General features: G+C 42.2%; 3 protein-coding genes and 1 long non-coding RNA gene across 9 annotated transcripts; 1 reads left to right on the top strand and 3 right to left on the bottom strand.

Moving 5' to 3' along the window:
* Window positions 1–41408: 41408 nt before the first annotated feature.
* On the bottom strand, window positions 41409–46932 carry LOC128084262 (uncharacterized). The gene is made up of 2 exons (XR_008208409.1): window positions 43800–46932; window positions 41409–43700 (listed from the first exon to the last, which is right to left on the bottom strand). It is a non-coding gene; the product is annotated as an uncharacterized LOC128084262 (long non-coding RNA).
* Window positions 46933–46943: 11 nt separating this feature from the next.
* On the bottom strand, window positions 46944–93225 carry NOL10 (nucleolar protein 10). Its single transcript, XM_052690072.1, has 21 exons — window positions 93095–93225; window positions 92735–92780; window positions 91475–91573; window positions 90794–90871; window positions 89007–89044; window positions 85753–85889; window positions 84968–85033; window positions 83523–83583; window positions 82929–83014; window positions 82586–82664; window positions 81131–81280; window positions 78751–78817; window positions 75200–75252; window positions 57895–58021; window positions 57036–57115; window positions 56818–56916; window positions 56386–56475; window positions 54459–54632; window positions 53848–54095; window positions 49776–49878; window positions 46944–47194 (listed from the first exon to the last, which is right to left on the bottom strand). Exons 1-21 carry the CDS (start codon window positions 93158–93160, stop codon window positions 47075–47077), a joined length of 2067 nt encoding a protein of 688 aa, XP_052546032.1. The 5' UTR covers window positions 93161–93225; the 3' UTR covers window positions 46944–47074.
* A 6083-nt stretch (window positions 93226–99308) lies between these two features.
* ATP6V1C2 (ATPase H+ transporting V1 subunit C2) lies at window positions 99309–114428 on the top strand. 6 transcript variants are annotated; one of them, XM_052690097.1, is made up of 13 exons: window positions 99309–99641; window positions 100081–100239; window positions 101759–101826; window positions 105129–105214; window positions 108196–108290; window positions 108993–109084; window positions 109857–109955; window positions 110910–110978; window positions 111953–112045; window positions 112273–112366; window positions 112675–112772; window positions 113137–113266; window positions 113964–114428. In XM_052690097.1, the coding sequence occupies exons 2-13, from the start codon at window positions 100111–100113 to the stop codon at window positions 114057–114059; spliced, it is 1149 nt and encodes a 382-aa protein (XP_052546057.1). In that variant the 5' UTR covers window positions 99309–99641; window positions 100081–100110; the 3' UTR covers window positions 114060–114428. The 6 variants fall into 6 exon arrangements, with proteins under 6 accessions (XP_052546057.1, XP_052546094.1, XP_052546070.1 ...); XM_052690110.1 differs by lacking the exon at window positions 99309–99641 and adding an exon at window positions 99855–99967; XM_052690124.1 differs by lacking the exon at window positions 99309–99641 and adding an exon at window positions 99858–99928.
* Window positions 114429–115407: 979 nt separating this feature from the next.
* On the bottom strand, window positions 115408–128552 carry PDIA6 (protein disulfide isomerase family A member 6). The gene is made up of 13 exons (XM_052690091.1): window positions 128450–128552; window positions 126206–126347; window positions 125024–125081; window positions 124204–124330; window positions 123626–123732; window positions 121651–121784; window positions 121147–121261; window positions 120176–120316; window positions 118949–119033; window positions 118788–118860; window positions 117647–117805; window positions 116689–116785; window positions 115408–115900 (listed from the first exon to the last, which is right to left on the bottom strand). Exons 1-13 carry the CDS (start codon window positions 128481–128483, stop codon window positions 115829–115831), a joined length of 1344 nt encoding a protein of 447 aa, XP_052546051.1. The 5' UTR covers window positions 128484–128552; the 3' UTR covers window positions 115408–115828.
* Window positions 128553–144179: the final 15627 nt, after the last annotated feature.

Raw genomic sequence — 144179 nt, 5'->3', positions numbered from 1 at the left:
ACAACTTTGTTTGCATAATGAAAAACACAAACAAATAAATGCATACAGCTTTTTCCCAAAGCCAACAGGAGCTGTGTTTGCCAGCACTGGCTTCTTTGTTGTCTTTTCATGAACGTACACAAACAAATGAGTGATTGCATATACACAGACATGTTTATGGGCAGGTAAGCCACATTCATAATTAGGCAGCCCAAGGGAAGTTAGGTTAGGTGGAGGAGAAACCTACACACCACGGGGGGATAGAAGGAGCCATTTCCAGAACTGCTTGGGGGAGCAGCCACAGAGATTTTAACACCGTCTGCCTCTCTTTTCTCCTGGAGAACAGCAGAGATATAAGTGGGGAGTCAGAAGCCAAAACACTGCTGAAAGCCCTGTGCTCTCAGCTAACCCCAATCCTCTCCTGCTTCCCTTCCTCCCAAACTGCCTTCCCACAGCTATTCTACATCCTCACCTTGGAAAAGACATGGTCTGGGAAGCTGAGGTCTGATGAGTGGGAGAAGGGAGACCACGAGTAGGTTTAGGCACCTGCAACTTCAGCTGGTTTCACACACCAAGGGGTGGGTTAATCCACTTAATGCTCTCCTGTCTGGCTTCTGAGAGTATTTATCCTCCTGGTTTATAAACCACACAATCACAGTGGGCAATAAGGAAAACTTTATGAATTACATAGAAGAGAATTAGTTTTGGTGACAAGTCAAATGAGCATACTTCAAACGGTGGAATTATACCAAATTTCCATGTCCTCTGTGTCTATATTAATAAACAGCCAGAAACACTAATGTAATCTCTGGTGTTGCTTGACCCAAGCCAGCAAGTGTTTTCTCAAGCTCTTCTTGGGTGCAGCCTAGGAGTTCACATGGGCAAGAGATCATTCCTAGTCAGGATGTGGCTACTGTGGTTTGGAAACTATGAGAAACTAGCATGTGAGGTGGTGGTAGGGCCATACCAGCCAGCTCGCATGATAGAAGCCAGCCCTTGGCCTATTTAGGTTTTTTGAGTAGATTTGAGTAGATTAAGCTTGGGAGCTCCAGCCTTGTTTGGCACTAAAGCCAATTCATTGTGCATCATTTCTCTTCTGCTGGCCATCCATCAAACAAGTGCCAGCAGTGTCAGTCATGCCTGCTGAGATGTGTTTGCTTATTGCTGTGCTGTACCAACCAATTTGTGTCATGGAAATCCTTGACCTTCCTTATTTAGCTTCTCTAAATGCTTCATTTACACTGGTGTGCACTGTTTTTTCCTGCTTGACACTAAGGTTCCTTGTTTCCACTTTGAGCTTCTTTGTGCAAAGATTTCCTGCCTTTTTGCTGAGTAGCTTTGACCTTCATTCAATAAATCAATAATCTTCCCAGAATTTAATAATGACAGCCCCTCTTGCTGCCTCTGCCTTTTGTTCCAGCTCTCACTTTTGGCATTAACTTGCTTGGAATGTTGATGGGATATGTAGTGACTGCATTGCTCTTGGACACAGATTAAATGATTCCTAAACCAGCATTTGACACAGCAGAGCTCCCTTGCATTACAGTCAGCTTGTCTCTTCCCCCAGGCAGGTTTGTGAGGCCAGGGCTGGGACAAGGTAGTAGGTGTACTCCAGTATCCAGCTCCAAGAGTGAAATGGCACTTTGGTGGAGGTTCTTTCCAGTGATAGACACCAGCTCCTTCCGTCTTTCCTAGTCTCCTTCAAAATCTGGACAAAGCACACAGATTTTGAAGCATGTCCGAGAGAATCACAGTTGGCCCTCTCAGATCAGCCTTCTGCTTTCCCAGTTTTCCCCATTTTATTGGGAATCTATTGACAGCTGCATCCTGCAGCTCTGTTGTAAGGCTGTCCACTCTCACTGGGCGCATGGTTTCCCTGAGCAGCCATATTTAGCAGCAGCTCTTCTCAACCCAATAACCTGAAAGCTGTGGTGACACATTCACTGATAAATCTTAGGGCAAGGCTGATTTCATTGCAGGGATATCCTGAGAGAGAGAGGCTCCCAGAGACAAAGTTTTGGAGCTGATTAAAGTAGAAGCCCTGTGCTGGCTCTGCAGAAAAAAGCCTGGTGATGGCTAGTCACCTTGGCTGGTTAACCCTGAAGGGCCATATGCTGAACTCCTGAACAGCCCACAAAGTGAGCAGCAAAAAAAGCTTGGCCAAGTTCCTGGGCTGAAGTCTGTTTCATCAGTTCCTCGCTGAAACCAACACATTTCCACAGGTCTGTATTTTCTGACTGGCCAGTCAACACCAAGAAGAAAATTCTTAACTGAAAAGAAGAACATAAAATTCTGAACATTTCTCAGGCTGTTCTTCTTCCTCCAGAAGAACAGATCTTTTCACCTCATACCAAGTTCAGAAGGATGTGTTTCGTTTTTTTTTTCAGAGCTTATGCATTGGTATTCAAGTAGCAAATTCTCTTCTTTTAGTAGATTGCTTTCCACTTTGACTTAAAAGGGGAAATAGGCCCTCAGCCAAAGGTGAGATCTAAATTCAGATCTACAGAGTGGTGCTGTTTCCATCTTTGTTTGTATTTGGTCCTGTCTGGCTTCCTAGGGTGAAACTCCTCTTCCAGCTCCGCACAGCAAATACCAGCTTTGCTCCTGGGTTCTCTGCTCTCCCTTTGGCATACAGCTTGCTGGAAATAAGCACATCTAGAGAGATCGGTCCAAACTGCCAAGAGAAACTGGCTATTTTTCTGAAATTCGTGATACGGATCAACCACAGGTTGCTGCCTAGATTACTAGTTTGTGGTACTCATGAAATTAGACTAGGTGATCATAAAGGAGCCTCCTGGCTTTCAAATGTATCAGCCTAAATAATGCATTAATGAAGTAACATGGAACGAAGCCACATTTGTTCATGTGTAAGGCATGTTAATGATGTTCCTTTCAAAGATGAGTAGATGGAGCAGTGGATTGATGCACTGAATTTCACCTCTAGGGACTCTGACTTTGGTTACGAGACAAATGAGTTTGATAGCATCAAGTAAATATTCAATAGATATTCGCCTGCATCCCCAAAACCATCATGCAATTTGGCAGGAGCAGCAGTCTGTGCTCACGAGACGTCTAGAGGTGCTCAGGGCATTGGCAGTCCTTTGGGAGGAAGCATCTGACTGCTCTGTGCTGGCTTTAGCCAGCACTCTCACCCTCTCGCTTCCCAGTGTGCTGGCAACACACTTCTCCCCAGAACCACTGGAAAGAAAGCATGAAATTAAAGCTGAATGATGTAGGGAAAGATACTTATTTGGGTTCACAAAGTGAGCTAATGCTGGAGACTGGCTGGACTAGACGCTGTATCGACTTTGATGCATTATGAGAATTGTGAAAACTTTCAGTGTTTCAAGGAAAAGATTTTTTCCAGGCACAAGATCAAAGTGAAATCTAAATAATATTGGTCTACAGAAGAGGGAACTTTCAAATGGCTGATCTTGACTGTTTATGTATCCAGAAATGTTGTGATAGGAACAGCCCTTTTTTATAAGGCCCAGTAACAACAGCCTAAATCAAGCATTAACCAGAAGTAGACAGCAAACTGACTATTTTTTTTTTAAAAAGCCTTCTACTGGGGCTGCTTTTTAGGGAAGAAAAAAAAGAGTTCTGTTTTTAATAGCAGAAGAATAGTCATCCAGGAGGCGCCACTGTATCTTTGTCCCAAAGCATAACAATGTCAGATATAAAACAACAGCTCTGACACAGCTGATAAAACCGCATACGGCCACGTTCCGACACTGAGGCGCTAGGACACAGCTCAGTGTGAATCCTCTCCCTTGTGAGACAGTTCTTCGCCTCCTTGCAGAAAGAAATATTTGTGCTAAGAAAAGAGAGAAATGCACATACGTGTGCACAGGGGGCAAGGAAGTTTTGTCTGCAAAGCGTGTCTCTTGGAAACAGAACTGATGACCACAGGAGCCTGAATTTGCTCGTGAAACAGCAGCGTTCACAGCCACAGGACAAAGGGACACACCGTGTTTGGAAAGGCATGACAGCAGAAGTCTGGGCTCTCACTGGCTGACTGTGAGAATAAAGAGAGGAAAGGCATAAGGGTAAACACGTGAGGCCATGACGAGGAACACAGGGATGGCTAACTGCACCCTTCTAAAAGTCAAATATGCAATCTGTTCCAATTGCGTATGCTCCCTCTATTAGATGTGGCAGAGACAGACACACTGAGAGCAAGCCATCCTGTCCTAAGACAGGCGCTTAAGGGACTAAGCTGCCCCAGAAAGGTGCCTCTTTTCCCTCCACAGCTCCTGGAGCCAAGGTGTCTCGTGGAGCCAAGCCGCCTAATTACCGAGTGGCTAAGACAAAGTGAGATGCATCACCCCCACAGCTAACTTACCTAATCATCATGACTCTTGTTACGTTTCCAGACGGAAAGAACAGCCAAATACTTTCAGTCTTGGATATGTTTATATGAAAGAACACAACAAGAAAGAACAAAAGTAAGGTCTCCCTCCAGGACACGGCTACAGTTTGTCTTTCTTTTGAACAGCTTTTGGTGGAAAGAGTAAAATGGCTGCTTCCCCAGATGGTGAGAACTTGGTTTTCAAGGTGAAGCTAAAAGCCAGCCTTTTGTCTAGAGTCAACCTTGCCTGGGTGGCATTGCTATCTGAATGGCACTTTTCAGGCCCATTTATGAAGCCAAGAAAAAGAAACCTGAAGATCTGCTTCCTCCATTAATTGCAGACTACCATAGCTTCAGGCCAAATTCAATTGTTGCTGCAGAGAAGGGTATCCAAAAGTAGCACAGACTTTCTTCTTAGCCCATTAAGGAAGCACAGACTGTTCTGAGGGTGACTTTTTCAGCAACAAGGATCAAATCCATGGGAATGAGGAATATATACGTAAAAATATCTCCCAAATTCAAATGTATCCATAAAAATATGGTGCTTCTCTCTACTTACAGCCAAACCTGCAGGTTTTGAGTAGCAAGCATACCAGGCTTGGTCATCCATCAGCCTATTATTTTTAACTATGGTGCAAGTGATAACCAACCATCAGAACTCAATAAACCCACTTGGTAGCTGTGGCCATTATGGCTCAATGACTCTGTCTGGCTGTTTTACTCACAGACATTTACACCTCCAAATTGTTTAATGCTGAAAGTCTCAGACCTACTACAGAGAGCCCTTCTGCCTCAGGATGGAAGAGTTGAATTGAACCCCTCTGAACGGGGCACTGGACTTCACCAAACAGAAGGTCACCAGCAGAGCTGTGCCTAGGGACGAACACCCCTTTAGTGTGGGTACAGGTATTTCCTCATGGGCTCATTTATAAGAATAAAAGTCTGCATGCAAGCTATTCACAATGAGTGAATGTTTCCTGATGGAAGTCTTGGAATGCAAGTCAAGCAATGCCAGAATATTTCAAAAATTCTGTTTCCATGGCAAGAATGGTGTTGTAAAAATATTTGTGGATATATTTATATGAATATACATACAAATACATGCATGCATATTTGGCTAAAATAAGATTCATTCATAAGTCATGAGAGGCTGGAAAGAGTGTACCTCCATCTGCACACATACACGGGTATGTACAATTATGATTATCTGTATAAACAAAATAAAATTGTACCTGTGGCATAGATAAAATCTTCTATGCGATGGATTAGGATTTATGTAATCTAATAAAAGGATTTGTCAAAGGAAGTAAAGCAGAAAGACTGCTTCACAGTCTTTGAAGTGCTCTTTCACAAGGGAGTAACCTAAGTCACATTTATTCCAGTGTTTTTCTTCCACTAATTACTCCAGAGATTTTCTTTTAACAATAAATAGGAAACACTCTCACATACATCTGTGCAGGATATCTAGTTTACAAGCCTTTTTTCCAAGGTGGGAGCTTGTTCATTAGGCATCACATTAATGGAAAACAAATACTGAACGTGCTGCGGGAAGCAGCATTGCTGGCTTTCTAATTTAGCATCCATTCCATACTGAAGTTCACTGGAGCAAATATCCCCAGGTGACTATCTGCATGAACCATGGAAGAATTCTAGCTACAACCATCCAGTAAAACTGCTATCAACCTCCCTGAAGTTTCCCTGCTAGTTTTCATAAGCAGCTAATCAGGGTAAAATGCTAACCTCCTGAAGCCACTTGGCAGCAGGACTCAGTCTTGCAAGCCATCCATTAGAAATACACATGATAGTTTGTAAGGTCCTAAGATGATGCTCAGAACATTCTGATCTGGACAGAGATACGGAAAAGGTTGGATAGGATTTAGGCACTAGAAGCCACTGAAACTTCTCCATGGGTCTGATATCACAGAAAACATGGTGGGATGACTCACATAACTGAAATACCATGATCGATGGCTATGAGCTTTTTAGAAGGAATAGGTGAGACTATAGAGGTGGGGGAGATGCCCTCTATATTAAGGAATTGATACACTGTGAAGAGTCATGGACAGGTTGAGAGCTTACGGGTTGAAATTAGGGACAGGACCAGCAAAGTGCATTTGGTGCTACAGGCCACCTGGTTAAGGAAAACCTCATGACAAGGCCTTCTTGCTTCAGCTACAAGAAGCATCATGCTTGCAGGCTCTCATCCTGATGGGAGGTTTCAATCACCTAGATATCTGCTGGGAAAACAACATGATATCCTGTAAGCAGTCCAGGAGACCGCTGGATTCCATTGACAACATTGTGGTTCAGCTTTTGGGCAGATCCACCAGAAGTGGTGGACCTGGTGCACACCAGTGAGGAAGAGATCATAAAAGAGTTTAAGATCGGAGGCAGCCTGGGCTGCAACAACCACATCCTGGTTGAGTTCATGATCTTGAAGTAAGCAAACCTGGCAAAGAGTGGAGTCAGGACCTTGAAACTCAGAAGAGCAAACTTCAGGTTTCTGGAGGGATTGTTGGACGAGATGGATCCAATTAAAGGATGCTTTTCTGTGAGTGTGAGAGTTCTCCATCCTCTCCATTCAGAATAAGAAATCAGGCAGGCAAGGCAGGAAGGTCTGCCTCCTATGTGGAGGTCAGCACAGCTTCACCAAAGGCCATGCTTGACCTATCTGGTGGCCTTTTATGAAGGAATGACAGCCACAATGGACAAAGGAAGAGCAACTGTTGCCATCTACCTGGACCTGTGAAAGGCCTTTGACATGGTCCTGCACCACATTCTTATCCCTAAATAGAGAGATATAGATTTGAAGGCTGGACTGTTACATGGATAAATAATTGGCTGGATGATTGTAGCTAGAAGGTTGCTATTGATGGCTCTCTGTTGAGGTGGAGGCTGATCATAAGTGGTGCCCTGCCACCACTTGGGGCTGGTGCTCTTCAATATATCAATGATATAGACAATGAGATCAAGGGTACCCTCAGAAAGTTTGCTGATGACACCAAGCTGAGTGGTGCAGGTGACAAAATAGAAGGTTGGGATGCCATCCAGAGGGACCTGGACATGCTCAAAAAGTAGGCACATAAGGATTTAATGTGCTTCAACAAAGCTAAGCACAAGGCGTTGCACTGGGGTCAAGGCAATCCCAAAAATGAATATGGACTGGGAGAACACACCGAAAACAGGCCAGTGCAGAAGGACCTGGGAGTCTTGATGGATGAAGAGCTGGTGCTCTTGCATCCCAGAAGTCCAACAGTGTCCCGCATCAAAAGAGAGGTGGCCAGCATAGAGAGGGATGTTATTGTCCCTCTCTACTCTGCCCTTGTAAGTCACCATCTGGAGTACTGTGTCCAGATCTGGAGCCTCCAGTACAGGAAGGATTTGGAGTTGTTGGTGCAGGTGTAGAGAAGGGCCATGAAGATGATCAAAGGGCTGGAGAACCTTTCCTATAAAGAAAGGCTGGGGGACTTGGGCTTGTTTAGTTTGGAGAAGAAAAAGCTTCAAGGAGACCTCATTGTGACATTTCAGTACTTAAAGGGAGCTTACAAGAAGGATGGGAACCCACTTTTTATGTGGTCTGATAGTGATGAGGCAAGGGGGAACAACTTCAAACTAAAAGAGGAGAGATTTATACTAGGTGTTATGAATAAATCTTTTACTCAGAGGGTGGTGACACACTGGAACATGTTGCCCAGAGGAGATATGGATGCCCCATCTCTGGAGGTATTCAAGGCCAGGTTGGATGGGATCCTAGACAGCCTGATCTAGTAGCTGGTGACCCTGCCCATGGCAGGAGGTTGGAACTAGATGAACTTTAAGGTCCCCTTAACTAACCTAAACTGTTCTATGGTTCTATGATATCATAGAACACACAGAACACTCATGGGCAAGTGCACTTAAGCAAAGCCTACCCATAGCAAAAGCATTAAGGTCAGTCCAGAGCATATCTTCACCTGCTTTTCCCACTGCTAGATAACATCACAGGGGCTAGAGTAGATTCCTAGTGTGAGACCTGGCTTCCACCATCACCAGCCTCAATGTGTGTAATCAATCTTCCTGCACATGGAGGAGACTGTCCTGGTCACCAGGCTATAACATGAACCTGGCATTCAGAGAAGAGGAAAGAGATAAAAAATTACATTTTTTATTCATATATATTAAAGATGGGCTATGTGCACCCTGGACTTCAAGATTCATAAGGTCAGAAGGTAACAAAGACAAAGAAGCTTTGCCATCAGAGGGCCAAGATAGACCAGGCTACACCTGAGATTGATCACTGAAATGGAAATACATTTGATACAAAGCTGGATGTGTTTCTAGACTGTATTTAGCTGGTCTCCATGCAGGATAATGAGACAGAGGTGAGCCTTAGTCAGCTGGTACTCTCTGCTGTCTAGAGATAGCGCAGCTTTGCATTTCAGATACCTGGACAGGCCTTATATTAGACAGATTTTTAAAGTGTAATGATGATCTGAAAAGCAGGGAGGTTAAAATGGGATGATAGGTCTCTGAGTTGATTCCCTCACTGACTCAGATCAGGTATGCCCTGCTTGCAAAGTAAGATGAGGAATAGGTTCTCCCTCACCTTAATCTGGCAGCCAGGTCGGTTATTTTGCACTCCAGTCATTAATTCTGCCTGATTCTGCCCTGGGAAAACAGACAGCTATTTATCATATAGTTATGCTGTTGATGCAGTGAAGAGCTAAAATACAGCTTTCTACCTATTAGAAAGGGGCAGTCCTCCATCTTGAACATCAACAAAGACTTAGAAAATGTGTATTTATATACTGTGTATATATCAAGCAGCACTCTCAACTTACAAAGAATTTGATTTTAAGAAATAGTTGTTTTCTTCAGCCACTTTTGCAAGAACACTAGAATTGTGCATTCATTTCAGAAAATCTGCTTCATCTTCAGCTGTGTGTTTTCTTCTCTGCAAAGGCTTTGCTCCCTTGCAGCATTTGGAGCACAGGCACCTATGGCCCAACAGACTGGGTAGAGGAAGGACTGAGACCAGGTTTAAAGTCCTGAGCTTGGAAACTTGTAAAGGAGGCAGAGGAGCTACATTTGAGCTACAACTGTAGCCAGCCACCTTCTTTTTGAAGTGTTCCTGAAACACTCAGGTTGACCTGACTGGCTGTCCTTGCCTGGCTTAAGCTCTTTTGATATATCCCGTTAAATTCAGGTGGAATGATGGTGTTAACTCATTCACTAAACTGCCCCAGGCTTTTGCTTGCAGGAAACAAAGCAGGCTGGGCAGCTGGGTCCCACTGCACTGCTGGAGTGGTCCTACCATGATGGGCCACTGCTGGCTGAGTCTGAGTCTGCTTTCACTCCATGACTACAAAAGGAGAGAAGCTAAACCAGGCAGGAAGAATATTCTGGCATCAGTTCCTGGCAGGCACCAGGGCCTTGTTTATTATTTCATGCACTTTCTTTCTTCTGCTCATACAGTCAGCTCAGATCACATTTTGTCTTCCAGAGATAAATTAGAACCCACAATGGGCTTCAGACCAACCTTGATGGAAGCTGCCTAAACACAGCATGAATTTGCCCCTCTACCTTTGCTCCGACTTAAGGAAACATGCATGCCCAGATTATTTCACCTGAGGTAGCCAAGCATTAATTAATTACATAAAAGCATTTGTGAACCTGTTAAAACTATCTATTAGATGAGCAGCTCTGCTATCTCTGCCATCACTCTAAACGTTTTAATTAATTTGGGGGAATTTACACATGGATGCTGCCTGCCAAATTCAACAAAACTTGCTTTATAAACTAATAATAGCTTCTGCTTTCACTGTGAAGGAGTTATGCAAGCTCTGTATGTTCATGTAAGTGGAGTGGGCGCCAGATTCTGCACAGAGCCAACTGCTGCTTGGTGATTTACCAACAAACCATCCTTCTCATCAATATTACTGCCACATTAATGTCAGCAGAGGTGCAGACAAATGATATCTGACAGGATCAAGTCCATCAAAAATAATTTTTTCTTTTCATAGAATCATAGAATTGTTTGAGTTGGAAGGGACCCTTAAAGGCCACCTAAGTCCAATTCCCCGGCAGTGAACAGGGACACCCACAGCTCCATCAGCGCTCAGAGCCCTGTCCTGTCTGTCCTTGGGTGTCTCCATCAGTGGGGCATCCACCACCCCTCCGGGCAGCCTGTGCCAGTGCCTCACCACCCTTACCACAAAGATTTTTTTCCTTACATTCAGTCCAAATCTCCCCTCCTTTAGTCTGAAGTCGTTTCTCCTTGTCCTATCACAACAGTCCCCACTGCTAACAAATCTGTCCCCTTCTCATTTATAGCTCCACTTTAGATAGTAGATATTTTAATTTGTTGAAAGAAAAATCGTGATTTGCTCTCGAAGAGCTATTGACAGGGCTGCACTGGCTGCTGCTACCCTCTTTTTCTGCTGCAGTTTTCACACCACAAACGGATAACACAATTGTAATAGCTGGGAATTAGTGGCCAATGCATAATTTTTAAAAGGAAAAAATGACTGCTTTGCTTGGCAGAAGTTAAGAGGATAACTCATTAGCTGAGTAGCCTGAAAAGCTAAACACAATCCTAATCATCTTTGGTGGATTAGCTCCACAGGTCAAGCAGCAAAGCTTGCACAGATGTGAGGAGGCCTTGCTGAACAGTTCCAGCCAGAAGAACCCAAGCCCTCCTGCCCTGCTGCCACTTTTCTCCATGGCCACAGGAGGAGCCAGGTGGCACAAGAGCTCTTGCTGTAAATCCCTGCTGCCCACACTGCACACTGGCCGTGCCCTTCCACAGGTCCTACAGTCCTCCTGCCTGGATGTGATGGCCTTGTCCCCGCACGCAGAAGCCCAGTGGCTGCTAGGCCTGCATGTCCTGCAGCCTGTCCTCACCCTACCTTGCCTGATGCCATTCTAGGGAGTACTCAGGCATCAAGAAAGGCCTCAAATTTTCCAAGATGTCAGAGCAATGCTGTGCTGCAATCTGGGTTAAACCTGCTGCAGCGGGTGCTGAAGTGCCCCTGCAAATGAGGTTTCTCCCCAGTTTAACTACATCACTCTGAATCCACCGAGATAAACCGATACAACTCTTCTTGTATAGACAAGACCGTAATCTCTCCATTTCATCTCTTCTTGCTATTGTTACTCCTGGCCCAGGCCTCCTGGCAGCCCAGAGCTCTAATCACAGTCAGCTACGAGGACTCCTGGGGACAAGCAGAGAACTACCCTGCAAATTCATTCCTACTTGCCCCTGGCACAGCACTGGCACTCCAGATCCCCGAGGCAATATCAGTTTAGATGTTTCCAGCCTGCAAGACTCAAATTTAACATGCAAAATGTATCTCCTTAATTTAATCTCCTTCCCTTGATGCTATCTATGCCCTGCTCCTTGGTGATCTTTTTGTCATTATACCTACAGTGGTTTTGACAAAGGTCCCCCTTCTGTGGCATCCTGGAGTTCAGCACACCTCATCATTCTCCTGTGCTGTCAAATTGCACCTCCCATCTTTGACAGGCCCTGCAAGGACAACTGTTAGAGAAACCTGGGGATCCCCACTCACCATCAGGCCTCTTACAGTCACTGGCACAGCCTGCTTCTGTGTGAAGGTGGTTCTGTTGTGTTGGGCAGCTCTTTCCTTCCGGAACAACCACTTGTGCACGTCATATTATGCACAACTGAAAAGGCCCCACCACACAAGTACTGTGTTAGTTTCCCCTTTTTCCCTTCTCTCTGGCCAGGTCCTCTTTATCCCCTGCACAGTAGGAGCTCCCACTCCAAGCTGCCTTTCCCCTGATGCCTCCCACAGCACTATTCCTGCTCCAAACAAAACATAGAATCATAGAATCATAGAATGGCCTGGGTGGAAAAGGACCACAATGATCATCCAGTTTCAACCCCCCTGCGATGTGCAGGGTCATCAACCACCAGACCAGGCTGCCCAGAGCCACATCCAGCCTGGCCTTGAATGCCTCCAGGGATGCGGCATCCACAACCTCCTTGGGCAACCTGTTCCAGTGCATCACCACCTTCTGAATGAAAAGCTTCCTCCTAATATCCGGCCTAAACCTCCCCTGTCTCAGTTTAAAACCATTCCCCCTTGTCCAATCACTATCCACCATCATAAACAGCCATTCCCCTTCCTAACAAAGTTTGCAGAAATGAGAAAACAGGAGATGCAGGAGACAGTAGTTTGGAAACTAACAGTTCCAAACAATTGTTTGGAAGTTCTGATGTGATGTCATCTATTCATCTGGGGATACTGCTCCTTTAGGAGAAGACAGAATTTCTCTCCCCTGGCTCAAGGTTTTGCACTCCCAAGCATGCTAGCACTGGCAGAGCAGGTACAAATTTCTCATTGACCATTTTACTTGAGCAGGTGACTCTGATTGTACCAAAGAGAGGTTAGAGGTCTCACTTGAGGTGAACACAGAGCTATGACCTCCACCAGGGTAAAGCAGAGGAGACAATAAGTGTGAGTCAGCATCTGACTTGCATCAAAGCCTGGCCTGATGGGAGGCAGAAGCTGTGTTTTATAGGGTCTGCTATTGCAGAAGCTTATAACCAAATCTTCTGGACTCAGGTTATTACAAGAAAATAATCAGCATAACTATAACCTTAAAACCAGTCTATATTTATGCAACCCCCTTGTTCTCCTAGCTTCGCTTTCCTTGCAGTGATGTTTCACAGCAGTACAGGCAACTCAGTGTGTGGGTGACAACCTTAGAGAGAGAACAACAACAAGAAAAGATGATTTCCACTGGAAGAAAATTTGGAAATCGACTCGGAAATATTCTGTGGGATGGTACCCATATCTCACCGAGCTCAGGCTGAGTATCAGGAAAATGTTCTTTACCAGAGGGCGGTGGGCACGGAACAGGCTCCCTGGGCAGTGAGCCCCAAGATGCTGGAGTTCAAGGAGTGTTTGGACACTGCTTTCAGTCCTGTAGTCTGATTTTTGGGTGGTCCCAAGAATTTTTGTGGAACCAAGAGATGAATTTAGACTGAATGATCCATATGGTCCTCAGGATATTGTACGATTCTATGATTCTATGATTCTAGGCTTTGTTCTAACATCAGGCACAAATGTTCATCTTCAGCTGTGGCTCTTAATAACCCACTGAGACACACATAGCAGCTCTCAGGACTGTGCTTACCGTTTGTCACTTGCAGAACCTCTGGGCTCTCAGCAGGAAAGCTTTCGCAGTTGCTCAAAAGCTTGGAACAATACACGGCATGCGGTCTGCGGGCGCGTGTGTGTGCACGGAGTCACATCCCTTTCCTCACGCTGTTTCACTGCCTGCAGTTATTCCACTTACCATTATGAACTCGCTCTTCATCCAGGTAAATGTGCGCCTGTGCTTGACAAACTGTGTCAGCGGGAAATACCAGAAGGGAAATTTGAGCAGACACATCTGCAGGATGTGCAAATCAGTGCAGAAACGAGGAATTTGGCAGGTCTCTCGGAAATGTTGATAGTGGTGTGGGTTTTTTTGGGTTTTTTTTTTTTGTTGTTGTTGTTACATCTCATGTCTTTTACTCATTCAACTGGGACACTATTTCCTATTTCATGACATTTCCACATTGCGTATCTGCTGGGAATGTAAACACATTCCAGGATTCATCTGCAGCTTTTTCGGGAGAGAAGTCACAAACATCTGCTTTCTAGTGTTACAGCCAGGCAGGCACAGCCTGCGTGGGGAAGTGTTCAGTACAGTGACGCAGCTTGGGGCAGCCCCATGCTGGCTGCAGGATGAGCCCCACAGCTGGCTGAGGCTCTACAGGGAGAAGAGCTACTCTGGGTCCAGTGCAAAGCCAAGGTTTGCAAATGGAAAAAAGCGGGGGTGCTTGTTGACAGCACAGAGGGGGAAAAGGAATGTCACAACCTGCTCACCACCCAGGATGCAGGAAAAGGTGATAGTGGCCCCATGGGCCGAGATGCAATGTTTCCTGTAGGAATCAATGTAACTGACTGGGGAATTAATGCATGCAGGAACTTGTAAAATACACATTGTTTAAGTGCACAGAGGTGGTGTCTGCTGTGTGGAGGATGGGGATGTGGGGACAAGAACAGCAGAAGCCATGATAGCCTTTCACCACTGTCTCCTTTTAGAAGAATCATAGAATCATTTGAGTCAGAAGAGACATTTAAGTGTCATCTGGTCCAACACCCTTGCAATGAACAGGGACACCCACAGCTCCACCAGGTGCTCAGAGCCCCAGCCAACCTCGAGTGTCTCCAGGAACAACTCTCTGGGCTACTTGTGTCAGTACCTCACTGCCTTTATCATAAAAAACTTGTACTGATAGCAGGGATTGCCATGACCCAGGTGCAACACCTTGCACTTGGATTTGTTGAATCTCATAAGGTTCTTCTTCGTGTGAATAGATCTCAGTCAATCTGGTCAAGAGCAAGGAATGAAAAAATGAATCAGTGATGGTGGTTAGCAGAGCAGGGTGTTTGCTGATTGCAGATGAGAATCCAAAACTTCAACAGGGTTTTGCTGTGCTGCCCAGTCTGCCTTCCACTCTGTAATGAGTAAGTTCTCCACACAGAAAATCAGATGTCTCCAGGTCCTCATGTGGTTTTCCTGGGGTCAGGAGAAGCACCAAAGGATCCACCATCCCTCACTGCTGACTCTCTTGAGGATCAGTGAGCCAAGAAGGGAAGGCAAGACAGGCAGTCACAGAGAAGTGCAGACATTTCCTTCAAAATGTCCTTCCTACCAAGGACTATAATCCACGCCTGCATGCTGTAGCACACACAGGGCAGTGCACAGCCTGTGTAAGGACTTGTTCTTTCTGTTTTGTTTCAGTTTTCTCCATATATACAATCTCACTTGGACTCTCCTGCACTCACCCCAACTTCGTAAGATGCTGTCAAAGCTCTTTGTTGTCCTCTTCATAGTCAGTCTTTACACATACGCTGCCTTCCTTGATACTAAATTTCTGCTGCATTTTCTTCTTTTGCAGAGACATGTTCTTTCCAAGGCACTGCTATGCAGTGACGTGGTAAATTTGACCCTAAAGATACAACCAAAAGGGTCTCTGCATTGGCAAGAGTTCTGAGATTGCTATTCCTTCTGCAGCTCTGTTCCCCCATTCTCCCCATGTCCTGGTTTGCCTCATGCTGCCCAGTCTCATGGAGAGTTTAATTCTAGGTAGTAGCAATGCAGTCTTGATGGATGCTGGCACTGAACTGGCTTGAAGAAGGCATGGAAAAAATGAGTGTACATACTTTTAAAAATTTGTGAGGAGCCGACAGATGAAATTGCTGCTGTTTGCTGTTCTCTGGAAATCATTACTGCCCCTTGTCACTCGGGGTTGAGTACTTTATCTCTTCAGCCAGTAGAGTTTGCAGGCAAATGCCTTAAATTCAAGCTTCTATCAGTCCCTGCTTCAGAAAAAAAACAGCTGGGGGATGGTGCCCATGGCCAAAGGAGCCTCTCAAAGCACCCCACAAATCACGCCTGTCAATGTGCCAGCCACCATCCAACAGGGCAGCACTATGCCCAAGGGCAATTGGAAAGCTTCAAGGAGCAGACCCTACAGCCTCCTTGGAGAAGAGTTCCATTGCTCCAGCTCTTTCTGACAAGGGAACCTGCTACCTGCCACAAATGGTACATGAGAAGAAGAAGCTGCTCCAATAGTGGCTCTTTTTTAGACAACTTGACCCTACCTCTGTTACAGGTGCATTGTACCATGGATTTATTCCACCTGCTCCTACTCATCTCCGGTTTTTCCCAGCTCCAATTCCGTCTGGCCACAGGTACATTTCTCTGAGAGATACAGCTAGGTTTTTTTATCCAGATATGCTACAGACATCTGAATGGATTCAAATACCATGCAAGCAAACAAGCAACCACAGTGCACAACTCAGGAAAAATTCGTAAGCAATCTATCATTGAAGGAGATGGACTGTGGCAAAGGATTTTCCAGCTGTGTGCAGTCCACAAAATACCTCAAAGACAAAGCTATTGTCAGTGTGCATTTGCAGCTGTGCACACAAGACCGTGACGAAGGTCTTTTTATTGTGTTTAATCCTAAAGTCACTCCCTGGAGAAGAATTTGGTTTTCCTATCCAAAACATGGTTATTAAACTACCAAGCACTTTATAGTTGGGAAAAGGAGTTCATCAGGAGTGCTCCTTAAAGCTTCTGAAGACCAAGAAAATGCAGAAAATTCTTTCTTCAGTAGCTGTAGGTACTGCTTATAGATTAAACTAGGAATATACACTACAGAGTCATTTGGGGTTTCTCTTAAATCACTGAAGGCTGCTAAGATGCCAAATGCTTGCTTTGCTCCGGACATACGTTGATAGCCAACTGCCAACTTAGGATTATGGGATAGAGATCAAGATATATAATCGTTAGCGCCATGTGTCTCCAGCCTGTGATTCTAAAGGTAACATCAGTCCATACTTAATTAAAAAGCGATACGATTTCAAACTTGTAAGCCAGTGTTTTGGGTTGGGTGAGATTGCAGAAAGGGTACTTTCCAACTAAAGATTTCTTCTGCTCAGCAGATTTCTGTCCAGAATATTTTGTCTACTTTGCTATTTTTATGAGAGGCCACTGAACTGAAAATATGCTTTGGACAGAATAGAAGCATTTATATATACAAGAATGGTTAGAAATTGGTAACTTTATAGATTGCGACCTGGTGGATTCCTTGACATTACACAGAGTATCTCTTCATGTACAGCTTATTAACTCAGGTTGATAAAACTGAACTGCAGTAACATGTAGCGCTTCAGCAGCCATGGCACTATCAAGGCTGTGTCACCCACGTCTCCTAGACTGCAGCAAAGCTTTAGAAGTTAAAGCTTCACTTTGAAATAAAACATATCTACATGCTAGATCTTTTTTTCCTGATGTCGCTACAGAAGAATGGGGGTTGTTGACAAATAATCCTAATAAAGAAGAGCAAAGTAATCGGGTTAATTCTGCTTCTTAAAAACTGCAGTTCTCAAGAGGCAGCAGGAGACCTCAGAAGAAGCTGGAAGTCCCAGCAGGAGAGGGGCTCAATGTCTTAGCAGAGAACTGGCCACATCAAAGCAGTCTGTTGCAGAATAAAGTTTAGTGAGTCAAGGACATTGCTCTTTACCCAGCGAACTCCTGAGCAGAAAGTGGGCATGGAACCACACATGTACACAGAATCACAGAATCATTAAGGTTGGAAAAGACCTCTAAGATCATGTAGTCCAACCACCCACCTTCCACCTGGAGCTGGGCCCATTTGTAGGTAAACAAGTAGTGGGTAGGAAATGTGGCACTTAGGATTTGCTAAAAATGAGTGGAAAAAAAAGATCACATTGAAGCCTTCTCAGCAGAGGGGAAATGGAAGAGAAGTCTCTCACAGTGCATCCAAACGCAAGGGCCTGAGGAACATCTGCCAATAAGAGCTTTTTTGTAAATCCCAGGAGATGAAGGCAGACATTGGGTCAGTGCCTGTTCTCAGAAGAGAGTCACAGATGGCCTTGTGCAGAGGGTATCACTTTTGCTGGCTCTGGAGCCTCCGTCTTATCCTACCACATCTCTACCCAGAGGTACTAGACCTTCACTTTGGGCCGTGCAGGACTCTGGGCCTTTGTACCAGGCTGCCTGGTGGGCTTGAAAGCCTGGGGTTTCTGAAGACAACTGCCTACTTTGCAGTCCTCTTCAACATGGGGAAGCACATGACACTGAGGCAGGTTCATGGCAATAGGAGCAGCCCACACTATGGGCATTGGGATCCACAAAGCAAGTAAGGAAGTGAGCTCTTCTTAACACAGAGCAAAACGAGGGTGTGCCCAGTAGCAGCTCAGTTCTGCAGGACTGGCTATTGGCAAGGTGGTCCTCCAGCATTGTCTTCCTGACATGAAGCTTATCTCACCATTCCTCTTGCTGCTTTGGGTAAAACTGAAGAACAGAAATGAGGCTGCACCTGAAAAGGCCTTTGTCAGAAGTTGCTGCACATTTCTGTCACAAAAACTAAGGCTGCTTTCAAAAAGATGTCTGGTGCTCTTAGTACAACTCTTGCTGCTCCTAGAGCTTGATGTAGGCTACTGGGTTACCATACAAACTGGCATAGAAATGTAAAGCAATAAAAAAGCTTAGCAGTCATAAGGCACTAAGCAGTAGAAAGAAAAGTGACTAATTAAAAGACTTTCTAACCTGTCCTGGTTGCTTTATTTGAAACCATTTACTGAAAACGAGCATTTCCTCTCTAATTTGTGCTCCTTCACAGGGGATTATTGCCTCCTTGCCATAGTTTGCACAGCTTACCTATGTCTGTGTGATAGGGCAGAGCATGTTTTCACGGCTGCAGCATCCATACCAGAGAGGCAATTTGCCAGGCATAGGGAAAGTGGAAGTTCAAACCTGAGCTCCCTGATCAGTCACAAGTTTAGCGCTGCCTGGAGCCACAGCCATCTCGCCTCCCCTCTTCTGGGCCACACCAGGGGACTCACAGCCATACAGCCCTGTATGGAGGAGTGTAGCCACTGAAAGGTCAAGAAATAACGTGACACGAGGACTAAAAGCTTGCTCTTAGTCGATGACTCAGGACTTGTGGTGGCTTGTTTAATAGCCCCAGAGGGAATGTTCCCACTCTTTAAAGGCTATTTCGTCTGCCCTTTGAGGATCGGAATGTGTGCCTGGGCTTCCATCTTATCTGAGCTGCTGACTTGGTTTCACATCAGACAGCTTTCCACACAGCCTTTCGTATCAGGCACAGGAGACTTTTAGCCCTGCTCGGGGTGGATCCAACACAAACCAAGTGCAGCCATCTAGGAGTTGGTTTGGATGGTGGCAGAGAGCTTCTCCATGCCATGTCAGTCTGCAAAAGACTGACATTTCCTCAGACATAGGTCTTCAGAAAAAAAGTCTCCATCCTCACAGAGCTGCTGTGCTCAGTGGAACATTATCCGGTCTACCGAGCACTTTGGTTTGTGAATGTTTAGAGCTTTGAGAAAAACTAGGTTGCCTCTTTGTGAGTTCCTAGAGTTAGAGCCCTCTTTCTAAAACACCTGTGAGGGGATCTTCCTCTGAGTACCCTTCTGGGGCAAGAGGGAAAAACTGTAAATCTAAAAGCCCTGCCCTTACTATTCTTCCATAGTCAGGGGTTGTTCATTCATTGTAACTGTGACAATACAACATACAGAAAGCAAATAATTCTACACACAAGATACATTGTTTTGAGGTCTTAGCCAGCTCTCACCCAGAAGATAACAAACATTATCTGTCTGAATGGCAGCATTACAGAAAGAAAGAATAATGTACTTCTTTTGAAAAAACTATTTAGCACATTGGTAGCAAAAAGAATCCGCGGTGGAGTGTTGCTCCAGTGTGCCAAGAGCTGTGTTATTAAATGCCATGGAGTGGTTCTGCTCCAAAGGAATCCATGCAAATGGACAAGGAACAAGGAGAGATGCAAAGCAAGACTTGGCCACCTCATGGCCAAGCAGTAGGTGGTTGCAGGACAGAGGCACCATGCTGCTCTCAAAAGTCCTGGCTATGTGCACCAGCAACTAACTGGCAGCAGTAAGCCACAGAGCTCTACTTCATATTCGAAAGGCAAGAGACCCACACTCCATTACTTTTTTAGAGGAAGTAGTTTTTATTGTTTCTGTGGATTTTTTTTTTTGTCATTGACTTTTCAATTTATCTATTATTTGCTAAGAAGGTTTCATAGTTGATTTAGAAATGCAAGAATACTGTTATCTAGCTCAACTTCTTTACGTAGCTGGTTGTACATCCACCATGTGGCCAAAATACAGGTGTTCCCAAAAAACAATGTTCGTGTGCCCGCTCCCACAAATGGGACCCCAAAACCACCTCTGTTCTGTGTCTCAGTGCACTTTAGGCATGACCAGCTCTGTACCACTCACCAGGCAGAGGCATCTGAGTTTTCTAACTTGCCCGTGTACGCAGCATGAACACAGGTAGAGCAGGAGGCAGAGTAGGGACCTACTCTGAGAAACACAGCAGTATGGCAGCATCTATGCTGCAGCCATTTCTGCTCAGTTCTTAGGGAGGTCCACTCCTGAAAACATTTTTATGGCCGTTGACCACAGTCCTTAAGTGCTCTTAGTCTACAGATTGCAGGGTCACGAGGTAGCACCTCACATTACACCAGGCTCATTTCCAGGGTGCCAACAGGGAGTGAGTTAAGTATCACTGAAAAGTACTGGCCAACCTGTTTTTAGATGTGTATGCCTTATATCGGGTGTTGAATAGCAGCAGTTGCCTCTCCATGAACAAAATAAAGTAAGCTGTAAGAGTGTGAGGGTATATTAAAGCATCTGTGCAGCCCAAACATGTGAAAAAGCAATGGGTTTTCTTGTGGACATAAATAGCAAGCCTAATTAATTGTTTCTCTCTCAGTAGGTACTCATGATACAACTTTCTGGCACGTCTGGAGTAAAAATGAGCTTATTATTAATTAACTACAATCAACATATTAATTATACTATGTGAGACCTATTCCTTTGCTCCTTTTAAATCAACTACAAAGTGTGACTGTAGTAGAATTTGGCAAACCAAATATATTTCTTAAGTAAGGTAAGATAATTGCTCTCACTGGATTCCTCTCTGCTTACAGAGTGCATATGGAGAGCAAACATGTGGAAGTGCTTACATGAGGATGAGGATGAAAGACAGGTCTTCAGCCCTCCAGCCAACAGCCCTCCACCTTAAATGACCTGTGAGCCTCATTACACCAGGCAGATTTATAGGGGTGAAGATGCCAAAGTAGCTTGTACAATAGCTAGCTAATACCAGCGTGACACTGGAGAGGCACCTCACGTGCTGCCTGTCCCAGCCCACAGCCAGCACAGCCCTGCTCCTCCAGGTTGCAGAATGGTGACAACCCAGTAGAGGTGACTTAGGTTACCAGAGGACAAGTCTACAACTGCATGGCCAAGGTATCAGTCCCAAAGGGGACTGATGCAATTAAGTTTTCCTCTCATTATCTACATTGCTTTGCACACAGAGTTGCTGAATACAATTGCTACTAGATAAAGAATGACAGTTGTAGTGTGCTGCTCCAAATTCTTTTCTAACACAGAGGCACAGAAAATAGCACCAGTGACAAGGAAGAGCAAAGAGAAAAAAAAAAACAAAAGAGAAAAAAAAGAAAGAAGAGAAAGAGAGATAAAAGGACTGCTGTATGAATATAGCCTGAATACCAAAAAAAGGCACCATTCATTCATCATAGACATTTTCCTAGCAGGATACAAATGATGTATAGAAACATAGAATCGTAGAACGGCTTGGGTTGTAGGGGACCTTAAAGATCATCCACTTCCAACTCCCTGCTGTGGGCTGGGAGCCATTGGATTAGGCTGCCCAGGGCCTTGAACACCAGGAATGGGGCACCCACAGCTCCCTGGGGAGATGTGCCAGGGCCTCACTGCCCTCTGAGCAAAGCAGTCCCTTCTAACATCTAGTCTAAATCTCCCCTCTTTGACTTTAAAACCATTCCCCCTTGTCCTATCACTGTCAGACACATAAGAAGCCAGTTTCTCTTTATAAGCTCCCTTTAAGTACTAGAAGGCCACAATGAGGTCTTCCAGAGCCTTCTGTTCTCCAAGCTAAACAAGCATAGCTGCCTCTACCTTTCTTTCTAAGAACCAAAGACAGCACTGAATGCTGGACAGTTGGGTAAAATTCATATTGCCCCCACTCTTGGCAGGAAAAAAAAGACATCCCCAGTTTAAACCCACTCTTTGCCTCATTCAGCACAGGGCTTTCCACTGAGATCTGCCATCACAAAACAAACTCTGAGGCACTCTGGTGTAGATAACCTGCAGCCTCTGCTACTCCCAGGAGCAGGAATCAGAGCCTAAAATTCCCTATCTCCTCATCATGCAAGGGTTAGCATTGTTGGTTTTCTTTTCCTTCTATGGATTAATCATTATGTAAGTTACCTTAGAGAAAGCAGAAGTTCCAACATGAGGGATGAGGGTGCTTGTTGCAGTGTCTTTCTCCAGCTGCCCTGGGAGCACACTAATTCAGACCTGGTGGCTTGTGCAATGTCCTCATGGGTGGGAGGTGCAGTTTCTGACACTCTCGGGCAGAGGGATTAGTCAGCCCCTGGGTCTCCCACATCCCAACCACCCACCTTACCCGTGACAGCAAGTGACCATGTGTTGGCCTGTAATATCTGAGCCTAACCTTGCAAAGATCTTTTAACTCCTCAAACAAAGAACTTCTTTGTGGATGGCTGATCATCTGCTTTTCCCGAAAGGTTAAATAGGGCCTCGACTCCTTCAATTACTTGGCTTAGAGACAATGAGCTTTAGCAGGCTAAGCAAAGCTCTGCATGTGAAAACAACTGAACTGACATGTATTTAGTGTGTTGCTGGCTTCTCCTCCAGCAGTTTTAATCAATGTTCAGAGAGCAGGTAAAATGTGCTCTGCGTGCCCAGAACTAGGATGCCAGTGGCAGTTCCTAAAAGACACCCAGGCATAACTGTTGATAGGACAAAAAGGGAAGCAAATAGGAAATACCACACAAATCCTTCCATCTGCTGATCTCTGCTGATGGCTCTTCGATGATCCTTGTGGCCACACTGGGAGTAAAGCATTTCCTTCATTTTAAATGCCAAGAGAACGAAGCTGGGAGAAATTTGGTGAAAGCCAAGCAGCAAATCTGCTATGCCAGGAAAAAAATCTCCAAACTTTCACTTCTTATTCGAGTTTCAGCTCCTTTGGTCTTATCTGGTGAAAGCAGGGACTCAGGTGAAGCTACAAGACTGGTGAAGCTAATGGAACTGGGATTGTTCGGTCTGGAGAAGAGGAGGCTCAGGGGAGACCCTGTCTCTACAACTGCCTGAAAGGAGCCTGTGGTGAGGTGGGGGTCAGTCTCTTCTCCTGCATAACTAGTGACAGGACAAGAACTAATGGCCTTAAGTTGTGCCAGGAGAGGTTCAGGTTGGATATAGGAAACTTTTATTCTCAGAAAGAGTGGTCGGATTGGCACAGGCTGCCCAGGGAGATATTTAAGGAATGTAGAGATGTGGCACTGAGGGATGTGGTCAGTGGGCATGGTGGGGATGGACTGTGGTTGCACAAGATGATCTTAGTGGTCTTTCTAACCTTAATATTTTTGTAATTCTATGATTCTTTTGTAATTATGATACAGATCACAGTGTTCTAGCCCTGCTTGTCTAATCCCGCCCATCTCCTTCACCCCCTGAGAGCACCACACAGGGTGAGCTCTGGAGTTCAGAAATCACCCAGTAGATGCCTCCTTGTATAGCCAATGGCAGCCTGATCTCACATCACAGAGCCTTTGTATTAAAAACATGTTCTTAATATTCAGACAAAATGGGGTGAAGACACTGGAAAAGCAGCAGGGCACACATGGGACAAAAAATACAAGCAAATAAAAAAACACCCAGACCCATTCTTTCATTCTGAGGTTAGTGGACCGTGTGCGTCCAGCTTAGCTTTCTGGACACAGTGGCCACATCTGAACCTCTTTGTGAGACTGGACCTAAGCTGTTCACAAGGCCTGGATGAGGAGAAAGCCCAGACAGGGCAGACACATCCAGAGGCTCACAGCATCTTAGTGGAGCTGGACTGAGTGCAGGTTAAGTTCATTCGTGGTGGCGATTTATGGCAAATGGGATTTGGATCAGTGTGAACATGAATAAACCATATCAAACAGACCACTAGAAAGCTGCATGATAAAGAGCGGTTTCAGTCATGACCAATCTGATTTCTGGCCAAATCAGAGGGTGAAAGGCTCCATATCCCATTACCATCCACCCCAGAAGCTATCTTTAGACACAGCAGGAGCTCTGTCCTCTCTTCAGACCATCCCAAATCTCTGGGGTGAGGAAAAACAGGAAGGGGAAAATGTACCGTGAAAAAGATAAAGCAAGTTTGGGCTGGTGGCCTGGAAGTAAAAAAGGGGCATTAAATGGTAGCAGCTGAGGAGGAGTAACAAAAAAAGAAACATTGAACCTTGAAAAGATAAATAGATTTAATGGCATTTTAATACTCATCAGCTCTTTATGCTGCTTATAGCTTATGAAGAAGGGTGGATTTTTTTGGTTATACTTTCTTCTTTTTTTAAACTTATCTTCTTCAAATGTTTTCAGCACATCCTTAAATAAAACCAAGATCTGAGACTTTACCAAATTAATTTGTATCATATCAAAGATGCATTTTATTTTCTGAATTGATCTAAGCGAGAAGAAACAAGAGAAAGTGTATGTACTGATTTCTGCACCAATGTAATGACATGCTTCAAAGCATGATTTAGAAAATCACTTGAGCACAACCATGTTCAAATTGACCAATCTGAACTGGACAGTATTAGATAGTGAGATTTGTTTAAATAAATAAAGAGAATTTAGATGGTTTCAATTCCTAACGTGATCTAGAAGAAAATCAGTTTCCAAGAATGATTCCCTCTCCTTGAAGAGACACAGTCTGCAGGGCAGCTTGTTTGCAAAGAGTGTGGCTTCATCACAGTCCTCTGCTGCTCCCTAAGGGATTGCGACCCCTGAAGTCATGGATGTGCCTTCCCTTCTGGATGCTTCTTCTGGGCTCTGCAGCAAAGTCATTAGCCTCTCTGATCCAGTCATCACTGATTTATTGAATGGGACAAAAAAAAAAAGGGAAAAATTAAATTAAAGCCATTAATCACTGTGTCTTCATTGCACTGTCCAAGGCTGCCATGGCTCCGTGGTGCCATCACAGCACCCTCACTGTGGAGCTGAGGGCAATGGAGGAGGGCATCCACTAGTCAGTCTCCATGCTGACTACGCCTGTTCTGGAGGCCTGATTTCATCTGAAACAGAGGTTTTTAAAGAGACTAACAAACTCCTGATCTGCCTGTCAGAGATGGCAACCTTGTGGGAGTGCACTGTCATGGCAGCTTTGCGCTTACTTCAAGGAAGGACTTTCCTGCCTACATGTAGTTACTTGAAAGTTACACACAACAGGGTAATAATGTCTTTCCTTGGTTTGAGGCTGCAGTACCTACAAAAAGATGAATGTCACATGTCTATGGGAGACACTTGAGGACAAAGGAACCTCGACAAACTCCAGGCCTTTCAGAGTCCAAGAAGTTTTTGAACAACGCTCTCAGAAATATGGTCTGAATTTTGGGTGATCCTGTGTGAAGCCAGGAGCTGGCCTCAGAGATCCTGATGGGTCTCTTCCAACTGGGGATATCCTGTAGTTCTGTAATTCTGTAATTCCTGACACCATGATATCTTCACCGCTAGCAAACAGGATGCCTGAGTGCCCCACATACCAGCTGTGCCTCTCTCACACTTGTTAATTACTCTCATGAGCATGTTTCACAAACTTGCAAAGCTATTTCTCCTCTGAGACAGAGAATCACTCCTGTTCCAAACACGCAGCAGAACTATCACAGAATCACGGAATCACCCGGGTTGGAAGGGACCTCAAAAATCATGTAGTTCCAGCCCCCCTGCCTAGCAGGGCCACCAAACGTACACATTTAGATCAGGATTTAGTTTCAGCGACTTTCTCAAAACCTCATGGGAAAAAGCAGGTAGGAATGAGATCTGAAGTTCAGCCCCCCAGCCCAGCGCCCTAACTGTAAGCCCATCCTTCCTTCCACACACTCAGATCTAACAGGAAGCGGAGATAAAAAGGAGGCTACCAGCATGGCCCCGCACCGCCTGCCCGCGGTGCCGCAGGAAGCACCATTGTTATTTCGAGCCAGGCGATCCGCACACATCAATCTCTGCTCTGAAAACACAGCCGCTGGCAGGAGCCCCAGCCAAGGACACTGCTGATGGAGATGCCACGTCGAAACGGATGTCCAGGATGTTTGTGATCATCAGGGCTGGGGGCTGGGTGGTCTCTACATCTGCAGCTGGACCTGTTCCAACACAGAGCTGCTTGTAGCGGAGCGTGCCCCATTTCCTTGTCCCTGGCTGCTCCACAGTTTTGGGTGAGTTGTGCTCGTGCAGGGAAATAAGGGCACGCAGAATAACGTCCTTCGCAATGCATCGCATAAATAGAAACACTCTGCTTCTACTCCCACCTTCCCAGAAGACTCAACACAAATCCTACAGCAAAGAAGACAGAGTCCTGCAGCCTTCGGCGCGTCTGAGTTCGCATTGGTAAAATTCCTGCTGCCTTTAGGAACGGCGGTGTTGTCACTGTGTGCAGGACAAGCAGATCCCCTTCGCAGCAAGCAGGCCTTCCTGCTGAAGGCTGGAACGCACAGCAGGCTGCCGACCTTGCGGGGGCTGACATGATGAGTAAGGACAAGTCTCATGAGTAAGACCCACAGGACTGGACGCAGCTTGTCGTTCCTTCAAGTGCGTGCAGGCCTTCTGAAGCTGACCTGTAAATTAGTCAAGAAAATGAAAGCTAAATGTTACTCTGTCCTCCTATTGAGACAAACCACAATTCTTTCCAACAGTACTTCCTGGGTCTCACTGGTTAGGAGCATATTTGTAACTGCAGTGGTGCCAGCAGTACCATTAACACTGAGGGCACAAAATGTGAACTAAAGCACATTGTAAGCACTGGCTTGGGAGGGAATGCCATGAAATGGGAGTCACTGCAACTTGCCTTGTGCTAAATCTCAAGGAAATCGTGTTTGTTTTTCTTACTCATCTTTGCACACTGTTCATTTGTCATCATCAAACGGCACAAGCATGCAAGATATATACTATCATCAGCTCTTGTAGGCACCCACGAGTATTTCCTTCTGTTTGCTTTAAAACACTTCCTGCTCCAAGGCTGACACTGGGCAAAAGAGGGACAGCATCAGTGGTGATGCTGATGTAGACAAAGGTTTGCTGCAGCCTGCCTGTTTGCGGGGGCTTACCTCAGTGTGCTGATTAAAGAGATTGCAGTGATCTCTTTAGAAAAGATTTATGCGCTGTGACTGTGTGCATGCAAATCCCTTGCTGTAAGTAGCTGGAGGAGAAGCTGTAGTCAGATCATGCCAGATCCAAGAGCAAAGTATTTGGGATGAGAAACTACAAACCTCTTAAAAAGCAAAAAACTTCTCATCAGATGCCACTAAGACACAGGTGTCCAACCTTTTGGCTTGCCTGGGCCATACTGAGTGAAGAGGAATTGTCTTGGGTCACACAGACACAGTGGCCTCTGAAATAATGCCTCCTATTTATTTCCTTGGAAACTTGAGGCTATATCTGGAGTACTGTGTTCAGGCCTGGGGCCTCCAGTACAAGAAAGACACAGAGCTCTTTGGAGCGGGTCCTGAGGAGGGCCACTGAGATGATCAGAGGGCTGGAGCACCTCTCCTATGAGGAAAGGTTGAGGGAACTGGGCTTGTTCAGCTTGGAGAAGAGAAAGCTCCAGGGAGACCTCATTGTGGCCTTCCAGTACTTGAAGGGAGCATATAAACAGGAGGGGGAATGGCTGTTTATGAGGGTAGGTTGCGATAGGACAAGGGGGAATGGTTTTAAACTGAGATGGAGGAGGTTTAGGTTCGATTTTAGGAGGAAGTTTTTCACATAGGTGATGCACTGGAACAGGTTGCCCAAGGAGGCTGTGGATGCCCCATCCCTGGAGGCATTCAAGCCCAGGTGGCTCTGGGCAGCCTGGTCTGGTGGCTGGTGACAGATGGCAGGGAGGTTGAAACTAAATAATTGTTGTCGTCCTTTTCAACCCAGTCCATTCTATGATCCTATGATTCTATAACTATAGAAAGAGCACAGCAGCACTATTTGATAGAACAAAATCTCAGCTACAAAACAGTCTCCATTACTAACTCTGCATTTTCATCAGCAATGAACAAAAGACTGTGTGCCATGCTTGTAACAATCTGCAAAGGTGACCCACTGTTGCTGTCACCACTGCTGGAACGCATCACCCACCACCTCACTGTGCTCATATGCCCTGTTCAGTCTCTACAAACATTCAGTTAGTGTTGGTCAGTGTCAATGGGTGCCATTGTTTCTGCATGGAGGAATTCACTGACACATCTTTGCTTCATACACACTTCCATGTCAGATGCCATTGTGTCAGACTGCCCTTCTGCTGCCATCTGTCACACAGCAGCAACATGTGATGGGATACTGGTGAGAAGGTTCACTGTCGACTGCCATCCTACCAACATCCACCTCTGATACTGTAAGCCAATATAATAAAATAGCAGGCCTTACTTTTGGAGCAGCCTTCATAAAATATATGCTACAGTTCACATCTATAAGTACCAAAACTTATTTCAGTATTTAATATTTTTTATTAAAGCAAAAAGAGAGCAACAAAAACACAGAACTGGTGGGATACGTGACCCTGTTCTTGTGAAACCAACACATCAGAGCAGGTTTGATGGCAGAGGCTGCAATTCTCAGAGAGCTCTCAGGGCGTTCAGTAGAGATTTTTGTTAAGGTTTTCCTTCTCCTGTAATTCATCCTTGAAAACAGTTGTTCACAAATACATGTACTGCCAAAAATCCATGACATGAATAAGGTGTTACTGTGAATGAGGGATATGTCTCTCTGCTAAGATAGGGCTTATAAAAGTAAAGAGACATGGTCAGACTCTTGATTTGAAAGTCTGATTGCAACTCCATACGCTCCATTTGAAAATTCCTGTAATATATATGTATATATATGGGAAGTTTTGTATTCCCATAATGTATAAGATAATGTACTTATGTTGACTGAACATGGAATCACAAACATACAAAAAAACAAACCAAAACAAAAGAAAAAGAAAGATGACTGTGCCCCTGCCCCAGGTGAGCTCTTAGTTTGTGCTGTAGCAGGGCTGGGCTGGCAAGCTCTGCTTCAGACCTTCCTCATCATCATCAGAGCTTTCAAGCCAGCCAGCAGTAGTATTTTGGCTTGTAGAGAGTTGCTCAACTCAGATCTGAAGGCCATTGAGTTTACCACAGCTAAATCTGAAACGATAAATGTTCGCTCTAGGAAGCAGAGCCTAAACAGAAATACTTCAAAAGAGAGTAGCTTTTTCTTATCTTCTAGTTCAGTGAGGGCAAATGATTTACGACTGCCTGTCTCTTCTATTAACGATGCTCCTTACTCCCTAGCCTTATTCCTTCCCACTTTATGTGCTCACCATCCTTAATTCTGAAACCCCTTGTTACCACACTTGGCAGTTCTCCCCTGTACTTATCCAAACCCTCTCTTCAGAAGAAGCATGGCACTTTTTTCTTGCCTGTGCTGATATGATACAAACTGACATCTGCTACAAAGCCATGTGATGAAAGGAAGCCCTTGCAAAAATCTTTAACACTGAATACAGAATTCTATTAGAATAAGAAAAAAACAAATTAACACTATTCTGTCTCTCTCCACGCTCCTGCCAGAGATGCTCTGAAATCATCCTCATCTGCCACCCCACTGCAGATTTATAAGTGGCAATACTCCATAGATCCTTGCAGCTATGATTAATTCTATCTGGGAAGAAAGAAAGCCCCAGAATTCAATGAAGAAGTTACCACATACAAAAGAGATGTTGCTCAATAGTGGCTCGCTTTCATTTTATTAGGACTATAATGCTGAAATTAGTTAGTGTTTTGAGGTCTGCCTTTGATCTTAATAATATATGTGGTGAGAACTGGACAAATCAGTAATTGGATCCAGCTGGAGACAAAGCAGTTGGAAAAAAAGCCATTTCGGGATCCTCTGTAGTTGCTTAAGTAAACCCTAGGATTAAGGACATGCAAATTTTACTGGGGAGAGGGCAGAGGAGATGGGCTTGCAGTGCTGAACAGAAAAACAAATGCAAATGATTTTAGGTGAGCCAACTGAAAATGCTTCATTTGAATTAACTTCAAGAAAATGGAAACCAGTTTTGGCCAGGTTTATCTGCAGTGAAGACTGTCGATTGCAGCCAGTGGTGGGGATACCTATCCAGAAGGTTTGTCAGAGCTGGTGAAGGAGGTTGATGGAAGCTGGCTGTGGAACTATGTCAGAGCAAACTTGGGAACTGAGACCTTCCCCTGAGCCCTGTCTGCTGATGACGTCCATATGCCGCCCGGAGTGGAGTCATCCCAACATCACCTGATGCAAGTGTGCTAAGATCTACAAAACATTTCAGTATTTGAACACAAGTGGCACCTCCCAGAGGAATGCTTTAACCAGCAGGCTATACAGTACTCAAGGCTGGATGTGGCTCTGGGCAGCCTGGCCCAGTGGTTGGCAACTCTGCCCACAGGAGGGGAGTTGAAACTAAATGATTTTAAGGTCCTTTTCAACCCAGGCCATTCTATGATTCTATACTTGATCGTCAGAGGTGAACAGAAAGTACCTGGTCCAGCCACCTGTGTCAGAGACCCAGCCTTCTTGCCACTTGTGAGTGATGCCCTCAGTCCTTCAAGAGTCCAGCCTAAAAAATACAGGGAATCCAAATCAGAGTTTAGATAGGCCAAGATTACACTTCTTAACAAACAATTTGCTCCTTTTAAACACTCATTACAATCTCTGTTAGATGTTGCAACATAATCTTTGATTTCCCTATTGCTGGTAGCTAACAAGGACATGCAAACAATAATGGGCTACCACCACATCAGCCCTCACCTTCACCTATTGTGCCATGGCTCCAGGATGCAGCTAGCTAAACCAGACACGATTCCATTTGTCTATTTGTGCTAAATGCAGATATACCTTCAGAACAGCAGAGGTGTGTTATGCTCTGCTATGCCCTGTTTTCCAGCAGGATTACAGAAACACCACCGTCAAGACTACAAGCAGGCAGAGTGGCAGTCTGCCAAACAGGTTTTATTCCACAAACACATCCTCTAAGCTTCAGCTTAGAGTGTGTGCTTGCCCGGCTTGCACAGTGTGCTGTGCCCGGATTTCATGAATGCAGTAACAACAAAACAAACAAACAAACAAACAAAACTGTTCTCTTGTCATCTCAGAGGCTGTCAGCAACAGTTAAAAATAAGATGGAAATATTTTCATTTCGTTGCTCTGGTTTCAAGGGAAAGATCTTGCCCCATAGAACAAGAAAAGAGACTGGGGAACTGGAACGTATTTACAGACTGCAGGGAGCTGTTTGCAATTATCATTCGTAGAACATACCTTAATGGAACCACACTGAAGTGATTTGTTTGTGGCTCAAGGGCTGAATGTTACTCATACTTTACATACAGCAGACACTGTGAGGTTAACTTGGGCAGGAGCCAACAAGCGCTTTTGCTGAGCCTCATGACGTGCATGACACAGCCACAGGGACATCTCCAGGTCTCTGCACAACAGCCACCCAGGGCTGGTAGTCTGGTTTGCCTCTGAGAAGGGATTTCCAGGCTCTGGCATTTGTGGTTAGATTTATACAGGAAATGGAGGAATATGCAGCAATTCACTATTTGCTTGTACCTCTTCTTGCAGGGAGTGATTTTCAAATCACAGAATGGTCTGGGTTGGAAGGGACCTCAAGGATCATGAATCTCCAACTCCCCTGCCACATGCAGGGCCACCAACCTCCCCATTTAATACCAGACCAGGCTGCCCAGGGCCCCATCCAACCTGGCCTTGAACGGCTCCAGGGACGGGGCGTCCACAACCTCTCTGGGCAGCCTGTTCCAGCACCTCACCACTCTCTCTGTAAAGAATTTCCTCTGACATTCAACCTAAATATTCCCTCCCTCAACTTCAAACCATTTCCCCTTGTCCTGTTGCTAACTACCCTTTCAAAGAGTTGATTCCCCTCCTGTTTGTAGGCTCCCTTTAGGTATTGAAAGGCTGCAATGAGGTCACCCTGCAGCCTTCTTTTCTCCAGGCTGAACAAGCCCAGCTCCCTCAGCCTGTCCTCACAGGGGAGGTGCTCCAGTCCCCTGATCATCTTTGTGGTTCCTCTGGACCTCTCCAACAGCTCCCTGTCTTTTTTGTACTGGGGGATCCAGACCTGGATGCAGTACTCCAGACTCCAGGGCCTCACAAGAGCAGAGTAGAGGGGGACAATCACCTCCCTGTCCCTGCTGGCCACCCCTCTTCTGATGGAGCCCAGGATACCATTTGCCTTCCGAGCCGCAAGAGCACATTAATGGCTGGCTCATGTGAAGCTTTTCATCCATCAGGACCCCCAGGTCCTTTTCTGCAGGGCTGCTTTCAAAGACTGCTCCTTCCAGTCTGTATGGATGCCTGGGATTCCTCCAGCCCAAGTGCAAAACTCTGCACTTTGCTGTTGAACCTCATTAGGTTCACCTGGGCCCATCTTTTAAGCCTGTTGAAGTCTCTCTGAATGGCATCCCTTCCTTCCACCACCAAATGCCAGTTTTCTCCATGCTGTTTGAGTAAATTGGGAGCTTAGTTTGCAGTGTAACTGCAAATACTTAAATCTAGGTGTTATGTTTTTTTAATCTTTCTCTCCTAACACAGTCTATTACATATTCTTGTCTACCGCTGTCTATTTTTTGATTGGTTTCTTTGGTAGAGAGGGACACTTGGTCAGCAATAACTTCCCCACGTGAGCTCTGACATGCACGAGCATCTCCCCATGCCCTGCATCTGGCCACAATCCAGAGATGCAACCATACCAAGCAGAGAGACATAAAATCCCAGAGATGACGCTGCCATCTATCTTGTAAGCCCACTCCTGTTCTGCTTTTTCCAGTGGAACAATCAGGGCTCACAAGTTGCAAAATTGGTGCTTCATTTGGGCCATTTGTGCTGTGATCCTGTAGCAACAGCTCACACCACGTGCTCATCAATTGCAGTTCCCGGCTTCCAGGACTTGAAACAACATGGCTCTGCTGCCTCTACCGTTAGGCAGGCTGCTGGTAACACAGGAGACCAAGACAACTGCGGCTCCAACGCCTACGGCCCAGCTCATGGCTTCACCTGGCTTTTGAGTCACATCTCGGCATGTCTGCTCTGGTGTACATCAAATGTGTAACGCACCCTCAGCCCCCACGGTGATGGTAGCAGTGGGAAGATTGCACAAAGTTTCATAGCCTTCCCTGGCACTCCTGCAGTGCTTCGGCGCTCTCCCAGCAACATACAAATACCCACAGCCCACTTACCTGCCCTGCAGCGGGTAACGTACAGAAGCATATAAAAAACAGAGTGATCTTTTTTCTCAGTACATGCTCCCAGCTTCAGGCAATCACCAATCTCTTGAGCTGGATATGGCATTCTCATGTACAGAAAGTCTCAAAGGACTTAGTGCTGGAGAGCATGTCTCAGCCTTTCCAGGACTGATAAATAACGTTTGGTCTTCATAATAGCCTAAGATGACCAACTCCACAGTGTGCCTTTACATCGGACACATCAAGAGAAGCTGCGGAAGAAGAAGTTGTGTTTCCCAAGAGAAGCTGTGGGTGCCCCATCCTTGGAGGTGCTGAAGGCTGGGCTGGCTGGGCCCTGGGCAGCCTGAGCTGGTAGGGGCAGCCAGCCCATGGGAGAGGTTGGCTGGGTGTGCTGTGAGGTCTTTTCCAGCCCAACCATCCTGCAATTCTATGATACAAATGCTCCAGATGCTTTCTTGAACCTGCTAATTAAACCTGGTAATTTCATTTAGTGGCACCTTCATTTTACCTTATGAAAAATTTTTCGTAATAATTTTTTCATCTTCTACACACCACTCCATGTGCTTTATGGACTTCCATTGTACGCCTGCTCAGCAGTCTTCATTTCCAGGCTGCTGAGTGCCACTTCTGTCATCTTTACTTGCAAGGAGGCTCTTAATGTCTCTTACAAAATCACTGTTCTTCTTCAGTCATACCATACCTTTTCTTAAAGTCGGGCAATCAGAACTGAACTTAACTCACAAGGTACAGGAGCACTGGGTGCTTGCATCTGGCACAGATGTTTTTTTCTTTTCCTCTCCCATCATGTCCAATAACATTTGTCTATGGTTGAAATCAGCAATTTCAGAGAACTTTCTCCAAGATTTTAGCTGAATACCAATAACCAGTTCAGAGCTCACTGCTGTATCTCTGCAGCAATGCATTTTCCTGCCTGCCTCTATCACTCTGCATAGCTGATATGCCACAGTGATAGCTGTCACTTCATTTCATACACGTTTACTGAATTTTCTTGCAGCTCTTTGCAGCCTTCTTCACTTACGAGTTTCCGGAGTGGTTAGATACCTTTGAAAATCATTTATAACTTATATAATTTATATATGGGAGGGCACAGATCCCATGGAAACCCCTCTTTCTGTCAGGGAATTTGCCTATTATTGTCTCCCTTTCTTTCCTATCTGTAACAACTCCCAGGAGGATCTTTCCTTCGACTCCTATAACAATTGGCAGAAACCAAACCTACTTTCTAAGCAAAGGGAGAATGCATTATTAAGAACTTTTCAGAAAATCAGTTGTGAGGAATTATCTGCACACTTAAGAAATCTCAAATATGGGGCAGCTTCTGTACCACGATTGACTGAATAGTTTAGGATCTCAGCCTGGAAAAGAGATGACTTGAAGGCTTATGAAAGAAATCCAAAGACCAAGAGTGTTGTCAGAGAGGACTACAGTGAAACAGGCGCCTCAGTTTCCATCAACTCAGGGCATGGAGCGAAGCCGAATCAAAGGCAGCAGAGAGCAGGTTCAGCACATGAGGAAGGGGCTCACCATGCAGTGGTCACAGATGTGGATGCTGAAGGTCTGCAGGCTTCAAGGGGAAGCTGGACAAGCATACAGAAGCTAAGGCATCAAGGACACAGCCTTTATACCCAGTGGAATTTGTCCCCAGGAAAAACACTACTGATAATGGTGTGCCTGTTAGGTGGGAACCACTGTCATATCCCTAAGCAAACATGAACTGCACCATAACTGTATCCCACTCAAATAAAGGTTTTGCAATTGCTCTTTAGAAGATCACTTTAAGCCTGAAATACCAATACCTGGATCTGCAAATGTTTGTAGGATTTTCATCTCTCCCCAGGCACTCTGGCAGTTTGCAATCCTACTGCCCTTGCCTAATCCTACAACAACATAAGAAACCTATGCAATCACCTCCAGTTGCTGAACCGATTCTCCAGCATAAAATTCAAAGCCTTCTACTTACAAAACCTAACCAATAATGGCATTTCATACCTAAGCTGTTACTGAATGTGGCAGGAGATACCTTTGTAAGTCAAAACCATAAGAGTTTCAAGGGCACAAAGTATAAAAAGTTGACTTTGCTGATTTCCTTTTAGGAAATAGAAACAGATGAAAAAAGAATCAGTGAACTGCTTTATTTGTTTATAAATATTTAAAGATTCTTTCTCCCTTTCTTTTTTTTCATCCTTGATTGTATCTTCTCAGAGAAAAGGGTGTCTCTGGTTTAAGTCCTTAGTAACAGAAACCAGGACACAGAGATGTTTTGACAAGTACTGTCTCTAATTAGATCACAAATTTCAGAGAGCAGGGAATGTACCTTTTTCTGCCTTCCGCGTTAAGGCAGAACCCATTTGCATTTAACTGCTAATAAATAACTTAAGAAATTTTCAGTTGAATAGTATGAGTAACAACTCAGGGCCAAAATATGCCTTTGCTGCATTAGCAATAATCCCTGCAGCATGTTGAGAAGGTTTCGCTGGTCATGAAGGAAGCAATTACCTTATGCATAGCTTGATTAAGGCTGGATGCAACTACAGTATGGACTGCACCCTCTACATACAGTCCAGCATCATTAGGGGACAGTGGCCATTAAGGCTCTCCACACCAATGGAGCCATTTTCCCTTATCTTGTTGCAGTATACTCCTTGCCCCCAGTGCTATCTACCATAACCATCCAGACTTACTGGCAATCTAAGCAGCCTTGCAGCTCTCACAGACAACATGCAGCCAACACCATTCCACCACTGGCAGAACTCCTCCAGAGTCAGTGACAATACAGCTTGTGTCAAAGCAGCAGGGCTGATCCTGTTGACTGGGGCTGTGGAGGTGGAAAAGACAAGACCTGCAGCTGGAGTCAAAGCCTGAAGAGAATCAATTGAGAAATTATGCAGGAACAGTTCAAGGCGCTGCATGTGGGATGAAAGCCGGCTTATGTTTAATGAATCTAAGAAATTATTCAGTAATAGTTCATCCCCTGCCATGGGATCCCTATAATTAATGTAAGTAGCATCCATTAGAGCCAATACAAATTAGGTACTGGTCGTTCAAATTAATTCTTTGCCTTTGGGCACCTTTAGTTACACAACCAAGTGAAAACTTAACAGAGAAGAGTAAGTCCATCTTTCTCAACAGCCACAAGCTAGTCAGCCCAAGTTACAGACCTGTACTTCAGTACGGTACAGATATGGAGCACAGTCACTGTAGCAGGCTCTCATGGTATCATGCTTCTCTTCTTCCCTGAAAGCCGTGATCAGCTTTTCCTTACACTCAGAAACCCTCCATACTTATGTGAGGACAATAAATCTACTACAGACAGATGTGATTTAATGCTGTTCAGTGCAGTGTAGAGAATACTGCTTCAGGAAGCATGAGGTACATGTCTGAAGCACTGGTGATACGTCTGGACAGACTGGTCTCACAGATGTATTGAAGACTTTCAAGAAAGAGTAGGATAACTGCTCAGAGAACTGCTGCAGAGGGAAGGCCAAAAGTACCGGTGTTGTCAGGCTCTTCAGACAGCCTTCACCTAGGACTTCAGAGCTGTGGTCAAAGCAGGGGCATGCCTGCACTTTTAGATTCAAACACCTTTGAACTCTGAGCAAGTTTGGAGGACAGACTAAGTTCTGGGAAGATGCCTTAGCCAGGAGACAAGTTTTGGCCTATGGGAATTACTGTCTAACAAAAGAAGTTTGTTGGCCAGATGAGTACCTTACATAATGACAGATTCTTAAGCCCATCTGTTTCTTTAGCCTGGTTTATTCATCTGGATGTCCTGAAATGTATTAGTCAGTGTAGACATGAAGTAACACATGGAACGCCAGAAGTAGGGTTGTCTCAAAGTCCAAAGCTCCAAAACATGCTGAGATTATTTCCACTTAGTTCCTACCAACTGTCACCAAAGCCTACCTACACTAGAATGAAACATCAGCAATGATCATTTTCCTTCTTAGTATTTCTATTTAGTGCAGAAACTGGTTTGCTGTTAGGACTTCATAACTAACAGCACCTTGAAGAAACAAAGAGGTTGTCTATCAAACTTCCTGCAATGATTCTGCCCTCTGAACAGTGCTCGCTGGAACCATTTTTGGTCAGCTGAAAAGAGGTTAGGGAACCTGCTGCTGGTCACTTTCTTGATGCTGTCATAAGTATGCCTAACCAGAAAAAAAGATAGAAAGATAGAAAGGGTTCAGACAGCTCAGCACTTCAGAGGTCACACTGCAGGCACTTCAGACTGCTGCTCCACACAGGCATCCACTGACTCAGACCCTGTGATTAGACACTGCTTAGCTATCCCATCCCGGTAACTCCACAAGTCGAGGTGGGAAAACAAAACAATATAAAAATTAGTGGAAATTGGGAAAAAATTAGTGGAAAAGTTTGAAAGAGGTCACTTGATTCTTTCTGTCTGATCAGCTTTAACAGCATTGTCACGTTGGCTGGAGGAATCCAGTGGGACTTTGTTGTTGTTTTTGTACTTTAAAAGAAATTGAAATGCAAAAAACAACCCCCCAAAACAAAGCAGGTCAGGACAGGATTCCATCCTCTAGGAGAAAAGGGTGGTAAAATTAAAAGCTAGAAAGTTTTCAGTGAAAACCCCAAACCAGAACAGATTAATTTCAGCTTTTGGAACTTAGACAGTTGCATTGATAAGCTCTTCTCCGTTGGAAAGCGTTTCAAGAAAAAACATCTGGCCAGATCCCAAAGGATTTTCCAGCTCTCCTCTTTCTCTTCGTTCCCAGCTGTTGTACTGGCTGTTTTACTTATGCTACTCTTTTTCCATATTATCTATTTCTAATTCCTCTAATTTCATGGGGAGTGGTGGCTTCTTTGTTCTACTTCCCAGGATCTTCAGAGGCAAGTGGAAATTCAATTTCTTAACTGACACGGTATGTCTATTGCCTCTCCATGATTAAGAGGAAACATAAGTATCATCAGAGACCCAGACATCAGCCCATTTGTAGGCATTACTCTCCAGAAATCACTTCAGTAGTCACCGCATGCACTCTCAGAATGAGGACCCGAAAAGCTCCTCTGTAAAACCACTGGAGCCAACAAGCTGCCTGCCTGGCCCATTGGTTATTTCACCCTCAGTTACACTGAGGTGTGACTGAACGCAAACTGCCCTTGTTTGGTTCAATACTGGCAGTCCCAAATGTTGCCACTGAAATCCGCTTTCCTTCCCACCACCCCAGGGAGATCAAGTGCTTCCTGAAGAACCAAAACAGCCATGCGCCTCATCTCTGCTCCAGAGAAGTTTCCAAGCTTGTTTAGCTTTTACAGAAGCCTCTCATGGGTTTGAGAGATTGGAACTGAAGAGCTCTCTTCTTTCGGCCCTCTTGAAATACTCTCCTCTAAGCCAATCAGCACTTCTGATTTCATCTCTAACTGGCTAAACTCAGTTTAGTGATACTGGTGCCCAGCTACATGCACGTTGGGATGTCAGACACGGTGTTCTCTGCCCACACCTATGCTTGTAAACAACAGTGCCAGGCCCAGGACGAAGCACAGCCCAGACTCTGCTTCTATTAATTTTTTAATTGCTGTCATGTAGTTACCATGGCATCGTGCAAAAGAGATGAGTTGTAACTTGTCTAAAATACCTCAGATAGAGGATATTTATTTGCTGTGGAGATCTGTTTAAAAATATCACCTCTTATTTTCAGTACAACAGTCCTGTAGGGAAACCCCATATCTGCACGGGAAAGGAGGAAAACTGAGTAGCTATGACAGGAACGTCACAGCCTTCACTCTTGATTCCATGTAAAAGAATACCTGTGAAACCCTAACAGACAAGATAATTACTTTTCACTACACTGTCGTTTGCATAAGAAGATAAAATCCTTACAGGGAAGCAGGCAGTCTATTACGGCCCCTACAGTATACACTTCCCTGGAGATACACAATTGCAGCGTTTCAAAGGTTACAACATATAAGAAAATACATTTATAGGAGAAACAGGGAAATGGTATGGACATAATATCCATTACTGAAACATGAATTCTAATTCTTCTGAATGTTGAACTTCATCTATAATTGCACACAGTGCTTCAAGAGCTGGGATCATTTCTAGTAATGTAATAGTGAATCTACTGAAAAATTGTAACAAAAAACCAACTCCACCCTAAGCAACCAGATCCTTCCTAAAGTAGGGCTGCAATAGTTGTACAGAAACACACTGAGCACACTGGGAAGAAACGGGATTTCTTTTGTTAAAAAAGTTTGCACAAAGCATGTGCCAGCTCTGAGCCCCCACCATGCACTCAGATGGCCCAGAACTCTGCATCTGAGATTGTCCAAATCCGTCCTGTTCAACATTAGCCTACATGCATCTACAGACATCCATCTACTATTGCCATGCTAGTGGTCATTCTCAGCACTGTACACATTTTTACTATGGATTCTGATATCAAAAGAAAATCTGCAATGTAGATACAGGCACCTCACAAGAAATAGCCAGATGTTAAAACAGGAGATAATAAGTAGGAGAGACAGAATGGCTTTGGCAGAAACTGCTGTAGGGAAGGGAAGGGTGGTTCCAGGAACTGTGAGTATAAATTTTGATTAGGGCTGGGCTGGTATTTCCCACTTCAACTGCCTCCCTTTCTCTTTAATGAGGAAATAGGATTTTCACTTTTGCCCCACTCAATGAGTGATTAAATGGAAACAAGGACTTGCTTTCACAGGTAAGCCAATCCAAATGTCACTTACGTGTGCCAACACCAAGAACAGTGACATTTTATAGAAATACATGAACTCACTGCAAAGCAATTATATTTAAACTGTAATTGAATGTAACAGTCAATGAAAACACAGCACTTATTTCTGCAAATGTTTCTTTCCAACAGTGAAAAAGAAATTATTCTTTTCTGAGCAGCAACAGTGTTCAGGGTCAATTTTCACTCTTTGAAAATGCACTGCAGTCTGAAAACACAAAGTAAGCAAAGAACAGAAGAGGAGGACCTGAAAAACCAAGGTCAGCAACAGACAGATAAGGCTTTGAACTTACACTAAGGGTTGCACAGACGATTCACAGCCGCTGCAATTTTCCTTCACTTATATTGAAGGAAATTTGCTTACTTTACCTCTGCTTATGCAGGGTGCAAACTCATCTGTACCACGGGTTGCTTGCAAGTTTTTCATATGGAAATCCCACTTACAGTGCAAACAGGACAACGTGTGCTGCTTTAGTAAAAATTTGCACTAGGCTCCATATAGATCTCTGAACAAAGAGGAAGGAACCTACAGTAGAACACAGCTAACGTGAGCGCAGTCACCAAAGAGAGGAAGGGGGAAAAGGGAGAAAGCCAAGATTACACTGGGGAATGGGTATGGGAATTAGGAATAGCCAATTTTAGACAGAATGACTTAAGAACAGCATCACAAAGTTCACCTTTATCCATCTGCAAAGTCTTGAAAGTATGAGGATTCTTTTTGTTCCAGTTGTGTAAACTACAAGCTTGGCTGAATCTGATTCAGATTCAAGAAAGACATAGATCTCTATGTCAAGAAAGACATAGAGATCTTGGAAAGGGTCCAGAGGAGGGCGACTAAGATGATCAGGGGGCTGGAGCACCTCCCCTATGAGGACAGGCTGAGGGAGTTGGGCTTGTTCAGCCTGGAGAAGAGAAGGCTGCGGGGCGACCTCATTGCAGCCTATCAATACCTGAAGGGAACCTACACCCAGGAGGGGAGTAAACTCTTCAGAAGGGCTGACAACAGCAGGACTAGGGGAAATGGATCAAAGTTGAAGGAGGAAAGATTTAGGTTGGATGTTAGGGGGAAGTTCTTCACAAGGAGAGTGGTTAGGCCCTGGAACGGGCTGCCCAGGGAGGTTGTGGATGCCCCATCCTTGGATGTGTTCAAGGCCAGGTTGGACGGGGTCCTGGGCAACCTGATCTGAATGTGGATGTTTGGTGGCCCTGCTAGGCAGGGGGGTTGGAACTACATGATCCTTGAGGTCCCTTCCAACCCAGGTGATTCTGTGATTCTGTGATTCTGTGATTCTGTGATTATTGTCTGCAGGCTGCACTATAATTGTTCATTTTGGTGATACAATTGGACTGCTTCTTCAAGACAGCAAAGAGACAGTTATTGAGCAAAATGGGCTTTGAAACATGGAGATAATGATCAAGAGCTGAAGTTTATTAATAGATTTATGCACTTTCATTCATCTTATAAAACCCATGCTTCCCAAGATCAGACAAAATATATTAGCTATGGATGCACACCAAAAAAGTACTTAATCTTCATGAAAGAGATACAAAGATAAAACTAGTGAGCAATTCAGCTGAAGGATGGGGCAAAAGGGAAAAATGACTCCAGTCATTACTGCCGCATGCCTGTTCCCTGCTACAACCAACTCTACAATCACCACGCTTGAGGGGCCCTCCCAGGTTTACATATCCATTCCCCCTCCTCAGACACGCTCATCTGTACCTCTGGTGTTCCTGCAGATGTTTCATCTGACATTGCAAATCTTCCAGTGGGCACCACACAGACTCCCCAGGCAAGCTGTTCTGCTACTTGCAGACAAAATTGGAAGTTTGCCCTTTGAGTCTCTCTTCCTTGAACTCAGGTCTATTACTCATTTTCCCACCTAACGCAAACACACGCACACAGAAAAGGTTGGCGCAAAGGAAGATGGAATAGTTTGAAAATTCTTACTCCCTCAGAACTGGGTCTGGTTGGCTTGGAGTTAACGCTCCCCACGAGTGCTCTGAGCTGTAGCAGAACACTGTTGATATCACACCAATGGTTTGGCTGCTGCTGCACAGCACCGGCCCATTATTAAGACTCTCTCCAGTACCCCAAAAGCCAGCAAGTGGCGGGTGGTCAAGAGGTGAGGAGAAGACATTGCCAGAGCAGCTGGCCTAAACCAACCAAAGACACATTCCATACCATGGCTCAGCAATGAAAGTGGGAAAGGGGAAGGAGGAGAGCTTTTGTTATGAAAACGTCTGTGCTCCCAAATAACTGCTACATGCAATGAAGTCCTGTGTTACAAGATTTTTCCAAACATCTTTTGGTGACAGGTCATAGAGAATAACTATTTTCCCTCTCTTTTCTTCCACATGGCTTTTCCTTTTTCCATTTTTTTTTTTTATTTTTAAAATCATGATTGTATTTCTCTTTCTTTCCCCCTTACTTACATTATCCTTATCTCAACCTATAAGCCTTTTGTATTTCATCATATTTTCTCCCCTTCCCTTTTCCTTTGAGGAGCTGGAATGAGAGGCTGCCCATCAGTGTGAAACCACCTCAGTTGTTTGTGGCATCCCCTTTGGGCTCAAGGAATTAAACATAAGAATGATAATGCAGAGAAGTAATGGGCAAAACACAGACTGGACATTGACTAAGAATGTAACAGAAGAATTTATGACGTAACAGCTGTGAAGAATATGCGAGGTAGTAATGTGGTAATAGGATGAGGGGTGGAGAATGTGTAAATTGTCCACATTGACAGGTTGATTTTGGTGTAGAGAGTTCTTTTTGTTGATGAAACCAATACACTCTTATTACTAAGCTTCCATGTGCTTCTGTTTCTTCCTAGGATTAAACAGTTAGTTAAGAATATCACCAGGTATCTGCGCCAAGGCAATGTGGTGATGGGTGGCAAGGTATGTGGGAGAATGTGAACAAGTACCTGTCATGGTTGTGATGATTTTGAATTTCATCTCTGAAGTGCAGAATCGTAAAAAAAAACCCCAATGGAATACTTGAATGAAAATACACCCTGAGCTCTAGAGCACTACAAGAACAGAAGAGACAGAAATTGCATGTTTCAGTCTCTGCTGGATCCTGTCCATGTTGCAGGAACCCATCAGAAGTAGTAAGCTGCTGTATAGAGTCCAACGTGATGAGATGAGGAAGGTACTGAAGGAGAAGGCAAGTTTAACCTATTTGCAGAGGTAAAAGACATCCAACTGGCCCTAAAAATTGCCAAAAGAAGAAAGCAGACAGTAATCTACAATGGGTCATGGATTGTGCCAAATACCCTGTGGGAGTGGCTACAGCAATGGAAGCAGAACAGTAGTGGTGCAGAGATGAACTCATCTGGGCTGTTGCACTGTGACAAGACATACAAGGCATTGCTGTCCAAGCAGAAAACATTGTTGTAGAAGTACAGCACACAGATGCTCACATACTCAAGAAACAAACCTCTGAAGAATACCAGAAAAATAAGCAAGTAGACTTGGTTTCAAAAACTGAAGTGGCCCTCCTTCGACTAGGAGCTGTCTGTGGCTTCGTGAATCCATGAAACATCAGGGTGTCTGTGGAGAGATGCCACACACAGATGGGCTCTTGACTGAGGGATGGACCTGTCCATCGAGGCTACCACACAGCTCACCCAGCAGTGTGGAACGTGCTGCAATCAAGCTAGCTGTGTGATTGAAGTCCCTCCAGAACAGTAACCTCTGGAAAGGATTCCAATAAGGTGAGGCCTAGTGAAATGACCATGCACTACATACTCACAACGGTAGAAGGTTTCTAACCAGGTGGCCAGAAACATACCTGGTAAATCATGCCACTGCCCAACGCATCATCTTGGGCCTGGGAAGGCAAGTTCTGTGATGTCATGGCATCCCTGAGAGAATGGAATCACTTCTGAAATATCCTCATAACCTCCTGGGCCAAAAGACAAAATAGAGACTGAGTGCTTCACATCACCCATCATCTGCTAAGTGAGGAGATGGTTAGAGAGTGAAGCATGGAGTTTTGCTGGCCAGCAGAACCTCTTTGCCACAGTTGAGGAGCATAGCACTCCTGTTGTGTGTAAACTGGAGAATGCCCTCCATTTCAAACAATTATGCAGCCACAGGAACTGCTTCTTGGTCTGTTAACAGCATTTTTAAAAGAAAGTTACACAAGAAATTCTGGTTCATTGTTAGCTGAATGACTGAAGGCCTGATGTAAACAACAGTGCTTGTGGAATAAAGAAGTACTCAAGTATAAGCTCAAGTACTCAAGTACATCAGATTCAGTCTCTTGCTAGTATTCCACAATTCCACTCACATTTAACCTCTAAAAGGGAAGTTACTCACAGTGAGCTTTTTCTTTTTTTTTTTTTTTCTTTTTCCTAACTGATTATCACCACTAAATTTCATACATACAAAAAGTCAGGGTTTCCAGAAGGCTACAGCATACAGTCACTTACCTCAGAGCAGGAATCTTAAATACAAAAAAATACCTCAGCAGCTGCTCAGCTTCTAGGAATGGCCATACTGAATCAACAATGATTCCTGTAGTATGGAAAGTGGTGTGGTTAGCTAAATAAAAGTTGATGTAACAAAAATGATACCCTAATAAATGCCTTTTTTGGCTGCATTATGAAGTTAATTAGTTGCAATGATGCTGCATTAATATGTCAGCTTCTGTTGAAGCTCTCAAATCTTTCCCTCCTAGTCTTTTATCAATGCTTTTTATCAATCCCAAGAATCTGAACATGCTTCATGCCAAATCTCTAAGTACACTAACAGGCTCTGCTACCTCTTCCTTTGCCAAGGGTTTCATTGCCTGTACTTAAAGCCAGCTCTAGCAGAGTACAGCCAAGTAATTGGGTACCGGACTGCTACGAGAAGAGTTGTGTGAAAAAGCTCTGGAAAGCTCTGCCAAAGGCTTTGACTGGGAACTGCATCACCCTTGATCCTCCTCTAAGCTATGCTGCAAGTATGCCCAGGCCCACCCAAGTACCTCCCTCCAAGCTAGCAGGTAGATCCTTACCTGCTAGCTTGCCCTTGGATTTGCCTCTTCATTACAGACTTGTCAATTTGGTCTGCTGGTGGAACATCATTACCATGAGCTCATGAACCTTGCTCCTGATTATTGCAGGACTGCACCTCCTTTAGAACTACAGACCTGTTTCTGATTAATTCTCACTGGTCTTTCAAAATCTGCATCAACCACTGGTGAGTATGAATTGTAGCTAAGATGAAGACTGCGCAGAGCTTTGCATTTTCTGCATATTACATGACTGCCTATTCCATTATGATCTCATGTAAGTCCTGAGCAATCAAGTGCACAACAAAGAGATTAATGAACAAAGAACCACCAACAAGGCAGGTGCTCCTGGGCAAAGACAAGCCGAAGAATCTACAATGCAGTAGTCTCCCTTCTGAAGAGGCACATCACAACTGATGAAGCTACACAGGCCACTCATGAACATTCAGACTCTTGAGTCAACTCTAAGATTCTCATTTACAAATGCTATCTGAGGCCACCAATTTTCTAGGATTACTTTCCAGAATAGCTGGCATCCATTACTCATACTCCTATCTCTAGTTTGCCTCACCGTACTGTGCAAATCACATTTTAAATGAAAGGAAACAATATAATTAAAACCAGAAGCAAGAAATGAAAGCAGGTACAATTAAAACACAGAGAAAAAAAAATCCAAATGTGTGATCAATTATCCTACATCTAAGAGACAATCAATCTTGATTTAGAAAAGCATCAGGCTTTAAGAAAGCAAGATTTCCCCATAACTTTTTGGTTCAATAGTACGATAAATACCGTCCAGAAGATCTGAATGGATTAATAATCTTTCTGGTTTATAAAGCAAAACTCTTAACGACTTCCAAGTCTCAAAGTGATTTATAGTCATGGGTAGATTCATTGATTTTTGATTTAGATTCATTGATCCAAAGTTCTTGGATACAGTGAAAAGACAATTTAAAAAATCATTTAAAAAGCAATAACAAAGCTCCCCTAAGATCAAAGGTAAAAAACAATTATTCACTGAACTAGTGAATTACACTAGTTTGCTCAGGGACACGATTTAGTGGAGGGCTGTTAGGGTAGCATGGTTTGGTCGTGGTGGAACTCGATGATCTTTAACGTCTTTTCCAACCAGTGCAATTCTATGATTCTATGACATATATGAATTAAGGGTTTTTTAGATTAAAAAAAAATTAAAAATGTATCAAGAAGAAATGCTCTACCCCGCTTAGCAACAAGCATTCTGTTGGTAATCAAAAATAAGACACACAAAATAAATATATTCTTAACATATGTCCTAGTTTCTTAACATAGTTACCTAAACTAACTTTGGAGGAATGGAGGTTACTTGTGTGGCCTTAATATGCCTTGTATGCAAATACACACTATTTGACCTACTTTGAATAATGGCTTGCTTACCAAAACATATCAAACCATTTCTGATTAAATGCAATGCTCACAAAATTTAACTTGACTATTCTTCTCCAATTCTCTTTTGTACATGAGTGTGGAAAGAGAATCCTGCTTATAGAATGACTCAATGAAATCTCAATTTGCCACTCTCAGTTGCTCTCACAGCAATCATTTTTACCTCCTCTTGGACATACAGGCAACCCAGAACATAAGAGACAAAGCCAATTTCTGAAAAACATAGTTGTTATGTCATACAAGAAGCAGCATAAAAGAAAAAAAAGATTGTTGTGCTCTTGTAGAGCAAAGTTTTTAGACAAAATAATTTTCTCCTGATCGTGTATCTAAAAAGTCATAAAGAAAGACTTCAGAAAGCAAAACCAGTTTTCTTAAATTAAAGACAGTCAGCCTCATTGTATACATAAACTCTTATATAGAAAACATACAGGGTTACATAATAACCACTTGCTGGTGATTTCTGCACAAATACAGTTACTCTGGAGTTTATAATATACCATATGCACCGTAACTTTTCAATAACTAAGACAGAGTTTACAAGTTCTGGTTTCTGTTCATCAATGAAACAAAATACAAATGCACTGGTACTGCAAAGCCCCTCTTTCAAATTAAAAATAAAAAGTTTCTTAAAAAGATAACATAAATCAATGAAACCGTTGTCCTCTTCCATGTTTGCTCTTGAGATGACCAGCAGAGCGCCTGAGAGCTTTCCTCTCTTGACGATGTTGCTTCTCAGCTTCCTGCTGTTTCTTCTGGTGCTCGGTCTAGAATGTTAAAAGGTAAAAAAAAAAGAATAATAATAAACAAACAACAAACTCTCAAGTTCTTGTAAAATTATGAACCACATCATTGTTCAAATACTTACATATCAAGTCAGAAATCTCCTAGGGAAATCTGGAAACGTTCCCAGAAATGGTCCCATATTATCTTATCCTAATTTACTTAATTTTACTGAAACAAACAGGTTTTGTAAAATGTGGCCTTAGAATTTCATGAAAGTGTTTGCTCCGTTGTAGACAATTCTAGAATCATTTTAAACATGACAATAAACAAAAATCTCTGCACCTGTGAATGTTTTTCCTCTTCATCAAAATTGTACCAAAAGGAGTTAACTTGCATAATATACAGAGGGAAATGCTGTTACGGCCATTAATGTCTATTTTATTGGGAAGCCTGAGTGCTTGTCTTGAAAATAAGCATGAACTGGAACTAGCAGACTTGAACTACCCATGCTCAGGCAAGTGTCCATGTTATAAAATTCTTCAGCAATTAGAGTGATTTCAACAGCAGCACAGGATAGCTGCATTAACACTGCTAGAGTTACGGTAACTCAAACAGCTGCATCCCCACGGCATCAATAATTCTGTAATTAACAACACTTCTGTAATTCTGTAATTAACAACACATCAGCCCATTTTTCCCTGAACCCCCCATTAAAAAAAAGAAAAAAAAAGTATGTCCAGTACTACTGTAAATACTTGAGCAATTTAGAATGTGTTTTTAATATTAATTTGCAGTGATATAGCACACTGAAATTGAAAAAAACAAAACAGAACAGAACTTCACATTGTAGGAACCAATTAAAATCCCCTGAAAACTAAACTGCAAAATATCAATGGCAAAATTTCATTGCTGAATCTGCCAGGGGCAGCTGAACATCTGCGGGCTTGACTACAGCACAACAGCCCCACTGACTTACAAGGTCAAATGATATCAGTCTCATGGAAGCACAACTCTTTTCTGCTAAACCTTTCTACTTACTCCTATATACTCCTGCAAGTTAAGGTCGGGGCATCACAAACCAGAAGCTGATGATCAGAGTAATACAGAGTAATACAGAATTCTCTTTTGGCTTCTCTTTTTCACAGAATCATAGAATTGCTCAGGCCTAAAAAGGAGCATCAAAACAAAGCACACTGCAAGGACTTCTTCCTAGCTCTCCCTATTTCCCAACACTTAATGTAGGCAATTTTTTTCTTTTAATTAGACTTTTAAAATCTTTTAAATACAAACAAGCACAATTTCTGTATTTCACTAAAGCCACATCAGTTAACAGTTGATGTACATGATCAGCAATGAATTAAAAAACTCAAAGCTATTGCATATCTGATGGAATCCAAATCTTCACAAAGTTTATTGTTTACCAACAATTGCAAGAAATGATGTGACTCAGCCTTTTCTAATTTAAAGTGGCTATGAAAAAAACTGTGCTTTAGAAGCCCCGGAAAGGCTTTTTACACAGCTGCAAGACACTGACGTATCAGTTACAGCAGTTGGTAAAATGGTTATTCTGCAGAGGAATCTGCGGCCGATTTAGACATCAACAGACTTTAAATTCCAGAAATACAAGAATTGAAAGCAGATGAAGCAGTAAATGAACAAGTAAAGGAAGTAATGTAGAAATACCTCCATAAATTTGGCTTTTTAAAAATTTATTCAGGCACAGTCATAGTGATCAGTTTGATCTTTTTTTTTTTTTTTTTTTTTTGTGATGGTAGTTTCACTGATGAGAAGAATATTTGACAGCTGCTAAGAAATATATTTGGAAAGAAAAAAACCTTACTTGAAGATTTTTTTTTTTTCATTTTTAACTGAAGTACATTTTATCAGCTGAAAAATTATCAATTAATATGGAATGCCAATCTTCAGCTTTCTGAATGTGTCTTCGGTTCTAGCAAAAAAGACCCCCAAACCTAAGCAGCAGGAGTAGCAGACGCACACACGTTCCATTATAACTACACTATTTAATAATCAGCTGTCTGTGACCTACAAAATTCCTCAAGATAGGAAAGAAAAACCCTTTAGGAAAGGCCAGATGGACAGCAGTCAACCACACACTTCAAATGGAATTTGGCAAACACAAGATCAGAGCTCATTCTCATGATCTGCGTCACACAAGTTCAATGATACAAGTGGACGGGAGCCCCGTTTTAATCATGCTGAGACCCAGCAGCATTATCAGTCAGGAGAAAGCCTGTCACCTACAGCATCCCAATTGTGTCAGGACCTGCAAACCAAAATCTGATTAGTCCTGGCTCTGATGTCAGCTAAGGTCACAAGCTTTTGATGACATATCTCTGCAAATACACTACTAAAATATGGAAGCCAGTATTTTCCACTGGAACGTAAGATTTTACGAGTGCTTCCTGGCTTATAAGGGTATAAACACACAGAGTACTACTGGAGGCTTTCGTTCTCTTGGTGAGAAGCAGAACCACTGGCAGCACATGAAGGGATGAAGAGGGACGTGTCTGACCGATTTAAAGTTCCCGTTCCTTCATGCTAAACCTAGAGATACCTTCTGCATCTCTTAAATGTATACATACGTATCTATGTATATCTCACCTTCTTTAATTTGAACGTAGCCTGTTTGCTGCCCACTGTCGTATCAGATACGTTGAGTGTGCCAAGTTTTTCTTCAAGCTTTAAACGATCTCCGAGAGTTTTCCTGCAGAGAACAATTAACATTAGTCTCTACTCTTGCCATCTTCTTACCATGAGAACTTCCAGTAATGCAGTCAAAATGAATCTTAGTCTCCCTGAAGCCCTTCAACCCTTCAATGCCATATGTCTAAGAATTAAATCACCAATGAACAGAGAAGAAATACAAGTTCCAATTACTCCCTCCAGATACTGCTTACATAAATTTAAACAATGTTTCTACTGAAAAGCTCATTGTCTTTTCTTCTAAAAAAGCATCAGGCCTCCAGCTGAGAAGGAGACCACACCCCACTATTGCTATACTTTTCCAAGACATTTTAGAAGAAGTCAGGTATATTCAGCTGCAGTAACAGATAAAAGCACGCACACAAAAATACTTAAGGCAAGATCGATCCAGTTTAGCTGGTATCTTAGAATTCCTAGCTTAAGAAACACTTCTGAAGGAATTAATCTTGACTATATGTTAGAATTAATCAGAGAAAGAATCATCACTTCACCATCAACAGCTAAATAATCCAATTAGAAATGATTATTCAGACACTGTGTCCCACAGCAGTATAATTGAAGCAGTTTTGCAAGTAGGAGACACACAGACAAGTGGGTCTGAGAACTGGAGAGAGAACCTGACCCCACAGCAGTGCCACACACTTCCCTGAAGTAGAAGGCGGAAAATAAATCATCATAAAAATACACACGAGTAGCAGCCAAAGTCAATGGATTTTCTATGGATGAAAGACTCACACAGTGTGCTCTATACACAGAGCCTCTGAAGTCTGCAGAATTTTGGTTAATAAGCCATTTATGCAACAGTCTCTTCAGATTAACAGTGAAAAATTACTGTCGAGAATTACTTTATTTCTCATGACTAGGTACTTTGATTGTATGTCTTTTTCTGTAGTATATTTTTCATTGCCTACATGTAAAAACTTGTTCCATCTGTGCAAATCAGGAAGACAAGCTAAGCCTTAGAGCTAACTATGGCAGAAGATCAGTCACTGACATTGTGGTGGGATTTCTACATCCAAGCGAAGTTCCACTTTTCTCCCCTTTGAAAACGAGTTGGAGAAATATGGCTTCTACCCAGCAATTATCTGGCATGACTGCCCAGACACTGCTTCAGTCAGGAGGAAAACTGAAAGGAGGAAAAGGCTTTAAGTTTGGGATTTTACTGAGTAAGCACAGATATGGCCGTATTTATCTGAAAATGCACGGATCCCAAGTGACAGCGAATCACACACACCGATACACGCAAGCTTAGCACTGCTAGGAGCTCTTTAAAATCATTCTCAACAAATAGATTCCATTGATACATTAAGAGTGTTATCAAAAGCAATCTCTCCTGCCTTGTGGTTAAATGAAAACTGACCAGGTGCTTCTTTTCCTCTTTACAAAACAACAGAGAAGAGTCTCTCACGACTTTTCCTGCTATTGCACTTAAGCAATGCTTAGGAAAGCCAGCTATGTTTGTTGGCTTCTGTTGACTTTCCTGCACTGATCTATACTTGACTGAATAGGATTACTTCAGTTTGTCATTTTTGTGGGCTACAACTTCAATGACAACCATTCTGAAGGGATATCAAGAAAATCAAAAAAGCTTTGCAGACCCTGATTAAAAACAACCCTCTCTCCTTTTATGTATTCCTTTCAAGTTGCTGTGCAAGGAAATTATACGTTAAGTAAACAAAGAAAAATTCTGCATCTTTACTAATATGTTCAGCAGGTTTTCGTATGTAAGCACAAGAACACAAAAGGGGGAAGAGAAATGTAGACAGATTTGAGACAAGGTATTTGTTATGATCGCAAATAAGTTTGGCAGCTTTCCTGCACAGAGCGCTGCATAGACTGCTGGTCTGCTAAGAAATTTATAGTATGCACCACCACTTCAGAAGTTGGGCTTGGAGCCCTGCTGAGTCAGGAGCATGTCAAAAGAAACACCCAGTTTTATGTAAGTCATAAACTGTTTCCTCAGGTAGAACATTATATGATTAGAGAAAAAAGAACACCTAGCCATTAAGTGCGTAGCGAAGGTATTAAGGCGCTTAATTATATTGGTCACAGACCATCATTCCATAGCTTGAATAAATCAAATCAAAGACAAACATGCCAGCCCCACCAGACTGTACATGCCACTACAGTCCTTCCAATTTTCAGCACACTAGCTGAATTAATTATTTTTATGCTGACTATTATCACAGAGGAAGGCCAGCAGAAAACACATTTAAGTATTTTTCATAAAATTCAGCTGTGTAAAAATGCTTACCAAACAAGTTAGGTCACAACACAGACTAAATCATTAGGATTCTGTAATCATATCAGTATAACCGGCTGTAATTTTAAAGTTTGCTCCCTGAATTTGAGGAACACTGAGCTCACACTGTCAGAACAATGCCTGGATGAACACAAATGGGATCACTTCTTGCTTAGGCAAAAAAAAACCAAAAAAGTCAAGTCTCATCTGTAAATCTAGTGCAGAGAGTGCAAGTAACCCGAGCAACCCTAAGGACACGTCACCCCTCAAAAAATATTCTGCATGGAACTAACAGCGAGACTTAAGGCAGATTCTCTCATCCCTCAAGCAGTCTTTCATAAATCTTTCCATGGTTTATGACATCACTGATATTCCTGCATCTCCTGGACAGGACTCTGGTATTTGATTTCATTTTTTCCTAGCTGAAGCAAGAATTTTTCTTCCCCTAAACTACAAAGATTTCACCTCATTCTGTGTCACACTCTTTAAAAACACTTTTTTCTAAACATTTCTCTTCTCTAAAGCTGTCTTGGCTTACTTGCCTAAATTGCAGTATCCTTTTTCACGTTCAAGTGTCCCATATTTTGAGCAAAACGAACTCTTAATATTTCAATTTGAGAGTCCTTGGAAATTTCACTTAGAGGTCATAACTAAATTTGTGTGAAAGAACAGCAGGCAAGCAGGCTGCAGCCATCGTGCCTTAAAAAGGAACTATTTCAGTGACAAAGAGAACACAAGGCCACTTGACCACTTCGACCATTTGTTTCGGGCTCCTTTCACGTCACACTTTTTATAGGACAATTCCAGTTAAAAATTTGTTTGGTTAAGGGAAAGGCTGCATTTTTATCACGTGTTTCTTTACGTATCTCCAGAAGATGGCTATCATGACGCATCTAAGCTGCATTGGCAGTTATTCATGACATAAAAAAAACATCCCTATATTATTCTTTCTTTTTGTCTTTGAATGTATTATTCCATTCGAAGTAAAAAAAAGTAATGGCAATTACAAGATCCATCTACACCAACAGCATGTTTCCAACACTACTTAAAATTCTGCCCTGCATCCAATGCACTGCGAGAACTTTGAAACTATTGTCCCTCAGTGTTTTAATAAAACACTGCTCTCCAAATAATAAAAGGCTACTAAACCTCATCTTCCAAAGGCCTAAACTCACTTCTGAGAAAAAATATCAGTGAGATTTACAGGCATCATTAAGCACCTCAAAGCCAAGTGAATCTAAAAGATAAGTGCGCCCTTTACACAGCACAATTTTTTCTTTTACCATCTGGAACCTACTTCAGATAGGGACTAATCATGCAGCATTCCCAAGCCTTTCAGAGCATTCTATAGGCAGTATGTCAATCTCATACTGACACCAGTGGAGAAATATAACCAGTCTCAGAGACATCACTGCTATTATTTGTGTGAGCAGCAGTTTGCCAACAATGAGTAATGGATCCTCAAATCTGGCTGAGAATATTAACCTCTTACTCATCTCATTCACATTGTCTCTCTGGCATACTTGAAATGTTGTATTTGTTTAAGAACAAAACAGAGCTTTCAACGACTGTGTCCCCCTAAGTCATATCCCTGAATCACCAGATGTGGCTTTATTAGTGCTTCCAAGGCTATCATGCTAACTAATGAAAATGCCACTGGCTTGTGTCATAGAGAAATATTTGAGAATCTTTCACCCTCCACTGTTAAAGTAGGAACATTTGTCTTACTTCATTAACTTTTGTTTTTTGGCAGAGTCTTTGAAGCTTCTGAATTCCTCTCCTTCTTTAATCTCAAAAAACTGAGGTTTCAGTAATGTTTGCTGATCCTCCTTGAACCTTTCCTGCCGCTTTACTTTTTCCTCTTGGCGCAGAAGCTTGCGCTGTTTCCTGACCTCTTCAACCCAACCTTTTTCATCATCTGAACTCTCAGAACTTTCTGCATCACTTGGTTTTCCTTCTGGTTCTTCCTCCTCTTCCTGCAGACAAAAATAGTGTAAAATAAGAAATCATCAACTAATTTTCTTTTCGAACCATTCCTGCAATTAGACTGACATTTTACACAGATAGAGTTGAAGAGAGACACAATTTGAATGAAAGCACTATCAGCTAATGCAGCAATGAAAAATAATAAAATTATCTCTGCTTACACATCATATTCCTTCAAACCTACATTGATGTAGGCATACATCTGAAAATTAGGATAGCATTATAAATCACATCTACGTAGTGCAGCTGATAAGAGAGACTTGCATTGCTTCCTTCTTTCAGGATGAAAAATCTGAAAATCTGAAACAAAGAAAAATACTGCTTTTTCCCAGTCCAAAAAGAGAATATTTTACCTGTTCTCTTGCTTCCTGCTCCTGTAAGAGCTTAAGTTTCTTCTTTCTTTTCTCACTTATCTTAGAAACAAGTGGGTTAAGTAGCCTAAACTCTTCACTCTGCTCATCTACCTGGAAATCGGGATTCTCAAACATGACCTTAAAACGATCATCTTTGAGAAGGCTAGGCAGATTCTGGAAAAGAAACGAAGCATCAGTTAGTTATAAAATTCCAAAACAGACATTGGTAAAAATATGTCACACCTTTTCAATTAAGCAAAGTTCAAAAGCAGTATGTGTCAGTTATTTTTCCTTCCAGGTCATATAAATTGAAATTTTTCCTTATATCGTTATGTATTCTATTACTTGCACAAACATCGAATAAATATCATTCTAAGCTTCCTGTAGGCAGGACAGGCTTTTATGCACACTACAGACACCTTGAATACACAAGTACTGGTATTTCTGAATCAATGTTTCTCATACATTCAGCCAGATAGTGTGGAGACATGCTGGTATCTATTGACTAATCAGCAGTACCACTGAGTACAAATATTCTGCCTGGATGAGAATGACTTTACAACACATAAAACAAATTACCAGGGTAAACACTTCTTTATGCAATGCTACTGCTGTTTTACTGTAAACACATAAAAGTGTTTCTATACATCTTATGACAATTTCTTCACTGTCCTCACATACGGAAAGGAAAAAGCAGTTTCATTCATGCTGAAGAAAAAAAAAATATGAACCCAGTATAAATGAGGTGAATTAAGAACAGATCAAACTACAACTTCAGCTCATACAAATACTGGCTGTCATTGTTTCAAATCATTAAATACACACATTTTACAATAAAAGCTTATCTTTTAATATTACCAAACTTATATCCCATTCAACCCACATTAGCACTAGATTTTCATTTTTATCTATCAAGTGGGGAAAAAGGATAGAAAAAACAAGTGTAAATTTCAAATGTGGAAGTTGTTGCAAAAGTATGAACTGCAGTTTAATTTGGAAGCTGAAAATTCAAATAATCAGAACATGCATCTTTATGTACTCTTTTTAATCTATGTAAAGATGCAATGTGTTCCTGGGCAAATCACCCCCCACATAAGGTACTCATTTCAACACAGGCTTAGAAAGCTGAAATTTAAGGTTTTAATACCACCCACTTTTTCAATAGTTCATACTTCCCACTATATCAACTGGTTTCATTACATGCCACACGAAGCTAATACCTGCCTGCTGTGAATGCAGCACACCTGTGAGAATGAGCACCTATAAAATGCTACCTATACAAAGAACCTGGACTCTGCTAACATAAAGAGGCTGATAAGACAAACTTTTGCTGTGCCATATGCTCCCATTAGAAACTAAACATTAACGACTTTTTTCCTTTATGCTGATTCCAGGATAAAAATGGATTACTTCAACATCAGTAAAATTTTCTGTCGCATAAGAATGAGCTATTTTAGCTACTTTATATACAGTTGACTACATTTTATAAAGAAAGAAAGGCAATTATATTGAAATACAACTTCAGGCAGCCTCCTGCTCCTCATTTATACCCATTACATCTGTCTTGTCACGGATACCACCAAAATACTAACAAATGAAAAAAAATGCTTCTTTTTTTTTCTTTTTAATTGAAAAACTGTGGTATTGATTTTGTATTCAACTAGCTTCTGGACCCCTACAAAGCTCATTATCATCTTCAACGGCAGGTATTTCAAAATTTGCAATATAGATGACAATGTTACTGAAGGGCCTTTCTAGCTCTTTAGTTATAGAAGCCAATCTTACAGTCACCCAGTAAAGTAAGTTATTTATGAGACAAGAAAGAATGGATTTTTGAATCTTTTGGGCAGAAAACAGCAAGTCAGTAACTGTAAGCATTACCATTTCTGCATTCCAGGTTAGAGAAGCACCTAAAACAGACGCTCACCTTTTGTTTCCTTTTTCTAGTAGCCTGTTGTTCCTCTCCTTCTTCTTCAATCAGTTTGAGGGCAAGCTCTTTATTGACCTTGGGAAGTTTCTAAAGAATATACATGGAATGCTGGTATAAATAGAATACTGATATAGAAAACAGTATTGTGTTTATATATCTCCTTTCAGAGTACACATTTTAATGAAATAAGGCGTTTAGGGTAAAGACAAACAGAAACAACAAGTTTTATCACCAGGTTATCTGCTCAAGCAGCAGAGTCACTCATCTGTGGGATTGATATGCATAAGAATTTTATGGCTCCAATCAAAAGCTAAGTTTACTTTTTGTCTCTGATGATAAACAAAATCAAGTCCTAAGCAATTACACCTCTAAGATACACTTAGGAATACATCACTCTATGAATATGTTTTCAGAAGCATATTCATTTACCTTCAGCTGAACTCTCTGTGCACGTGTTTCTTCTATTTTCTGTCTTATTTTCTCTCTTCTGTATTCTTCATAAGCAAAAGGGTTGGCCATCATTTTTGCCTTTGATTAAGCAGAAGAAAGTAAAAAGAACATCATTAATACAGGATGCAGTCCTGTTTGTGGGGAGAAACATATTTTATTGTTAATAGTGAAAGTTTACAAGCATCATCCTCTTTTACCTTATGGTAAAGCCTTATGTCCATGAAAAAACCATGCATATATGCTCTGAGCAATGATGATCCAATGAGATGAGCAAGGCCTGGGAAAAAATTACAGAGGATTTCAAAGAGCTTTCATGGATAGAGAACTATTCCAAGCTAGCCACTTCACTTACTCAGTTCAAGACAAACAAGAACTGCTGACGCGATGCATCAATCTCTAACAGTCACACCCAGTACATCAAGACTAAGTTAAACAACAACAAAAAATCAGACAGCAAGAAATCTAAGCTACTTCAGAGCAACAGAATCAGTATTTCTTACATGTTATGCTTTTTAAAGATGCCTACAAGCACTGCAAACCATAGCCACTTTATAAAGAAAAACTAAGAGATTTTTTAACAGAAAGTCTATACATGTTTGACAATCACTTTTTTTACTGTGGCATAGAGATGTTTTGATTCAGAGAGTTTTGCCTTAGGTCACTATCTTTGAAGAATCAACATGGTGAAAGAAATACAGTACCATAACAGATCATAAAACTATCACCCCAGGCCTTAACCTGAGAGTAAGAACCAAAATACTTCAAGAGTTTTCAAATTTTCCTTCCACGTATCTTCTTAGAAATTCAAAACCGAGAAAAAAGAAATCTTTTATAACAAACCAAAGAACAAAAGGTCATCGGTCTGCTATATTAATAACCAAGATGACTGGAAGAAACTACTGCCAATGAATTTTGAATGGTTCCCCAACATTTCTCACTGATAGGTCACATACGAACTACAAAACTTACAAATGTGTAAATGATAAACAAACAAACAAGGCAAACAAAAAAACCTGAGCAAAGATATCAACTAACAAGGAGATTCAAATGTTTTACCTAAATTTTCAAGGTCTTTTCTGGTTACAAATTTGTAGTCATCATAAACTGTGCTCTCTGGGTTCTCTTCCAGCTCTTCAGTCAAGTTGTCCAAGAAAGAACACCATTTAGGGGCAGGTCCCAAAACCTGTGGATATTATAGTTACAAAACTGCATATTTTTACACGCACACACACACACGCACAAAAAAAAAGCCTACAGTTACATTCTCAGCTACTTTGCTGTAATAAATGAATCCCTCTGAAGTCAAATAAACCTTAAGAACAACAGCAGGTAAACCTACTGCATGCATTCTCAATAAGGAGTACAACTGATTATGTGTTAATTTAACAGAGGTCATTTATTTGAGATCAACAATATAGAGACCTAAAGTGTTCCACGTGATCCTAGTCTGACCAAGTAATTTATTAAAAGCTCAGAGCTCAATGTTACAAATACAATTGAGAAGGTAACTAAGGGCAGTAGGTATCAGCTAATCTGTAAAGCACAGCTGGATCGTAAACTCATTACTTCACTACATAATCATGTCAAATCCTATTCTGCCCTATTTACTTTAATTAAAACAGAACACCACAGGTATATTTAATGCACTTTTATTCAAGGAAAATTCAGACTGTGTGAAAAATAATGGGGAATACTGAAAAACAAAACTTGCATATTTCCGCCATGAGGCAAAGGAATTATTTGAACAATATTATGTGGCACCATCAACTTACTTTTCCATATATGCTTCCCCAACTTCCCAAGTTAATCATTATCTCCCTTCACTTTTCCCTCCTGCTGTTCTGATTGAAATTCCACTCTATCTTGATACACACAGGCACATTCAGCTGTTCCAATATTGTTATTTTAGTAGCTAAGCTAGCTGAATGGAAAAATCCAACACTACATTTTTTTCTCTAGAGCAAACCAGATGGTATTTTAGAACATAAAGAAATCAGTTATCTCCTAGAGAAGGACTCTGAATGAGACTTCCATTTTGTTTACTAAAAATTCATATGAAAAACTCCACACACACACTCACACACGTATATACAACATGGTTTCCCTAACAAGAGAAGGCAATCAGTAGGCATGTACTACATGTACTGTAGTAGTCTTCTACTGGAAATAGACTACTACAAGTCTATACAGATCTTTGAAGACAACTATAGACAAAAATTCTAGACCATAACAATCTACTGATATTCTAGACTAAAGCTCTGGACAATAATACTCTGCAATACCATTGCCTTTGTATCTCGCATGATTTGTCTTTAGATGAGAACTGTAACACCCAATTTTATTCATTCATTCATTCGTTTATTTATTGGCTGTATATTTTAGTCCAATTAGTAAGAGCTTACAGGGAAAGCCCTGAGATGTCACTGACAAGAAAGTTTCCACTCCTTAAAGGATTAGCCAAACTCCCACTTTTGATCTTGCAACAGCTTAATCATACAATTTTCAGATCAGTTTTGTGTCAACACTGCAGATTTTCCATGTAGGTTTCTGTTATTTCGTCTCAAATTCACTTCTAAATATAAATGCCAATTTTTTATATCAATTAGAAGTCTAGAAATATAAAATGTCCCACTATTTTTCATGCCATTGAATAAATCAGTAGTCATTTCTTCATTACCATATCAACAAAACATGACTAGAATAGGGAAATCTCCTTTAAACTATACTAACTAAACATAACTTCTGTAATCAAATCTAAGTTTCTGTGCTCATGATTTTTAGCAGTGAGAGTTGAGACTCCTCGGCTCTCCAATTAAATAAAGAGTTTCCCTTCATTCCATCTTGCTGACACACTATGTAAAGATCACTATCACTTCAATAAACTTTTTTCATCACTGCCATTTGCATGGCACTTATCTGTTCAAGCATTACACACCACATATTACTCATTAGAATTTAGACAACTGTAACCAATTAGGGTAATCCCCACATGTGATCTTGACTGGTGTAAATCTTTAAAAGAAGAACTAACGCACAAGCTTCAGAAATCACGGAAAAAAGTTTATCTGCTCTTCAGCTATAGCTCCACTCTGTATTGGAACAGCAGCAGTCAAAGCTGGAACTTAAAAGCCTGCAGTACAGTATTTTGCAGGAGTGTAGGTTTTAGGGGAAAACAGTAAATAAATAAAATAAAACCACAGCAGTGTAACTGTGCACATTATGGGAACCAGGTTACGTTAAGACAAGATTCAGGAATGCAACTTTTCCCCTGTACCAGGTCACTGGTTTCTGTCTGTGCAGCAGCACACGTGGAAAAGCTGGGCTCCACAGCCTCAACTTCACAGTTTTATGAACTATCAGATAGGTTTCTCTGTGACTATCAGAAAAGTATACAGCTAATGGGAAAATCCTTATTAAATGAGTGCACGTCTAAACCTGGCTTTTGCTCAAATATTTCTTAGGCTAGGAAAACCAGACATCATCACCAATGATGTGAGCAAAACAATATTTTTTCTATGTTCATTATTACTCCATTTTCAGCAGAATTACCACTTTTTGAAACAATCTCCACTGATTTCCAGTGAAAGTGAAAAAGACCATCTTTGAAACTATTTTTGCCTATTAACACAGCAGCCCAGGCTGTAGGCTGAGCCAGCTGGCAGCGACACAGGCAGACTGCTTCCTGCTTTCCCTCCTTCCTCCTGAAAGGATTCCAAACAAGATGTGATCAAGGCCTGGGAATCCTCTGTTGCTGGGCAAGGCCACAAGGCACCCCTTCTCCTGAGCAGGAGACACAGAGCAGGGCACACTGACCACAGAGATTTCTCGCTGCAGCCCTCATTCAACATGGATGCTACAGGTGACTTGCCTTTGATGTGCTGTACAAAACCACATGAAGCAAAGATACAAGCTTTTAACTAATATTATTAGCACCAGGCCATCTAATGCCAAATTTTTATTAGTATACATTAGAATGTCTTTTTTTTTCCCTGTGTAAACATGGAAAACAAAATATGACAAATAACGTAGCATTCAACTCATCTGAGTTTACAAGCTGTTCCCAGGGCAAGGCCAAACTGCCAAGAACAGTTTTGAAAATACTATAAAATAGCTTCAGAGAACACAGTTCTATTTTACAAGACAATTCAACCATCTTGTACCACCATGTCCCTTGCATGGTGCAGCTCTGCATAGCGCTGTACTGTACTCAGGGCCATGCCTATTCCTTGAGCACCATTCTGTATCTTCCCTGCAATTAATGAACATGAGGATACACTAGGTGCTACTCTTAGCCCACAACAGATGCTCCTTATCTTCAGTTTGGAGCACCAGACAGCACTTGCACACTTTTAAATGCCACGTGACAACATGAAACCAAAAGAACAGGTCTAATCCTATCAATTCTAAATGTGCAATTCACTCAACCTATAAGCAGCCCAAGATGCTCAGTCAGATGTCATGAGATTTATATTAATCAACTTCAAATGCACAAACCAACATACGTGCACACAAGAATCTGCTTGAAGACCCACCAACAGATTGAGGGAGGTGATCCTGCCCCTCTGCTCTGCGCTGGTGAGGCCTCACCTGGAGTACTACATCCAGATGTGGAATACAGGAGAGATGTAGACCTGCTGAAGTGCATCCAGAGGAGAGTCACAAAAATGATTCAAGGGATGGAACACCTCTCCTTCAAAGACAGGCTGAGAGAGGTGGGGCTGTTCAGCCTGGAGAAGAGAAGGGTCCAGGGACACCTGAGAGTGGCCTTTCAGTTTCTATAGAAAAGCTGTGAGAAGGGGACAGATTCTTTATAAGGATCTGTTGTGATAGGAGAAGGGGAAATGGTTTCAAACTAAAGCAGGGGAGATTTACACTGGATATAAGAAATAAGTTTTTTACAATAAGGGTGGTGAGGCACTGGCACAGGCTGCCCAGGGAGGTGGTGGATGCCCCATTGATGGAGACACCCAAGCTCGGGGCTCCGAGCAGCTGATGGAGCTGTGGGTGTCCCTGTTCATTGCAGGGGAGTTGGACCAGATGGCCTTTGAGGGTCCCATCCAACTCAAACAATGCTACGATTTAAGGTACCAAATCCACAGAAGAGAACTCAGCAGTTGGACTTTCCTCAAATGGTCAGAACAGGTGCCAAAATCTACTTTTTAAGACATTAAACAGTGAATTCCAGGAATAATACATACAAGACAGCTATCTCTTCAGCTATCAGACATGAGATATCAGAAATGCGTCGAGTCAAATATCAGAGACTCTTCCCAAATTTTATTTATGTATTTTAACAATTAAAAACATGCAAAGGTGTTTATAAGAAGCAGAGATCAGATTTTAAATAATTAAATTGAATTTGTCAAGTCTAAACTGCCTAAATTCCCTCTGGAAAACTAACAGTGTGCACATGGACATCATTCAGCAAAACTCTTAAGTGCTTCCAGAGTCTCCGCCTTAGCTCTACAGGACAGCACCTTACAGCTTCACAGATACTAGCACTGTGATGCTGCACCATGCCATACCCACAGGAACACATAAAATTACAAAGTTACAAGTAAGTATGAAAATAAATCACTATTTTTCATGACATACTGCAGAAGTAAAACCTCCTTTCAAAAATCTTCAAATTGTTCATCCATCCTTTATGGATGTTGAAGTTCAGACTGTACGACCTTTATGAGGCAGCAAAAATATTCCACTGCAGTGACAGCATTCATTGCCATTCTATTTGAATAATGTCAATTACAGCAGAAATAGCAGATCTGTAACCGGGCACAGTGTATTGTGCAGGATTACCAGTTAGATGATAATTTTAATAGCTATAAGGCAGGATACGGACTGGCTAATGAGAAACAGTTTATGCTAATTACTGCACAGAAAGGAGGTTACAAGTGAAGCTATTGAATATTTTCACCAGTGACTGCCACATGGAGTGGGAAAATGCCTGAGAAATGTACTAATGACAAACTCCCTGAAAACTACAAAGCTGCAAATTGAATGACATTTTCAGCCAATCACTACCAGATGCAAAGAACAGAATAGGCAAAAATGATACTATCTGACCACAAATCAATAGCACAATCATAAAGCCACTGTATTAGGATAGGACAGGGACACTAATACAGCAGAGACATCTTGTAAAGCTTCAGGTAATCATGCTCAGCACACACGAATGCAAAGCGTAACACAGACAGTGAAAAGCCACCAGGATGATTTGTGAAGCACTAAGAACAAATACATGCAAAGCTATCGCAGTAACACTGCCAACTTAGCTAAACATCAGAAAATGCGTGGAGATAATAGGAAGAGTCACAACTGATCTTAAGATGAAATGTGACATATTTATGGACAAGATGATACAATCTGGCCGCCTGTGATAAAACAGCCTGGGACACCGTGACCCAAGGAAGACCTCCAACTGCACTGTTCTCATTAAAATAAAAAAATGCCTTCAAGCAGTTAAACACAGAAAATTCTTTTCTAAATTAAATATACTTTATACACATGACTCAATGCTTTCACATGCATATCTTACCTGTCGGACACATACATACGTTTTTGATCTACATGCACACGTATGCACACACACACATTTCATAAAGCACCATAATCATTTTAAATTTGTAACTATTTGCTGGAGAAAGCAAATGCACATCTACATGTGCACACATTGCTTCAATTATGCTAGTCAACAGGAGAGGGAGATTAGAGAAGGTCTCATGAGGGAGGAGAAGAAACTGGGCGATCTCCAGGGTGTGGGCAGTGATTGAAATGTGCAATTGTGTTTTCAACGTAATTAGCTCCCTAATTGCATAGCCAGGTTTAATTAATGCAATTACATGAGTAATTAATTACTATTCATTTTAAGAGTACTGTTTTTAATGTTTTGTTCTCTAATTTTAAGCATTAGACAGATCTCAATATGTAATAATTTTGAAAAGTTTCCATCATAGGCATCGAAAAGGGAAGAGGAAAAACAATACCTTGCTATACCCTGTTACCCCTCATGGTTACATCAACCACACCGGTAACTCCCAAAACCCAGCTGTACTGTTTCTGGCTTGTACACGCCATAGCCTCCATCTCTCCATTCTTATTTCTCACTTAGGGTTTCGGTGTGCAGAGGCCACATACTTTGGAGAAGCCATGAGACGGGCCTGTGTTAGAGGAGAGCCCTGGGGTGACGTTACCTTGTTACGTTTCTGTCTACATTTCCATATACAGTACCTGTCCCACAGCAACCAACGTCCTCCAAACAATTCACAATTTTCAATATCATCCTGCCATTCCTTTCTATTCTGCTTTTCCCCTATAAACGCTCCACAACCAGCTCCAGTTGTGCCCTTTCAATCTCTGAAGTAATCCCATTTAATTTATGAGTAAAATTCTTTAATTCTCTAAATTAAATGGATTTTGACAATAGATTCCAAATGAATTATCCATATGCTTTCATTTTTCATTTCATGTCTTCTTTCACTTTACATTATTATATGGATTTGATTCTTTTACAACAACTAACTTCCAGGGCCAACAAGTAGCTCACAGGAGCACAGCTATGACTAAGAAATTGAAAAGCTCTTTTCTTTTTCCTCTTTGCTCCTGACAACAGCATTGCATTTGGTTTTAAGCCCATACACTCATAAATGTCAATGAACTATACAATGAGTTGGCTTTTTCTCTCACTATAACTCCAGCACATCCAGACATTTTTGGCAGATTCATTAATCTGAGGGAGGTTGGTTTTTCTACCTTTCACTATGCTGCCAAATGAGCATTGGGGGTTTTGCTTCTTAAGGGAGCACGTTAAAGAAAATGTTGCTCTTTTAAGATCTTTCTAGTGCTAAACAAGAACTGCTATAGGAACTTGCACACCTCTTTTGGGAAATAAATACTACATCTTTCTTGCCTGGTAGTTAATAGATAGCAACGACTTCTTTTTCTAATCCTACATAGTTTGGCTTTGTAGATGGTGTATTTGTTTTTATTAATCTCAGATCCTCCCAGCTGGCAGATATCAGTTGCTTACCAGTCACAGGCCTGCTCTCATTAAACTGTCTTCTCATAGAAGCTACCACATTCTGAAGAAGGCAATGGTCCTGTTCCTTGTAATGTTGAGAAAGAAGTGCCAAAATAGGGATAGCAAATAATTTTTCAGCAAAGACAGAACATTACTGTCACAAGTAAAGAAAATCAGCAGATTAATTCCCTTTCTCACACGACAGGAAGAAAAAGGGATACTTCTTAAATCAATCACCACCAGTGGCATTAAGAATTAAAGAGTCTAATGCTTTCATCAGTATCCCTATCATGTTCTGACATGCTGACACACAGAAAAGATAAATCCTAGACAGTATTGCTATGGTCTTTTCTATTTTCCAAATTCCTTATTCATTTTTTCAGCTCTCTAGACATACAGAGCTGCGAAGATTAGATGACAGAAAATAAGTAAAAACTTGAAGCACAAGAACCCACTACTTTCATTTTAAGTCAACTAATCAAACAAAGCTCAAGGTAAGAGAATGGCTTCCCTAAGCCATAAGAAAACATGACTTTCTTTAAGCACTTTCCCACCACAGAAAACAAATTAACAGTTCTCCAAACTTTCCAAGAGCACCACCACTCTCACCCTTTATTTTCAGGTGTGATGGTAGGGAAACAGATAAGGAAGATGAGAGAATTCTTAATTGCCCTGGATATGTCAGCTATATCAGGAAAGAACTTCCACACAAGTTCTGCTTGTTTCAATATTATCAAAAATGTGCATCACAAAATGTAACAGCATCAGTCACTAGTACCAAGGCCATGAGCCAACAATGGATAAGGCTTGAAAACTATCACTTAGATTGATTTTATGCTGCTGACTGCAACCTACATTACAACCAAGCAGGAACTAAGAATAAGCTAGAAATGCAAGATCTCTGATGGAACGGGAAGCTTTCCAGCTGTCACCCTGCATGGTGACTTGCCTCTCTTCTGTGACTGGAAAACTGGAGTCATGCAATACAAGCCAGATAGCAAGTAATTTTACAACATAATTATCTTTAAGCTCACAAAAACCAAACTGACTATTGCATTTCAGAGCATGACCTGCATTTTACAGACATTCAAGGAAAGCTACAGGTAAAGAAATAGTAGCAAGTGCAGCTGTACTACTTTATGTAACAGACAAGCCACTGGAAATCCAGGAGCATGTGAGTTTCTGATAATTCCCTATCATGGCAGTTTAATGGCTCTTTGCAAATCTGGCAGCAAACTGGTCTGGGTGTTTATACCGCGTCTGCCAGACAATATACAGGAAAGGAAAAGCAGCTACCTGTTAGGAATGTGCAGCTCCTCCAGACAGATGAGGATACCTTATCACAAACCAACCTACTCTTTCCAGAGAACAATTTCAGTAATAAGTTTTATGGAACTTTGGAAATGATTTTCTCTGAGTAGGAAATATCTTTCAAAACGTTTCTGAATGCTAGCTTCCATACATTTGATTAGGTCTATTCATCTATCAGGTTTGCATGATAGAAATCTTAAATCTTTACAACTTTGAAACTATTTCTGTAAATAAGTCATAACTCAGCACATCTGATTCACTGGTAATGCAGCCAGACGACAATACAGACAAGCTACGAGATCCTCCACTTTCAAAAATACAGTGTAATCTTCAGTTACACACAGAATTATCATATCCTTTGTCTTTTCTGATAAAAAAAGCTTAAAAACCCACAAGTTGACAGAACATAGTACAGCATAAAACTTCCTTCTCAGTGATTATACCTTTTAATTACTTGTGATGGTGCTGCTCATTAAAGAAAAAGGAGGACAAATGTCTATCATACTGTTACTCATAGCAGCAGTAAGCAGGACTCATGCTTCATAATCCATTCATGATGTTAAACTACTACATCAGTAGCACCATCACCATCTACAACAAATTTTAAAGGAAGATCAGAAATTGCTTCCCACTTATCACAGATCAGTGCTTTTCTTCTGTGTATGTGTGAAAAGCAGTTACCTTCTTTCACTCAGTGCATGGGAAAGAGAGGATATCCTTTGTTGGGAATAAGCCTAGCGTGTTATTTTTCAGTTTGATAGTGTTTAGGTTAAAAAGAGGAAGTTCACATTTCTGTTTATCAAGATAAACAATTTTTTTCCTAAGCTTGTTAATAGTGTGAGATGGGTAATATATCATTCAGCAAGCGTTCTTATATTGTTTGCACAATTTTATGTATAAAGGATTAGAATGTTCTGAATGGAAAATTGTTCTAGAATGATACACAAAAACTCAGTTAGCTTAAAGGCCAAAGATGCACTTAACTGTCTCTTTATTAATGGAAAGTTTCTTTCTTTCAACACCATCCCAAAGCATGATTGTAATATGCTACTCCATAACATCCCTGCTTTATAGTTATTTCAGATTCTGAAATAAGCTGAACTACAGTTGAGACCAGTATTTCCCATTCTATGTCATAACTACTGCATTTTTGTTTTACAATGTTTTATTCCCAGGGAATGAAATGTTTTCTGGACAGTGACAAAAAAAATCTCTTGGCTCAATTCAGTTCCATGGTTGCTTTCCACCTTACCAAAAAGGTCTTCAGGTAATAGCTGCATTGACGTAGATGAACAACTGTCTTCTTGGAAACAATTCAGACTCAACATACCATCTTCAAGAAGACAGTTTGAGCATTTCAGGATGACCTAATAATACCAGTCAGAAGACATGAAGACATCCTAAAAGAAATCATAATCTTACAGGCTACTCCTAATCTTTTCTACTACTATCAAAGTGCCAGTCACTACAACTACATGAAAGGAGGTTGTAGCATGGTAGGAGTTGGCCTTTTTTTTCGTGTGTAACTAGTGAAGGAACAAGAGCTAATGGCTTCAAGCTCACCAGGGGAAGTCCAGGTTGAATATCAGGAAAAAATTCTTCTCAGAAAGAGTGGTAAGGCATTGAAACAGTCTGCCAAGGGAAGTGATGAAGTCACCATCCCTGGAGGTGTTCAAGAAAAGGGCAGATGCCAAACTGAGTGACATGGTTTAGCGGTATGGTGGTGATGGGTTGATGACTAGACTAAGATGATCTTAGCAGTCTTTCCAACCTTAATGATTCTATGATTCTGTGAAATATGAAGAGTTGTACTATTTAATTTATAGCTTTTGCCATGCAGAAGCCAAACATCAGATTAGAAGATGAGACTCATAACACCAAATGGCACCCACAACCACTTGAATGCTGGCTGATGATACACAACACTGGTCTTAGCACAACCGGTGGAGAGGTGTTACCCTCTAACCATATTCCACTATATGAAGATCCAAGAGAGAAGGGACAACAGTTAGTAGACCTTAAAAAAAACAAAAAAAAACAAAAAAAACCAAGGAAGAATGAGAAAGAAAACGTTAGACTGATAAAAATTGATGGGACGGTTCTGAAAGGCTGTAACACAGAGTTACGTGTGGAGCATGCCATACACAAAGAATCTCTGACGTCTTTAAGTGAGAAACAACAAAACTTGAGAATAAATCTCTGATTATTATAACCCTTGTATAGAGCTGGTCAATGGCCCTGTCACCAGACTGACAACTCTTCATCTCTTCATTCAGTTCATTCAGAAGAGGCAGCTAACTTGAAAACTTACAGTCTAACCAAAACACGTTCTCCTAAGACTAAGAATTTTTTTTTTCTTTAAAGACTGTACATTTGTGAGTAGTATAAAAAAAAAGAAAAAAAAGAAAAAAAAGAAAAAAAAAAAAACAGTGATAACAATTAATACAGGCAAGCAGAGAATCTAAAAAACAAAGAAACAAAATTATTTAAAATAACATGTATGAAAGGAAAGAAGCACCAAGAGTATCTAGTTTGAAAAGTTTGAAAAGCCACTTCATTTGATGAGGACAAAGTCAATAAATATTTCTAGCAATAACAAGACACGTACATCCAAAGAGGGTATTGTATTAGACCCAAAATGAAGATATTCTTGGAGAAACTGAATCACTGAATAGGCAAGAAATAGCTGCCCTTGAAACACTTCCACTTTATAACTCCAACAGCCCTGAACTAGGAGAGCAACGGGATACCAAATGATTCTCCAAAACCACCTGAAGAAAAGCCAGAGATGCTCCAGGATTTATTTCTTCTTAAAGAGCTTAATATCTTCCCTACACCAAAAGTACATTGCTTCTAGCCTCAACAGGGAGTTTTCTGCCAAGACTGCAGGCAAGTAAAACAAAAACAAAACAAAAGAAAAAAATATATATCCAGAACATAGAATATTACACTCAATTAATTAAACTCTTAATTGCTCTCTTCTTTTAGCAGCCTAATGAATACAGCAAGTTTAGTTTCAGTATGCATATGTAACCCAAATTTTCAAGTCCAGCGAAGGAGACAAGACTGGTTTGAAATATCTGCACTAAGATGAGATGTGTTCATGTAACCAGTAATAATCATTCAGAATGAATAACATATGTGCTCCTTTCTTTCCAACCCAAGCATCCAGAAGCTAATATGTAGGCTCTGAAAAGAGAACATTACTTGTTATGGAAGCTAACAGCTTAGCTTAAATTTAAGAGAATACAGCTCATTTTAGATCTCAGTCCAGTGGACCAACAGATGCCAGATGAGCTTTTTCCTTCCTTCACTTCTTTGGACAGAACCAGGTTGCACTATTGACTCAACTTACGTTTCTGAGTCAGTAGTCTGAAAAGTATCCCAAGGCGCACACAGCTCTCATTTCAGTCTTCCCGAGGCACACATCAAAGCGAGGTACCAGGAAGCCAGCTGGCAAGAAGCAGGTTCCAAGTGTTTGCATAAACTGCAAGTTAACTATTAAACTGTTGGCAAACAGCCCGATTCCAGTCAGAGGCACTTGCCTTCATTAAAGCCCAACAAAATAAAACAAAAACAAAGTCTCTAAGCAAAGGTGCTCAAGATGTTACCTATATAAAACAAACGTTTCATTTTAACGGTCAGATTCAGCTGGGATTTAACTCACTTCCTGCACCACGTACCTGCACAGGCCATCTTCCCTCCATTTAAAACCAAATCTGTCCTTTCTAGTAAACCCAAATCGCTCCCTGCCTTTACTAACAGTTTGCAGACAAAAGAAACAATTGCTCTGATTTTTTTATTTTTTAAGGAAAATACAGTTCTCTCAGACATTCCAAGTCTCAAATATCATACCTATCATGCTGAAAATCCTGCAGTAAAAGCTGAAGCATGTCATTTCACTTACAGACAATATTATGATAGCTGTTGTCAACTCCTTCATAACCCTGAAGTTCAAGAGACAAGTCATTTTTTGCAGTGGAAATTGAGCTTTGGCATTAACAATGGAGAGAACGGGCATATGTAGACAGATAATTCATTCAGACATGAGCTCAGTCAGACCATATTCCAGGCTAGCCAGACACCCAAACCAGCTCCAGTTCAGAAGTCATACAGCTATGTTCACATAGCACTGTGCCCACACCAATAAAACCTGCTGAGAGGCTGGGTATGTTAGGCTGGGCACAGTCGTATGCTGTCTGGCCAGCTCCAATCAAGGACAGAGGATTCTGGGCCTTTCTGCATTCATCCATGGAGATATGCCCCTGTGCTGCAAGACCTCTGCACAACTCTTCTGAAATGATTGGTGGGAATGATGGGTGCTCAGGGAGCTGGCGGGGGTGACTGATGAGCCACTCTCGGCCATCTACCAGCATTCCTGGTTATCTGGAGAGGTCCCAGAGGATTGGAGGCTTGCTGATGTGACTCCCAGCTACAAGAAGGGCCGTAAGGAGGATCTGGGGAACAACAGGCCTGTCAGCCTGACCTCAGTACCAGGGAAAGTTATGGAGCAAATCACCTTGGGTGAGATCACATGGTGTGTGGGGGGAGATTAGGCCCAGCCAGCACAGATTGATGAAAGGCAGGTCATGCTTGACCAACCTCATCTCCTTCTATGACTGGGTGACCAGACTGGTAGATGAGGGAAAGGCTGCTGATGTAGCCTACCTAGACTTCAGCAAAGCCTCTGACATGGTCTCTCACAGTATTCTTCTGGGGAAACTGGCTGCCTGTGTCCTGGACAGGTATACTCTTCTCTCAGCAAAGAACTGGCCACAGGGCCCTGCCCAGCAGGTAGTGGTGAATGGAGTCCAGCTGGCAACCCATTGCAAGTGCTGTCCCCCAGGGCTCGGTACTGGGGCCCATCCTGTTTAATATCTTTATTGATGACCTAGATGAGGGGATTGAGTGCACACTCAATAAGTTTGCAGATGACACCAAGCTGGGAGGTGGTGTTGATCTGCTTGAGGGCAGGGAGGCCCTTCAGAGGGATCCAGATAAGCTGGATCACTGGGTTGAGGTGAATGCAATGAGGTTCAACAAGGTCAAGTGTCAGGTCATGCATTTTGGCCACAACAACCCCATGCAGTGTTATAGGCTTGGGGATGAGTGGCTGGATGAGTGTGGAGAAGAGAAGGACCTGGGCGTGTTGGTTGATGCTCGGCTGCACATGAGCTGACAGTGTGCTCAGGTGGCCAAGAGGGCCAACGGCATCCTGGCCTGCATTAGAAATGGTGTGGCCAGCAGCATCATCCCCTGTACTCAGCACTGGTGAGGCCACACCTCGAGTGCTGTGTTCAGTTTTGGGCCCCTCACTGCAAGAAAGACATTGAGACCCTGGAACGTGTCCGGAGAAGGGCAACAAAACTGGAGAGGGGTCTGGAGCACAGGGCTTATGAGGAGCGGCTGAGGGAGCTGGGATTGTTCAGTCTGGAGGAGAGGAGGCTCAGGGGAGACCGCATTGCACTCTACAACTTCCTGAAGGGAGGCTGTGCTGAGGAGGGGTCTGGCCTCTTCTCCCAGGCAACGAACAGAACCCAGGGAAATGGCTGCAAGCTGTACCAGAGGAGGTTTAGGTTGGACATGAGGAAGAACTTCTTCTCTCAGAGAGTGGTCAGGACTGGAATGGCTGCCCAGGGAGGTGGTGGAGTCGCCGTCCCTGGCAGTGTTCAGGAGGCATCTGGATGAGGAGCTGTGAGATATGGTTTAGTGCTTGTGGTAGCAGAGGACGGTTGGACTAGATGATCTTGTAGGTCCTTTCCAACCTTGTGATTCTATGATTCTATGATTTTTTCATATTTTGTAAACTAGAGCCCAGCACCATAAAATTCAAGATTTTAAATATCTACAGTACTCCCTTGTAGTTACTCCAATAAAGACTAAAAAAAAATCCAACCCTCAAAAAGGAGTAATAATTACTAGCACTACAGGGCAATGAGGGCTGGGGCAAACAAAGAAGAAGTACTTCCAAGAGCTCTGAAACACAACTGTCCTCCATAGCAGCAGTTTCTCCCTCAGGCGTTGATTCTGTTGTGACACTGAAGAATTAAAATTTTGTTCTTGTCATCATCTCAAAAAAGAGAGGATGCATCTTAAATTCTATTCATGACTATCTCAAAGCAAACAGAAAATTAAGCTATTCTATGAAAACAAATAAACAAAAAACCAAAATATTGAATCTTAGTTGTTACGAAAAGCCAGAAAATTTTCCTATGAAAGAAGATCAGGTAAAACAGAAAATCACTTGGTCTCTCAAGCTTTGCTCCAAAGATGCACACAGCCAAACTCATCTTTGTCTGTACAAAGGAGATTACTCAGTGTTCCAAGCACAGGTAGAAGACATGCCTTAATAACTTACTGACATACAAACCAAAGGACAGGTGTGCATTGCTGAGCTCAAATAATGAGCCCCAAAGATCAAGGAATAAAAGCAGAACATGAACACATTACTAACATTGAGTTTTTCTTAATAACAAATGGCCTGCAGCCCTAAGGCTGACATGACTTCTCCGTTTTATATTTTCTTCATTTTCTTCATTTAAAAAGATTAAACAAATAATAACAAAAACGGCCAACAAAAGCAGCTTTTGTGAGCTACCTACTCGATTTTTAGGAAATATGGCAAGTAACCCTTCAATTACAGCATGCTATTTGTGATTTGTGCCAGTCCTTTCATCCTTTCATTCCTGCCAGTGAAAAGGCAGACAGTAAGTTAGCAGAATGTGAAACTTGTGCCTTTATATCAAAGTGATTTCTTCTACCTTTAACTCTTCTGTTCTCTAAAATGAATATTACATGCTTTATGCTATCTGAAAATATTCACTTGTAGTGAACTAGAGACTGCTGAATAAAGCAACCATGCCAACACTTAAGGCACCTTCATCAGCCTTCAGATGTGAAGACATGAACTGGACAAGTTTACCCTATTCAAAAAGCAAATATAGCCTGGGTGGTAGCCTTCAAAATGAGTTTTAAGTGTTCTCATGCACATACAAAAAAAAAAAAAAACCCACAAAAAAAACCCCAAAAGAACACACAAAACCCCTGTTATTTGGGAACAAATCTTGGATCCCTTTGTATGCTCACGTATCGCTGTGAACCTAAAACCTGTAAAAAGTTATGATTTATGATTCAAACAAGTTCAGGTGGACTTAATCAGGGAATGCTGAAAAAGGAATATGGTTTAATGCTAATTTTCATTGGAACAGCCTGTACCTTGAAAAAGTACTAGACAGTATTAGGCAGTATTTATGTTTGCAGTTAATGTCTGTTGGATATAATCTTAGATCTAATACAGAGTGTTCATACTTCTTAGCTAAAAACTCCATATTCAGTTTTAGAAACATAAATCCAACATTCAGAGTGGATTCAATGAAAGTGATATCTTTTGAAAACAGGTTTTGCTTTTTTTTTTTTTTTACAGTCTGTGCAAAGAATCAAAATAATGCTAACTAGAACAAATTCTAACAACATTCACTGCTAGTGACAAATCAAGGAAATGAAACTTTTTCTTTGCTCAGTAGCAAGATTGAATATGAACCACTAACATGCTATAGTGGTAGTGTTTAATCATGCACACCTGAGGACAAAACAAAAATCTCAATGAACAATTTTCAGTGAGAAGCTGAACCCTAGCCTTAGCAACAGAAAGAATGTGCTTTTTTTGTTTTCCATTTGAATTATTTAGATGTAGCAACCAGTCAATTTAAGTTTTAAAAACTGAAGAGACTCTGAAAATGTGAGAGTTTGCCTTCTCCAACCCACTAATTAAAAAGCAGATAGGTAAAAAAGGCTTGGAGACCTACTCCTGAAACCTCTACCTACTGATAATACGTGGTCTAAAACAGAAAATACCTCTTGTCCCTCTGCCCCTTGTTACCTAAAGCATGCAACAGCTCCAGAAAGTGCTTAGAATTCAACAAATAAGACAATTAAGTGATTAGAATTCAAGAAATAGACAATTTACCACCCCTGAAACAATCTCACACAAACAACACACAGAAACCTTATGTATAAAATTCTACATTTCTTCAGATGCAAAAATCTGACAACACAGCTTGGTACAAGCGGTGTACAGAATAATTCAGAGGAGTTACTACTGGAGTTACACATGTTTACGTAACATGTATACAGTGTATGTTCCACAATGGAAAAAGCAACCTAATGAATCCATGCATCTGCTCTAAAGGGCAGAAAAATAAAAGAAAATTAAAATTGATCTCTAAAGATCAATAGTTTGTCCAAAATGTGAAGAAAGTGATTTAGGGGGAGGCGTATGTAATTTTTAAGCTCAGTATGCCCTTCTGCCTGGAACATCCATACATACACCCCAGTATTCAACTCCTACCAGGCCAAGAACACCTAGTGACAGTACTGTAGAATCAACAGTAAAACTAGAGAGAAATGTGGTGCAGTTCGCAGACACCCAAAGAGCTGCTGTTGAGTCTCCCTGAAACCTGCAGGAAAATGCCCACTTATCAGGTGAGCCTTTTGAGAGAAGAGCTCCACACTGGGCACTGAACAGAAGCTACTGCTAACAACCATACACAAAACCACGCAATAACACATCCTTGTCAGAAGAGAGAATAATATTTACTGCCATGACTACGTCACTATGTACTGAAGACACTTATGAAATATTTCCCAACAGAGCAAAACCATCACCTCAAAAGTAAGCTATACAGTCCCTACTTAGGAATTCTCTTCTGACCGGCTATCAAAAACATTTGGCTTCTTTTTTCCACATCAAAGCTCTACCTGCATTTACTACCACCACTTGCCAGTTTTGGAATCAGTAGGAAAAGACAAATTACAAGCTGTTTTGTTTGCTTGTTTGTTTGTTTGTTGTGGGTTTTAATTAATTCAACATAGTACATGAATAGATTAGGGTTAGGTTAAATGCACTTTATCATGAGAAATCAGAGAATGTAGACATGAATTTGCAGAAATCATTTTCTGACATGACAACATGAATGGCACCAAACTACTGACAGATTTACAGTAGTATCAGTAACAACTTGTATTACTTACTGGCATATAATAGATATTCATTCTAGGGGCTTCATTGGCAGTCATTAGCATTCCTAAAAAGAGATTTCCACAGTAAAAAATATCAGTCACGAGAGGACAGCTCTTACTTTTAAATACACACACACATATACTTGAAGTATTTAATTCACAAGAAGTGGATTGTACACAGGACTAAGGAAAGAAAAGCCTAATAGCAGTGCAATTAATCAAGTGTAATTTCCTATATATTCACGCCTTCTGTCCTCTATCTTAGCTTGGCATCACTAAGCAACACTAAGCTCTAACAGCTATCAGACTATCAATTTTCTTAACAAATTGAAATAGTTCATCTCGTGACACCGTCCAGAACAAATTCGGTTTGCCTTACATTTAAAATCTACTTTGGGCACAAACTAACACAAGCGAGGGGCTGGGTTTTGTTTTACTATTTTCAAACACATACTTATAGTCTAGTCATAAATCATAATAAGGTCTGCTGCTTTACTCATATTTCATCTTGGGAAATCAACAGGAGATTGTCAGCAGGAGAGACAGGATACTGTGGTTTCAAATCAAAGTGGTATTAGTCTGGTGGGGAGAGCAAAATCTGAAATCCCAATGAATTTTCCTAAGGAATGCTGAGAATAAGGGTTGCAAATACTTTGAATAGAAAAAAAAACTACTGTAAAATCCACAAAAAATTTGCAACTGTCACAGGAATATGGATACATTCAAAATGAGAAATACCCCCAAGTTTGCTCTAGATAGGAGTTAGTAAGGATATCTGGCGTATACTTGTTTGTTTATTTCAGTTCTGACTTTCCAACGTAGCTGATCACTATGTAATACATGAAGACAGAGCATGAAGAACAAAAGAGCAATCAAGTTAGATAACATTCTGATCTTGAAGTAACACATGCCACTGAGACTATGAATAAATGGAGCAGTTACCACACACCTGGAGGGCAGAAATATAATTTACACCCAACTACAGGAACACAATTAACATGGGTGGAGTAATCCTTCCTACCTAATCCTTTTATTAAAAACACACAATGCAGCTGGACTCTTAATATCAGAAAAAAAGGGGGCTTGCTTTCCTGGCAGAGGAAGACATTTGTGAAAGCTCAGTCAGCAAACTGAGGCTTAGCACCAAATCTGGAAAGAGTTGCAGGCAATTGAAGGAAAAAGCAAGAATTCCCGGTGTATTTTTCACAGATGATGTGCTCCCTTGGTATATCAGCATGCTCGCTGCTACTACAGGAGGTACAGCATTTCTCCACTGACTGAGTATGAATCACTACAGATAAAACGACAAATTAATTCTGCAGGTGCTTCAAAGATGACAGCAAAGGGAAAGACTCCTCTTTGAGAGTCTTCCACTAATAATTAAAGGCGGGAAACTGTCTTCAGAAGAGTACAAGGGCGTGTACTAAGGGGGAAATACAGAAATAAAATTAAAAAAAAAGGGAACAACTCCATGAAAGATGTCTGTGTGCACTTTCATCATTTCAGCCTTGTTAGTTCTAAACAATTTTTACAAGAAGGGCCACACCCAATCGAGCTACACAGCAGTCTGCTTTGATCACTTTGAAAGGGAAGTAAATGAGAATTGCTCTTTCACGGAAGTAGTTTTTTAAGACTGCCCTTAGAAAGGACACTGACTGTCCTTAGTGATCAACTATATGGTATCACTGATTTAAAGGAATGAAAATGTGAATATGAAGCAGTCGTAAATGGGAGAAGCAGTTTCAGAAAAACTAAAGTTCCTACAGTTTCTACTTGTGAAGAAAAAAATAATAATTTGGAATGATTGAAACTGTTGCTACCTTCCACGGTCTAAAACACAGCCTGAATACTGCCAAGTAGTACAATGAAATTATAAACAGAAAAGGTGGAAATAAAACCTCTAGAAATACTAGGCATCAATTTTCTCGAAAGATGAGCCTTCTAAAAGTAGGTTCAATAATTTCTCATTCATCACATTTCTGATACTATTCTCTTCCAGTCTGAAACAAAACCTGCGAGTTTCTCATGAGAGAAATTCTGAGTTTTGGCCCATGTGAGTGAGATAGAATAAGGAAAAAGTGTTTTGTTTCACATGACAGCAAACAGTAAAGCTTTTTTAAGTGAATAAGAGAGGATAAGAGTTAGATTACAGTATGGATTTTCTCAGCATTCACTTCAAATTAAGTACAAGAGCACAGATGGGGCAAAGGTTGTGTGATTTCCTGCGCCTTGCCAGCTCCTAAATGTCCAGGTGTGCCCTGGGAGTGCTGGGACCCCATGACAACACCGAGCTACCTGTCTTTCCACAACTGCAGTACTGGTATGACTGGAAGTACTTCCTTCAAACTTTCATACTTTAAACTCTATCAGTGAATTAGTGTCAGGCATCCTAAATTTTGCTATCCTCTTCAGCGCTCAGGAAAACCCAGCCCAATTGCTTGTACTGGAAGACCACTCTGTTTCAGAGGGGCAGAATCCTGTGCATTAAGACAGTGAGCTGACATTTGCATTAGCAGGATCCTGCAGACCTTATAATGATGTTGCTACATACAGTCAAAAATGCCTGCTGTCTCAGCAGAGCTCAATATGCAAGTGTTCATCTTTAAAAAAAAAAAGAGATTCTTAACTGAAGTTGGCAGAAAAGACAAGATAAGTTTTAACTCGTTAGAAATCTCAAACTCCCTTATCTACAATCTTGAGTCGAGCAGTTAGTATGATTCAAAATCCAAGTTGCTCTGTGTTCACTGCTACCTCTCTAAAATTAAGATAATAGCACAGTTTGCAATACAGGCATTTTCCAATCAAGAACTTTGTCCTCTGCCATCCTACAGGCCATGATGTTTCTTTCACCTTTTCCAGTGCTGCTTTCTGAAGAGAAAGCGTTTATCATGCACTAGTTAAGAACTAAGCAACTATGGGAAAAACTAAGGTCAGCTGCAGTCTATCTAAAGCACACATGCACATACAACCACCATTCTGTAAAATATTTTTTTCTCCCATGAATTAGGATCTGGAAACAGGTTAAAAGTGGCCCTTTTTTGACCTTGAAACACAATGTTATGAGACGCACCAAATCTGAGAAGTCACAAAAAGCATGCAAACCTGTGGACTCTCCTGTGCTTAAAAACAAAAGTATTCTTTCTCAAGAAGGACACAGCGAGTACCATACTTAAAAACAGGAAAGATCAAATGGTCGTAAACATTTGTAAAAATTTGTAAATTTGTTGAAAGAGGTTTTTTTTTTCCCAGCTCTAGAAAGTACGCTCATCTTACACAAAAGGACAAAGTTCTTTTTTTTATGAGATATTTAAGATACTTGAAAAGGCAAAAGTCAGTCACTCAGTTGAAAGCACAGCAGATTCTAACTGCTGAGAGTCTTAATTTGATTTAATGCAAATGCAGAGCAAACAATGACATTAACTAGCAAGTAACTATTTTTCCTAGCTGCATAGTAAGAAGTAAAGTAGACCTAATTTGTATCACTTAAATTAAAGAAAGGCAACGTTATGGACTAACACACTTTCCTTTTTGAATTACATAAGACATAAATACAGCTAACATACCAGAATTTGGATAAAGACAGACATCATTGATATCATATTCTGGCTCCATTGAAGTAAATATCTTCCCCTGTAATTGAAGGAAGATAATGCATTATAAAGAATTCCAAACAGCACAGTTAAATATAGTAAATCTAAAGATCATTACTAGCTATTATAGAAGCTAAGGATGATGGAGTAAAGATAGCACAGAGTTTGCAGAACAATATAATTTTAGAAAAGTATCTGAACATAACATAGAAACTCAGTATTGCATTCTGTCTCTGATCAGGTCTTTTAAGCGTAGCCCACAGGTTACTGAGGACACTGCAATGTACAGTGGCACTTCTTATTTCTTAGTTCATAATTCTGTGCTGAAAAGATACATTAGTTTCACTTCATTTTACTTAATGCGAAAAGAGGATGAAGGCCACAAGATCCTGGCACATTGCCTCATTTCGTTCAAGTCTGAACGTGGTAATCTTAAACGTTCTCATTTTGCTAAGTGTATTATCCGAAATGATGGATTGGGAGTGGAATTTGATTGTGCAGTTTGGTACCTCCAGCCTGCCCACGTCTACTTAGAATGAAATATGGCTTGCAACTTTTTTTGTAACTTACAAACTCAGTATTAAAGAGGTCTAAGCACAAGGTAAAAATAATAAAAGCATCCACTGATATGCAGTTCAGCACAGTAATGAAGTTATTTAAGAAAACGGTAAAAGTAGGAAAGAAGATTTTCAAAAATTCAAAAAGAATTGGAACAGAGTCTGAAAAATCCAGACAAAATACAGGTGCTCTGGTAAGCCAAGACACAAGACAGCCAGTTGAAGAAGTGTGTCTAAGAACTGGGCCACAGAATACGAAGCATGAGAGTACATGCCTACACGGTTCTAAATGAGCGACAGGAACAGAGCAAATTTTCATCCTATTCCTCTTTTCTCTTTCCCTGCAGCAATCCCACCTACCTTTCTGGGCCCTTCCTTTCCCACCCAGTTATATGCTGGTACCCCACCCATCCCTGGTCTCTCCCCGATGATTAATAAGAGTCCTCCCCCACCCCAGTCTTAGCAGACAAAAGCCTCACGCTCCCCACCCCAAGGCACGTCTCAGCATGGGGCTATTCTGGTATCAAAGCCATATGCTCTCCACCCCGCAGTCTGCCTCTGCAGTTGGTTCCCAGCCAGAGATAGTCAGGAACCAACATCTGGGAGAGGTGGAGCCAGCTGGAACACACTCTAGGAAAGAGTCCAAAGCTATCTTTGCCTTCCAGCGCTAAGAAACCCTCCCTTTTCCCACTGCAGAGGCCACCTGACAAACCTTGCACTGTTAAATTCTCAGTGAGGAAAATCTCAATACCTAGGAAAAATGGAGAAGGGCCATTGCAGATGTTTTAAATAATAGACAATAAATTATTTGCCTTTTTAAACAATAAAAACTAACTGAAGAGCTTAAAAAAATTGCTTGCAATCACAGAAAAAAAAAAGGGCTGTTGAAAGTTCATGAAGAAATACAATAGAAAAATGGCTGCCTGAAATAGTTAGAAAATAAGTGCCTCTAAACTACTGTAACTGCTCTTGATATGTTTCATTACGAAGCCAAAAAAATCATAGATACAGAACGGAGCAAGTTTTTTAGAAGGAACACAATGAGTAAAGATAGCCTCTTTGACCAAATCAAGTTGCAGTACAACTGGAGCCAATCTACAGGATAATGTATTTTGTACAAGCTGCGTCGACAGAAAGACAAGAAAAAAATTGCATAATGTAAGAAAAGAAAGTCTTACAGTAATTAGATTGCAACTTTGCCTATAGGTGCAAAAGACAGGGATAAAGATGTTGTCTCTTACGACATAATCCATTAATACCCCATAATGCACACTGTTAACTTGGATCTTGGCATAATATCTGCCTCAAAATCCCTGTAAGTTCCTGTAAAAGTAAGAAGCACTTGATTTTAATACTTCATAAACTAACTGATCTACATTTGAAGCTAGCTCTCCTTCGAGCAGAGAACTGGAATGACCAATTTTTCTCTGTAGTGGATGTTCACGGTCCACTTAGAGAAATACACACACCAAGGCAATGGCTAAGATTCCACTTTTTGTGTTCAAATCCTTCTACTGAAAAAAGCATCATCAGCAGACATACACAAACAGATTAAACAAACAAGCAAAAAAACACCAAGACTGTACTTTTATACCTGACAGGCTATTGAATACCTTCCCAGATGCAGGGTTGCTTAGCCAGACAAGGAAAAATGTTATGTAAATTACGACACATTAGAAACCCAACTTCCTACTTCAGATTTCAACTTTATTACTCAAATTGCACAATAGATAAAAAGAAAAAAAAGAAAAAAAAAAAAGGGAATGATACAAATACAGCAACAGAAAAGCACTTACGGTATCTTTGTTCCACATCTTTATGATTCTAGAATCTGCAGAGATTATTAAATCCAACTGATGCTGAAACTGAATTGACTTAATAGGCAGGCCATACTGGTGATCTTTGACTATCAGTGGGTTACTAGACCGAAGGTCATACAATAAAACCTTGAGGAATAAAAGACAGATCAATTTTTCATATTTTAAGGTTAACAGGTAGTCAAACTAGGTCTTCATTAATGATTTAATTCAACTTGAGACTTTTTTGTTTTCCATAAATAAATCCTCTCAAGTTCTGAAAATGATTAAGTAAGCCCATTTTACTCTGACAATGTATTTTAACCACAAAATCTTTTAGTTTAATTGGAAAAATTAAATTTGCATTCAAGAGTTTACTATCTTTCTAAAGTCTTTTTTCATTTCTATTGAAATTAAAATTGAAAAAAATGCAATGTTTTCAAGGCACTCTCAGTAGTTTTAAATCATTAATACTGCACTTTCACATTCTTGTACTATTCATAGAATCAAAGAATCACCAAGGTTGGAAAAGACCCACAGGATCACCCAGTCCAACCATCCACCAATCACCAGCAGTTCTCAATTCTTACTCAGAAGGTTTAAATCTTCAGATTCCTTCCCAAAAACCTTCAGATTCAGTATCCCTTTCACTCAGAAAAACAACAGGGAGCGCAATTATTTTTTTAGAGAAGTGGTGAGCACAGGCTGTCTTCCAGAAATTTTTTATCTAAAAAATCTCCAATGGAATCTCTGAGAAAACCTTAAATTTCTCACGTGTATGAATACTAATAATTTGAGGGAAAAACATTACCAATTTGCTTAGCTCAGATTATAAATATATCTCCAGTAAAGCTTGTATGTCACATATAATAGCATTATTACAAGCACAATTCTTACATGTATGACTGTCTCCAAAAAGTAGTTTTCTTAACCCATTAAAGGATCACTAAAGGCAGACCAAAATTTCCTCACACTCTACTTGACGACTAGCATGGAAACAACGAATAAATGAATCAAAGTGATGCTTCATAGGATAGGACAAAAAAATTCCAACACATTAGTTGAAAGGCAATCATTCTGCTTGTTTAGCTGCAATCAAAATAAGGTAGAGCATATGTATTGCACTGAGACAGTACTGAGAGTCTCAAAAAGAGGTAACTTCCTCACAAAACTGATTCTTAAGTCTTAAGAAAACCACAAAGATTGAAATTTTATAGTATGCAGATCGGAAGTTGCGACGATATTAAGTCAACCCTTCAGTACTCTGAAGAACAGGATCGTTTAACAAATCAATTTGCAGCTTAAGAATGACTGTTACTGCTCCATACACATCATTTACAGTCTTAGAAATACTTGTACTATTGTGTATTGCATTAAGTGCACTCAGTGTACAATAGACCTGGACTGACAACTGCAAGAGAATCTTCTAATAGGTGTTGTAGGAGTTAAGACTACCTGCCCAGTAGATGTTCCAACAGCCATATTCAAAGCTCCATCAAATTTCAGCGCTGAAATAGATGGCAAACAATCCACCCTGCAAAGCACAATTCTTAAAGTTAGATGTTCTCTCTCTAAACAATGCAAAAAACAATGTTAAAAATAGCTAGAATAATAGTGTAAATTATTCAGACATACCACACATAAAGAGCTACTTGATAACTAAGAAAACCTTACACTAGAAATGAGATGGCAGTGGGCACTGTAAGGCCAAGTGGGAACTGTTTTTAGAAAAACTTCTCAAGACAAACAAACAAAAACCACCAGAAGAATGGCCTTTGCAAAGGTAGCCTTTACTCACTCTGTATCTGCTGTCACACTGCTTAAAGCACAATCCAGCAGCCCAACTCGATTTCGAGTTCTAGGATCCCAGCATTCCACTTTACCCTAAAGAGTTCAGAAAATATATTTTAAGTTTATGCAACAAATATAAGATACACTGAAAGTCTTTAAATAAAATTATGAATTCTTTTCATCTGTGAGTAATAAATCAAATTTCCTACAACAAGAGTTGTACTAGTAAAAGCATACAAGCTCCACACATTTCATGTGTATTTAAAACAAATGTTCTCTGAATCAAAATGGTTAACACTAGATTTCCCAAGTGGGCACACAGGCCTGCTAATTTCAACTGATAGTTACATTCTCAAGCAAGATAACACTGTTTTCTCTCATCTGCAAAATCTCACATATCTCAGCAAGCAAGATATTTCAGAAATTATACCTGCACACCACTCTAAGTCTTCCTGTTTAACAGATCTATACTTAATACAGCAAACAAGATCAAATTAATTACTTAAGTTCCTGTCATGATTCCTTCTTATCCTCACGCAAACTAATACAAAAGAGATACAAACACTGCTGCCCTTTTCATAGAAGGAATGCAAACATTTACCTCAGCTGTCCCTGTAGCAAATAAGTAGTGTACAGGATTGATGTCACAAACATTATTCTCTCTAAAACAGAAAAAAGAACAAGTTTAACGACTTCAGAATAATGTAACTAAAAAGGTTTCTGTAATCACATATACTGTTGTTCAGTCTGGAAAAGCAAAAGTGGTGAGTGGGGGGAGGGTGTATAAGGGGATGGCAAACTAATAGCAGCTTCCCATACTTAAGGGGAGCTTACCAAGAATTTGGAGCTATGAGAGAAAATCAGAGACAGTGCTGATATCTTGAGATGGGTGAGGTTCCAACTGGATGTAAGGATATTTTTATGCCTTGAGGGCACCTCATCTTTGGAACCAGTTGCCAAAAGAAGCTTTGGAATTTCTATCCTCAGTCTACAAAAACCCCTGGGAAAACTCATCTGAATTCAGGACTGGCCAAGCTTTGAGCATGAGACTGGGCTCAGGGTCTCTCCAACCTCAGTGATCCTACAGTCTTCTTCCCAAGCCCACCACTTACCACCAAGTCTTGTCATATTGTTCTGCTCCTCTGTATTCTTAACTCAGTTACATCAAAAGGTCTTCCTGATTACACCTTTGGAAGCTTACATCTCCAACATATTCTGATGAACAGCCTGTCTACTCCTTCCGGTTCCGAGTACCTTAATTCTCAACTGCTCAGTCACAGCCCTGCACTTCTCTAACAACTCTTCCAAAATAGAAATATTTCTCCTTAGACCCCTTATCTCGACTTCTAAGAATGCTACCTATAATTCTATAATTCATTCAATTCCCCTGCCTTACGGGCTTTCCAAATCTTCAATTCTCATTTCCCTGATTCAGGTTTTCACTCATGACTCAGCTCTGCTGCTCCAGGATTTTCCTTCCCCAATGCTACTAGGTGTCTATAGTTGTGCCCACCCAAATACTGCTATGCTCCTTAAGCTATCCCACCCACTGAGCCCCACCTGTGGCTCACCAACCAATGACTTTGATGAGAAGAAGTTTAAAAGAACCAAACACATGCTGCTGATGTTTAAAAAAAAAATCAATCAAACAAACGAAAAAAAACCAGCACTCCTTGGGCTACTCCAAGAGCAGAAGGACAAAGACATGTCAGGGAAAGTACATACCCCGTGGGCAGGTTTCTATGTGATGGCTGAATTGAGTTGCAATGGCAAAGTTTGTATTTATTATATATATAAAATAAGTCTATATTAAGCAGTTGTAATTGAGTTCTCTTTGTGGATATTTTAAAGCATAAAAATTGTCACAAAGAATGACAGGACATAAAATTAAATAAAATGAGGTTCAAATTAGGCATACGTTGCTTTTCAATTCTACTTTACTGTGTATTTGGGCAGTATTCAGATACAGTACTGATGGTGAGCATATCAGTAGTTTGGTTCCACCTGGTGGATGGAAGACAGACATCATACATTACAGTTACTTACGAAGCATCAGTTGGCAGGGAGTTCAGAAACCTTCCTTGTTCCAGATTTAGCCTGTATACTTCAGAACTACAAAGGAAAAACCACAATTACTTCTTTCCTATATACTGGAGAAAAGATAATTCTTTGAAAGGGTAGATAGCAGCAGGACAAGGGGAAATGGTTTGAAGTTGAGGGAGGGAAGATTCAGGTTGGATGTCAGAGGAAGTTCTTTACAGAGAGTGGTGAGGTGCTGGAACAGGCTGCCCAGAGAGGTTGTGGATGCCCCGTGCCTGGAGGTGTTCAAGGCCAGGTTGATGGGGCCCTGGGCAGCCTGGTCTGGTATTAAATGGGAAGGCTGGTGGCCCTGCATGTGGTAGGGGAGTTAGAGCTTCATGATGCCTGAGGTCCCATCCAACCCTGGCCATTCTGTGATTCTGTGATAATGTGTATGTTCATCAAACATCACAGAATAGCTTCACAGAATCCTTAGTGTTGAAAGGGACCACCCAAGGCCATCTAGTCCTACTCCCTTGCAATGAATAGGGACACCACAGCTAGCTCAGGCTGTCGAGGGAGGGCCTTCTCCAGCTTCACCCTGAAAGTCTCCACAAAAACCTATTTTATTTTCCTTGCTATTCATCACTTTTAAAACACAGTACACCGAATTGCACTGCTGACAACAAATTCACAAGTGCCTCAATCAAAAAATAAAAGTCTTAATGCAGGAAACTAAATTAATTTTGGACTTTAGTTCTTGGAAAAAATTCCTGACAGAAGTAAAACAAAATAATCCATTCAAACACTACCTTGATCCAACAAAATACAGGTCACATGATGGGTAGTGATAAGAGAAGTCTCTACCAAATTTTGGTATTCTTGTCCTGTAGTAATGTCCGTGTTGTGAATGAAACTCCACATATCTGTCACACTGCAAGAAGACAATCTGAAAATAAAATAGATAGAACTGAAATACAGAAGATAGAACTTGCCTCAGAAAACAAGCAGTGATTTTTCCAGGCTCGCATCAGTCTATCACAATCCACTTAAATACTTTCTACTAAAATGACAGAATTCATTCTTTATTCTCATTAGCCACAGCAATCTCTTTATTAAAGATAAAATGAAGGCACTAGAAAGCTAGATCGATATAGTAAATAACATAGCAAAACTCATATACATATAAATGAATTCCCATCACATTCATGCAGTACCTTAAGCCTTGCCCAGATACTACGGGATGCATTCAGCATCACTCTGGCCCGAAATCACTCTATGATGAAGGTAAACAATGACATGGATAATTACAGGTCAATAACTCACTCTAACGCTCAACTCTCTTTAGATTAGACTAGAGAGATGCCAGTTTAGAATGTGTGTAGCTGTATATCTTCACACAATAGTAAATCACTGAGATTCTAAATCTCCCCCTATTGTACTATGCTGCTATCTACATGAACAGTGAGCAGCTCAGGAAAGACAAAGTACAGTGGTTGTTTTGAAGTCATGTTTATTTACACTTTCTCCCTTTCCATGAGGTACATACAAAGCACTGACATGGGTGACTACTTTATGCCTATTCAAGTCCTCTCTGTACTTCCCATTTTTCTAATTTCAGAAGCTCTAGTGTTTCAACTTTTATTCAAGGGCTCACTCTCTTGAGATCCAGGATGAAAGTCAGGCATCACTTTTCACAAGTAATAATTACTATTTCATACAAGATTACAGATGCAGCTGCACAGCTGATGTTACACGATGATGTTTTCCATACACAGCCCAATCTGCCCTTTGTGTGCTTAACTTCTTTATGTTTTTAACAGGAGGTTTACAACAAGCAAAGCCTTTTACTTCATTGTTTCAAACAATAACAACATCAAGTATTTTGTGATTTTGCAGTGACAATATTGAAATTTCTGTGTCTTCATGTGGTTTAGAAGAAATCATGAGAACACAAAATTAAACCACATTTAACTGAAATTATCAGCATCACCTTGCTAGTTCACTATCAGTAAGCTATCAAGAAACTTTCTACCAGGAATAAGGAAGATACAGTTTGCTGAGTTCTCTTTTACTACCTCCAAAAAGACTTTATTTTCTAGTAGTTGACAAAAACAACTAAAGACAAACAAAAGCAGATATTCTGCTAACAACTATGTTACCTCTAGTAATTTTATGTCTTGAGCTACTTGAAGACAATTATGTTCTCTTTTATTAGAAAAGGATACAACTCAACTAGAAATCATGCTTGTTTTTCCTACGTAATAATTAACTCTGAAAACCACAAGCTTGGGGTAGCAAAAGCATAGCCACTGGTGTGTGGTAAAAAAAAGACAGAGGAAACACTTGCCATTTTGGAAAAGGCTACAGTGGAAGACACACCACTCTCCCCTAAGTCTAAAACTCAGTCCACGTCTAAATCTTGAGAGAGTGCAGAAACATAACTGACTTTACAGCTACACACATGAACAAAAGTGAACAGTGTGTTCTGTGGAAACACAAATGAGCCTCAAAATGATACCTGACAAAGTTAGTGGGAGCAGACCGGGGAGGATGTATTTTCATTTTTCTGCACAGTGCCCATGAAGCACTGTGTCTAGAGCAGGGGCTCTCAATTCACGAGGAATGTTGAGAACATCAACAAAGCCAAGCCAGATAAGGGATAGATGAAAAATCTGGATGAATCTGAGTTTGTTAGTGAGGCAAAGAGGACACTATGCAACAATCTAGAGGCAGCCTACAACTGAAATGCAGTTACAAAAATGACAGTCAAACTCACTGCAGAAGCAAAAATTCCAGGTTTGGGCAGGCTGGACAAGAAGGAAGAATTCTTTAGGAGGTGATCACAGAGCACTGGTCTTATATCGTGCAGGAAATGAACCCTCGATGTCTCCTTGTAAGGAATATTTTTACGATTCTAATCATTTCAAGTGCAATTTCTCAAATATTGTTCCCTCTGTGTCATATTTAAAATATTATAACTTTCTGAAATCAGTTTTCTTTCTAACAATTTAGGATGTTTTTGGAAAATACAATTGAAGATAACGTTGTCAAGGTTCAGTTTGAAATGCAGTACCAATTCCAGTTCAAAACACACTTAAGCCTTATTGTTTGCTTGACCAGTCAGAGATGGGTGAACAATGAGAATACACTCCTCAGCCTTGCAAATAATTGCTTGGTCTTTACAACCAGAAGCAGGAAGCTACCCTACTATATCAGTCACTTCCTTCTTCTATTGAGTTCCACATTCCTGGAAAACTTGTAAGGGAAAACTTTGAAAAGCCTAGAGCCAGAAGGTGAGATAATGTGTGTGAAAGTATAAGACAAACCTGTATCAGTAATGCTAAAGTCTCTGAGGGAAAAAAAATACAATAAAAATTCAACTATTAACATGCTGTGTTCTAATGAAACCAGCAAAATTATGTGCTTAGACTTCCATATTTCATTTTAGACTGAATACTCTGATGAATCAGCAAAGTTTATAGGAACAGGTAACATCTTTTATCACACCAGGTGCTGCAGCACAAGATTTTGAGCCTGTTTCTGAGGGCCCTCAACAGAATTAGGAGTAATAATTGTACTGAGCCTGAAAAAGGCACACAGTTGTAATAACTCAACTGTTTCCTCCAGATACAGCAGCTCATAAACAAAACATGTTCCTTCTCTCCACAATTTCTGCCTCATTTATACACTTAGTTATCACTGCTGCAGCAAATCAGCCTAATTCAGCTGTAGGTACCCCATTTCTCAAAAAAGGTGCATGTTGGCTACTGTCAGCAATTATAACCAAATGTTACACTAGCAAGAACAACTAATTATGTTTTTCACATTAGTTTGATCACAGGATAGCTGACTATTTGGAGCTTTTCTCTACTGCAGACAAAAGACTTTACAAGTGGTAAGGCAAATTACAGTACAAAGGGGCAAAGAAAAAAATGCTTTAAAGGTACAAAAAAATATTTATCCTGTTTGTTTTTAAATAAAAAACTTTACTATATATGAAAATGTATTTTAATATACATATTACACAATTTTCTCATTTATATATTGAAAACATTAAACATACCTTTGAGTAATCATCTGATAAAATCTCAAATGTAACCACTAGAGGAGAGAACAAGAGAAGTTTAAGTTAACTAAGTAAGCAAATTTATTTGCAAACACTGGCACAAGCCCTGAAAATAATATTTACTCTGATGCTAACCTTTAGCCATATAAGTATTCCCCACAGGTGTCAATGCATAACGCAGACATCGTGATAAAATCTTTAATTAGACAACATTATTTGCAAAGTAATAAGTCACTTAAGAAAACCTTAGAAATTTATGAAGCATCTTACAATCTTTTTATCATTCTTGCATATACTTGATATGCTCCTCAATGCAGTGCTCAAACATGTATTTAGGAAGGTCTGATCAAATGCTTCTCAGTGAGTGGGTGGTCCACAGTGAACCATCAAAGATGATAAGAATACCAGGGGATCTAATGTGCTACACACACATCTTCACACAGCCTTTCTAAGGTTCAGCTTCCAGAGATTGAGCTTTGAGGGGCCCATAATCACAAACACAGAGGCTACTGATCAGTATGCTGAGGTGTTCAACAGAGACTCCAATTAGCTTTAAATAAGGCGAGTCCAGAACATTAGGGAGAAGCTGCTTCGCCTGAACTGTTTCCAATTAAATAAGGTAGGTTATTTAAGGTGACTCTATGATACAGTGCAAGTTAAACACATTTAAAAACCTTGCAACAAGAAGCCAGTTCAAAAAAATTAACTTTGAGCTGTAATTAACAGCAAGCATTTACCATTACAATGACTCATATTCTGTTTCAAAGTGGGTCTCTCATGCCACGCCTTTCTTTCCCCAGCCTTCCTGACTCTCCCTCCTCATACTACTTGGTAGCACTGACTCTACACCATACAAGATTCCTTGCAGTACTAAGGAATCAAATAACAAAACACCACTATGCTCTATTTCCCTTTTCCTGACCTAATTCAATAGCTTCATTCTTTTTTGCTTTTTTTTTACATAGCATATCAAAAATAGACCAGTTCCATTTCTCACTAATGATTCAATCTTGCACTCTTCTGTGCTTTCTGTGCTCAGCCCCTCAGTTTCATTCACCTGTCTTCTGCCATTAGTCTCCAAAGAACAAAACCAAAATAAACCCCCAACTCTATAGATCCCAAAACCTCCTCCCTCAGTCTCATTTCCAGCACATTCTCTCTTTCTCAGAGCCTGGATGGCTCCTTGCTCTCATCACCACAAAAGTTCTCCCTCCAAAATACTAGCAAACAGTGTGAAATTGGGGCCTTTCCTATGTCTAAAAATAATAATAAATAAATATACAAAACAAATCAAGGAGTTCTCTTTAACTGATTGGGCTGCAGTGAGAAAACAAAAGAACTCATTTCAGTAAGAATGGAGCAACCCCAGAGCACTCTTCTACCTTACTGCTTCAGAGTGGGAAGACAACAGAAGGGAGAATTGCCTGCTGTAGCTATCTCTCTTTCTCTTTTTCTCTCTCTCTCCCCCTCCCTCTTTCCCTCTCACACACACAGCACTCCCCCTGTGAGAACAGCAGCCTTCAGCCATGTCTCTCTCTTCGCTCCACACTTACTGGCTCAGAGCAGATCTTACTGTCTTCATACAACTCCAAGAGAGGAAAGAACTTTACAGAAAAAAAGAAGGAAAAATACAGAGGTGAAGACTGGTGAATTTTATTCTAGATTCCTCTGTTCCCCCAACATATAATCTGTCCCCTTAGAACAGGGAAATAAATTTCTGTTTGAGTCCAACCTGAACTGTAGACAAAAGATTTCTCCTACTAACAGCCACAGCTTATACTAACCTTCAGAATCTAAGCACCTTTCAAACTTCTGGGATAACTGGTAAGTATCGTAACAGCGGATCCTCGGTTTGTAAGTTCCTGAAAGAAGAATTTGATTTTTAACAAAACAACTGAACAAAAAGATAACACTAACACGTTTTTTTAAAAATAGGATGTTTTATGTATACATTCTTTACTACTACTATGTTTCTGTGAATGGAGAAAGAGGCTTCTTAGTAACAGAACTTAACAACACCTTCCAGCGAGTGTGAAAGACCAAGCCTCCCTGTGGCATTAAGGCTAACTGAAGTATTCATGTTAGGATCTCACTTTGGCAGTTATGAAATGCAGCATTATCCTCTATGCTTTAAAAAAACACTCAGTGATACTCATAAATTATTTAAACAACTTTATGAACACACTATGGTGTGTTTAGTTTATGAACACACTGTAAAAACAAATAAGTTGTTGTTTTCATAACACAGGTATTCTTCTAATACAGCTGAAAATTAAATGTTTCTCAACTTAAGTTCCAAGACAATCATTGCATCACATCTTAAAACTAGGCTTCCACGATAATGTTCAATGCTGCATTAAAGAAATAAAACAAAAACACCCTCTATCTTCTACCTGTCATATTCTGTGATAAAACATTACTAGTACTTTTGGCCTCTGCTACCAAGGGATCCTTAGTTAACTCACCAACTGCCATAATATACTGTCCATCTCTTGATACCTTAATCTTGGTGCTAACTGTGGGCATTTCAAAGTCTTGAATAAGTTCAATTCTTCTACGGATATCTATAAAGAAAAAAGAAATACTCATAAAGAAAAGTTATTTGTAAAGCTAGTACTATTATTATCAGTCCAATACTGTAATGATTTCTTATGAAAGTATGTAAAGTTCACTGAATAAAACTGAATATTTTTAAAGGTATATCTTTGTCTTTAACACAGGCCAGGAGAGCAATGCAGTACTCTAACGCTGAGAAGCCAGCTATCATCACCACACCAAATAGATCTCTCACGAGGCGCTAACCATGTGACAAATTATAACAGGCGTTCATAAAAGGTGACATATTCTACACAGCAAAGATGCATAACACATTCCAGCACACTGTTACCTCCATGCATATTATTTAGTTGGCTGCTTTACACAATGCTCATGATGGTATGTAAATATTTCCTTTGATATTACAAATTTAGAGTAAAATTGAAAGGTTGAGGGAACTGGGCTTGCTTAGGGTGGAGAAGAGAAGGCTCCAGGGGAAACCTCACTGTGGCCTTTCTGTACTTGAAGTAGACATATAAACAGGAGGGGGAACAACTGTTTACATGGGTTGACACTGATAGGACAAGGGGGAATGGTTTTAAACTGAAACAGAGGAGAATTAGATTAGATATTAGGAGGAAGTTTTTCACACAGAGGGTGGTGATGCACTGGAACAGGTTGCCCAAGGAGGATGTGGATGCCCCATTCCTGGAGGCATTCAAGGCCAGGCTGGATGTGGCTCTGGGCAGCCTGGTCTGGTGGCTGGTGACCCTGCCCACAGCAGAGGGGTTGAAACTGGATGATCACTGTGGTCCTTTTCAACCCAGGCCATTCTATGATGATGATATGATAAATCACAAAGCTGGACTCTAAGCTGAGCTTAATAAATATACAGGGGTCTATAACTAGATTTGATCATAAATACATGTTGGATGCATCCACCACACTTGTGTACAGTCTACCATCTCCCAGTATTTAACGCCTAAAAATGATGCTGACAATGTTCTATCCACACAGCACTATATAGGAAACTAAAGTATGGCCTTCTAGCATTACGTATAGCTTTAAATTTGCATTTATGAAAACAAGTTGTGCACAATTTCCTTGTGTTAGCAAACTGCCTACTTCTGGAGTGGCAGATCATATGTGCACAGCCTCATTCTGCTGAGGGCTGCGATGGGAAAACTCACCCACATCTTTCTTCTGTAATGCTCTTTTCTTCCTGTCTGAGAGCCACTGTAAGGAAGCATATCAGTATTCACATTACAGCACATCTGCAGAATCACAGAACTGTTACAATCTAACAAATCTGAAAAAAAAAGGTGGTTTTTTTTTTTTTTTCTTTTTCTGCCTGAAACATCACTTCTTTCTCCGTAATTGCATTCAAAATTCCAGTAGTACGCTCTGAGGTCCCTTCCATCCCAACCACCCTGTGACCCTACGAAAAAGAACTCCGCAGAGCAGCTCGGCTCAAACGCCCGCCAGCTGCGGGGGCGCCCACGCGTCCCGCCGTCCCCTCACGGCTCCGTCCCACCCGAGCTGCCCCTCACCTCCGGGAGGCTCCTGCCGGCGCTCAGGCTGTAGATCTTCACCTCGTTCAGGCTGGAGACTTGCATGGCGAGCCCACACACCTCTTCCGGGCCGCAGGGGAAGCGGAAGGCAGGCTCGGCTCCGACCCGGCAGCAGTGTGCGCTGTACGGGCGGGGCTGCGGCTCCGGCTCCGGCAGCTTCCCGTTCCTGGACGGCGCCGAGCGTCGGCGGGCTGGGAGGGAGCTGTTAGGTAAAATCGCGTTCTGCAATGTTAAGGCTTAAAGGCCGTTGCATGATGCTATTTCAGGCGGGGCTCGGGCTGAAATCACAGAGTAGGAAGGAGCTGCTTGAGCAGACGTGGCTGAGGAGGTTCGTTTTCTTGCCTCACAAATCCTGGGAATCACTGCAGAATCGGGTTGGGCGGCATCCTTCGCAAACATAAAAAGTGGGACGCCGTTTAAATTCTATGTAGAATCTCTTTAAACACGGATCACAGAATTATAGGGGTTGGAGGGGACCTCTGGCGATCACCCAGCCCAGCCCTGCTGAGCAGGTTCCCCACCACAGGCTGCGACGGGGACACCTGGGGTTAGAAGAGCGTCAGGCCATGCCTATTCTGACTTAAAAGAGCAGCAACAAATAAAATACGATATTTTTCCACTCTGTGAATGTTTTTGCATACCACTAAATGTCACAGCTTTTCCCCCATGATAGTACACAGCTGGTGTAAGAGCTAACCAAAACCATATCAAGTCTTAATACAGAATTCCTTGCATTGAATCATTTAATCATTAAGGTTGGAAAAGATCGCTAAGATTGCCTGGTGCAATCGTCAGCCCAGGCCCACCATGCCCACTGACCACATCCCCCTGTGCCATGTCCACCATTCTGAGCACCTCCAGGGTTGGTGACTCCACCACCTCCCTGGGCAGCCTGTGCCAGTGCCTCACCGCTCTTTCTGAGCTGTTTCCTAATATCCAACCTGAACCTCCCCTGGTACAACTTTAGACCATTGCCTCTCATCCTGTTTCTGTTACTTGATAGAAGAGGCCAACCCCACCTCACAACAACCTCCTTTCAGTTGACTGTAGAGAGCAATAATGTTTCCCGAGCCTCCTCTTGTGCAGACTGAACAATCCCAGTTCCCTCATCCGTTCCCCATAAGACTTGTGCTCCAGACTCTTTACAGCTTTGCTGCCCTTCTCTGAACACGCTCCAGGGCCTTCATGTCTTTCTTGATGTTTTTCATTATGTATTTCAGCAATGATAATACCAATATCACCACTTTCTGCTTTGCATTAAAGGGTACCATAGCTGAGACCCAGACACCTAATGTAGGTGTCTACGTGGGTACTAGATGTCAAAGCTCCCATTTCAGGGAGCTAAGGCTTCACTCACCTAAATGTAGATTGTCTGGTGGCATTTGAGCTGCCATGGTATCCAGGACACCTAGATGAGGTGACACAAGACCTGTGGAAAACCCATGTGCTATGCGGCGTGAGCTGGAGGACATCTCAAATGGCACTAGAAGCTGAGGCAGCTGAATTGCATACCTACTTAATCCCAGTAATGAAGCCTGAGGAGCAATGTGGCACAGTAGCCACCTAGCGTCTTCTTCGGGGTGAATTCAATCTGTTTCTAAGTTCTACCATCTCATTCCTTAGACTGTCACTAACTGTTAACAGACATTTAAAGCTGAATCCATTTACTCACATATAGATGCCCCTTTCAGTTCAGGACACCTCAAGGAATCCCAGACATCCTCCCCAAGTTGTTCGTTATGACACAAGGATGCCTCAAAAAATGTAAGACAAGATCAGGAGGACTGAAACGATGAAAAATTCCCAGAGGTTTAAAACCCATGAGGTTCTGACATGCTAAGGAGATACGTGACTTTAGGTGAGAACGCCCAAAGATTCTGATCCCTTCTTCAGTACTCTAGGTGTATTTCAATGACCATAGAACATAAAAAGAGGAATAAAATACCTCTGCACTGCAGAAAATAAGATTGTATTTCAAGATTCTCTATATTTATTTATTTATTTATTTATTTAGACATATTTAGCTCTCGGGCAAAGTGGATAAATCCAAGCCTGGCACAGCATACATTTAAAATTTTTTGTTTTTTAAAGAAAATTTATAGGGAAAATATCAGCTAGGACCTGGACTATTGAAGTGCTAGTGCAGATAACTTTAGAGCAGCCAGATTTCCTTGTTACACTCACACAGGTAAGTTAAAAAAAAATCTGGATTGGAATGATTCAATTGAAGCTTTGATGAAGCTTTTTGCTTCAAACATGCCCCAAATATCTGTTGCATGCAAAAATAACAGTTTTAGATTTCCAATTCAAGTAAATAGAGTTGAGCAGCTAGGTGTATGGACTTCAAATAAGTGTGATACAGAACATAGTTTTGCCTGCTTTTCCTCTTTTTATAGTATGAGGATTTGCTATGCACGTTCCCTTGCGACATGCATGATACAGTGTTTTGAAACAACATTATGGTAAGCAAAGTGGAAGAAATCTTTACTGGCTTTAATGCTAACTAGACAACATCCATTCATGTACACACATGCATGCAGCTAAGGAATTCTAACAGAGAAATAATTTGCATGCTAAACTTACATGCTTAAAAGTACACCGAAACTGTTTTCAATTAAATAACAATATTTTATAGAACCACAGAGTGGACAGATTGGAAGGGACCATAAAGATCATCATTATTAGCCATGATCAAGTCATGTTAGGAGTTCCTTCACTGAGCTGTTTTAGACTTCTGCATATGTTACTGCAGTAATACACTTGCATGAATAGGAAATGGGATTTTAAAAGATTCTTCTGAAGCACAGCGGAAAAAAAAAAGCATTAATGGATAATGCTTGTAACATAGTAGTTGTACAAATCGTTTTATTGAGAACTGCAGCTCTGAGGTTGCTGTTTTGCAAGCTGACATATGCTTTCCCATTAATGTCAATGTCATAATTGTATGGGTAATTAAGTCTGATTATTTGTTAGAGAAATTTGCCTCCAGAGATACTTCAGATAGGGTATTAATGCTTTTAATGGCTGCTTGGAGGCTGTGCTTTGCACATTACTGTGACAGAGGAAGGAGTACTCATAAACACAAAGAAAGGCAAAGCCACAGAAAGCTTCCTTGCGGTGACACATCAAAGGGAGCAGGGAGGCACGTGGTGATCACAAGGGAATTAAGCAGCTTGGTGATCACACGGTACAGCACTCAGTGCAGCTGAGGAAGTAGCAGGGGCACAGGAGCTGCCACAGCTCAATTACCACCAGTGAGCAGCACACAGACATATCCCATCAAAGGGGCTCAATGATCCTGCCAACCTCTCTTCATCCAGGCCTCCTCCAACCTCTCTTCATCCAGGCCTAAAAATGTGTAATGGGGGAAAAAGGATTAAAAAGTCAGAATAAAACCAGAAAACTTGCTAATAGAAAATGATAGGACTTTATTTACACATTAATATCATGCTTCCTCGATAATTTTCAATTAAAATAACAAATTAAGTAGTATAATAGTTGTCACTGTAATAAAAGTAAACATGGCAAATTACTCCTATTGAAAAAATGAGAAAAAAGTGACGTTGGTACAATAAAAATGTTTAGAAAGAAAATGGCGTATATTGCAGAATCCAGCAATCTGACAACCCTTCAGCTTGGATTTTACATTCTTCACTACAAGTGCTATCAGATGGCACAATTCTAAATTTAAGAAGCTTCTGGGAACATAATTTTTGTAGAAATAATCATGTGAAGCATTTCCACATCTTTAGACTGCAGCAAGGATCCATGGCAGTTCTGTATGTGGTCTGAGATGGGCAAGCTCTGCTTTACCTTGCTGATGAGGCTATGAGGCTTACTGCACCTTTCAGATCACAAGGCTGTAAATTTGAATTATGTCATGTACATAAATTAACTTTTATTTTCATTATTAAAATGTAGCCTTATAAAAAAAAAAAAAAGTGGGGTGGAGGGGAAGAGGGAAAGAAGATTAAACAGTGATCCCCATTACTATGAATGTCACCAGACACCTGGGTAGTTCTTTTGTATAGCTTCACTAAAGTCCTTCTGCTGTGCCCATGGGAACACTGTGGCTGAAAAAACAAACAAACAAAAAAAAACCCCAACAGAATAGAATCGTAGGATTGAGGTTGGAAAGATCCACTAGAAACATCTAGTCCAACCATTAACCCTGCTCACTGACCACATCCCTCAGTGCCACATCTCCATGGTTCTTGAACACCTCCATGGACAGTGATGCCACCACCTCCCTGGGCAGCCTGTGCCAGTGCCTCACCACTCTTTCTGACAATAAATATTTCCTAAACCCAACCCAAACCTCCCCTGATACAGCTTAAGAACCATTACCTCTCATTCTATAGCTGTTACCTGGGAGAAGAGGTTGACACCCACCTCAGTAATCATAGAATCATAGAATCACAGAATCATAGAATCGTAGAATCACAAGGTTGGAAAGGACCTACAAGATCATCTAGTCCAACTGTCCTCCCACTACCATTGCTACCACAAGCACTAAACCATATCTCACAGCTCTTCATCCAGACACCTCTTGAACACTGCCAGGGAGGGCGACTCCACCACCTCCCTGGGCAGCCATTCCAGTGCCTGACCACTCTGAGAGAAGTTCTTCCTCATGTCCAACCTAAACCTCCTCTGGTACAACTTGCAGCCATTTTCTCGGGTCCTGTTTGCTGCCTGGGAGAAGAGGCCAAATCCCTCCTCACCACAGCCTCCCTTCAGGAAGTTGTAGAGTGCAATGCGGTCTCCCCTGAGCCTCCTCTCCTCCAGACTGAACAATCCCAGCTCCCTCAGCCGCTCCTCATAAGCCCTGTGCTCCAGACCCCTCACCAGTTTTGTTGCCCTTCTCCGGACACGTTCCAGGGCCTCAATGTCTTTCTTGCAGTGAGGGGCCCAAAACTGAACACAGCACTCGAGGTGCGGCCTCACCAGTGCTGAGTACAGGGGATGATCACCTCCCTGCTCCTGCTGGCCACACTATTTCTAATGCAGGCCAGGATGCTGTTGGCCTCCTTGGCTACCGGGGCACACTGTTGGCTCATGTTCAGCCGAGCATCAACCAACACCCCCAGGTCCCTTTCCGCTTCACAGTCATAATAAACCAAAATAAGCAAGCGGATAAACTGAAACAGTGATTATTTCAACCAGAAGTCTTCTTTATGTCTCTTCATGGGGAGCTTTGAGTAGAGATTTTCCTCCTCTATATAACTATTTTAAGTCTCAGTAAAAATGTTAAAGAGAAGCAAAGGAAGATAGATGTACAATATATCTTGCCTGAACTTAGAGTCCAAGAATTAACCTCTCCATTAGTAATGTGATGCAGGAACAGGTCTATCCAAGCCCAAGGCTGTGATTGAGGACATCTTCCATCAGCTGCTTCAGCCTTATGCTGGAGTCACTCTAGCATTACTCCTTTGGGGTCTGATGACATGCATCCCAGGATCCTGAAGGAACTGGCTGATGTGGTTGCCAGCATGGCTTCACATGTTAAGGGACAGGAGGGATGAGCAAGAGACTTGAGACAGCCAGCATGGCTTCACTGAAGGCAGACCATGCCTGACCAATCTGGTGGCCTTCTAAAACGGAGTGATGGCATTGGTGGACAAAGGGCAACTGATACCATCTGCCCAGACTTGTGCAAGGCTTTTGATGTGGTCCCGCACCACGTCCTTGTCTCTAAGTTGAAGCGATATGGATTTGAAGGCTGGAGGCTGGATCATTAAGTGAATAAAGAATTGGTTGGAGGGTCATAGCCAAAGGGTTGCTGTCAACGGCTCTAAGTCCAGCTGGAGGCCGGTCATAAGCAGTGTCACTCAGGGATCTGTCTTGGGACCGGCATTCTTCAATATCTGTCAGTTGCGTAGACAGGATCGAGTGCACCCTCAGCCAGTTTGCAGACAGCACCAAGCTGAGCGGTGCAGTTGAGAGTACAGAAGGGAAAGACACCATCCATCCTCTCAGTTTAGGACACCTGTGTGTGATTGGAGCATTGCCCACCAGGTAGCATAGCAAGCAGCTGCACGAGCCGAACCAGCTTTCCGCGGCCCTCTCCCACAGAGCGCGATACTCCCGCCGCCCCGGGCCGCACCCCACACCCCGCTGCTCCGCGCCCGCCCCGCCCCCTGCGCCGCCCCGCCCCGAGCGCCTCCCCGAGCCCGGCCGTCCCCGCCCCGCCGCAGGGAGCCACCGCTGTGCGGGGCAGCGGCCGCTGCGGGGCGAGCGCTCGCTCCCCGGGTTTCTCATTCCGTGCGGCGGGGACTAAGGCGTGCGAGGCGGGACGGGTCCGGGAGAGCCTTTGGGTGGAAGAGCTGGAGCGTGGTTCTGCTGCTTGCTGTCCTGCCCTCATCTGTTTGCTTAGCGCCAGCGCAGCTGTCACACGTGGATTTGCGCCATCGTTTGCTTTGTGGATATTGTCCTGCTGAGAGCATCTCTCCTCCGGTCCTTGCTACCCAACCTGGAAATTAAAACACGGGGAAAGTGATATTCCGTCAGGCATCTCCTGCAGCCTGTAAGTTCAGAAGACCTACGTCTTGCTTGCACTTTTGCCCAAATATTTGAGTGTTGACATTGGTCAAACAGAAGTCCTTAATTACATCCTTGTGACTGGAGTCTGCCTGGCAATGGGGATCACGATGGAGCCTGGTGATGGGGACTGAACTGGGTGCTAAAGGACGGGGAGGGGAGGGGGGAGAAGGAAGGGGGAGGAGAGAACTTTGGTTCTTCATTCGGAAACTGGATGGAACAACCCTGAGAAAGGAGGAACTGCTGCGCTGTGTATGTGACATTGTGGAGAAGGTCATGTTCCATTTCAGGCTGAGACAGGAGTGACTCACTGTAATTATGCTACCAAAAGATCAGTAATCCACTCCAACTTTTTTGGTTCTTAGGGAAGAACACATTCTACACAGTACTTTTTTTAGCCTCTTACCTGCTCTGTGTTTCTACAGTGATCAGGAGTGAAGGGAAAGTACTGGATCATGTCGGAGTTCTGGCTGATTTCTGCCCCAGGAGATAAAACAAACCTGCAGGCATGGGAGAGAATGAATACGGTGACATCCAAATCCAACCTGTCCAGCAACAGCAAATTCCATATTCCAGACTTAAAGGTAAGTGAGGAGAGGGTTTGGGTATGGGTGACAAAACATCCCCAGCCAGGACTAAGGATTACTGGGATAAACATGAGATTTGTCATTTCAGAGAGCTGAAAAAGATTGCGACGGGGGGTGAGCTGTGTTCAGTCTACTGAAAACTGATTGGGGAGAGACAAGAGTCATTTTGCTTGAAGATGACTTTCATGTGGGAAGGATACGTGTGTAAGGAGTGAAGGTGACCGGTTAAATACAATGTATTGCATCTGCTGTACAGTTTGCTTCCAGTCACAAAAGTCACACGGCATTGTACATCTCATACTGCTAATGCATGGGGAGCAGCTCAGTATCTAGAAGTATTCCAGTGAGACCACTGACAGAGCAGACAGTTCTATATAATGCACATTACTCTGTAGGAAATGGATGTGCGTATATTCAGCTGTATTACTGGCTGTATAGCCTCATATCAGTAAGAACATTTATTCGTGACTTTTTTTTTTTAATATATCTTTGCCTTCTTCAATCCTTTCATAAGATCTGCACTTAATTTTTATTTCATTTGCATCTGTCAGAAGTCTAAATATGCTTCATTGAAGTCAGTGGAGCTGCAACAGATGCAGTACTTGGTTCCTTGGGGAGCTGCCATCACCCATCTCAAAGCTACACATGGTGCAGCCAGGGTCTGGCTTCAGTCCACAAAGTTTGTTAAGTTATGGCTTGAGCTGTTCCAGTTACTTAAGGATGCAAGTGAAAGGGGAGCATGGCCTTTTCTGAAGTGATAACATGCTGAAGTAGCACATGGATGCTGCAGATTGCACATGCTGCTTTTTACACATGCACCTGAGATTGCTGTGATTTTAGCATCTGTGTGCCACCAGCACTGGTGTGAGTCCATTAACGTTGGGGGAAACAAAGCATTGACATCATCTGAGCATACGGCAGTTCTCTGCGTTCTGCTAATTGTTCTATGCAAGACTTGTTTCTTCTCCGGTACTCCTTCAGCCTGACCCTTTGTAATGTTGAGCTGGCAACGTCACAAGAAGAGGTTTGGCAATGTATTGCAATACCATAAACATAGAACTATGACTGTGACAGAGTCATGCAAAAAGCAGATGTTGGTCCTGGGAAAATGGTGTCCTGAGAGGCTTAGTCCTTGGCAATAGGAAAGAATGCAGAGACCCTCTTTTGAGTACACTCTGCTTCCCTTGGTTCTCTTAGTACATTAGATTTGTTTTGTATGCATGCTGCATGCATTTCTACTCATTATTTTGTTAGGTAAAAGTCTGTGCTACTCAATGATTCAGGAATGAAAACGGGAAGGAAGACATTGATGCTTGATCTTGAGACATCATATACACTTTTTCCCTTATTGGAAAAGGCTTTTTGTGCCTGGGTCTTGAGAAAAGGAGTTGCTTTATTATCTACTGACTGAATAATGTTCTGCAGAACTGTTGAATTAGCAAATCAAAGTCCCTAAGACTGCTGACAGAAGCCTTGGACACGTGCATCTCTCACCTGCTTCTCATCTTTTGTACAGGTGGGGACACTGGATGCTCTTGTTGGTCTGTCAGATGAGTTGGGAAAACTTGATACCTTTGCTGAAAGGTAAAATAGGTCCTATTTACTACCTACAAATGAGGAACAGACATTGTTTTTATGGGATGGTGTGTCCTTGTATTCACCTCAGAGTTGGTTTAACCAAGGCTACAACTGGACTGAAGTGGGTGGGTTTGTGTTGTGGTTTAATCCTTGTGTCAGTTGCCACAGAATCATCACAAGGAAGAGGCCATTCCTTAAAACCTGGCTGAATGGAGACAGTGTCAGTTCTGTCTGAACAGTGATGCCTGAGTGGCTGTTTTCAAGGAAAGCTGTTCTCAAAGGAGATGTGATTCTTTTTGTATTTTTGAAGAGCAGCCTCCCCCTCCATCCAGAAACTCAAATTAATAAAGCAGTATTTAGAGAATATGAAGCCCTCTCCGCTTTTCTTTTTCCCAGAATATTTCTCTTGATATTTTTTAACCAGATATAGGAGTTGTAAGGAGATACAAGGAATAAATTTTTCTGAATGAAATCAGGTACTCTTCCTCTGTCCAACTCCTGGAAAGCCACAATATTGACTGGCCATTGTGTCAAACCCATTTATGCAGGGAGACTCACATGATCTCCTTGCTGATCTCTGCCAAGTTTGCCTTTTAGGCCAAGATGACCTGGGTGGACAAAGAGTAATAGAGTACAGGATGCTAAGGAAATGCCAGGTTTTAGGATACTTTATGGCACAAAGTGGTCTTTATTGATGAAACTTTTTTTTTTTTGCTTTGGAAGCAAACCTCACATACAGCTGTGGCCACGTCAGCTCTGGGGCTTTTTGCCTTTTTTCCCCTAGCCAGGCCTAGTGAGAAGCTGCCTGTCTGAACATGCTTTGTGCTTTCATAGATTGTTTGGTGGGTGCAAATGCATACAGAGATCCTGATGTAAGCTGTTCAAACCTGTGTTAGGCAGTTTGCATAGAAGTAGGTCTGCCAGAATACGTTTCTCCCTAGCATAGTTTTCTGACTTTACTGGTACCACAGTGGGGCTGAAATAGGATGATAACATTTGATCACTGGGTTGCACACAATGTTGATCTTTTCAGAATTGCTTTTTCAGAATATTTAGCAGCACAGAGCAGCTTAATACTTAATCAGTAAGATCGTCTCTATCGTGACTCTCCCCATCTGGTAGGGAAACCTACCCACAGTCTTTGTAAAGGTGTTCATACAGCGGATTGTTCCTGCTGGAGTGAAAAGGAAACGGGAGTCAATCTGGGATGAGATAGTGCCAATGCCATCTATCTATTCCAATGCAGAGTCAGAAAGCTGCTTAGGGCAGCAGCTGGCCAAGCAACTGAGAGATCTGAGTTTGAAGGATACGGGAATCATGCAGAGTGATTTTTGGGAGGGCTTGGCTAATTCCCACTTCTGCAAAACCTGCTGTGGTGTCCATGTAAGATCACTGAGGGGAGTTTTAGGTGATGTGTTCCCACTGTTACCTTTGTCTTAACTCGCCAAGGTGGTACACAGTTCCTTGTTCAAGCTGAATGCCACTTCACTCGTTAATTGTCCTGTCAGTGACAGCAGTGGCGCTTACCATGTGACATGATGTATGCACTGAGCAAAAGAGTCAGTGAGGCTTTTACACAGTGAGCTGTTGGGTATGGACTCCTCCTGTTTGTCCTCTTTGTTTGTAAAACTAACTGATCAAAAAGGATCAATGAGATTTAAAACTAAGGAAAATCTGCTTAAAAATAAGAAAAATAGACGAGAGGAGAGTAATAGCAAAGAATTATCAGGATAAATGGATTGGAATTACAATATCATTTTGTGTTAAATAAATGCCCAAGATTTGAGTATGTAATTGAGATTCAAGGGTTAAAATACCAAGCACTTGTACTTAGCCAAAGAAAACAGCATCTGGAGAGTTCAAGCCTGTTCAAATGACCTGAACATTTACATTCCTGCTCCTCTGCAACCTGTTGCTAAATAAGGACAGGACTGCCAATAAAGGCAGCGCAAACCTGTCAGCGCTGCCTCCTGCCAGGACAGCAGAGAAGGGGCAGGAGTTTGCAGGATCTATTGTTTCCATGTACTTTTATTATTTATTTACACAGGGAGGTGGAGTGTTTTTCCATGTCACTGTAGGGTAATGTGGTGCTCTCTAAAGCTGACGTTCCCATCCGTCACTCCTACTTGAGCATTCTCTGGATCCCATGTCTGCAGGGCGTTGTGCAGAGGCTGGAGATTGCAGGGTTCTGCTGCCTGCAGCTTTCTGTGCACTCAGTGGGAGTGATGGTTAATATACAGTATGACCTAAAGAGTGTTTGACTTTTATTTTATTTTATTTTATTTTATTTTATTAAATTTTTAATAGAGTAATGGCGTTGTAACACTTTCACAAGCAAAATCTGAAAGAGCACAAGAGTACATCCTGGTTACACCTGCACTCTCTCCTCAGCCTGAGTGTGGGCAAAATGTGGAAAGACTCTTCAGTAAGGTTTGTTCTGGCAGGAAAAGGGGAAATGGTTTCAAACTAAAACAGGGGATTTAGACTGGATATATGGAGAAAGCTGTTCACAACAAGGGTAGTGAGGCACTGGCACACATTGCCCAGAGTGGTGATGGATACCCCATCACCCATCCCTGGAAGCACCCAAGGGCAGGCTGGATGGGGCTTTGAGAACCTGATGGAGCTGTAGGCGTCCCTATTCATTGTAGGGGAGTTTGAACAACTGGCCTTTAAGGGAGCTTTCCAACTCAGTATTAGTCTATGAAAATGCAGTTCTCCACCAGGACTCAGCTGGCCTGAGGTCCTTAAGCATCTGCAGCCTGACAATGAAAACAAGAACAGCCCTTAGAGGGCTGTGAATTGGGGTGAAATGGTGTAGATTCCTCCCAGGGTATGGTACAGCTGTATTTTGTGCAGCAAGCCTAGACTCTGAACTGTTCCTGTCTGGTGTCATAAAGAACAACTGCAAAAGTTTATTTAGCATCCCATGGAGCAAATCTTCAACCGGGGTGAGACTGGACTGTTCTGTGTGTAGCCTTGTGTCCCTCCTTCAGAACGTGCACACAAGTTTCTTGTTTTCTAGTTTTTGCAATGAGAGCCATGAAATACAGTGTGCAGAAAATGGAATCTGTATCTTTTGGGAGTCTTGAGCACTGGGGAGATGGTATTACCTATGTGTTTGCAGAAATCAGTGTATTTTAGTTCTGCTGTATGCCATAGGTTGTTTATTGCCATTTTAGTTTACCTGCCTTGCTTCAAAAGTGTTTTGTGTGGGTATCTCCTTGTTTATCAGATCATTGTAGTATCTGTTTTATATTTCTGTTGTTTCTTTACTAATGAAGCTTCTCTTGTTAATTACACCCAAGTGTAATTAAGAAAATAGTCCAGTATATAGGAGAAGTTATGGAGGACTCCAAAGATAAAGTCCAGGAAAATCTTCTGGCCAATGGAGGTAGGTGCCGTGAACGTGGGTATGTTAATGCACTGATGCTGCCTATGTTTGCTTCAGAATATGAGCATTCAGAATTGAAACACTCACCTATTAGACAAGACAACCCTCAGGAATATTTTCTAAGAGCACATCCAGCCACGTTACATTTTTTTCCAGAGTTAATGCAAACTCTATACAGTTCCAGCTTTGCTTCCAGGACAACATTCAGTGTCTGGCACTGTTTTCTGGAGGAGCACTTGCTGCAGAGCCTGTGCTCTGTCAGCTGTGGATTTCTAACATCACAGGTGGATGCTGGGGGCAACAATTCAACTACTAGGGAGTTATGAGTTGGTTGGGAGCAGCAAGACCAGAAATACTGTTATAAACAGTATTGCAGTAACAGTGAAAGCCTGAGGAGTTTCCTGCTCTGCTAGCTTGGCTTATGTACGTACTTTGTTAGAGGAGCTGTGGTGCTGTTCTACAGCAGATAGGTGGTGAGGTCTTGCAGGCCTGCACAGTCGCTGATGTGAGATCTCCATTGCCAGAGGAGGGCCTTGTCACTGCCCTGCCCCTATGCTGCTTCCTTAGAGGAGCCAGGCTGCACTCACAGGGTGATGCCAGAGCTGCTGGGACATGAACTGTTGTTTCCATTACAAATAACTTCTCTTTGGTTTCCCTTGTGAGGCCCTGCTCTGCTCTCCAATTTGGGAGAGACTCACAAAAGTCATGAAGTCCAAATCCTGGCTTCACACATGACCACCCAAAATCAACCACTGTATCTGAGGGTCCAAATGCTCCTTGAACTCTGGCACTCAGGGCCGTGCCCACAGCCCTGGGCAGCCTGTTCCACGCCCACCGCCCTCAGGTGCAGACCCTGTCCCTAACCCCCCCTCACCCCCCCCTTAACACAGCTCCATGACTGAGAGCAGAGCTCAGCGCTGCCCTCCGCTCCCTGTGGGAGCTGCAGCCACCCTGAGGCCTCCCCTCAGCTCCTCTGCTCTGGGCTGAGCGCACTGAGGGACCTCAGCCACTCCTTGTGCACCTCAACCTCCAGACTTTTCCCCATCTTCATAGGTTGGGGAGAAAGTCCTTTTAGAAATGTCCTTTGTGCATGAAATAAGACTGGCTTTTTATGTGTGCAACTACTGGCCAAGTACAGTAATCCCACTTATTTATGTTACAGGGCAAAAGGATAAAATGAAATGTCTGAAAAGTATGTTGAGGATTGCTGATTGCAGTGTTGCTACAAGCATGCATTTGGGTGTAGTAGTGCTAGAAACAAGTCTTGGTCTGGTTGTAGAGATACAGTGATCACGTTACGATGGATTTCTCAAGTAACGACCTCGTAGCTTGATCACGATATCCCTATGACTTGAGAAACAACAGGTTGAACTTATTTCTTTTGTTTCCTCTTTTTACATTCTTTTCCCTTCCTGTCAGCTCTGCATGTCTTGTAATATAAGGATGTGGAAGTTTCTTGTATATGCTACTAATTTCAGTCCTTTGTCATCCAAAGGAGCCATATGTAACTAAGACTTTTTTAAGATTATTGATGCCGTCTTTAAAAAAAATTAATTGATTTTAATATATAGATACATATATTTAGGATTCCCCTGTTACAATCTAGTATCATTCCTCACAAGCAGCAGCAACACTGAATTCTTCTTCTGTCCCTTTTTGGATGGAAAAAAGGCCCTAAAACTGAAGGTCATGAAATCAGAATCAAAATTGTAAGACATTGCTTCTTGCTGCAGAGTCCAATTTCAGGCTATTGGACCGTGCACACTCAGCTTTTTGATTACAAATGTTCTGGTTTTAGCTCAGCTGTATGAATTCCTGACAGCAGTTTGGTCTACCAGCCAACTCAATTGTTGGCTGTGTCTAGCAATTGTCTGATTAGAATTGAAGGGGAACTGCAAGCATCAGCAAAGAAGAATTAAGTATTTTGTAGAGAAGGTAGTTTATATTGCTGCTTAGAGCTGGCTGAGTGCAGCAGAGCTAGGAAGTGTTCAGCCTGTGGGATTCCTGGGCTGCTGAGGAGGAGGCATCTCTCTTGGGCAACAGTAAGGAGAAGCAGTGTAGAAGGGAAGGGAATTGGGAGCATGGCCAAGGAGTACACCTGTGGAATGGGCTGAAGGCTCACCCTGTGCTTAACTGCTGAACAGATGAGTTCTGCTGAGACTGGGGAATATGAGAATAAAAGGGGCACAGAGAACTTCTGTATCTCTGCTTTGCCCCCTTTCCACATGCTTCCTGTGCTTCCTGGTCATGCATTGGCAGGAAGGGCTGAATCTGTGTATTGAAAGAGAGGGAGAACATGGTCATGCCAGTGTTTTCTGCCTTCTGTTCAATATATCCTTAGATAAGAAGTTGTCTTCATCCTTTCATAAAACTTTCCGTGCTTCAGAAATCTAATAGGGTAAACTGACTCTGATGTGGGGTGAGAGGAGCCCACGGAAAGGATAGTGCTCCCCTGGCAGGGTGTTTGATGTCACACGAGGCGGGGTGGTACCCTTAGCTTGGTGCTGTAGCAACTAAACAACTTTTCACATTCCTTCTCATGCACCTCTGTTCATACAGCGCTCCTCACACTGTGTGCAACCCACGAGGAGCTGCGTTCAGCCCTTGCCTTGGGAATGGTTAACTCTGCATCAGGCAGTGAGGAGCACTGAGCAGCCCTACTCATCCCTCCTTTCCTTAGCTTCCTGAGCTTGTTCTGCCCTGTTTCCCCATGGCAACTTCCCAAATGTTCTCCATCCTACCTGTCTGGGAAGAAGCTCAGTGCAGCAAACACTAGTCTCTCTGTTTCAACTATTTTTTTCTTTGGGGATGGTTAGATTGAACATTTGATTTGTGTAGATATGATCTAGATCAAATTTCTATGAGAATTCAGAGGTGGACTAACCAAAGCTCTACACAGGATACAGCTGGGGGCTACCACCCCAGCCTTGAGCTTCCATCGTGTCAGCTGTCTGCTTTAACGCATTTCTTTGTATTTCCAGTTGACCTGATTAGCTACTTGACCCGGTTTGAGTGGGACATGGCCAAATATCCCATAAAGCAGCCACTGAAGAATATATCAGAAGCATTAGCAAAGGTAAACTGTGCTCCAGGTTGTCAGGAGATCTCCGAATGGTGAATCATGTCTTTTGGCAGTTTTTGGTCTCTTTTGTCACAGCAGTCAATGAGAGTTCTGCCTGTGGTTTGGGCAGAAGCACGTTCAGAATCTCGCTGTACTGCAGCAGTTGATTTATTTTAATTTCTACCATAATAACACCAATAAATATCTACATGTCTGTATCTATACAGAGATATACAAACCTATTCATTCCATAAATATATGGACTTTTATCAGATTTATTGGACTACACTGATACATTCTACATTTTAGTTCCCTTCACTGTAGTATTTTATTGTTTTTACTTACTGTATAATCATTCTCCATGTTGGGGTTTTCTTGTGAAATCATTGGCCTACATTAAATCCAACACATTGCAGTTTGGATGAATTATTTACACTGACAGCCTGTTCAGGAAGGAATGAACCGTTGTTCAGTGTAGATAGCAAACGAAATACACAGTAACAGCTAACCAAGTCCTTCTTGCTGCAGAGACCATCACCCATGACTGAGCAGTTCAGTGGAACCCAGAACTGAAGTGGGCTCCCTCCTGGCTCTGTTCAGATGGTTTTAGGAGGGGCTGGCAGCTGTGTTATCTCTCTGCAGTGCAGAGGTAGGAGGAGGAAGGTGAGGATGACGCCTCAAGCAATTTCTCACTTCACTTTTTTTGTTTTGTTTTAGCAAGTCACTCAGATAGAAGCAGATTTAAAGACCCGATCAGCTGCATACAACAACATTAAAGGAAATTTGCAAAGCCTGGAGAAAAAAACTGTGTAAGTACAGCGTGTTCCTGTTGAGCTCTGGAATGCTGCATGGATGACGTGAGAGCAGTGTGTGCCATATCTACTGCTGTGCAGTGAACTGTGTGTGCTGTGATGGGTGCAAACGTAGTGCCTGACTTTGGGGCACACTGAGCATCCAGAGATGAAGGGGAAGCCAAGGTGGAAACTGGTGTGAGCAGCATGTCTTAAAATCAGCTCAGGGGAGACTGCAGTTCCTTATATGACTCCATTAGCAGTGGGAGGACAAAGCAGTGGTAAAGAGTCAAAACCAAATGTCAATATATTGCTCTGATGGGGTTTTAGGGAGTGAAAAATTAGATCAGCTGCGTCAGCCAGTAGATTCCTTTGCAACACAGTGCTGTCTCCTTTGGAAGCAGTGCAAATGCTTTTCTTTTCAGAAAGCCAGTTTTACAATATTCCAGGCAAAAGCATTTATTTTCCTTCTCTGCTGAGCCTATCTCACCAGCATCCGACTTTCATTTCATTTTTGTTCTGTTCTGCTGGTCAGGGCAATACTTTCTCAGAGTTTCCAAAATATTTTCTCTACCATCTTCAATTGCTTATGATCTTTACCTATGTGCTGCTACCTGGAGTTGCAATAAACATAAATGGCCTTCCTAGGAGCATAGCCATGTCCTTTAGCCACCTCATTCTCTAGTGTTTTTCAACTCTAGGGTGCACTACTGTCAACCATATCTACAGCATGGTGTGCTGCTGCTGGGTTCCTGCTAATGTCATTTTTTCTTTGTTTCGTTTTCTTTAGGGGAAACTTGCTGACTCGGACCCTGGCAGACATCGTGCATAAGGAAGACTTTGTTCTGAATTCTGAGTACCTTATCACACTGCTGGTTGTGGTGCCAAAGTAAGGCGATGGTGTGCGCACGCTCAGATGTGATGTTGAGTTTCAGACCTAAGTGTTGGATGCAGGCACTGCAGTTGGGCAGCTGATCTGTGCTGTGTCTGGGGAGCAGGTGGAACCATAAGCAAAAGGAACAGACTGCTCCCAGCTCAGAGCAGCACAGAAGTGGGATGTAGGTGTGTAAATGTTACAGAATGGGTTCTCAAACAGCTTCCTGGTAGGAGTTAAGAAAAACCAACGCGGCAGAACATATTTGTAATGGAGCTGATACAGTTTATAAAAAGAATCAGACCTGTCAAACTCACAAGGGCTCTGCTGGTCATGTATTTGTAAGTGCCTGCACATAGGATAACTGCTATCGCCATCAGTTGTGAAGGTACAAGGCATCCTTCCTTCTGAAAGCCTACACAAAACTTGTCCTCTTAGTACAACACTATTCCAACATGCACACACAGTACCATCACTTTTCTGTCTGACAAACACATTTCAAAAAGCTATTTGAGGTAAGTTTATTGAATTTATTACCAGCATCTTCTTTGGGTTCCTGCTATAAACACAACTCACTTTGCAAACTTTCCCTTCCCTTGGCCCCATTCTGCCAGTGCTGCTACTTGCCAGTGTTGCACCACGTCAGCACTGGACCATGAGACAGTTATGTGGGGCTCCTGGAATGCAGGACACAGGGCAGCCTATGCATGGAAACCTCAATTTTTCAACCCCCAGCTTCCTGCTTCCTCATCCCAAGACCCAGAGTGAGGGAGGACTGAGGATGATATAATGGGAAACCTCCCTGTAGCTAGTGACTTAGGACAGGAAAGGAAAGAAGCAGCTTTGCTGTCACAAAACCCAGCACAAAGAGCTCCTATTCTAAGCAATTAGCTTCATTATTTTTATCAACACATTCTCTTTTTGGTATATTGCATTTATTTACTCTGTTTTCCTTTGTGTTGCTCAAAGATCAAGCTACGTACAGTGGCAGAAGACCTACGAATCCCTGTCTGATATGGTAGTGCCTCGCTCCACCAAGTAAGTGACATCCCAAGTTCAAGACCCTGCTGGCTGCAGATACCTCTGCCATATCCGTCACTCAAGTTGCTCAAGAATCAGTTGACTAACACATAGGCTCTGTATGTTAACATATGGATTTGCCTATTATCATTCTCACTTGAAACTGGGAATTATTCTGTTGAAGGAAAGTACAGATGAAAGCTTCAGTCTCTGCTTTTTTTTTTTTTTTTTCCTACAATTAGCTTCTTTTTGCTCCCTTTTCCAGTAAGCTAGTTCTTTCCCCTTGCTGTGATCATATGAACAACAAAACAGGGCTTTTGCTTGTTTTAGAAAGATAAAAGCTTGTTACAGTAATCCAGGCCTAATTCAGACATATAACCATGTGCCACTTTATGAAAGCTCCTTTTAAAAAATCACTACTTCTGCATCTTTGTTTTCTGCAGAAAAATAGAATTATCTGATAATTCTAATAATCTAATAATTAATCTAATAATAATCACTGAATTATCCTGCCATTTGCATTAGCATATTCCATATTAACACCTAGAATGAAAAAAATTCCTTACTAGGAATTAAATATTCCTCTGCTCAGCTCAAGGCAGACAAATTGTCCAACCCAGGGTGTGAGAGGTGACTGAGCCTGACTGTCACATTATCTGAAATGGAGGAAGCAGGAAGCATAGGGAGAGGAAAGCTTTGTGCAACTGCCTGTCTTAAAAACACATGCATGGAACAAGCAGAGGAACATATTAGGAAATAGAAAAAAAAGTGTGCGTGTAAGCAAGTTGTCTGCATCAGAGATACTGTGGTTGGTGCTATTAAAGCCTTTGTTCCCTGTTTCAATCACATCTGTCTTGAGAAGTGAGGTACTGTTCATGAGGTACTGTTTATGAGTGAGCTCATAAACGAAAGAAAGAACTGCAAAAGGAAAAGGTGAAGCCAGTGTGAGATCGGCCGTGCCGAATCACAGCAGGGATTTTTCCCTCTCACAGAATGATCGCTGAGGATGCCGAGGGAGGACTCTTTACAGTCACCCTATTTAGAAAAGTGATGGATGACTTCAAGGCTAAAGCTAGAGAGAACAGGTAAGCAGTCATGCTTTGCAAGGAATCCAGCAACTGTTCTTCCTGCTCTCATGTGATAGACAACAGGATGTTTGCTTTCTGGAGGTGACTTCAACTCCCACCCTGCAAATCCTTTAAAGGACCAGCAGCTTCAAAACATTCCCATCTTGCTTCATCAGAAGCAAAAGAAACGATTGTACATACTGCTTGGATTATGGCTTGTGAGAGCAAATGTTATTCAATTGTAGGTTCATGGTTCGAGAGTTTTATTTTGATGAGAAGGAACTGAAATGTGAAAAGGAAGAGCTGATGAAGCTAGCTTCTGATAAGAAACAGCAGTATGTAAGTAGTACAGCAAGTTGCTGGCCTCTATATTGACAGCCTTTGGTACCTGTGTGTAAGGATCTCACTTAGAAGAGGCTTTCTGATCCCAGTAGATGCCTGTGAGCTCCAACGAGCACTAAAAACCAAGGCGTGGGATAGATAACACCATTTGCCCAAGGTCACACAAGTTTCTGATCTACTATGGGACAATAATGGCCTGCCTGAGAATTAACTCAGCAGCCCTTGATGCCTCCCATGGCATTAGCAATGGAGCCGTGTCATGCAGTAAAGGAGGAATCACAGCGCTGCTATTTCTGTTCTCATAGGGCCCGTTACTGCGCTGGCTGAAAGTGAACTTCAGTGAAGCGTTTGTGGCTTGGATTCACGTGAAAGCCTTGAGGGTTTTTGTTGAATCAGTCCTGAGGTAGGTGGGTACACGTGCGGTGCTGGCAGGTTCCTATCAAAGATAAAAAGCACCAGCTCACTTTCTTCATGGGGGGGAACATCCCTTACAGAGAGCTCACAGGAGATGGTACAGATGACTACAGAACAAGTGACACATAAAGCTGATGAGATGCTTCTTTGGGGTCACTTACCGGAAAAAGAACGGTGCTTAGTTCCCCTCTGGCTTCAAAATAGAAGTGCTTTCAGAGAAGGAGGCAGCACAGCACAACCGGGACCTTGCAGTACATAAATAGGAAATGCACCAGGAGGTTGAGGAGGGAAAAGAGCAGGAATGGAATGGGGTGACCTGTGGAAAACAGTGGGGTATTTTGCTGTGTTCACAGGTACGGCCTGCCAGTGAACTTCCAAGCGATGTTGCTGCAACCAAATAGGAAGTCAGTAAAACGCTTGAGAGATGTCCTAAACGTGGCCTTCAAACATCTAGATGAAGTTGCAGCAGCAAGTATAATGGATGTATGTATTTGGACTACAACTGCACGAACTGGAGCTTGTCCCAGTTTAGTCCAGGGGTTGGAGCAAACGCCTCATCGCACCTCACAGCGCGAGGATCCCTGCAAACAGCTCTAATCCCTGGTGCTTATGAAAGGATTAGTGGCAGGTAGGGTCAGGTCATCACGGAGAGCTGCAGAGTGCAATTACAGTTTCAGTAAGCATCTGCTGCTTACAGCTGCTGGCCTGAAATAGGTCTGCTCCCTTATGGCAGTTCCTCCAGGTAAGCTTCAAGCGTTCAGCTCAGTGCCAGCAACAGAACTGATGTAAAACAAATGCTAGGACTCTGAGATCTCCTTGCTCTGTAGAAGGCCGTCACTCACTAAACATCTCAGCCTAGGACTGCACCAGGCAGCAATACTTGTTTCCCCAGACCCCGAGTGCACATTTGAAGATAAACCGAAAGGAGTTTACAATTGCCTGAAATCAGGCAAGCAGTAAGTTCCCAGTGCACAAGCCAAGGAGAAAAAAAAGGAAATATCAATACTGTGTCAGACAGCCTACCAAAACCACCGAGCAAACACCAGATTCTCTGACAATTCTTTGTTAAGCATAGCAAGTACAAGACTCTACTCCACCTAAGTGAAGCAAGCAATTTGCTTTAACTTGGAACAGCACAACACTTTTATTGATACTGAAGTCATGTTGTTTCCTTTTGCAGCCTGGCATGGATATCCCTGGTTTACAACTGAGTAATCAAGAATACTATCCTTACGTCTATTTCAAGATTGACCTCAGTCTTCTTGATGGCAGTTAAGAAGAACAAACCAACTATTTCATCTATTAATTTTCAAGATCCAAATATTATACTATAAGAATCCTCAGCTGTTGAAATTCAAATTGAAATGCTGATGAATAAGATTTTCCTAACACTGTCAGTAATTTTTTATGTGACTTCAAACATCTTCAGTTCATAGCATTATAAAAACATATTTCCGAGGCAGGTGGTACTATGGTAGTATTTATTACTTTTTGGTAAGTTACAAAGATGGAATCTCTATTGGATTTAAAATTAAACAATTTTGTGGCTGATTTTTGGTGTGGTGGCTAATGTTTCTACTAATTGTACAGTACTGGTTTTGGAACAAAGTGAACTTCAACCAGGAAAAAAAAAAAAAAAAATAAAGGACAGAGCATCAGAGCAAAGCCCCAAGGCTTTGGTTTAAGAAGAAAGAGTTTCAAAGCTTGACTGGAGAATGACTTGTGGTTCCACGTGCTCATAAGTTCAGTTTTTGCCAAGACACATCCATTAGAACATGTTCATTAGAAGAGCTGGGACAACACAGAATTGGAGTAGGTTTCCCACCCCACATCAGTGGTCAGGCTGCCAACAGTTATTATACTGCTCCTAGCTCATCCCTATGCAAGGCAAGCTCCTACACACAGTGCCAGATGATGCATTTCCATTTTAATGTTATCTCCTTGAAAAGATGGGAACTTCCAGTTCCTTCATTCCTTACTTGGAAACAAACTGATCCCATCAGGGTCAGTCTGCTAGACACTGATAGACAAGACATGGAGAGCAACAAAAGGCTGTGGTGTTTTCTTATGAACGACAACAAAAAAAAGGAGCGCTGTCTTCACTCCCAACTCTGCTTCCTCTTCAAAGGAAACTGCAATTTCATATCAAAACAATGTCAGACAGGAAGAGAAATACCAGACCCAATCTGCCAGAGACAGCACTTTGGCTTTTTACTATTAGCACCTAGAAATACTCGTGCCCTAAAAATGGGGATTAGTTTCACTGCCACTCCTGGGGAAAAAACCAGCAGCTCCCAGCTCAGCAGTGTCTCCTACTGGATGGCATCTCCCATTGCAGCAGCAACCCAACTCCCATTGTTTTAATGATCATATCAAGGCTGGCACAAAGAAAGAGAAAACCCCTGAGAAAGAATAGGAAAGGGAAGCCTGAAGAACATTTAAGCTAAGATTGCCTCTCTAACCAAGCTTTAGCACAAACCATCAATACCTTTCACAGTTAAAGCATTCAGGATAGCTCTCATCACCAGCCTCTCTCTTCTGCCATTTGCTTCTGAAAAGTCATCCAAACCAGGATAACTTTTAGTATGTGCACCTCCACTTCTCTGTACAAGACTAACACTGTGTCAAAAATATTCTGTTTTATTTAATTGAAACAGAAGCTGACCAGGTTCCACCTCCACAGAAAAGAAAAAAAAAACACATTTAAAATTGGTTACACTAACAGCCTTCTGTAACACTCAAACAGCACACTGTCAACAGAATAAAACCCAAGATGTTTCAAAGAAAAAAAAAAAAAACAAAATCAATGTTGTCCTCAAAATACTTGTTACACAGAATACAATCAAGTTCACTGGTTATGACAATTCATAGAATTTCTGCAATGTTTTCTTGAGTTGCGTACAGTTCACTGCTGCAGTGCATCAAACAGCACAGCTGTCTCGTGCTATTTCTCCATAAAAAGGCCACTGGAAAATCCATCTGAACGTGAACCAGGTTGCAAACTGCTGCGCAAACTCTCCCAAGAAAAGAAGATTCCTGAAGATCTCACAGCTCATCTTTATCCCAGATATCATCCAGATCCACATCGCTGAGATCAATATCATCTTCAACTGGAAGCTGTGAGAAAGCAAGTTTTGAGCAAATGTTTGTCAGCAAGCAGCACTGGAGCATCACTGAGTTGGATCCTTCATAGAAAAAGCAAAGTTCCCCCCTATCATTTCTGGCTCATAAGAACTGACAGCACTTGGAGCATGGGACAACTGATCAGAGTTTAGACTGGACAAAGAATGTTTGCTACTTATTCATGAAATATACCCCATATAGAGTTAATTGCAATCAGACAAGGTAACAGAACTAGTACCATATTCACAGAATTATAGAATCATAGAAAGGCCTGAGTTGAAAAGGACCACAGTGATCAGCTAGTCTCAATCCCCCTGCTATGTGCAGGGTCGCTGTATTTTCATTCCATCTGGAGTAGACCAAAGATTGTGATAACTGCCTTTTACAGCAGTGTTGAACTTTAAGCAAGAACATACTGAGATCACTCTGTGGGCTTTAACTTATGAACTCAGTAAAATCAGTACATCAAGAAATTTCCACAACTTTTGGGCCTTAGGTGCACGCGCTACAATCTTCCTTACTCAGCATTGGTTAATAAAGCATTATTTCAGCCTCAAGGAACTGAACTTTCCTATGACATTCTGACAGGCAGGAGTGCCTGTCCATAACGGGAGACAATGAACCTGGTTCCTACCTTGCTGTTAACTAATTCCTGCCACTGGACCACCAGGATGACTTGCTGCAGTTTCCCCCACTAGCCACACTGCCAGTTTTTAGTTGCTGTCCCTTTGCTTCTGAACTGTGCAGAACAGCAGCACGCGTAGACACAGAGCACTTCTTACCTCACCATCTTTGCCGTCCCAAGGTTCAACTGCATGAATTTTAGGGAAAGCTCCACCTCCTACTGGTGCTGTGGAACCTCGGCCAACAGACAGTTCCCTGCGAGGAAAGGAATTAAACAATTTTCTTCAGTTTCCATCCACCTGGAACAGGGCTTGCCTCAGATTAAAGGAAGATGCCTGACTACCTTTCTTCAGAGATGAGATCTCAGATCTAAATTATCTTGAAGTAGCTTTTCAGTTTGCAAAGCAGAAAGTGATAAACAGCCTTTTAAAGCAGCACTGACAATTCACAATTAAGATTCCAAAGATGGAGAGAGACAAACACTTTAAGTTACACTGTTTCATATTTCAGCAGTGCCCTCTGTAATACTCATGGACAAATGCGGGACCTTAAAGAGATGCACAATATACTGTTAATACAACTCAAAGAAGAGTCTCTAATTCCAATTCTGGGAGTGACCTATTTTATGCAAGTCTGACTTTGAAAAGCTGGAAACGTTTCTTTTAAGCAGACCCTAAGGCCCTGCTGTCTCCAAGGGGTCCAGGATAACCAGCTCCTGCTTGGAGGCATCCCATCCTGCACCTGCTGCTTATGCTGGCTGAAGAAAGCTAACACTACAAGCTGAAGTGCTAATCCTTTTAAATACTTTCAGGGGCAAATAAGACACAGAACATGACCAGAAAGGTGACTTGTAGTAGAACAGCACTGATTTCCAAATTCTAAGAACTCCTCTGGTTACAGCAGAAACAGAAGTTTTTCCAAGATCAAAATTTACTTCTTGGTTTTCTAACTGTTTTCAAAAGTCTTAGCAACACCACAATCAAATTCTAAATGGCTGACTTTCTGACTGTATCTGTTCACTACAAAAAGGTACTGCTTAACCATCGCAGTTCTATTGAAACTATTCCCTTTCTCCATCTTTATTTTGAGCTGCAGCTTGTTTGAAGGATTCCTTACCTTAGAAACTCATTGATCCCCTGCTCACTGAAGGATCCTTTCAGGAGGGCAAATTTCATCTTCCGGGCATTAACAGCTGCCATTGCTGGATACCCAAAGCCTCCTATTCCCAAAGAGCTCTCAAGATCTGACTGAGCACCAGCTTCAGTCCACAGCCACCTTAGGGTAAGAAAAAAAATAGGAAATCAGGAAATCAGGAAAGGCACTACAGTCATTTTAGTCACACACGTCTTGCAGCCCCGTAGTCAGCACCGCACTCTGAGCTGCCCTCAACAGAGCCAGCTATTCACATCAGCAGGGAACAGCAAGGTCTTCTACTAAGTAGAAGAAGAAAGTCACTCCTGAGCAACACTTCAGGCCATCCCCACTGCCACAGCTGCTTTTCAGCTGAATCACAACCATGCAAGGTATTCTAAGGAAAGAGCTATGCTACCTACCTGAACAAATTTTTTCTGCACCTCTAGCCTACATTAAGCAAGGTTTATGACCAAGTACTGACCACTGCAGAGGATTTTATGGACAAACACTAAAAGGCCAACATTTCACCCAGTACTGTTTTCTCACCGGTCAGGTCTCAGTTTCTCTAATACTTAGCAAGTCCACAAGGATCCTTTAGAAGCAGCCAACTTCCACATTTCTTCCTCACACTTTTATGCTGGTCTGCTCTTTCTCAGCAGTCAGCATCTGAACAAATCTCACTTTCCAGAGAGACCAACATGCATTCTAGAGGAAGAGAGGAAACCTGCTGGTTTGCTCCTTTAGAAGCATGAGATTTGTTAATAAGCTGTTTTTTTTTGGGGGAGGGAAATGCAACAGTCACACTGGCAGCATTACTCACCAGTAAAAGACTCAGAGTCTAAAATATCACCATAAAATACTGTAGCATTCATTACAAGAGTACTTGATCACATTAATGCCTTGACAGCTTGCACAGGCAGGATTTGAGAAAAAAAAAAAACCCAACAGTTTATTCTACAGCTGCAAGCACCTCTCAGCCCAGACAGTGAACAACCAAGATAGAGAATCCAGAACAAGGAACAGCTCTGTCTACAGGTACATCACTGTCATACAAGATTCCTTCCCATCACCTCTAAAGATGTGCACATCTTATCCAAGAATACCAGGCCACTGTGCCACTTACCCCCACATTTTCTTTTTGTATTTCTCAGCCATTTTTAACATGACATCCAGGTAAGAATTCCTCCCCGAGGCTCCTGTTTGTCAGACAATTAAACAAGTTAAACACAACCACAGGCTTAAAGGGACAAATTCCCAGAGGAAACTGCTTGCTCGTATGCCTACCTGTGTCAAGAATATGAGGCAGGACAGAAATGATGCAGAGCTGATGAGCATCGCAGGTGGTCTTCAGAACATCTTCACTAATAATCTAAAAGAAAGACAAAGAAAAATCGGTTAAAAATAAGACTTTTGTTATCCTGCTGTGACTGCACTTCCCTCCAACAGCTCATCAGCTCCATCTGACAAGGTAATAAGCATCTGAAGCAATACAAACCTTAAAGGCACTGCCTGCTTCATGCATCCCTAACTACAAGAAATTCATAAAACCTTCTGTTAAAAGCTGCAACAACAGGAAAACAAGCAGTACCACCCAAGGCTTACAGGGAACACAGCAAGCTGTTGCTCCTGCTCAAGATAACTGTCCTTGGACCCGGGCTGGTGCAAAACAAACCACTGGTCTAATTACTGATCACTGCAAACAGCACACCCAGACCTACACATGTGCCTGTAGTTCTGTTGCTAGCATAAGGGGAGCCAGCAGGGTGCAGCATTTGCTGAAGACAAGGAAATGTAATTGCTATTTGATGAAGCAACCCCAATTACATCCCATCCTCAAAAAGGGAATCAATCCATTTACTCAGACCAGTGATCAACAAACTTTGTGCACCACACAGTTTGCAGTCTCGAATATGTTTAAACAAATTGTGTCCATCTGCTGTTAGTATTTTATAAAGCACATACAAAGACATTAAAAACATCAGGTGAAGATAGTCATCTCATTAAATGATCATTTTATTAACAGTAAAGATGTTTTTTCTTCCTACAGCTCAGTTGTAGTGTTGTCTTGTGCACTGAGGGTGCACGTACCCCACTTTGTAGACAACTGATTCAGACTCCAATCCTACTTTCATCAAGCCAGAACTAGAAGTCACCATACTGAAGGCAAAAATTTTTGGACAACAGGCTGTGTCAGCCTTCATACAACTCCTACTGGACAGCACAGATAAAGTCCCACTGTCTTGTTCTTCACTCAACTTTTCACTCATTTCTCTCTCAGAGAATTCAGATGTACTGATACCAGTGCTGTTGGTGCCTTCACTGTACCGATTCTCAGCCCTCCAATGAACAGGACATTCACAGTAAGAATAACAGAAAACTACTTGCTATTCTTGCCTGTTTCTGCCACAAGCAGCACAACTTGGCCGTTTCATTTACAATCAATACAGTCCTGTAAAAACTACAAAGGATATAATGGAAAAGAAATTTGGAAAATAATAAATGAAGAGAGACCTCCAGGAGCTCAGGCGGTGGTGCGTTATCAGAAAACAGATCCAGAGCACGAGCAATGATGTCAGACCTGGTTCTTCCTCCATCATAATCAACAGGGTCTTCTCCTTTCTGGAATATTTTAATTGTGGGAAAACCACGAATCTGCAAGACAAGTTAAAATAACCAGCTAAATAAAGCTGAACGTTTATGGTGGATGGCATCCACTACTCTGCTGTACCCTACATTAAGAGGAAGAGATTAACATCTAGGTGAATCTTAAAACATACTGCAGCAGCAACGACATTGTTCCCTTGTAACAATTCAAAACAGCGCTAACACACTGAAACAATGTTTCAAGTTTTAGGACAGACAAGCGGCAAAGGCTTCAGCCTCCCTTCACAGTGACTGAGCGTTGTGCACTTTCCTCTTCCTAGGCATTGGTTTCCCAATTTGTCTCAGGAGAGACAGCGCAGTGCCCACAGGGCAACAGATGTGCCACAGGCTTCCTCTGCTACACTTCAAATGCAACACGCTTAGTGCTCCTGATCGCCAGCTACCTGCGCTCACAGGGAAAACAAGCAGCACAGCGTAAACCCTCCCATATATGTAAAAAAAGGCAGTTTGCTTTGAGCACACAGCATAGCTGCTCAAGGCAGTTAACGCTGGCACAGCAACTCCTGACACGTGGCTCAGAGCTGCGTATGTTCTCCAAGCATTCTCCAACATACACATCTGAAGGACGATCTCTCACTTCAGTTGACAGAGCCATTCAAGACGTTACGACGATAAACTGCTTTATCATCAGCAACATTCAAATTTATCCCTTTCCTCTAACTCCTTTCATGTTGCTACTGACATTCAAGAATTAACTGCATACAAATTGTATGTGCCACTTAACACAAGTAGTGCCAGGTTAAGATCAGTAAGATTGAAGGAAAATCTGGCTTACCAGGGACAGAAAAGAAAATGCCATCACTGCAAAGCACACTCACCCCATATCGGCTTGCCAGCATCTGATTGACTGTTGCATCTACTGCAGCCAGCTTGACTTTTCCCTTGGTTTGCTCCTTCACCTCAGTGGCAGCAGCTGCCCATTCTGGCTCCAGACTGAAAAACAAGATGATTGGTGTTTTGAGCTCCCCCAGATCTATAGCAGAAGTATACCACATTCCAACACTACATAGCACGCTCCACTCAGGGGGAAAAGAAAAAGAATCTGCAGAATATAACAGCTAGCTGGATTATTCCAATGACATCCTGGATCTAAAGGGGTGAGAAAGTTAATCCACCTCTGAATCTTATTTCTACTGATAATCAGCAATTTTACTGCCGGGGAAGAGTGCAGCCAAAGCAAAAACAAGGTACTCTAAAAGCACATTACATTAAAAAAAAACAACCAACCAATGAACAACTTCTGATATAACCGAAGCCCCTTTCAGGGGATGAAGGGTACTGCACACAAACAACAACAAAGCAACACAAACAAAGGAACTCACTTTTTGCAGTGCCCACACCATGGGGCATAGAACTCCACCATCCACACATCGTCACTGTTTATGACATTCTTATCGAAGCTGTCATCAGTCAGTTCAACCACGTCCTTCTTATCTCCACCTCCGCTCTCTCGGCTCTGTAAGAAACAAACAGACCCTCACGTGTCAGGCAACCAAAATGGGTTTCCCACACGAGGTATTCAGTGTTGTGTTGCACCAAATGGTCTTTATTTGAATATACAAAACAGGGAGAGTTAGGTCATACAGCTTTCCCATTTTAGAACTGACAACAAATGTATGCAGCCTATTCCCATAGCACTTTCAAAAAACAGCAAGTGAACCTTTTCTTATAAACAGCATTCAGGTCAAACTAACTACCAGGAGGATGCAGGAACACTTCCCCAGTTCTTCATGCTCAGATCAGCCTGAGAACGAAGTCCTTCTACTTCCCATCACACCCATCTCTGCGCCCTGCTTCTGATATAAAACATGCCAGTGGGATATAAACCACATGGCACAGTCTAACAAGGGCTTCTATTCTTACCAACCTGAGAACGTGGATGCATGAAAAATGATTTTAAAATGGTAGTATGAGTCAGAAGCTTTTCCATTTATCTTCAGGGAGAACTGCAGCAAACCAACTAGAGCAAATACTACCAAATTTAAAGAAAACCTACGAAACTCATCCCAATGCCAAGCAGGCTTCAAGACCCTTAATCTCTGGAAAGGTCACGGAGCAAATCCTTCCAGAAGGCATTTCCAACCAAATGAAGGACACAAAGGTCATTCGGAGTAGTCAGCAAAGATTTACTGAGGAGAAAACATGCTGACCTGACAGCTCTCTGTGATGGATAACCAGCTTGGTGGGTAAGGAGACAACAGTGGATGTTACCTATCCTGACTTCATGATATTTGTGACACTGTTTTCCCTAAAATCCTCATTCAGGAACTGATAAAAGCATAGGTTAGATAAGCAGGGAGTTGGACTGCAGTACTGCTGTGTTCAAAGGACTGCAATCTTCAGTGCTAAGTACCACTAAGTCACTACTGGTATTTGCCAAGGGCCAACACCAGCACAACACTGCTTCTACATCTTCCCCACCTTGACAGTAGGACCGAGTGCACACTCTCAGCAAACTTCTCTCAGTAAATGTCTGAAGCACCAGATGGACGTGCTGCCATCCAGAGCTACCTCAGTCAGATGGAGAAGCAGACTACCTCCAAGTTCAACACAGTGAGAGGTAAAGCAGTGCACCTGGAGATGAATAACTCCATGCACATGGTCCTGGTAGAGAACAGGTTGCACTTGATCTACTAAGGCACTCCTGTGGCGAAGAAGCCAGCAACCTCCTGCGTAGCATTAGGCAGGAGCTACCAGAAGGTTGAGGTAGGTAATCTTTTTTTCTGCTCAGCACTGGTGACAAACATATGCAGTGCTGGGTCCAGTTCTGGGCTCCCCAGTGTAACAGAGGCATGCACACTCTGGAGTAAGTCTAGCCAGGGGGCAAAGCTAATTAATGGCTTTGTGCATCTGACATAGTAGGAGAGGTTGAGAGAGCTGAGATCGCTAAGTCTGCAAGAAAGAAGGCCCAGTGAGAATCCTTTTTATGTATATAAATTCCTGGGTGTAAGGGAATAAAGAAAAGCCAGATTCTTCTCTAATGTCCAGGGACCGAGCAAAAAATAAGGGTCCAAGCTGAAGCACAAGAATTCAATTTAAGCATCTAAGAAAATGTTCCTCCTGTAAGGGTGATCGTACACAAGTAAAGGCTGCCCAGAGACTTCAGTCCCTGTAGCCCCTATGTCCCTGACATAGTCCAAAGCAAGTGCTCTAACTGACACTCTGCTGAGCAGGAGACTGGACTAGATAAAATTAGGAAGCCTCTTCCAACTTAGAGAATAGGGAGCACAAGCCTGTCTCCTCCTGCACAGGCCACCCTCCAGCTAAAACAAACCACCACCACATTTCCTCCAATACCTGTCTCCCAGAACTGTATCCTCCACTTCTGCCACTGAGACGGTCTTTCACCAGGGACCGAAGAGCGCTTAGTGCAGCATCAACAATGGCTTCACTTGTCCTGCCACCTGCAAAGCAACAAAAACGAATCACTAAAGCACCCAATTGCTTCTCAGACAGGCCACTGAGTTAATTACAAGAGTAAGGAACAAATTCTCTCCCTTGGGATCCTTCAGGAAAAGCAGGGCTGGGCTGAGAGCGATACAGCAGTGGGATGCTGACTTAAAATAAAAGCAACAAGATTTACTTTCTGCTTTTCATATATGCACTTTATCTGATGGGGAGATGACTGTGGCAAGCTCCCAGTAAACAGCAGGAAATGAGTATTCTTCAGGAACTGCTTACCAACCTCCATCAAATAAAAACTGCTGACAGGACACACACAGCTGGTCAAACAAATCTCACCCACCTGTCTCTCTCCATTACCATACCACCACACATGGAAGAAATGCCACACGAGCCAGCACTAACAGCTAGTATCATTACTATATTCAGGAACGCTAATAGGCATGCAGCACATGAAAGAGTATCACACTTACCCTGATAATCTTCTGCTTTGTTTTTGTTGGCTCCAAATATCTTGATAGTTGGAAAACCTCTGACTCCATACTGTCCACCCAAGGACTGATGCTTATCCGCATCTACTGCGCCTACTTTCACTACACCCTGTGGAAATAAGAACTACAACTCAGACAAACCTTCTACAGTGATGTAACACAGACTGTGCATGGTGGGAAGTTATTAGTAAGGTAAGAAAACAGCCACCAAATGAAAGATGCAGCTCCTCAAAAAACACTGAACTAGGGAATGCTTCATATGCTCATTTCTTTCTTCAATCTGAAAGCTTTACATAGTTTTCTCCCCAAAAAGGAATATATATTTTACATTCTCCTTTTTTGGGAAACAGCTCAGCAGATCACTGCACAATCAAGTTTTCCACAATAAAAGCAGCACTCATCACCAACAGCTTACAAAGCTGTGCTCAAATACTCAGTTCATGCTGTTCCTGTACTTCAAAAGGAGGGGAGAAGAGGGTGAGAAGAAGAAAAGAGAAACATGCTATTTTGGGGACAGCTGGATTCTACAGTCTTGTGGTCCTGTTAAAAGCAGTCTTGGAAAACAGCAATGGAAACTTACTGGGACAACACTGACTTGCTTCTTTTACTTTTTTTTATTATTATTTAACATTTTTAAATGGTCTTTTAACCACCTGGGACAGGCTGCTTCTGCAGCAGGAAAAGTATAATTAAACTGGTACAATTTGGGGGATTTCCATTCTGCTTTCATGTTTCTAAGCCAAATGTCAGCTAGGCTTTACTCCACTGCCACAAAAGCACACTTGTGAGAAGTCAAACTTACTTTTAATGCTGTTGCAGCTTTCTTCCACTCAGGGGTTAGCCTTTGACAATGACCACACCTTTTGAATGAAAAAAAGAAACAGCAAAAAGTAACAGTAACATCCATTCCGATCTGCATCAGCAGCTCATGAAGTACAGGGCCTGGCGGGGTTTGAAATTACAGAACACCTGCACACTGCAAACCACAGGAGTTCTACCCAAGAAGAGGGGAAGAGCCTATGCTACCTCAGATCATTCCTCAGCCACCTGAAGAGAAATGCCCCTGTGTTTTATATAGATACATATACATGCACACCTCCCTCAAGCCTTCCTAACACGTAGGTAACATCAAAATCCAGATTTGCACACAGTCCCTTCTGTTTCTAAAATGCTGAAAGATAAAATGGCTCTGTGATGAGGACTGAAAAGTTGATTCTAGAGGTAACTCCTTAATTAGCAGGAGTTTTTGGCACACCAGCTCCCAAGACATCTCCAGAAGACCCACTACTAACTGGCAACCAGCATACAATCATGGCACAATAAGTCTGAAGGGGAAGAGAAGCTGGCCATTTACTGAAACTACACTTGATTCCCACTTTTAGCCAGGAAAGCTGCAATAGCACTAGAAGAGACAGTAGGTCAAGTCTTCTCCTAAACCACCCAGTTCAAACACCTTCAGCCTGTTGCAGTGAAGGGCCCTTCATTAGGATGTGGAAGCTGTGGGCAGAGGATTTGTGCAAGGATGGAATACGCATGATCAGACTTTACAGGCAGGATGAAGAGACTCTGCTCTGAATACAAGCTGCATGGGAGAAAAGGGCAGCAAATTAAGATCCACAAAGCCAGTATTTATAAATGGTAAGCGTCCATTCAGATCTGTGCTTCACATCTGACTGAAGTTAAGACAGAGCTGAAGAGCCTTCCAACTTATCTACTGCACTTGATAAGTCATTTTCAATTTTCATTTCAGTTAAAACACTGCAGCAGTAAAATAGCATATAAGGCTTCGTTGTTACAGCATTTGCCCATTTTTTCCTTTTCTCTCTGATGAAGATACTTGAGAAAGAAATCTCAACTACAACTATTTTCTGTTTATGACACCACCAAGCTGACACATGTACCATCAGTGAACTCTGGACTTATCAGCAACAGATTCCTATGTTTGCTCTTGCAGAAGCACCAAGTACACAGTTGTAATGCTCACCATGGGGCGTAGAACTCCACGAGCCACAGGCTCTCACTCTGAATGACCTCCTTGTTGAAGTTGGTTGGTGTCAGCTCTATCACATCATCACTGGCTGAATATAAACCGTTCACTGCCAGGAATAACGTGCAGCTCACTGTGCCTAGAAGGAAAGAATCAAAACAATCAGCATTCCCAGAAACCATTTTCAGCTCTCCTACTCATGTGATTAAATTGTCTCCCCTCCTCTAACAAGTCTTCACATCAGCAGAAAGAAAAAAAGGAAAAGGACTCCAGCTTGTAAAACAGAAGACAACATGTATACTACTCACTCACCACTTACACCATGATCCCACTGGATCATATACTACATCCCCTGTGCCTACAGCTAGCTGGACCTCTGCTAAGCTGAGGATCTCCAAAGAACATTTTGTCAAAGCTACAACTCTAACTACAGCTGGCACCACACCGTCTTCCATGTGGATCCCCAAGATCAGCTACACTTTTTCTTCTTCAGTTCACTTTCATGGAACCTCCAAAACCATCCAACCATCTCTCCAGCACAACATATTCTCAGTTGACTGCACTTAGCACACACACCTTTCATAGCATCACATAATGCAGAACCGCCCCAAGCAGCGTTAGCACAGCTATACTAATTTTAGGACCAGCATCTAATACATTAGTAGCTTAACTACCTTCATTCTTTCTGAGGATGCTAATCCAGCATTGATTTGTCCATCTAGCAACAGACTGGAGAGCAGCTACTAAATCTCTAGTTAGCAACTCGAGCACCCTTAGAGCTGTAACAACAGAACTCCCCATTGAAATGACACAAAGATGCAGCAAGCCGTTCAAATGCATTTCATGTTTCTGGTCATTTCTATATCTTATTACTGTTTGAGACTTTCCATGTACAATCTCACAGCCCTTTCCTCTATCTTGTCAGAATTAAGAGATGATACGATGATAACAACGAGCATCTTTGTAACGCAATTCATGCAATGGAAGACTTTTTTTTTTTTTAATCACTAAAGACTCAGGGAAGTAAAAGCTCAGACACTGAAGTCAGAACTAGGCAAAAATAGTTGGCTCTTCTGCAAGTGGCTACAATTTGCATAGCAAACTGCATATTTACTTCCTTCAAGATCAAATATGAGAGAAAGATACAGCTCAGAGATGCAAAAATTCTACAGCACCTATGTGGTACAGACTGTGCAGCATAACCTATGCATTAGCAGCCCTGCTCAGCAAGTGCAGTTACATTATACATATTCTGCAGGTGAGGGAAACAAAAAGTAACATGTTTTGGATGCTCAGAGGTCAGGGCTGAACTGCCACTGCAAACCAGTACCTTATCCACTGCGTAACACCCTTACCAGCATCTCCCAGCCCCTTCTCTCAGCGTGATCCTCACTGGTTTCCACCACCAGACTTCCATGTTAGGTTGAGTCTGTCCCTTCATTATCACCTCAGTGCAGACCAGTACACTTTCCGGGCTCAATCTCAACTGAGAACCCTTCCCAAAACGGAATGAGATGACTGAATTGAAACCAGCATGTTTTATCATCATTCAAGAGATCTGTGGCAAACACATTCAGCAACTGAACAGAGCTCACTCAACTACTTCAGTCACTTCAAACAGAAAAGCTCAAGGTCATGAAGAAGATCTGCCAAAGAGAACCCAAAGAAGAAAGCATACAGTGCAGTTTACCAAGGTCAGCACCGCTGTGCTTTGGGTTTTATTCTAACTCTCACACACGAAACACGCAAGACTTAATCCATCCACAGCAAATAACAAGATCGCATTTCTACGGGCCAGGAGAACGCACATCTGCAACTGCTTGAAATCCACAGCGGACGGAACCAGTCAGATCAGCGGCCATCCGAAGCAGATTCCTCACGTAAGCAAAGCATGCAGCCAGCAATGCCACCAGCATGGCCTCCAAAGAGCCACGTTACGCCTGAAGGGCCGGCAAGGAAAGCTGCCGCCGTGGGACGTCACTTCGTGCCCCTCCGTATCGGAGCAGCGCCGCTCCCAGCCCTTTGTCTGCCGTTAATTCACCCCTCCTCCTCCTGCTGCTCCCCGCCGGGCCCTTCGCGCTTCCTCCGCCAGCACAGCGGCCACGGCTCATCTGTAGGCGCGGCCTGCCGCCCCCTCATACTCTGAGACTCCGCGGAACCCCTCCCTTCCCGACTACCGCACCGCGGCTCGCTCCCCGGCCCCACCACCAAGCCCTCAGGAGCCCCCAGCGCCGCCCTTACCCCACCACACGCCGCCAGCTCCGCGCACCCCCATGGCTACAGCCGCCCGCCGCCGCCACCGCCGCCGCTCCTCACTGCCCGCCCGGCCCCGCCCCCACGTTCCCCGCCGTGTCCGCCGCCCATTGGTGGATGAAGCGCAGGCGCATTGGAATGGACCAATGGGAAGCGGCCGCGTGAGGGTCGCTAGGCGGAGGGGAGAGGCGCTGTGGGGCGGCGGGCGGGAGGAGGTGGGGAGGGGATTTGTTCTGCGCCGTCTGTTGCGTTCCACCAGTACGGTTTGGAAAAGTAGGTATAAAATCGTGGAGTCGCAGAATTGTGAACGTTGAAAAAAGCCACCAAGGTCATCTAGTCCAGCCCTCAACCCATCACTACCACACCCGCTTATCTTGTCCCTATGTATGACATCGGGACCCTGTTGAGCAGTGAGGCAAAATCCTCACAGCAAGAAATTATTCAGTGAGAGGCTTTACAGCACGTAATTATTGCTAGAGAAAATTACTGACTCGTTTTGATCTGGCATAAGGAAAGGAACTGCATAGAGATGGTACGCTTTATTTTCCATCTGTGTTTTGCAGTAATTTGAATGGCAGTGCTTGGTGTTTCAGCAGTCAGCTGAATGACAAACATTTCCATAGCATTAAGGGGAATATCTTGAGCTACTCAAGATATTCAAGATAAGAAACTTGTAACACCTTTATGTATTTGGTTAATTCCTGGTGAGTTTCTACGGGAAACATTTCTACACCCAGCGATTAAGTGTTTTTATCTGGAATTGCACATAAGATAGCACTGAAAGGGCCTACACTAACACAAATATTAGTAGAGCGATAAATCACAGTCACAGAATGGCCTGGGTTGAAAAGGTCCTCAAAGATCATCTCGTTTCAACCCCCCTATTGTGGGCAGGTTTGCCAACCACTAGAATAATAAAATGTTCTAGTTTTGTAGGTAACAGTGGAAACACTACAAGGATGCAGGCTTTGGTGAATGAGCTGCATGCAAACGCAATGCATTAAGGATTTTGGTGGGTTTGCATGAGGATTTGCATGAGGATGGGATGTTCAAGAACACTCTCCAGCCCCTGAAGGAAGTTTCTGAAAGAAATTTTGGAACTGTCTCCTCTCTATTGCAGCATGACCATCTGCTGTGATACCACTGGAAAGAATGCTCATGTGATTGGTGGGTGCATGAAAAGGGGAATAATGGAAAGGTACTTTGTATGCAGAAGTTCATGAGACAAGCTATGGGGCCTGTATTTAAAAATAGATGAAGATCAAAGGAGGTTATCCTCCTCCTTTCCTCTGCACTGATGAGGCCACATCTGGAATACTGAGTCCCGTTCTGAGCAGACAGGGAACTGCTGGAGTGAGCTGGGCAGAGGGACAAAAAATGATGAGAGCCTGCAGTGTCTCCTGGATGAGGAAAGGCTGACAGACCTGGGGATGTTTAGCCTGGGGATGACTCAGAGGGGATCTTATCAGTGTTTACAAATATCTGAAGGGTGGGAATCAATGGATGAGGTCAGGCTCTTTTCAGCAGTGTGCAGCAAGAGAACAATGTGCAATGGAACACAGGAATTTCCACACAAACATGAGGAAGAATTTCACTGGGGGCAGGCTGCCCGGAGAAGTGGTGGAGTTGCTGCAGTACCTGAGGCATGGACTCAGATGAGAACGATCCAAATCATTTTACAGGTTCTAACATCCCATATGTACATTCACAGGTTTTCTCTTTCCCACCTGCCTTTACATGTCAACAAAACATTCCACAAACACTCCATAACTGTGCACGCAGGTGCTTATTCAATCGTTCCTACCCGTCCACTCTTCCTCCAGTTAGGATTATCATCAACATGGCCATCATGCAGCTTACTAGACTTTGTTTTTCTCTTCTGGAGTTGTTCTTGGTTCTCAGCCTTGCATTCTCATACTGTTTATCTTGCTTCATAGCAAGAATAGTGCACAGCTCCACAGCTCTGAATAGTCTTTCTTGTATTCCCACAAGTTGCCTTCTCTGGGGATGTTCAAGATTCACCTGTTCATTTTCCTACGAAGCCTGCTTTAGCAGGGTTTTGGACTCAATTTCCAGAGGTCTCTTCCAGTCTCTGTGATTCTAAAATGATTTCTGTCTCTCCCAGGTATTAGTATGCTAGAAGAGGGATGAAACTAAAAGCCCTGTGGTTTTGAGCTGTGAATAACTTTTATAGGTCTGTGTGTAAAACCATGACATATTATTGTGCTGCAATCTGACCACTCTTGATTATAGGAGAGAACCTGAACAATGCTGAGAACCTCAACCTGCCACAGAAAGGCAGGTTTTATTAGCAGTTCTACCTTTCTATCTTGCTTTGACTTATGTACAATTCTATCTAGAGATCATTGGAGCAAGAGCCTGCATCATACAAGCCTGGCTGCTATGCATCCCTGCATTCCATTAACTTGTCATTTCCCTGTTTTGCCTAGCCCTGTTGTAGCCAAGCCAGTACTACAGAGATTGTTTAGTGTAGATCCTTTCCGCAGAACTTTACAAGCTATGCCCTAGTTACATGAGTAGGTATTTTGTTTCTCCTCCTTGAAGTGTCCCCATAACACTTGTACAGACAGATAGCAAGAGGAATATGATAAGAATATGAGCAGTATTCTTGTATTTCATGAATCTTGCCAGGTTTCTACACTGACAAGTACACAAGAGGAGCATAGTGTACCGGGGACTGCCTCCTAACTTCAAACCTAAGAACTTCTAATCTAAAGGAAACTTTAAAGCCAGAAAAGAGAGAGTAAAAGGAAAAGGGTAAGGATTGTTCCCTGGAACAACTGGCTTTGCTTGCAGCAGAGGTGGGACAGGTGCCATTTGGCCTCCGCAGGAACAGCGGATGGAGATTGAGACAAGCTGCTGTCTACTTACTGAGGTTTATTTCCTCTTTAGGATGAATCTGAGATGAAGGTTTGTAGGCTTAAAGCCTTTTGCTGTCTAATTTGATATACATGACCAGAACTAACCATACTTACAGGAAAGTAAAACGTGTAGGAAGGAAACATGCTGAGAGGCCTTCACTAACTGGCGAGTGTAGCCCTACAGATCTTGCAGGCTTAAGTGCCTGCTGTTCAGGGGTGCCGTAGGGCAAAAATGACACATTCAATACCTTTTACTAACAGCTATTACTGTCAGCTAACATAATTAACATCTAAGAATATGTTTCTCTACTCACTGAAACTCCACTATCATGTTATGAAAGATACTACATTTGAGATTCATCCCCAGTCTTCTTTTCTCAGTTCCAGGGATTAGACCTTCAGGACACTCAGCTCACTCTGCAAGCTGGCCCAATGCAGGCCTGTTCTCCTCACCAGGAGCAAGATGAAGCCAGCATGACTGCTGGACTCCTGTCCTCTTTCCAATTTTGGAACAAGCACCAAACCCTGCACGTGTGGTAATAAAAGCCTAACATGAACATCCTGCTGCTCCCAGCTCCCCCACCTGCCCAGGCTTTTGACCTGAGATCCCTGAAGGAGGCAATGACCCCACACAACCCACTCTGAGGCCTCACTCCTAGCTCAAACTCTGGCTAGTTTCACTGAGTTCACATCAACAACAGTGCTGTGAGCTGTATGGGTTGGGCCAGCATGTCACAGGTACTTTCCTGAGTTTAGTTACCAGGCTTCAACGTTATCCCCAAATAAATATTATTTTAGCCATATTCCCCAAACAGGACCCATCACTCCCCTTCTCCATATTGTAGCATATTTGGGATTAGCCTGGTACACAGCCATTTTATAACCACTTCTGGACTCTGAAAATGACATTGTAAAACCTAATAGTTGTAATGCACCTGGCCTGACCTGCTTGTGCTAGCTTCCTGTCCCCATCTCACATGGTACACAAACATGAGGCTTACTCCTTATGTATAACAGCAGAAGGGATCATCTTTTTCAGCACCAGGTGTTTAATTTCTTACCAGTGCTGCTAGAAGCAGAGTTACTTGTCTGGTCCTGCTTCCTTTTGTTTCCTCTGGAAGCAGTGCCAGCAGCATGTGGAGACACCCACCTGAAAGGTAGAGACTTTGTTTCTGGCAGTGTTCATTTTCATTGATCTTAGATCCCTGGGTCAATGCACAAGGGAATGTGCAAGCTCAGAGGCAGAGTCTGCCAAGGCCCCAATTATCCTGGGTTGTACTGACTTAAACTGCTGTAGAATGAGCCTTCAGGTTTCAGAAGCAAAAGGAAAAATAAAATGGTAATAATGGTTCAGATCCTCAACAATGCCTCTGTGCTCACTGGAAGTTTGATGAAGCAAGGAAGCAGATAATGCAGGAGACCTCTCAGACTCAGACCAGTGGATGTAGAAGATGAGCATCCAATTTGGATTAGAAACATGAAAGCTTTTCAAATCCGGTTAGCTAATACATAAGAGACTTTCCAAAATTTATCCAGAAAGCTTCACAGAAACAAAGCTTATAAAGTCTCAAGCTTTCTAGCTTGAAGCTAGAAGTGGCACTTTCAGCAACCATGGGAAGATAGTTAGTATCCTCCTGGTGGATATACCAGAAAATTAAGGATCAACAAAAGGAAAAGTCAGAGGGAAACAATTCAAGTAGATCAATACACTTTTCAGAAAGTACCGTGTTGAGAAGAGGACCATGTCCCAGGCCGTCGGATTCTTTAGGAGTACTTCCAGGTTATTGGCATTGCTGCAGGTGATCCTCGTTGTAGTTCCAAGCAGGCAGTTTTAATCTCTTCATGAAGCTCAGGGCTGCCTAAAACATACACAGTTGTGTTGGAGCTGGGACTGGGTGGCTTTGTAAGCTACTTTGGGATTGTCAAGAAACACAAGTGTAATAGGGATGTAATGTTCTGAAAGCTCAGTAGGTTTCTTGTCATTTTCAGTTCAATGGCTGGGTTGTTTTGTCTGACCATTATGGCATGGAAAAAGATCTGTTTTAAAGATCTAAACATCTTTAGTTATTATTTAGTCAGTGATGAAAATTTTAGTGAGGTTTAGTGCACTGTTACCTTCCTGTGACACAAAATAATATTCCTTCTGTTTCAGGAGACACCAAAAAGTGGATCTTTTCACCCCTCAGAAGGGGCCAGGGTCCCTCCAGTCCTTACTTGTACAGACAAGGACAGCAGCAGGATACTCCAAAAAGACCACAACACTTCAGTTGCTTTTTCTGAATGACATCCTCCTCTCAGGTTGGCATTATATGGTCACTATAAGGCTGGCTTGGTTTGTACTTCTGCCAGTGTCAGTTTGCTACAGTTATTGCAAGTCAGGCTTGCTCTTTGCTCAATATTCAGCTGCTCTGAAAAACAATCCAGCAGCAGTGATATGCACTGACAGTGACAGGCTGCTTGGGCCCTTACTAAGCAGAAGGCTTTTAAAAGCAAGTTGCATTTAGCTTCCATTGCATTGGATGGCTGTGTGCTATCAAACATCTTTTCAGTATCTCACCAGCAGCCAGTCTGCATATGGAACAGATTCAGAAATCTGTCCAAGAATCAGGCAATAAATAACTATGCTGATCAGCGTGTAGCAATGGCAATTTCCTTGGGCCTCAAAATAGATAAAGCAATAGCATTTCAAGCACAGGGACTCTATTTTCCTTAATGAAAAGCTCACATTCTGCAATCTGTCTTTATTACACCAGTCATGACAATAAAAGGAAACATAAATGCAGATCCTTGATAAGGTGAACGTAGTAGTACAAAGAATCAGTGCAATACGGTGCAAAACAGCCGTGTGTTTTACACTGCAGCAAAGACAAGGCATACAGGTACAGAATTTGCAGGAAAGATGCTGAAATGAAAAGGCAACCAGTTTCACTTGAATGCCTACAGTACAAAAAGAGCCATGTGAGGGGTGACTGAGGAGGAGCAAAGAATGCAGAGCCCTCCTGAATGCAGCGGTTCCTGTGGCCTTGCAGCTGCCCAGGCTGTGGGTCTGATGAGCCAGCAGCTAACCATCCCTAATGTCTGTAGGCATCTTTTGCTACGTTTTATTCCATATTCATGAACACATCTTATATGATAGGAGCCCTAGGGTCCTCGTTCCTCTGCCTCTATCTGCTGGTTCAACAGGTGGGCATCCATGCTTTCAATGGAGCGATGCCCTTTATTTTTTCAGCTATTTATTCAGTTGTGTTTTAGATTCGGCAGTTTCTCATTTGAGTGACAAACGAATGACGTGTAAGAAATCAAAAAGCCTTATCTCCCAACACCAGCTGCCGTTCTGTCTGGACTTAACTGATGGCACTAAGGGTATGGAGAAGTATGTGAAATCTATATTAAGCATCTTTATAGGGAATGTGTTTTCTTTGTGTTGCAGTTTTGGTCCTGCTGGAGTCTGGCACTTGTTTTCTGTACCTGTTTTTCTTTACCTGAGTGGCTTGTCCAGCCACTGTCACTTATTAAAGCATGTCATCCATGAGAAATCTAATTATCCTGACTGTCCAGGGGAGCAGGCTAATGGAAGGGTATTGCTAGCAGATCACAGCTATAGTATGTGTATGTTCTTTGGCAGAGATCTGGAGGACTGTCCCTTTTTCTCTTTTAGAAACAAAACCCCAGAGTCCAGAGGAGTCCTGGGTTGTTCTCCTAACCAACCTGCTTGTGTACTATGAGAAGATACTAGTGCATAGCAGAACATGAATTGTCTATGAATGCCTGAGGTTAAGTGGGGGCTGAGTCTTTTACCAGAAATCTGGCTTGGATCTGTGAAAACTTCCCCAGAAGTCTTTACATTAAACTAGCATATGATTTAGGATGCTTTTTTATTGCAACAAATGAAAACAATCTGAAAAATATACTGTAGTTTGGTGCATCTCATCCAAAACTTCCTGATCACTTTGAATCACAAAATGATTCAGTGATAGAGAAGGAGAAGCAGGTGTATTTAGTACAGGCATTATAGGAAAGTGAGGAGTGCTGGGGGGAATGACCATTTCTCACCCACTGCTGCCGCAGGATCGCAGCTCCTTGCAGTGCCGCAGAGCAGCATGAGGTGGTGCTGGCTGCCTTTGCAATGGCGCTGTCTGCCTTTGCAGTGCAGCGCATCTTGTCATGGGACAGCGGGATCTGCAAAGCAGGGCTTGTTTGTTCGTGCAGGAGAGGTAATGCTGGGGAATGGTATGGGGAAAGATAGAAAGGAATGAGCCTCACAGTCCTTAACGTCTTGATTACAGAAAACAAAAGCAAGAATAGTTGAACTTCTGTGCTAATGTGACAAGTTACGGTGTTTGCTAGTGTTAAACTGGAAAGCCATATTATGCAAGATTAAGCCTGGTAAGCTCTATTTTCACTGAGTAGTCATAAGTAGATGTAGATACCAACTTTAGGTCAAGAAGGGTTCATTCTGTTGGTCCAGATTGACTTAGGTTAAAACCAAGGAATTCTAATTAGTTCAATTCAGAACTAGTCTGTATCTGCTAGACCAGCTGACAAACACCATTTAAAAATGAATAAAGGCCAAATATTAGAACAGTTTTAATTTAACATATCTGAGTAAGTGGAACCTTATGTTTGTGTGCTGAATTTTGCATTGCTCTGGTAGAACAAAAAGATCACGCTTTCTTATACTACGTTACATAGGAAACAATCCTGCAGCACTGTAGAAACACTACAATAAAGCTCAAGGTCAGATGTTATATGGATTCATTTACAAAATAAACCAGTGTTTCCCATCATGAGCCAGCAGTGTGCGCTTGCAGCCCAGAAGGCCAACTGTGTTCTGGATTGCATTAAAAAAGGGGTGGCCAGCAGGGAGAGGGAGGTGATCGTCCCCCTCTACTCGGCTCTTGTGAGGCCCCATCTGCAGTACTGTGTCCAGGCCTGGGGCCCCAAGTACAGGAAGGATGTGGAGCTCTTGGAGTGGGTCCAGAGGAGGGCCACTAAGACGATCAGAGGGCTGGAGCACCTCTCCTATGAGGAAAGGTTGAGGGAACTGGGCTTGTTTGGCTTGGAGAAGAGAAGGCTCTGGGGAGACCTCATTGTGGCCTTCCAGTACTTGAAGGGAGTGTATAAAAAGGAGGGGGAACGGCTGTTTGTGAGGGTGGATAGTGATAGGACAAGGGGGAATGGTTTTAAACTGAGATGGAGGAGGTTCAGGTTAGATATTAGGAGGAAGTTTTTCACATAGAGGGCGGTGATGCACTGGAACAGGTTGCCCAAGGAGGTTGTGGATGTCCCATCCCTGGAGGCATTCAAGGCCAGGCTGGATGTGGCTCTGGGCAGCCTGGTCTGCTGGTTGGTGACCCTACACAGAGCAGGGGGGTTGAAACTGGATGATCATTGTGGTCCTTTTCAACCCAGGCCATTCTATGATTCTATGATCATCACACCTGTGTGATCTGAAGTATCAGGACACAGGTGTTCAAGCAACCTGTCCAGCATTTATGCATCTGGAAGGACATCTCATGCATCAGGTGGACAAGATTCCTTGTTGTGAAAAAATGTAGAGTTCTCCTTAGGCTGATAAGCATTTGATGACTTTGGATAAGCTTTTCTGCACACAAAGGATCTGACAATGATTTTGATTTTTGCCACACATCTGTGCTGCATTTCAGTGATTAGAATTTAGTTATAATCCCTTGTCTTCCTGTGGGGGGATGTTGAGGATCCAGCCCCATTAAAATTGCAGCATGCTTGGGGTTAAAAGGGGAGTCAGTCCAGTTCCTTACCCCTGCCCAAAGCAGAGTTAATCAAAACGTATTGCTTGAAACCTTATCTAGTTGGGTTTTGAGTGGAGACTCCATAACCACTGTGTTTGACCAATGTTTCAGTGAAAAACTTTTTTCTTATGTGTAAATGAAATTTCCCATTCCTCAGCTTCTCACTATTGTCTTTTAATGGCTCAAGTCCTTGTTTTAGTTCTTGAAGTAGGCTGCAATTTGTTTTAGAATCTCCTTTTTCTCTTCCTCGGACTGTCTGTGAAGTATGTGGAAGATGTCTGTTGGTAGACATACTATGACTGTGATGATGTTCTAATTGAGATGACATCTACACATGCCATCCCACTTCTTCCATGTGTTCTATTGCACCTGTATCCAGACACTTCCTTTTTTTTTTGTCCCCTGGGACCCATCCTAACATTTCTGTTTTAAGTCTTAATGTCGTCAGTGTCACACACAGTCAGCAGTACACAGAGACTCTTGACTAACAGGCGAATGTTAGCGTTGTATCACCAGGAAATGGAGGTAGCAGAGTAAGAGTGAATGCTGACACATTCCTTTTCACCTAACTTAGAGAATTAACTTAATTGCAGAGTTAAGGGTAATATTTCATTTAAAGCCACAAGTTCTCTAAGCTCAATCTTAGGAAAAAGAAGTAAAATCTTGAGTGTTAATTTAAGAGGTTGACAATGTGATGATGAAAATGAATGTTAGAACATGTCCTTGCAACACTGCTGAAACTGGTAACAAGTGGTTTCTTGAATATGGAAGAACATTTGTTTTATGAGCAGGGCCCAGTATAGATGCTGAGAGATTTGGAAAGAAGGCTCATGAGATCGGGTGTAATTGTGAGCTGCTGCATCAGAACACCTCTACATTATTCAGAGGAAATACTACCCATGTAGCAAGGTCCATGGACACGTAATTACTAGAACTGATATGTATTCCTATTGTGAAATGTGAAGTTTTTTGGAACACAGCATTCTTCATTGTGTATGTGAGCTTCTTGAGTGAGATGTAGAGAGAATATTTGTGTGATTCCTAATACTGATGGGAGCACAACCTTGAAAGAAACTTACAGAACGTCTCACTGCTTGGGACCTGAGTGCCACAGCTGGTAAAAATAAATTATTTTGTGTTTATTGGCCTGTGTTTGCTTTTGAGTTGGCAGAGTTTCACAGCTAGTTCTTAGGTCTGCAGCCACCAATACATTGCCCTTCAAGAGAGCAGAGAAGAAAACCTGACTAATTACAGCTCAGCAGCACCTTGGTTTAGAGAGCCTTGTGAACTCACTATCAGTGAGACTGATAAAAGGTCTGCATACCAGTATTCATGATTAGCAGGCAATGTATAACTTGTACAAGTATCACTGTTGCTAAAACCCATACATGAACCCTTGATTCTGGGCAGCTCTAGAGATACCACCTGGCTCTGCTCTCTCAGTAAACTAACTGAGGTACTACAGTTAAATCTCTCAGAAAGAAATCAGGTTGTTTTCCTTACAGTGCTGCATGTGAAAATTAGATTTCACAAGGCAGAAAAGGAAGGGAATAATTTACAGTCAATTTCATATTATATTTTTATTCTTAAACATATAAGACAATGCTTCCTCATTTCACCACCAAACTGACTGAGTTCAATGTAACTATGGCAGAACTGCCGAGGGAAGAATAAAAGTCTTGGCACTGGGCTGCTGGTGTGCTGCTGTTACACTTCTGTTGATTGAGCAGAATCTGGATCTACTTTTGGCCTTCAGGCCAGTTGGCCTGCTCTGTCCATTACCAAACTATAGAGCCCTTTAGATTCTGAAAAATGTTGTTTGCATGTGGATTGAAGCCTGGCTCGCATTTACTCCAAAAGCATACCCAGGGATTGTTTAGGAAACTACTACTTGACCTGAGAGAAAATTGTATCGTGGATTCTTCTAATAAAGTAGATAATCAGTTCCCCTAGCCTAACTTGTTAAAGTAAACATAGTCTTACAGCATAACACAGCTTGTGTTCTCTCTGTAGGTACAGTTCTTGCATGACTTTGAGAGCCAGAAGATGAGATGCAAAGCCAGATTTTCATGTTACACTGTCTCTTCCACAAAACCCTGTAACTTTATTTACTAGAAGCCATCCAAATCCAGTTTTTTGTTTTGTTTTGTTTGTTTTCTAAGCCATTTATTTGTGTTTCATTCTGATTAGAAAAAATCATGGAACAAATGCAGAAAAATAAACATTTAGTATGGAAGTCATATGCCTGACTTCCACAACCAAGTTACATACGTAATGCAGGCTGCCTTTTCAGCTAAGCTTTGGTTGCAGGAACTGGAACAACCTCAGGGCTCATCACAGGAGCTGGAGTAACTACAGGACTGTCACAGGAGTTGGAGCAGCTACAGGGCTGATTGCAGGAGCTGGAGCAATTACAGGTACCTCTGGATACCTGCCCTGAGAGGAATATTTTTCTTCTTGTTGCAATACTTGGAGGAGCCACAGGACCCGTGGCAGGGATTGGAGCAACTGCAGGACTTGTTGCAGAAATTGTAATACCAGATCTTCCTTGGAGGGATATCTCTTCCTTACAGCTGACAAAAGTCGCTGCCATAGGGTGAAAGGCTGTGTCCCTTTTCTAATTGCTTTGTCAATGCCATTCTCCCTAGAAAGAGAACCCAGCTGCTTGGCTTCACTGACTGTTAAGTCCAGACTGCTGGTCACAGTAAGACACTAAGAAAGGCAGAAAATGGCTGCTTTCATGTCAAAACAGTATCCGGATAAGTCAGATGAGGTACATATTTCTGTCATTGACCACACCAAAACCTGGATGAGTGCAATATCTAGCCTTTCTATAGATGAAGCTTGAGCAAGTGGGTTCCTGTTGATGGAAACATCTCCCTCTTCTTCCCCAGAGGTGTCACAGGCACCAGAGCTATGGGACTGCTACTTTCCTCTTTGGTTTACTTAACCCTGCAAAGAGAGACTTTAAACTTGCTTTAATCATCAGTGATTCATCTTCCATGGTTGTGTTAAATAATTAACTTTTCTTTACTTTGCATATCTTGTTAATGCATACTCTAAATATGAGAAAATAAAGAGCCGTCCCTCATTCCCACTTTATCCTGTTCATGCTGTGAGGTAGATGGGAAGAGTTATGCAGGGGGACAAATAAGCCTGGGAGCAGCTGCATAGCTGCAGCCATTGCCTCCACCCCCCTGCCTCTGCCCTATTTTCCTTTCCTTATTCATGCCTGCTAAATGCAAGTGTTGGGCTGCAACAGCAGTAACCCACAGAATTGGGCAAATGAGTTGTATTTAGTTAGGCAGGGGATGAATCCCATCTATCCCCTCTTTATATCCCTGATGCCAGACAGGAGGCAGCACAGGAGAACTTACTGCAAAAGGAGATGTTTCAAAGAGAGGTTTTGAACCTGCTGCTCTGCTCTGACAGATTCCCAGATCTGAACTTTTCCCATTGCAGATAAAACTGTTTAGGATTTACATCAGGTTAATATAAGGAAGCCCCACTTCTGTGTGTGTGAATTTTAAGCTAATCTCATTTTGAGGAAGTGGCCTAAGGACACATGAGGCTGGGCTGCAAGTGATTAGATGGAAGTCTTATAGCTGGGACTAAAATCCAGGCTGGAGAAATTAATTGTTCCCTAGCAATAAGTGAGGGAATATTTTTCTAAAAATATGATACAGACAATTTAACAGTCCCCTGAAGAGTTACTGACAGAGATATGGAGAGAAAATGTAATCTTAGAAGTGTGAACTGAAGGGATTTTAATTGTGCTCCAAGTACGAATTTCAATGAAGCATCTTTTATGACATTGCTACCAGCTCCTTTGTCCTTGGCCATTACACTGCTTGTCCATCCAGGGATGAAGGACACCTATGAATTAGGAAAGGCCTTCACATGATTTGAAGGTGTCTATTTCTATTTCCTAGAAGAGATGGCCTTGATATTTCACATTTGCATCAATGAACAACAAATAACACAAGACATAACTATCTGTTGCTTCTGTCCCAAAAGGAACTCACCTTTCTGTGAGCAATGTGCTCTGCTAGGACCAGATGGGGCCAGAACTGAGGCTCCCTGAGCAAGACATGGTGTGATAACACAGTCAGCAGTGTGAAAGTTGCCAGAAGTTATAGATTGCATTGTGAGGAGAGCTGGATTTCACAGGTGGTTGGGCAAGAAATAGCCCAACGTCACAGATGGTTGGATGGATGTATTGGGGAATACTGGGGACCCTGTGGAGAACAAATTGGCAGTATCAAGGGAAGCACGTTAGTAGTGCTATGGAAGTCCAAAGTGACCTAGATAATGGCATCAAAATATCAAATTTAGGTACAGTGAGAAAAAAAAAACAATTAGGGATGGGTTTATTGGGAGAAAATTGAGGTAGAGAGAGTGAGGTACAAGGATGGTGGAAAGGTGTGCTAACATACAGGAAAAGGAATGACAAGGTACACAGATCTTGTGAGCAAAGTTGTCTGGTGGTGCTTTTTGGGTAGCCCAGTACTTGATCGCTGACTGCTTCAGGTGCAGGATCATACACCATTTTCTGGCCGTGTTCCACACCTGTGAGGGTGACAGAGGTGGGAGATGGGAGGGATGCTCTCCTGGCCAGTGATCAGATGTGTGGATGGGACTGAGCATCCTGCTATCAGTGTCAGTGCCTGTTGCAGGGCTGATGGCTTTGACATTTACTATTTTGAAGCCACAGTTTCATAACACTCTATTTACTTTATCTGCAAGATGGAACAGCTGTGATACGGCCCAACTGTACCAGAACAAAAGCTGAGTAACTCAGCTCTTTAACAAAAGTAGAATTTACCCACTCCAGGTAGGAAATAAATGTCTTTTAAAATATTTAATCAAGTTCTTCATTTGCAGACACAGAAGGACAGTAAAGCCAAACAGAAGTATAGCTTCTTCCAGCCCTACTTCACATCCTGACCGTTCTGCAGGGTGAGCCTTTTGGGTCAATTGGTTCTGCTCTTAAACTCAGAGCAAAGCTGTAAAAACTGTGTGCAAAGATAGCAATGGATTGGATGCAAAGTCCTGTCCCTGGCTTCATTCCCACATTTCACTGCATGGTCAGAGCATCCCTATTAAGATAAGAGTACAGCTGGCTTCCTGTCAAAAGAACCTATTTTTTTTTTTTTTAAAGCATGAGAGATGGCTCTTAGTTTTTTCAACTGCAGCACCAGTTATACATGGTTACATCATTGGTTGTAGGGAATGTTTTGGTTGCATCAGTGTCACTCTGGAGCACACGTGTAAGAGTGAATTTTCCTGGTAATAGAGAAGTTCAGTGATTGCCTATCTCTGAGCTCAGCACTTGCCATCATGTGAGGGGACAGTCAGTTTGCACATGGCACACATGTAAGACAAGTAGAATTTTTTTTGTTAAAATGCAGTTTTTTTGTCTAACCAATAAGCATGTAGCATGCTACTTGCAGTTACTAACAATCAAAGTAAAAGTCACACATTAAAAAAATATCACATCCAGCATATCCAGCAGGCTGTTTTCCCATTCTTTCCTCGTGCTTCCGGAAACTGCCTCAGTTTCCTTCAAAAAATTAAGTGAAAAGTGTTCAGTTCATAGCTACATCAAACTTTCTGTAGTGGGCAAATGACTCAGACCCTTCTGTATAAAAACAGTGGATCAGAATCAACGACCTAAATCCTTCAAACTCTGATGCAGTTGCTACCAGAGATGCTGGTGCTTGAGTTCCACATGTAGCTCAGCTGTCTAAGTGATGCAACCAACTGCCTGGAGTCCTCCTCCTTCTGTGCCCTACGGAATAACCTTGATTTTAAGGAGCAGTGCAGTGTTCATCTCATACTCATGGCCTGTCAAGATCCAGTAGTTCAGCAGATTTAATAGATGCCCTACAGAGTTCACTCCAGCCAGCAGGGTAGGTCACAAGCTGCAACAAAATAGGAAACAGGAAACTTATTTATACTGTTGTCTCAGATATAAAGAAAAAAATTTTTACCATAAGGGCAGCGAAGCACTGGCACAGGTTGCCCAGCAGGATGGTGGATGTCCAATTTCTGGAGATACTTAAGGTCAGGCTGGACAGGGCTCTAAGCATCTAATGGAGCTGTGGGTGTCCCTGTTCATTGCAGGGGAGTTGGACCAGATGGTCTGTAAGGGTTCCTTCCAGCACAAATGATTCTATGCATCTATGATTCTGTGATCTGCTTTGCCTGAGGAACTTCAAACCGATATCTCCTGTAAGTAAAGTGCACCCATCATGCATATCCCTAACAGGATTTTGGTCACATCCAGCTAGCAATCCCTGAAACCACTCATCCCAACCTGGGGGCTTTTTTCTCTAAGCAGTTTGCATATCACCAGCTCTTCCTGGAGGCTATGAGAGCATTTATTTAGTCCACTCCTGCCAGTCGGCTGCAGACTCCATGAAGGGGCCCTGCTGCTTCTTATGTCATTAGTGTAGATGTTACTCTACAAGGCATTCATTTGGCCAAGTGTAGATGCCTACAATATACATTTAAATCATTGCCTCTCTCATCTCTGTGGTGAGAAACAGACCACAGGTTTGAAGATGTGACTCAGCCATGTCAGATGGAGACAGCATGCAGCAAAGAGATCAACTGTGAGTGCTTGACAGGGGGACACGGAGGGTTACCTTTACAGAAGGGCTCTTGTAGGTGCTGGGTGCTGTGTTGGGCTGTTTGAAACATGCTCCAAGAAACTGGAGTTTGTCCATACCCTTTGAGATTTATCAGAATCATGTTTATTTGTGTTCTAGAATTGATTTTTCCTTTTTATTGAAACAGACCAGAAGGCCTTTCATATTCCTAACTACTCACAGCAGAAATATCTTAATTTGGGAATTCAACAGCCACAATTAATCTTTCTGTAACAGGTAATTGAAGAAAAATCCATTCATTCTAAGTCCTTTAGCTGAATGATACTTTCCTGACAAGGTGAATACCTTTTGGGTAGCTTTGTACTAAGTTGTTATGGCGATTAGACAGTAAAAAATCTAATACAAATTACGGTGATGCACTAATAACAAATCTTTGAAGTTCCTTAGTAAT

The sequence above is a fragment of the Tympanuchus pallidicinctus genome, unplaced genomic scaffold, assembly GCF_026119805.1.
Source record: "Tympanuchus pallidicinctus isolate F22 unplaced genomic scaffold, pur_lepc_1.0 scaffold1, whole genome shotgun sequence".
NCBI lineage: Eukaryota > Metazoa > Chordata > Aves > Galliformes > Phasianidae > Tympanuchus > Tympanuchus pallidicinctus.
Note: the sequence above shows the minus strand (reverse complement) of the source record. Positions and strands in the feature narration are given on the sequence as shown.

Excerpts from the sequence above, each read along its gene's own strand:
- NOL10 (XM_052690072.1), bottom strand. The coding sequence starts at position 93,160 with ATGCAAGTCTCCAGCCTGAACGAGGTGAAGATCTACAGCCTGAGCGCC. Across the intron at positions 91,574-92,734 it reads ATTACAGAAGAAAGATGTGG|ATATCCGTAGAAGAATTGAA; the intron begins GTGAGTTTTCCC and ends TTTTCTTTATAG. Across the intron at positions 54,633-56,385 it reads CTAGAAAAAGGAAACAAAAG|AATCTGCCTAGCCTTCTCAA; the intron begins GTGAGCGTCTGT and ends TTTCTTTTCCAG.
- ATP6V1C2 (XM_052690097.1), top strand. The coding sequence starts at position 100,111 with ATGTCGGAGTTCTGGCTGATTTCTGCCCCAGGAGATAAAACAAACCTG. Across the intron at positions 105,215-108,195 it reads AAATCTTCTGGCCAATGGAG|TTGACCTGATTAGCTACTTG; the intron begins GTAGGTGCCGTG and ends TTGTATTTCCAG. Across the intron at positions 110,979-111,952 it reads GTAGTGCCTCGCTCCACCAA|AATGATCGCTGAGGATGCCG; the intron begins GTAAGTGACATC and ends TCCCTCTCACAG.
- PDIA6 (XM_052690091.1), bottom strand. The coding sequence starts at position 128,483 with ATGGGGGTGCGCGGAGCTGGCGGCGTGTGGTGGG. Across the intron at positions 126,348-128,449 it reads AGCTGGCGGCGTGTGGTGGG|GCACAGTGAGCTGCACGTTA; the intron begins GTAAGGGCGGCG and ends CTTTCCTTCTAG. Across the intron at positions 121,785-123,625 it reads GATACAGTTCTGGGAGACAG|AGCCGAGAGAGCGGAGGTGG; the intron begins GTATTGGAGGAA and ends TGTTTCTTACAG.